This window comes from Dendropsophus ebraccatus, chromosome 5 (assembly GCF_027789765.1).
Source record: "Dendropsophus ebraccatus isolate aDenEbr1 chromosome 5, aDenEbr1.pat, whole genome shotgun sequence".
Lineage (NCBI taxonomy): Eukaryota > Metazoa > Chordata > Amphibia > Anura > Hylidae > Dendropsophus > Dendropsophus ebraccatus.
In genome coordinates, this window is record NC_091458.1 from 8710245 (window position 1) to 8817200 (window position 106956).

General features: G+C 47.0%; 1 protein-coding gene across 1 annotated transcript; it reads left to right on the plus strand.

The window, feature by feature from the left end:
- The first annotated feature begins 666 nt into the window (after nucleotides 1-666).
- Nucleotides 667-90982, plus strand: LOC138793990 (NACHT, LRR and PYD domains-containing protein 3-like). The gene is made up of 13 exons (XM_069972755.1): nucleotides 667-873; nucleotides 1020-1074; nucleotides 4626-4679; nucleotides 16135-16298; nucleotides 24089-24263; nucleotides 24809-24871; nucleotides 40246-41938; nucleotides 49597-49767; nucleotides 64857-65027; nucleotides 67860-68030; nucleotides 74953-75123; nucleotides 81106-81276; nucleotides 90766-90982. The coding sequence occupies exons 1-13, from the start codon at nucleotides 667-669 to the stop codon at nucleotides 90851-90853; spliced, it is 3354 nt and encodes a 1117-aa protein (XP_069828856.1). The 3' UTR covers nucleotides 90854-90982.
- Nucleotides 90983-106956: the final 15974 nt, after the last annotated feature.

The window sequence follows — 106956 nt, forward strand, 5'->3', positions numbered from 1 at the left end:
TCAAAACTATTTCACCCCTTATAACTGGTTCTTCGAGCTGCTCAGGCGCTCCCATAGACTTCAAGGGGGCGTCCATGCTGGGTTTCCAGACGAAAATAGGAAAGGGTCTAAAAAATACTGACCTATTTTCCGTAACGGACACCCTTCAGGAAAAATCCTGAAGGGTGTCTGTGACTAATATATTCCTATGGGTCCGGAAATCCATCGGGTTTTTCTGGACGTGTGAAGGGGGCCTAAGTGAATGTATTTGCAAAAAATATTTCACTTCACGAGTCCTACAAGTGAGGCCCCATTCACACGTCCGGGTCAGTTTTTACTGCCAGGAAATCCTGATCAGGAGGCCTCAAATGGCATCAGGAAAGCATCAGGATTTCCTGACAGTAATCTGTTTTTACCTTCAGTAAACCATCAGGAGATGCCTTCAGGATTTCCTGATCAGAAAAAAAAAAATAGTTTTTTCAATATGGTCCAGTATGCCAACATACATCACAGGTACCCACATCACCCCTTATGTACTGTGCCACCGTCTTCAACATAGTAGTTCTGCAACATGGATGGCCGCAGGTGGCAAACTCCAACTCCCACCATTAACTGTCAGCAGGGTATGATAGGAGTAGTAGTTCTGCAACCTGGATGGCCGCAGTTGGCAGAACTACAACTCCGACCATGGACTGTCACTTGATGCTCTCCCAGGCCATCCGGAGGTCCGAACAGTTTCCTGATGTGCATCAGAAAAGCGCCCGGAGTTCTGGCGCTCCCATAGACTTCTATGGGGGCATCTGTGTTGCGTGTCCGGACGAAAATAAGACAGGCTCTAAAAAATCCCGACCTATTTTCCGTAACGGACACCCTTCAGGAAAAATCCTGAAGGGTGTTTGTCACTAAGGCACCTCTATGGGTCCGGAAATCCTGATAACAAATCCGGGTGGATTTTTCGGACGTGTGAAGGGGCCTTACTCGTGTCCTCTTGAGATAGGAGTAACCCTTTATTCCCGCCCCTCTTTACCCTTCACCTATAGTCTGTCCCACAGAGCCTGTATTTCTACATTCTTCTACATTCTGAAGACCTGAGAGGTAAGAAAACTCTCTCTTATATGCTTTATCTATATATGCAGGTATATATGTATACAGGGAGTCATAAACCTAAACCATATACTGTGCACACAAGTATTTATCAGGTGCTATAACTTATCTGAGTGATTCCATTTTTTGCAGCACCTTGTACTTTGTCGGTGATAAATTTTGGTCGATGTCATTTTTATTTGTGATAAACTCCACATAACCTCACAGACTTCCATAGCCTGCCGGAGATCATAACACGGAGAGGAGGAGATCAGTATAATCTATGAGATATATATATACAGGAATAATGTGATATCCCAGGACGTTATAGGAAATAGAAAATAAATGTAGGTGAACGTCCGCTACACGGCTAAATATGGGAATAACCCAAGATGTAATAAGCCACACGACGTATCTCAGTATATAGATAGGTAAATTACCCGGCTCTTTGTATTCCCCCCCCCCCCCCCCCCTCCTATAGCAAAAATAATAGCAGAGATGGACAGATCTCCCTTCTCCTTATCTGATCTAAATGATCGGCTTTACTAGACTTCTCTACCCGCTCCGGATGATATCACTTCTTATACAGCACCAAGATGTCCAGATGCTGAATTCTGCACTCAGTAGGTTTGTCTGGAACAGAAAGAGACCTAGGATATCATTACAGGAATAACCTTGTCCCGGTGTGATGGAGGAGTAAACTTTCCGAATGTTAGAGGATACAATCTCACATGCTTGTTCTGACCACACTGTCCACACGACGTTTTTGCAATCCGTTTTTCCATTGACTTTCATTTAAAAAAAAATAATAATCAAAATGCATCCTTTTTTTAACGGACACCAAAACGTATTCAACCTTATTTTAGTGTCTGTTAAAAAAAATGGAGGAAAATCCTTACCGACTCCAATGGCAATGAGAATAATCCCTGGACCAACGTATCACCGGAAATCTAATGCCCATAACTTGTAATATTATATTGTTCAAAAAAAAGCATCCAGGCCGCCCTTGAACTTATTTAATGAATCGGCCATGACAACCTCATGTGGCAGAGAGTTCCACAGTCTTACCGCTCGTACAGTAAAGAACCTGCGTTGATGCTGATGATGAAATCTTCTTTCTAGACGTAGAGGATGCCCCCTTGTCATTGTTACAGACCTAGGAGTAAGGAGACCACTACAAAGATCTCTGTACTGTCCATTCATATATTTGTACATTGTGATCAGATCGCCCCTAAGACGTCTTTTTCCTAGTGTAAATAACCCCAAGCGTGATAACCTGTCCTGGTCCTGTAACCCACCCATTCCCTTAATGACCTTTGTCACCCTCCTCTGCACCTGCTCCAGTTCAGCTGTGTCCTTCTTATATACCGGTGCCCCATGCTGTATACAGTATATACCATATGTGGTCTGACCAGTGATTTATAAAGAGGCAAAACTATGTTCTCATCTTTAGCATCTCGGCCTCTTTTGATGCCTCCCATGATGTTATTAGCCTTGGCAGCTGCTGCCTGGCACTGATCACTAAAGTTGAGTTTACTGTCTATCAATACCCCCAGGTCCTTTTCAGATGCAGTGTTACCCAGTGTTTTATTATTTAGCACAGTGCTTCCCAACCCTTTTCATTTCTTGTCACACCTGAAATTTGCCTGGGCCGCCCCGACACACACCTGCACTTAAAGGGGTAGTGCACCAAAAAAAAAATTCTTTCAAATCAACTGCTGCCATGAAGTGCCAGAGATTTTTAATTTACTTCTATTAAAAAAATCTCAAGCCTTCCAGTACTTATCAGCTGCTGTGTGTCCAGCAGGAAGTGGTGTTTTCTTTCCTGTCTGACACACTGCTCTCTGTTGCCTCCTCTGTCCATGTCAGGAACTGTCCAGAGAAGGAGCAAATCCCCATAGAAAACCTCTCCTGCTCTCCAGACTGGAAATAATATTACTTCCTGCTGGGCATACAGCAGCTGATAAGTACTGGAAGGCTTGAGAATTTTTAATAGAAGTAAATTACAAATCTCTGGCACTTCATGGCAGCAGTTGATTTGAAAGAAAATTTTTTTTGGTGCACTACCCCTTTAACCCCATCCGCCCCCACACACCGCTTAAACCCATCCGCCCCCACACACACCTGCGCTTAACCCCATCCTCCCCCACACACACCCACTCCCCTCCACCTGCAATAACCCCCTCTGTCCCCCCACCCCCCAGCTGCCAAGTCCAACTCACTGTACAATTCTTCAGCAGGTTACTCACCAGCTCCTACCGGGCGGGAAGCATCTGCAGACATAGGAAAGTCTGACACATGACACCATCAGCCTATCAGATGGCAAGTGGTCTGACAGCTACCGGCTTGCGGGACCCCTGGATGTCATGCGCGGGACCCCGGTTGGGAAACACTGATTTAGCACATAACTGTACTTATTATTTCTACGGCCCAAATGCATAACCTTACATTCATCCACATTAAACTTCATTTGCCATTTCACCGCCCAAGCCTCCAGCTTCTCCAAATCCCTCTGTAATATGTTATTATCCTACTCTGTGCTGATTACTTTACCCAGTTTAGTATCATCTGCAAAAATGGAGATTCTACTCTGTAGCCCCTCTACAAGATCATTAATAAAAATATTAAAAAGAAGTGGACCCAACACTGACCCCTGTGGTACCCCACTAGTAACTAAAACCTAATCTGAATATGTTCCATCAATGACCACCCTCTGTTTTCTATCACACAACCAGTTACTTACCCATTTGCATACGTTTTCCCCAAGTCCCAGCATCCTCATTTTATACACCAACCTTTCATGCGGCACAGTATCAAATGCCTTTGAAAAGTCCAGATACACAACATCCACAGCCTCCCCAGGTCCAGTCTATAACTCACCTCTTCATAGAAGCCGATCAGATAAGTCTGACAGGATTGATCCCTCATAAATCCATGCTGGTGCTGTGTCATAAGATTATCTTCAGTAAGATTCTCCAGTATAGCATCTCTTATATATTATACTCCAGTATAACATCTCTTATATAATATCTCTTACAAACCCCTCAAATACGTTACCCACTATAGATGTTAGACTTACGGGCCTATAGTTTCCAGGATCACTCTTTGATCCCTCCTTGAATATTGGTACCACATTAGCTATGCGCCAGTCCTGTGGAACAATCCCTGTCATTATAGAAACTTTGGCTGCAAGAAGATACGCATGAGTTGGTCAAAACTGTTTCACCCCTTATATTTGGTTCTTCTAGCTGCCAAAAGACTCCCACTCAGTGCTTGGCAAAAGGCAAAAATACCTAAAATTCCAGAAATGTGCAATGTTTTATGTTAAAAAATGTTTTTTTTTTAAAAAAATCAAACGAAAAAAAATAAAGAGGATTTCTTTTGCATTTCCCCACTTTCCCCCAAACTTTTTAATATTATTATAACAATATAATAAATATCCCAAAATGGCGGCTAAAACTACTGTAAAAAAGAATGTCAGTATGTAGGGAAGAGGGTTTTTTTTTAATTGAATATTTATTAATTTTTCTTCTAAATATGATACAATTTTTTTTATATCACAGGAGATTTTCCCATCTTCCCCAGATCAGAAATGAGTTCTACAACCTCCAGCGATGGTAAGGACCGCTCCTCCTCCTCCTCCCCCTCCTCCTCCTCCTCTTATAACAATCTTATTTCTGTATTGGGTGAATGATCCAACAACATCTGTACAATTCACACATTTATCCTCATAAGAAATAGACTAATTATACACCTACCAATCCCCCATGTTCCTGCTTTGTTTGCCTTGTTGTCCTCGGTTACAACCATCTTATGGCGTCCACTGAGATGGTGGGACATGTAATCTCCTGGTCTGTCCAGGAAGTATTGGCAGTCAGACTCCATTGTGTAAGTAAGGGGGATTGTGGGAAAGTGTGTGCACTGCTGCATGGTAACCGCATGGCCACAATCCATGGAGGAAACCAGGAAGTGATCAGATCCATGGGAGAGAAGAACAGTACAGTGATGGAGGTCATGTTACCTATAAACCAGCACATTTGTTCTCTGCTGTTGGCTGCGCAGCTCCTTGTGTTATGGGATATGTGTGACTGATTGAAGCAAAGGGCCCCATGAACAATCTACCAATCTTTGCTAGGGCTTCCAAGCACCCCCCCCCCCCTCACACACACACACACACACACAAACATACACACCTGTATTTCTGCTCAGATTTACATATACTGCTTGTAGCCTTCCTACATACCATGGGTCTCAAACTCGCGTCCCGCGGGCCAATTGCGGCCCTCGGGACACTAGTTTGCGGCCCCCACTTCAATGGTAAGTTTACTGTAAGTGCGGCCCGGGGGCACTCCGGCAGAGAGCTGCACTGCACATGTAACTACAAATAGAAGATAAATGTGCCGTGTTTCTGCGGCCTGGGTAAAGTCATGCCCCCCCCCCGGCCCTCAGGTAAGAGTACTCTCGGCGGGGGGTGATAGTGGTGTGTGGGGGAGGGCTGGGGTGATAGTGGTGTGTGGGGGAGGGCTGGGGTGATAGTGGTGTGTGGGGGAGGGCTGGGGGTGATAGTGGTGTGGGGGGAGGGCTGGGTATCATAGTTCTGTGTGGAGGAGGGCTGGGAGTGATAGTTGTGTGTGTGGAGGAGGGCTGGGAGTGATAGTTCTGTGTGGGGGGAGGGCTGGGAGTGATAGTTCTGTGTGGGTGGGGGCTGGGAGTGATAGCTCTGTGTGTGAAGGAGGGCTGGGAGTGATAGTTCTGTGGGGGGGGGGGGTGGGAGGGCTGGGAGTGATAGTTCTGTGTGGAGGAGGGCTGGGAGTGATAGTTCTGTGTGTGAAGGAGGGCTGGGAGTGATAGTTGAGTGTGTGGAGGAGGGCTGGGAGTGATAGTTCTGGGGGGGGAGGGCTGGGAGTGATAGTTGAGTGTGTGGAGGAGGGCTGGGAGTGATAGGTCTGTGGGGAGGAGGGCTGGGAGTGATAGGTCTGGGGGGGGAGGGCTGGGAGTGATAGTTCTGTGTGGGGGGAGGGCTGGGAGTGATAGTTCTGTGTGGGGGGAGGGCTGGGAGTGATAGTTCTGTGTGGGGGGGGGCTGGGAGTGATAGGTCTGGGGTGGGGGGCTGGGAGTGATAGGTCTGGGGGGAAGGAGGGCTGGGAGTGATAGTTCTGTGTGGGGGGAGGGCTGGGAGTGATAGTTCTGTGTGGGGGGAGGGCTGGGAGTGATAGTTCTGTGTGTGGAGGAGGGCTGGGAGTGATAGTTCTGTGTGTAGGGGAGGGCTGGGAGTGATAGTTCTGTGTGTGGGGGGAGGGCTGGGAGTGATAGTTCTGTGTGTGGAGGAGGGCTGGGAGTGATAGTTCTGTGTGTAGGGGAGGGCTGGGAGTGATAGTTCTGTGTGGAGGAGGGCTTGGAGTGATAGTTCTGTGTGTGTGGGGGGGCTGGGAGTGATAGCTCTGTGTGTAGAGGAGGGCTGGGAGTGATAGTTCTGTGGGGGGGGGGCTGGGAGTGATAGGTCTGTGGGGGGGGGGGCTGGGAGTGATAGTTCTGTGTGGGGGGGGAGGGCTGGGAGTGATAGTTCTGTGGGGGGGGGAGGGCTGGGAGTGATAGTTCTGTGTGGGGGGAGGGCTGGGAGTGATAGGTCTGTCTGGGGGGGGGAGGGCTGGGAGTGATAGTTCTGTGTGTGTGGGAGGGCTGGGAGTGATAGTTCTGTGGGGGGGAGGGCTGGGAGTGATAGTTCTGTGTGGGGGGAGGGCTTGGAGTGATAGGTCTGTGTGGGGGGGAGGGCTGGGAGTGATAGGTCTGTGTGTGGAGGAGGGCTGGGAGTGACAGTTCTGTGGGGGGGGTGGCTGGGAGTGATAGTTCTGTGGGGGGGGGGCTGGGAGTGATAGTTCTGTGTGGGGGAGGGCTGGGAGTGATAGTTCTGTGTGTGGGGGAGGGCTGGGAGTGATAGTTCTGTGGGGGGGGGGGCTGGGAGTGATAGTTCTGTGTGGGGGGGGGGCTGGGAGTGATAGTTCTGTGTGGGGGAGGGCTATGGGTTTTAACAGATGAAATAATAAAAACATTTGATGACATTGGAATGTCATCTTGTGGAAAACCTGATGCGGCCCAGCCTCACCCAGACTCTACCTCCAGTGGCCCCCGGGTAAATTGAGTTTGAGACCCCTGCTATATACTGTTTGGGGGGGGGGGCAATACAATACTTTAATAAAAAAAAATTCCCCGGACTTCTTCTTTAAGAGACAAGTGATAACAGGTAAGAATCAAACCCGCCACTGTGTGTACTTTATAAGAACCCTGTGATATGAAAGCCCGGAGTAACTTATTGTTACTGTAACTTACAGATTTTTATGGAATGTTGTATAAAACGTCTTTGTAGAGATACAGTATATCTTTTAACAAGTTGTAAGCAAATTGTCTTTTTTACTGTGTTATAAGTGTGCATCCCAACATATCAGAAAATCCAAAGCAAAAAGAAAGTGTTCCTCTGATAAACTTTCATATATACACGGTCTGCGCAGAGGATCACTTGTTCTTTTTGCTCTGGATTTTCTGATGTTCATCCGCACTTGTGGGTGTTACAGAGGTCGACCTCCAGCTGTGACCATTCCGTGTGATATATTCTATCAGTAACTTTATCCACTGCTGAAAAAAAATCAGGGAATCGTTCCAGTAACACCTCCTTGATCTGAATGAAATCTTCTCATTGAATTCTTTGTTCTGTACAAAGCTGAATGTGCTGACAACAAAATCCCACAAACATCATCAATGGAAATCACATGTATCACCCAATGGCGGGATGGATTTGGCGTCACACACAAAATTACAGTGGAAAAACACACCACAGACTGATCCAACTTTGCTGTCTGTGGTGCAACGTGAATGTTGGTGGATGGAGCAAGACATGATGTCCTAGATGTGCACAATCGGATTCAAGTCTGGGGAACGGGCGGCCAGTCCATAGCGTCACAGCCTCCATCTTGCATGAACTGCTTACACACTCCAGCCACATGAGGTCTAGCATTGTCCTGCATTAGGAGGAACCCCAACCGCACCAGCATATGGTCTCAAAAGGGCTCTAAGGGTCTCATCTCGGTACCTAATGGCAGTCAGACTACTCCTGGCGAGCACATGTAGGGCTGTGCGGCCCTCCAAAGAAATGCCACCCCCACACCATTACTGACCCACTGGCAAACTGCTCATGCTGAAGAATGTTGCAGGCAGCAGATCGCTCTCCACGGCGTCTCCAGACTCAATGTGAACCTGCTCTCATCTGTGAAGAGCACAGTGGCGCCAGTGGTCAATTTGCCAATCCTGGTGTTTTCTGGCAAATACCAAACGCCCTGCATGGTGTTGGGCTGTGAGCACAAACGCCATCTGTGGACGTTGGGCCTTCGTACCATCCTCATGGAGTCGACTTCTAACCGTTTGTGCACACACATGCACAATTGTGGCCTGCTGGAGGACATTGTGCAGGGCTCTGGCAGTGCTCCTCCTGTTCCTCCAAAGGCGGAGCTAGTGGTCCTGCTGCTGGGTTGTTGCCCTCCTACAACCTCCTCCACGTCTCCTGGTGTATTGGCCTGTTTCCTGGTAGCGCCTCCAGCGTCTGGACACTAAGGGCCCTATTCCACCGGATGATTATCGTTCAGATTATCGTTAAATCGTTCGAATCTAAACAATAATCGTTCGGTTGAAATGCAGTTAACGATTAAAGACCGAACGAGAAATCGTTGATCGCTGACCTATTTTTATCGTTGCTCGCTCGCAAAACGTTCGCACATCGTTCGCATTGAATAAGACATCGTTCGGTCGTTCACAATAGATACGAACGCAATAGCGAATAAATAGCGAAGAAAAAACTATCGCAATTATGATCATAAGTAACGATTATCGTTCCATGGAAATGAGTGAACGTTTTCAGGTCTTTCGCAATAGCGGTCGTTTGAGATCGTTAATCGTTAATGATTATGCAAATGATAATCGTCCGGTGGAATAGAGCCCTAAGCTGACAGACTCAGCAAACCTTCTTGCCACAGCTCGCATTGATGTGTTTTGTGTGTGTCTCCACATCCAGGCCTCCATTGGGTAATAAATGTAATTACCATTGAAGATTATACGTAGTGACTCCTTGAAAAAGCCTGAGTCATCTCTGTATTCGGCTATAGGATCCATGTAAGATTGCCCAACTGACCGCTCATTTGCCTAATGGCAGGATGATATCCCTTCTCTTGGGGATCACCAGCACCAGTATTAGCAAGTCAATGGAAAAAGTCAGTAATCTTTGCTAGGGGACAACTAATTCAAGTTAAATGGATCCCCAGGGTTCAGATGGGCAAGCTTTCTTCGAGTGATTGTACTAGATGGGGAGGAGGAAGGGTGTATGGATGTATATGATTTGGGTGTGCCTGGTTATACAACACTTCTGGTATAGGGTACACCATACAATCGTCAGTCTCAGAGCATTTAACACATACTGAACCGACCTAACCTTGCACTGGGATGTTGCACTATTATTTGGCTTGAAGTCATCTAGATTTGTCAGCTAGATTAAGCGGGTTAATTTTTGGTGCAACATAGACCATGTCCCTTTTTTTTGCATAGACCATAGATGTAGAGCTCCCCTGCACCACATCTCCAGTAAGAATTCTGGCGGAGATAAATTATTAACCCCTTAACAACCAAGGGCGTAAATGTATGCCTTGGCATCGCTAGGGGCATTCGCATGCCGACCCCACTCTGAACCGTCATAATCCCGGGTGCTATCTGCTACCCGGGACCGCAGCAATTTTGACAGCTGCATGTAAATGCCTAATTAGCGGGAACGGCGATCGGACTGTACCTGCTAATCAGGCATTTAGATGCAGCTGTCAAAGTTGACAGCTGCATTTAAATTCCTGTTTTCCCCATACCTGGTGGTCGCGGAGGAGCGATCCCTCCATCTGAGCTGGCTGGGGGTCTGCGCCATAATAGTGATGATCCTGGCTCGGCAATCTATTGTTCTTGGCCGAGAGCAATAGAAAACACAGATCTCTTTGATTTATGCAGTATATCTATACTGCATATATCCCAATAAGAGATCAATGTAGTAATACTAGAGGTCCCCCAGGGGGCATAACCCTAACCCCAGGGGGACTTCTAGTAAGTGTGTAAAAAAACATATTTGGTATCACCGCGTGTGTATTCGCCCGATCTACTAAACTATCACATTCCTGATCTTGCACAGTAAACACCATCAGCGCAAAAAAATCCCATAATGCAAAATAGCGCATTTTTGGTCACATCAAATCCAGAAAAATTGTAATTAAAAAAGTGATCAAAAAGTCGTATATACGCAAACAAGGTAAGGAAAGTACAGATCATGGCGCAAAAAGCCCCATAGACCAAAAAATAAAAGCGTTCTAAGCATGGTCATAGAGCAATATTGAAGGGAAATCACCTGGACTCAGCGATGCGGTGCTCAGAATACTTGCTTTTTTTTAGTGATCCATAAGAACAACGGAGACATTGAGAACAGCTCAATCAGACCCATGCCAACGCATTTCCGATATGTCGCATGCCCTTAATCATGGCTGGCAGTTAGCCATGCAGGTGTGTATAAATAGGTGGCCCAACTCCTCCGAGAGGCGTGGTGGCGTCGGGTCTTGACAAATACAAACACCTTTTAATAGCAACAACATAGCTAAAACCAAATCATGTGTAACTAACGCTAAGTGTGAATATCGGCGCTGAAACTCCTAATTAGAACAATAAAATATACAAAAAGAACACAAAAGCAACAAGGTGTATTAGACAAAAAAATCAAAAATATAGTAGAAGCTCCCTATGAAGATTTAAGCACCTCGGGACAATCGTGTTAAAATGAAGGATCCAATAAGCTTCTTTTTTGCATAGGAAGCGTCTCATGTCGCCCCCTCTGGATTGTAAATACACGATCAATAGCAAAAAACTTAAACAAATTTAGGTTACCATTATGTATGTTCACAAAGTGGCGCGAGGCAGATACATTGCGATTGGTTTGATGTCCAATATCATACAGTATGCTCTAAAATAGGAGTTTTAAATTTAGGTGTAGTGCAACCTACATACATGAGGTGCACAAAATGACAGATACTACATTAGTGCTGTTGCAATTCAAAAAGCAATTGATCCAGAACTCTCTGCCCGAGTTGCTCACAAATTCTTTGCCTGGTGAAGCTACAGTATAAGGGTGGCACGGATGTTGCCCGCACTTGTAAAAACCTTTACAGCTCAGCCATGTAGAAGGACGCTTCTGTCTGCCAGCCGAGGGGGACAGAACATCACCCAAAGTGGTGCTTTTAATAAATTCAATTAGTTCCTGACTATATCCACTGTAATTTTCCAAGTGGAATTAGAGAGCACGCATGGCAATCAGGTGGGGAATACTAGTGTATAAAGACGTAACATCTAGCCCCAACCAACAATACTCCGGTAGCCATGTGAGCTCCGCCAAACCAGACAAAACCGCACCAGTGTCCTTGGTGTAGCCAGGGACTCTATGCACGAGAGGCTGTAGGAGGCAATGAAGACTGTCACACAGGAAGCCCCTGCCAGACTCAATGGGACGCATAGGGGGAGGAATGATACCCTTGTGAGTTTTCGGAAGCCCGTACATAATGGGCACAATGGGATGTATAGGACACAAGTACTCAGCTTCTCTATCACTGATAACTCAAAGTGTTACACCCTCACGGAGAAGCTCCTGTAAATCACGTGTGAAAACATGAATGGCATCCCTAGGTAGTATGTGGTATGTGGCAGTGTCTGAAAGGTGTTCTAACATCTGCTGGTCATACACTCATGTATCCATAACTACTACTAGGCCACCTTTGTCTGAATTTTTTATTGTGATGCCAAGGAGAGCCTTTATATCATCCAGTGCCTGTTTTTGGACATAATTCAGATTTGAACGGGCTATATGAGGGAGAGTTAGAAAGATCCTTTAAATCTCTCAGGATGGAGTCCTGGAAAAGATCCATCTGGCTCACCCTGGCATTTACAGGATAAAAGTCAGGATTACGAATGCGAAAAGCAGTATTTTTCTATAAATTCACATTGTCTTCAGTAGTAACATCATCACCAAGCTCAACTAGGCATTTATAAGCTACCTGTTCACAAAAGGAAAGGTTAGTAAATTTATTATGGTAACTATGTGACATATTGTTAAACACATCTCCTTCCTGACTAAAAAAAATGCCTTCTGATAGTTAAAGGGGTTATCCAGCGCTACAAAAACATGGCCACTTTTCCCCCTACTGTTGTCTCCAGTTCAGGTGCAGTTTGCAATTAAGCTCCATTTACTTTAATGGAACCGAGTTTGAAAACCCCATCCAAACTGGAGACAACAGTAGGGGGAAAGTGGCCATGTTTTTATAGCGCTGGATAACCCCTTTAAGTCCCATACAAATTTGTTAATGTCCAGAATAGTAGAAAAGACATCAAAATCTCTTACCGGAGCAAAGTTCGGTCCCAAGGAAAGAACTTCAATCTGTGCTTGGGTGAGTGAATGTGAAGAGAGGTTCAGAACACTTTGTCCTATGTGTTGGGTCGGCTCCTGGTGTTCATGGACTGGAACTGAGGTGGAATGTTGGTGTTTTCGTCCTCCTCTGCGTTTGCTCTTGCGTTTTTTGCTTTAGACGCAGCCTTCTTAGGTTTTGTTTTTTTGAAATATGAAGGCTGCGCTGCTGAACAACTCGGACTCTGATCGCCATCTGTAAGCTCGTCATTTAATTCCATTTCAGTGGAGGAAAAGCTGACATGCCCCTTATCCGGTTTGTTTGATCTCTATCTACCACGTTTGTGTTTACGCAGGATAGGTTTGGGAATGGAAGTGTCTATCTCCCATCTTCCCCACTCATATACTTGGTCTTTGCGGTAGTCAAACAAGTCTCTGCCGATATGGAGGTGTCCAATCACCGTGGCAAGGTGAGAGAAGGAGGTTTGTCCCCTCTTGGCGCTGTCCGGCAGTGAAATTAAAAGCGGATACTTGTACTTTAACTAAAGTACATTTAATGTCTCAAATCAAACAAAGCGTTTCAGGGTGCAGGGAACCCTTTGTCAAGTTAAAAGAGACGTGTCTTGATAAAGGGGTCCCAGCACCCTGAAATGCGTTGTTTGATTTGAGACATTAAATGTACTTTAGTTAAAGTACAAGTATCCGCTTTTAATTTCACTGCCGGACAGCGCCAAGAGGGGACAAACCTCTTTCTCTCATCCTTGTCACGGTTATTGGACACCTCCATATCGATTTCCCTGTTGGAACCCAGTGGCTCTGGATCCCTCCAACAACATCTGCCCCCGGCAGCTCCGGCTCTTCATTCTTCACTGATAGCGCATATAGATGTTGTGCTCTTAGTACAACATCCCAAGGTGAGCGTATATAGTTTACCACCATTACACCTCTGTCTCCCAGGTTTCACAGTATGGCACCTTTTTTTTTTTCTAGGGACGCTTTCATATTTTGTGTTTCCTGTTGCATAGTTTCATATTTGTTTATTTCATATTGGATGATCAGTCTCATCAGGTCAAATGAACGGGTCAATGTGTTATTCCATTCTTGGACACACAGGTAAAAAAAAAACAGTAGTCGATACCTTTTTCAAGCGAAGATCTCTGGGGATTATCTCCTTTTTGACATAAGTCTCTATAGTAGTATAATCCCACCATACACAGGTTTCGCTGACAACGTGTTTCTCCAATAGTCTTAGATCCGCCTTAAAGTCCAAGTTTTGCAAATCAATAGTAACATCTGAAGCAAATGCTTCTGCTGCTTTGTCCTGTCTCGTTTTAGAGCATTGAGACATATCGCCAAAGTTCACAGAGCAGTAGTACACACAATGAATAGGGCACAGTAGATGGCTGTTGAGTCAATCCGTCATGAGAACACCAAACAATGGTGTGGATCAGTAAGCAGGTGTCCTGGCTCGGCAATTGGAAACAACACAAGACTGCAAGGGTGAAGCCAGCTCAGCGCCAAAAGTTCACTGCTCCACACGAGTCCCCACTCCAACAGCGTGCAGGTATAAATGAAGGAAATCACCCGGGCTCAGCGATGCGGTGCTCAGAATACTTGCTTTATTTCAGTGATCCATAAGAATGACGGAGACATTCAGAACAGCTCAATCAGACCCACTCCAACGTGTTTCCGGTACGTTGCATACCCTTAATTATGGCTGGCAGTTAGCCATGCAGGTGTGTATAAATAGGTGGCCCAACTCCTTCCAGAGGCGTGGTGGCGTTGGGTCTTGACAAATACAAACACCTTTTAATAGCAACAACATAGCTAAAACCAAATAATGCGTAACTAACGCTAAGTGTGAATATCGGTGCTTAAACTCCTAATTAGAACAATAGAATATACAAAAAGAACACAAAAGCAACAAGGTGTATTAGACACAAAATCAATAATATAGTAGAGCAATATTAAACGACAACTCCGACCAAAAGTATTTTTTAATATGTTATTACTTATGAAAAGTTAGGCAAATTCCTAATGTACATTAAACATGGGAAATGCACATATACTGCTATTTTCCTTAATTTAGTAGATCATGGAATCTTTATATTCTCTCAAAAACCGTGACGTCACGAATCAGTTGTAATTCTTATGGAGTGTCCAGCAGGGGGCGCACTATATGCGTACCATTGACTTCTATATATAGTGCGCCCCCTGCTGGACACTCTATGGATTCAATGGATGTCTATGTAACACATGTCTATGTATGCACACATATACACTCTACTACTCCTCCCATCATCTACTCATAGTATGAGCAGATGATGGGTGAGTAGTGCCAGGGCCATCCCAATCACGAAAGCCCCTGCCGCCACATATATACTGTACTACTCCTCCCATCATCTGCTAATAGTATGAGCAGATGATGGGAGTAGTACAGTGTATATGTGTGCATACATAGACGTGTTACATAGACATCCATTGAATCCATAGAGTGTCCACTCCATAGGAATTACAACTGGTTTTTGAGAGAATTTAAAGATTCCATGATTTACTAAATTAAGGGAAATTAAGCAGTATATGTGCATTTCCAATAATTAATGTACATTAGGAATTTGTCTAACTTTCCATAAGTAATAACATATTAAAAAATACTTTTGGCCGAAATTCTCCTTTAAAGGGGTAGTGCGGCGCTAAAAAATTATTCACAGAATAACACACATTATAAAGTTATACAACTTTGTAATGTATGTTATGTCTGTGAATCACCCCCTTCCCCGTGTCCCACCACCCCTGCCCGTGTACCCGGAAGTGTGTGGTGCATTATACATTACCTGATCGCGGCTGAGCACAGTTGTGACGCGGCGGAGGGGGGACACGGATCAGGTAATGTATAATGCACCACACACTTCCGGGTACACGTGCGGGGGTGGTGGGACACGGGAAAGGGGGTGATTCACAGACATAACATACTTTACAAAGTTGTATAACTTTATAATGTGTGTTATTCTGTGAATAATTTTTTAGCGCCGCACTACCCCTTTAAGGAACATTCATTTTTAAAAAGGTTTTAATTTTTTAAAAGCCATCAAATAAAATAAAAGTTACACAAGTTACATATTGTTGTAATCACAATCATGTAATCGTGAGGAACAAGTATAACAAGTCAATTTCACCATAGGGCGAACGACGTATTCCCCCCAATTAAAAAAATGTGTTTTATTTTCAATTTCACGACATATAATTTTTTTCTGGTTTCGCAGCATACTTTAATAAATAAAATCATGCCTATCATTGCAAAGTACGATTAGTGGTGCAAAAACTAAGGGCTCATGTGGGTCTCTAGGTGAAAAAATGTAAATGCTTTGGTCTTTTAAGCACAAGGAGGAAAAAAAACAAAAGTGCAAAAATTGGCCCAGTCCTTAAGGGGTTAAATTTGGGACTTTGTCTCCTGTAAATTAATGGTCATTGTGCTGGTCAGTGAGTGGGGGCTGTGAATGTCTGATCAGTGGAACCTTCTAGAATGATCCAGAGCAGGAAAACTATATATAAGATGCTGTCCGTGTTCTGCAGGTTCTAGAAGACGTCATTCTTGTGTCTCCTTCATTTCCTAGATGACGACACCCGGGAGTTTTATGAAAAGCTTTGTCAGTATGAAGATGACGACCTGAGGATGATTTATGAATATTTCCAGGATGATCTGCAGCTCATTGTGGAGAACCTGAGCCCTCACCCACTTCTCACAGAGCTCCATGCCCGAAATATTCCTGATATAGAGGTGAGAGGCCATGACCTGCCGGTGTTATATACAGGAGCCCACCATGTTATCATGTGTTATATACAGGATCCCCCTGTGTTATCATGTGTTATATACAGGAGCCCCCCGTGTTATCATGTGTTATATACAGGAGCCCCCCCCCCCCGTGTTATCATGTGTTATATACAGGAGCCCACCATGTTATCATGTGTTATATACAGGAGCCCCCCGTGTTATCATGTGTTATATACAGGAGCCCCCCGTGTTATCATGTGTTATATACAGGAGCCCCCCGTGTTATCAGGTGTTATATACAGGAGCCCCCCCCCCCCGTGTTATCTTGTGTTATATACAGGAGCCCCCCCCCCCTGTGTTATCATGTGTTATATACAGGAGCCCACCATGTTATCATGTGTTATATACAGGAGCCCCCCGTGTTATCATGTGTTATATACAGGAGCCCCCCCCCTGTGTTATCATGTGTTATATACAGGAGCCCCCCCCCCCCCCCCCCCCCCTGTGTTATCATGTGTTATATACAGGAGCCCCCCCCCCCCGTGTTATCATGTGTTATATACAGGAGCCCCCCTGTGTTATCATGTGTTATATACAGGAGCCCCCCCCATGTTATCATGGGTTATATACAGGCCCCCCCCCTGTGTTATATACAGGAGCCCCCCCGTGTTATCATGGGTTATATACAGGAGCCCCCCGTGTTATCATGTATTATATACAGGAGCCCCCTGTGTTATCATGTGTTATATACAGGAGCCCCCCGTGTTATCATGGGTTATATACAGGAGCCCCCCCGTGTTATCATGTGTTATATACAGGAGCCCCCCGTGTTATCATGTGTTATATACAGGAGCCCCCCCCCCCCCCGTGTTATCATGGGTTATATACAGGACCCCCCCCCCCCCCGTGTTATATACAGGAGCCCCCCGTGTTATCATGGGTTATATACAGGAGCTACATGTGGAGCGTGGGCACAGCAACACAAGGGGGCAGATGTAGAAGCACCACAAGGCACTTGTCACAGTCGCCAGGAGTGGTATAAGCAGTTGTATACACTGACTCGCCACTTGCAGATACTAGGAGCTGTAGTAGAGAGAAGTTGTGAGCTGTACGTTATAGAAGACAGACTCTAGACTCTTAGGGGGAGATTTATCAAAGGGTGTAAAATTTAGACTGGTGCAAACTGCCCACAGCAACCAATCACAGCTCCTCTTTTCTTTCACCAGGGCTGGAAGTTGAGCTGTGATTGGTTGCTGTGGGCAGTTTGCACCAGTCTAAATTTTACATCCTTTGATAAATCTCCCCCTTAAACAGTTAAAGTCTTTACTGAAGAACTCATACTACAGAACAAATCTTTCATGGTTTAGAAATCTCAAGAATACTCTACACAGCTTAGACGCTGGGAATACACAGTGGGAAGGTTGACAAAGTCTATGAAGTCAATAAAGTTTTGAGATGGAGAACCTTGAGGTGTGAAGCTGGAGTGACTTAGGGATCTGTGGGCATGAATGTGGGATCCTAACCAGACAATAGGAATAAGCATCTACCTAAGCTACCATGTGGGCACTAAGTGACACATGATGAGAGATTACAGGCCCACCTAGTGGGAGAGCAGGCCGGTGGGGATACCACGTAGGACCTAGTGTGTTGCTGTAGAGCCTCTACGTTTGCACTTTGCTAATCTACTGGCTTGTACAGTACCTCAGTTAATCTTGTGTTGCATTCAGAGAAAGAGAAGAAAATGAAAACCCAGCATGGATGGAATTTTAGTCCCGGTGTTCCACAGCCCCTTACTTGTGGTGTTCTAGATGGACATGGCTAAGGTATCAGGAGATAGAAATATACTCAGGTCCAACCCTACTACGTGTAAACTAAGACTTCAGGAGGGAATCTTGGTCAAGAGACATTATAACCCTGTGTGATAGGGCAGTAGCCCCTGAGGTAGCTGGCTCAGGGATTGGTCAAGGTATAGTGCAGAGAACAGTTGCAAGACTCATATGATCAATAAGGAAATCAGTTAACCCCTTAAACAGTTTTGTCATTCAGCCGTGCAAATACTACACTGATATCTGGTGTTGGTGGCAGAGTTCTACAGGATTCAGTCCCAGAGCCTATAAAACACAGTACTAACCTAGACATGATGGTACAACAGCAGTGGAAACCTGCTCTGGGACACTGCAGACCCCCCCACTGAGAAAAAGCCGCCTCTGGCATACTTATAGGGAGGTATCTGTAAACATACTTAGGCACAGCATGGGTGAGTGGTAGACAGAGAACACTACAAAAGCCACTGAAATAGAAAACAGTGTATTAGACTATAAAGGCACAAGTTAGTAATAATATAAAAGTATAAAACTTGCAATGCAGTAGTCAATAAGTGCAAATCTTCCATAATGCATGTCTAACATAAGAACAATCAGGATGCATCAGTCTGTGCACTGATAAGTTTAACTTTTGTTTTGTCTGACTTTATGAAGTCAGACTTTCCTTAGGATAGGATGGTTCCTAATGAGTTAGCAGCTGCAGTTCTGCTCACAACTTAAAATCACAGACACAGACAGCTGATGTACGTATCAGTAACATAAGTTGGGGAAGCGCCCCCTTTATTGTTTTGTATTATCTTTTATAGACATGATAAGGGGAGGTATTACTCATGCGCAGTGTATTCAAGTATTGCAAACGTAACATAGAGTTCCTGGAAAATATCATTGTGAGCAAGAGTTCACATTCCTTTCTTTCTTCCAGACCATCTTTCTGTCACGCTCTGATCATCTTCTAATTCAGAGGCCTGTATATATAGGTGTAGTGCCACAGTTACGGTGTAAGGGTATGTGCACATTGAGTAAATAGGACGGAAAGTCCGTCACGTAATCTGATGCTCGCACCCGCTCGTGGACAGCAGCGTGCGTCTCTACCCGTGCCACAGACTCCATTCTATCCAGGGGCGGATTCCTTCCTCCACCCAAAGAATGAACTTGATCATTCTTTGGGCGGAGGAAGGAATCCGCCCGTGCGTAGAATGGAGTCTATGACAGGGGGAGAGGTGCGCGCGCCTGCTGCACTCCGCGAGCGGGCGTGAGCTGAGGATTACGCGACGGAGGTTCAGTCAGTAATCCTCAGTGTGCACATACCCTAAGCAGGTAACATTACATCACCTAGCCTTATCAGCACCTGAAGTGCTATGATGCGTCAGTCTTTGCATAATAAAGGTCACCTAAGTGCAGGTTTCTTCAAAGTAGAACAAAGGGGAAGGATGAACTGGGGATGTAGAAGTCAACATGACCAAGTCTCTTTGCAGAGGTGCTTAACACCTGTATCAGGAAGTTGGCATAGCAGTAATGTGAGTGTCGCCACATAGCATGGCCTCCACCATATCTGGATACAGTTGGTGGCGACCCTTTAGAAATCTTCCATGTAGTCATCATGGAGGTAGATGCTGAAGCTGATGTAGTTAAACGCGGAGTAGGCACAGCAACAAGTTTTCCCACGTTGTAAGTCACCGGAGGCTGAGCTTGAGTGACTGGTCCTGCATGATGAGCAGTAGTAGTTGTGACAGGTGAAGTTTCTCTTGAAGTATCAGCAGTGGCTGCAGCTGCAGAAAGCCGGGGGCTGGAGGCTTTGGAAGCTGAAGCTGCTGTGTCATCCCAGTCAGCTGAAAGCGACTCTGTACCCACAATCTGACCCCCCCAAACCGCTTGTACCTTCAGATAGCTGCTTTTAATCCAAAATCTGTAATGGGGTCCGTTTGGCAGGTGATACGGTTATTGTCCTAAAAAACAACTTTTAAACTTGCAGCTACTTTCCCAGCGGGCGTGGCCTAGATTGTGTATGCATTAGGCTGGCACAACCTCTCTGTCCCTCCTCCTCCTCATGATTAGGAATGCTCCAGGCAGATTGCCTACTATTCCTCAGCTGTGTCAGCCCGGCACATGGGCTGGATCGTTAAGACACCTGTGCATTGTTCAGACAGGAGTACATGTTCCAGTGGCATTCCTAATGATGAAGAGGATGGGGAGGAGGGATGGAGGGGTGGTGCAAAGTTACGGCACAGATACTCCCGTGGGGCACGGGGCTGCAAGTTTAAAAGTTGTTTTTAGGACAATAACTGCATCACCTGCCAAACGGGAGGACAGATCTTGGATTAAAAGCAGCTATCCGAAGGTACAAGTGGTTTGGGGGAGGGGGGGCAGATTGTGGGTACAGAGTCGCTTGAAGGGTTCTTGCATAGGGAACAGTACTGGTGTCTCTGCAGCTCTCCATTTCTTGGTTCCACAATGGAAAGAGGTATATTCCCTGATCTCTCTGGCTGGAGGTTGTGTTTCTGTATAGGCAGATAGTCTGTTTGATCTATAGGATTATCCCGGGCCATCACTAGGCACATGTATGATGGTTTGTGCTTTTAATATCTATTGCAGTGGAAGATCTGGAGTTTTTTGAATGTGTATATTTTAGATACTAGGTTTTGTATGTGTGTTTCTATGTACATTTTATGAATTTATATTTTATTGTTTATTTATATGTGAGGTGTCAATTCAAGGGTTCTATGAAGGATGTATATGGATAGACATGTCAGTGATGGTGGCATGTCAATATGTTTGTTGTGTTATTATAGCGCCGACCCCGCTGTGACCTGGAAGCAGTATAATGAACTGTCATGGGGCCGGCACTTTAAAATAGGACTCTGGATTTGAAGTTGTTGTAAGCTTGAAAAAGGCTCCAGTAGATGTAAGAGCTGAAACGCGTCACTTTTTGTACAGTAAGAGATTTCCTGTTGGAATTTGCCACTGTTGGAGAGTTCCTTACCAGCACTGACGCCATTACCCCAGGGTTCCTGCTCTCCAAATCACCTGCGCAACCAATTTGAAGGGAGTTTTGTGCTATTTGGCATGATCCAGGCCAGTGTTCCTTTGTCCATATTGTCATTTAGTCGCTGATCCTTCTTGATATACAAGCTCATCATAGTGTTGTGTAGTGTTTGCACAAGGTGAGCGTTAGGAACCGGACAGCAGGACAAGACAAACCGTGAGCCCTAAGCTCAGCCCCGCCCACTGTCCTCTACCTATTTGCCACAATCCGCCCTAAAATGGCGGCGAGCAACTGGGCGGCAGTCCCTGCGCTGGCTAGGTGGGACACAAGGACAAGACAGACAGACAAAACACAATAACGAATGGTCAACAGTCCGGGTCACAACAAACGGGCAGCAAAAGTACAAAATCACAATCCGAAGGCAAGGTCAATATACAGGCAGTATGGTCAGGGGCAGGCAGCAAACAAGAATGGTCAGAAAGGCAAAGCAGGGTCAGAATCAACAGTGCAAGAATAGAAACACAGAACCAGGCAGAGACAAGCTCAATATCCGGCAAAGATATCCCAGACTGAGGTAGTTATATAGGAGGCCAGGGTTCTGATCCAGAACATAATTGGACCATCCCCCTGAACTCCAAGCACAGACAGCTGAGAACAAAACAGATCCACTGGCAGGAAGACCTGTCAGTCACAGCAGAACCAGAACACAGATTAACCCTGACATGGCCAGACAAAACTCAGCAGGTAAAGTCGGGTGTGTCTCCCAAAGAGAGCAAATAAACCAGTGTTCAGACACAGCAAAACAAAACACAGAACAGAATAAGAGAATATCAGCGCCTTCTCGGCCGTACAGCACGAGCAGAGGGGCGCATAATGCTCCGCAAAGATACAGTCCTGACAGTACCCCCCCTTTTATGAGGGGCCTCAGGACCCTCACAGGACTCAACCTCACTTAGAAGATTGCCATCTGACTCCCATTCATCAGAAGACGAGTCCATGGCATGGAGAACAGGCTTACTGACAGGACGAGCAGAACAACATGTTAAATTCACATCAGATACAGGCAAATCAGGTACAACAGAACTAGAAATATTAATTTCGCCGGAGGGTACCTGTGCGCCCAAGTGACCTTCCTGGGAGTCACCTGGACGCCGATGATCTGGGTGCAGGTTTTCTTGCCGCTTGGGCCGCTTGTGGCAGAAACTGATGAAATGGCCACTGTCACCACAGTAATAACACAGACCGTTGTGTCTCCGGTGTTCTCGCCTGGTCCTGGCATCCAATAGTCCCAGCTGCATGGGCTCGTCCTCAGGAATAGTAGGGGTAACAAGAGGGGTTTTGACAGAATAGGAGACAGATTGTTTAGAAGAGTCAGAGTCTACTTTCTCCCTATGTCTGTCACGGAGCCTGCGGTCTATACGAATAGCCAAATTCATGGCCTGCTTAAGGGTGGAAGGATCTGGGTGTCCTGTCCAGGCATCCTTAATGCCATCAGACAACCCCTGCTTAAACTTGCATCTAAGTGCAGGATCATTCCATCCGGATGGAACGCACCACTGGCGGAACTCAGCACAATACTCCTCCACCGGTCGCTTGCCCTGTCTCAAAGTAGTCAACTGCCTCTCAGCTGCTGCTGCCCTGTCAGGGTCATCATAGAGTAACTCCAATGCAGAGAAAAACTGATCCACAGAAGATAACTCAGTGGCATCTGGAGGCAAAGAAAAGGCCCACTCCTGCGGAGGTCCTTGTAAGAGTGACATAATAATGCCTACTCTCTGGCTCTCATCCCCAGAGGACCGGGGACAAAGTCTGAAAAACAACTTACATCCCTCTCTAAAGATTCGAAAGGCCTTTCTTTCGCCTTTGAACCTATCAGGAAGCTGCACTGGAGGTTCTGGGGGAGCAGCAGCAGATAGCATGGCATTTTGGCCCAGGAAAGACTCTACCTGCTGCACCCATTGCGTAAGGTCCAGAACAAGCTGGTTGAGACTTTGCATTTGCTCAACCAGAGCTTTCATGGGGTCCATAGCAAGGTGGAGAGAGAGAAAAAAAAAGTAGGGCCGGATATTCTGTTAGGAACCGGACAGCAGGACAAGACAAACCGTGAGCCCTAAGCTCAGCCCCGCCCACTGTCCTCTACCTATTTGCCACAATCCGCCCTAAAATGGCGGCGAGCAACTGGGCGGCAGTCCCTGCGCTGGCTAGGTGGGACACAAGGACAAGACAGACAGACAAAACACAATAACGAATGGTCAACAGTCCGGGTCACAACAAACGGGCAGCAAAAGTACAAAATCACAATCCGAAGGCAAGGTCAATATACAGGCAGTATGGTCAGGGGCAGGCAGCAAACAAGAATGGTCAGAAAGGCAAAGCAGGGTCAGAATCAACAGTGCAAGAATAGAAACACAGAACCAGGCAGAGACAAGCTCAATATCCGGCAAAGATATCCCAGACTGAGGTAGTTATATAGGAGGCCAGGGTTCTGATCCAGAACATAATTGGACCATCCCCCTGAACTCCAAGCACAGACAGCTGAGAACAAAACAGATCCACTGGCAGGAAGACCTGTCAGTCACAGCAGAACCAGAACACAGATTAACCCTGACATGGCCAGACAAAACTCAGCAGGTAAAGTCGGGTGTGTCTCCCAAAGAGAGCAAATAAACCAGTGTTCAGACACAGCAAAACAAAACACAGAACAGAATAAGAGAATATCAGCGCCTTCTCGGCCGTACAGCACGAGCAGAGGGGCGCATAATGCTCCGCAAAGATACAGTCCTGACAGTGAGTGTGCAGTTACTAGTACACCTGTCTGCCCTGTGTCCGTGAGTTGTCACATCCTGCACCAAATCGCACCCCCCACCCCCACCCTTTCTTTTCCCTGCACATTATAGGGGGGGTGACAGGAGGTAACTGGGGGTGATAACCCTTTGCTGTGATTTATCTTTGTATAATGTTCCTTATGTCAGATCTTTCTTGTGTTCTAGAAATACCAGAGTCTAGAAAATGATAGAAAAACATTGGCCCGGACGTTACTACAGGATATTCTCCTTGGAGGAAGAGAAGCTATGATAGCATTGTGGGACAGTCTTTCTGCCTTACAGAAGAATCATGACTCCCCTGACCTGCACGCTGTACTGGAGGAACTCTACCGAGATACAGGTAAGATTGTAGATGAGAATAGGGAATAGGGGTTTTCATTACTTACATAGAACACAATAATAAGATCTGCTTTTTACACTCTGCACCCTCAGTATTAGTATCAGCGTCTTAGGCTAAGATAAATGCAGCATTGGATAACCTAGAAAACCCACATACCTACATATTTATTATACAGTATATAGTATGACAAGTATGAGATTGCGCAGGACGGGGGAGTCCGACCTCTGAACATCCCTGGGATCTCTGTATCGTCGCACCAACTCATTTGTCTTGAACAGAGATGTGGGTCTGCACATGACCTGCGGCTCTATTTGTTCTCTATGAAGCGGCTGGAAAGAGACAAGTGCTGTACTCTGCTCTCTCCAGCGGTAAGGCCAGGTGTCAGTATGCTCTTGTGGAGCAAATAAAATTTTTTTTTGCCTAAATACCGGCCCCAGGAGACAGGCACACCCGGGAACGGACATGTTTTCATGAAGAAGACAGAACAGTACCAGCGGTTTGGCGTCTGATGACGTCCTTTATTCACATCTCTCATTTCTTATTAGGTTCTCTGGTGGAACAAATCATACTGGATAAAGATGGCCAACAACTTCCCCCGGAGCTGATAGGTAAGTGCACATTATATAACATTATTATCATCACAGTGTAATGCCCCAATGTGTGTGGACCCGCTGTGTTTCCTTAGCCAAACTATGTATATATGTGACTGCTCAAGGTGGCCGAGCGCTGTATGCCGCTATTTGTGCTATCACTGCAGCTGCCTGTGTGTAAGTGCAATGGCTGCAGCAGGTTGTGTGTGTTAGTGAGAAAGAGGCTGAAATTAAAGGGGTATGGGCAACAGTGAAAATTCCAGGAGGAATAGTGTGTGTGTGTGAGCTATGGCTGCAGCAGGGTGTGTGTGTGTGTGTGTGCTATGGCTGCAACAGGCTGTGTGTGCGTGCTATGGCTGCAGCAGACTGTATGTGTGTGTGCTATGTCTGCAGCAGGGTGTGTGTGTGCCCTATGGCTGCAGCAGACTCTGTGTGTATGTGCGCTATGGCTGTAGCAGGCTGTGTGTGTGAGTGCTATGGCTGCAGCAGGCTGTGTGTGTATGTGTGCCCTATGGCTGCAGCAGACTCTGTGTGTATGTGTGCTATGGCTGTAGCAGGCTGTGTGTGTGAGTGCTATGGCTGCAGCAGGCTGTGTGTGTATGTGTGCGCTATGGCTGCAGCAGACTCTGTGTGTGTATGCATGCTATGGCTGCGTTCACACTACGTATATTTCAATCAGTATATTTCAGTCAGTATTGCAACCAAAACCAGGAGTGGATTAAAAACACAGAAAGGCTCTGTTCACACAATGTTGAAATTGAGTGGATGGCCGCCATTTAATGGCAAATATTTGCTGTTATTTTAAAACAACGGCTGTTGTGTTGAAATAATGGCAGTTATTTACTGTTATATGGCAGCCATCCACTCAATTTCAACATTGTGTGAACAGATCCTTTTTGAGTTTTTATTCCACTCCGGGTTTTGGTTGCAATACTGACTGAAATATACGTAGTGTGAACGCAGCCTATGGCTGTAGCAGGCTGTGTGTGTGTGCAATGGCTGCAGCACACTGTAGATGTGTGTGCTATGGCTGCAGCAGGCTGTGTGTGTATGCGCTATTTCTGCAGCAGGGTGTGTGTGTGCGCCATGGCTGCAGCCAGGGCTGTATTAACAGCTGCTGCTACCCTAGGCACTAAACCTGAAGACGCCCCATCTTGGGGAGTGTGAAGGAGAGAGGTTTCGGTCACATGCAATATCTCTACATGTAGAAACATTGTCTGAAACACGTTTTTCCTGGTTTTTAACTGCTTAAAACATAAATTGAATCAATGATTTGTCATGGCCGCGGCGGCTTCCCGCGTTTCGGGTCGCCGCCGCGACCGCCTCCTGTCCCATGCAGCCGCCGGGGTCCTTGTGTAGGGACCCGGCGCTGCTGCTAGTTCGGCCCCTGGGGCGCCTCACCTCTCCTCCGTTCCTGTCTCTGTCTGTGCCGGCCGGCGCGCGCGTCCCCGCCTCCTAGGGCGCGCGCGCGCCGGCTGTCTCAGATTTAAAGGGGCAGTGCGCTCCTAATTGGTCATGCACACTATCACTCCCTATAAATTCCAGCCCTGCCCCACTACAGGTGTTGGAGCCTCTACATGCTTCCTATAGCATTTGGCCCAGCTCCCTGTTGTTCCTGATTCCTGTCCGCTACCTGGTCCCTAGTCCTTGTTCCTGATTCCTATCCGCTACCTGGTCCCTACTCCTTGTTCCTGCTTCCCCATTATACTTTAGTTCCTGTGTTCAGCCTGTCACCTGCGGTCTCGCCTACAGACCACTGCCAGTACCATCTCCTGCCTACTGCTCCTGCCACGCCTCGCCTGCCGTCACCAGCAACCAAGCCAGGGGTAGCGACCTGGGGGTCGCCTGCCGCAGCAAGTCCATCCCGCCTTGCGTCGGGCTCTGGTGAAAACCAGCGGCCCCTTAGACTCCGCTCCCTGGTGAGGTTAGTGCCATCGCTGGTGACGGTCCAGTGGATCCACTACTCCAGGCGTTACAGTAGGCTCCAACCATGGATCCCGGCGAGGTGCCTGATCTCCGTGACGTCGCAAGAGTGGTCGCTCAACAGGCTCAACAAATCCAGCAATTGACTGCCGCCCTACAGCAGCATACTACAGCCCAGCGCCTACCACCACCTGCAGCTACCTCGAGACTTCTACTGGCTCTCCCAAGCAAATACTCTGGTGACTTTGTGCAGAGGATTCCTGACCCAATGCACTATGTATATCGAACTTCTAAGCATATTCAACAGACATGCAGACACTATATAAGGGTCTCTGCTAACCACCAGATGGGGCTGCCCTATAGTCACTAGAAGAATTGAAAATCTTAATAGGAATGGTTGACTAAATGAGGCTTAAAACATAACCTTTAATAGCTCGCTAAAATCTTAACACTACTTATATCAATAAATAGAAAATCAGAAAATATGTGACAAAACACTGTGATAACTAACTCCCACGTCCAAACAGAGTATAGTAGATATAAATGGACCTAAAAGCAAGATGGTAACAACAAGTGTGGGTGGGGGTAGTGCACTCTGTACTACAGAGAGATGATCTAGCCCTGCCTTTTGGGGTGGTCACCTCCTTAGCAGGGTGGCCCCAACCACGATGGCGGTCCCTACTCTCAAATAAGTGCGCGGGAGAAAAAAATAAACACCATGTGTCCCTACAAAAATATATACCCAAAAACTAATAGAAGGAAAAAAAAAAAAAAACGTGTACACTCCATAAATTATGTACAATAATGATCAACAGATATAATTATATATAAATATTCCTACGCGTTTCCCCCGTCTGTTTGCTACGGGTTCATCAGGGAATCAACAAGCAATGATCATTTAATATTTAAAAAAGATAAACAGCAATCTGCACCACTATAAGATAAGAACACACAATGGCTACTGCTATATAGCAACTTATAGTATGGTTATCTCTCCCATGTGGTTAAGGTGTTAGAAACATACCTATAATGCCAGAATCATATATGGAGAAACCACAGCAGTATATTATTCAACTAGTAAAATGTAACCCACAAATGTTTCGCAAATAGAAAACACTGCAGTATGAAGTTAGATCTAGACAACAATGCATCCTAGACCAGATATGGATATAAAGGAGCAATATACTCATCTAGAAAAAGATGGCCAGAAAACGGGTCCACGGATACATATGCCCCGCGTGCATAAAGCGATGTATGGCCACGGTCGGGTGAAAGATAGACACCCCTAACCAGCGTTCCCGATGTGGGGTGTACTAAGAGGCTGCTGCGTTTAGCTAGTAGTCCTACCTTAAGTAGCTGGTAAATGCCCGTCCATGCTGGGATCCGCCGCCGGTGTGCAAACACCTGCTTCCGCCTTGTGGAACGCAGGCGTGCGTTCCACCCTGTCCCTTCCTTACCGGATATGATGTCACATAGTGATACCCTTCCGTCTGCTGGAACGCAGATAGAATAGCTCAATGAACTGTTGCCCAGGTATGGAACGCAAGCTCTACATAATGTAGTTACGCCCTCCGGTGTGGAATCAATCGTCACATGACCGTAACATACCCGTAAAATAGATCAGTGAGCTGTTACTGTGAGCTCAAGGCACACTTAATGTGTGAGTTAGGCCCAGCCCCACTTAATGTGTGACTCAAAACCATCATCGCGAGAACGTCACTTAGTATAGTGGATTATGATAGTTACGGTCCTTGGCTACACACAGCTGGTTGCACAATTTATGATGACCAGCGCGGATAGTATTTACCTATGAATCTATGCAGTTACATAGAGACAAATCAATAATAAGCCTCATTTAGTCAACCATTCCTATTAAGATTTTCGAACTTCTAAGCAGTCAGTTTCCCACTGAGCGCTCTAAAGTGGCTTTCATCATCAGCCTATTAGAGGGTAGAGCTCTGGCCTGGGCCACGCCGCTGTGGGACCGAGATGACCCTGCTGCTGCCAATCTCCGAACCTTCTTATTCGAGTTTCGCTCTGCTTTGAGGAACCTGCCCGTGCTACTTCAGCTGAAACTGCTCTCCTCAACCTCTCTCAAGGGAGCTCCTCTGTTGGCGATTACGCCATCCAGTTCCATACCCTGGCGGCTGAATTGGACTGGAATGAAGCCGCTCTAATAGCCACCTTCAAGAAGGGCCTGTCTAGTCGGGTGAGAGACGTGCTTTCCGCCCGAGACCTACCCACCTCCCTGAACGAACTCATCCTACTGGCCACCAGAGTTGATACTCGTTTTTCGGAGAGGGAGAAGGAGGTTCGGCATGAACATCTACTAGGCTTGTCCCGTCGCCATCACCAGCTGGCGCCGGTTTTCCAGAATCCTGACTTTCCGGTGTCCCAGCCCTCTCCTGAGATTCCTATGCAGGTGGAACGGGCTCACCTGACGCCTGATGAAAGAATTCGTCGTCTGGAGCTGAATCTCTGCCTCTACTGCGGTGGTTCGGATCACTTTCGGCTGAGATGTCCCCAACGTCCTCAAACGTCCGGGAAATGCTCGCACCTAGGTCCGGTGGGACAGGTGTCCCTAGGTGTGAATGCCACCTCTCCAAGTTTGTCTATGCCGGTTTCCATCCAGACACCCTCAGGACAAAATCACCAGACTACTGCCTTTCTCGATTCTGGGTCAGCAGGCAGTTTTATTGCGGCAACATTGGTCCAAAGATGGCGGCTACCCGTGACCCAACTAGCCAGGCCCCTGACTATCTCCTCGGTCACGGGCGAGATTCTTACCGACCAGGTATATTACCAGACCGCACCTCTAGTCCTCCAGGTGGGTCCTTTACATCAGGAAAAGATATCCTTCTACGTCCTGCCCCATTCTTCCCCCCGCCATCCTCCTGGGACTCCCTTGGCTGCAATTACATGCTCCTAAGCTGGACTGGAGAACCGGGGAGATTATCAGTTGGGGTCAGGACTGTTCCAACCAGTGTCTCAAGTCACCTCAGACCAAGTACTCTATGTCGTCACCTGACCCCGCCAAGCCTCTATCTGGCCTACCGGCAGAAGACCAAGACTTGGCGGATGTCTTCTCTGCCGAGGAGGACTCTCTATCGTCTCACCAGGCGTATGATTTTCCCACAGACCTCCTTCCTGGTACTCCTTCTCCTCGAGGTCGAGTGTACCCTCTCTCCGTACCCGAGACTGAGGTCATGTCCTCTTACAACCGGGAGAACTTACAGAAGGATCTCATCCACAAACCCACATCCCCTCGCCACATTATACCTCCTGATCGCCTAGTACCAGTCGTCACCTCTACTCTTCAGAGAATACCCCCCGGAAAGACCCATGTTCACCCTGCGCTTCGAAGAGGGATTTTGAAGTGGGGACATTCCTCTTTGGAGGCCGGGCACCCTGGAGTCCGAAAGACCGGGCAACGGATCTCCCGCCACTACTGGTGGCCCAGTTTGTTCCAAGATGTCAAAGACTTTGTGGCTTCCTGTGCCATTTGCAGGCAAGAAAGAGGGGGAGGCCAAAGGGGGGGGGGGGTACTGTCACGGCCGCGGCGGCTTCCCGCGTTCCGGGTCGCCGCCGCAACCGCCTCCTGTCCCATGCAGCCGCCGGGGTCCTTGTGTAGGGACCCGGCGCTGCTGCTAGTTCGGCCCCTGGGGCGCCTCACCTCTCCTCCGTTCCTGTCTCCGTCTGTGCCGGCCGGCGCGCGCGTCCCCGCCTCCTCGGGCGCGCGCGCGCCGGCTGTCTCAGATTTAAAGGGGCAGTGCGCTCCTAATTGGTCATGCACACTATCACTCCCTATAAATTCCAGCCCTGCCCCACTACAGGTGTTGGAGCCTCTACATGCTTCCCATAGCGTTTGGCCCAGCTCCCTGTTGTTCCTGATTCCTGTCCGCTACCTGGTCCCTAGTCCTTGTTCCTGATTCCTGTCCGCTACCTGGTCCCTACTCCTTGTTCCTGGTTCCTGCTTTCCCGTTATACTTTAGTTCCTGTGTTCAGCCTGTCACCTGCGGTCTCGCCTACAGACCACTGCCAGTACCATCTCCTGCCTACTGCTCCTGCCACGCCTCGCCTGCCGTCACCAGCAACCAAGCCAGGGGTGGCGACCTGGGGGTCGCCTGCCGCAGCAAGTCCATCCCGCCTTGCGGCGGGCTCTGGTGAAAACCAGCGGCCCCTTAGACTCCGCTCCCTGGTGAGGTTAGTGCCATCGCTGGTGACGGTCCAGTGGATCCACTACTCCAGGCGTTACATGATTAGAGCAGTCTGCATATTGTGTGAAGGAATTCTCACCACAGGATTGGTAGATAATAGCTCCAGACCTGAACAATTCCATCATACCTCCCCCCCTCCCCCCACAAAAAGACAACACATTTAATGGCAGTGTGGGAGTGGGAGGTGGGAGATAAAAACAAAAAAAAAAGTTCTATACTAGCAATAGTATTGCAGATACAGCGCTTAATTTTTTGGCTAAATGTAGCTCCCTGCTAGTGGATACAATCTGGAGATGGACCCGTTCCCTCCAAGCAGTAAAGGTTGTAGGGTACAAACCCACTTGACGTATTTGCTGCGTGAATCAGTCTTAAAAATAAGCAGGCAAAACGCAGGTTGGCTTTATACAATTGTTCTGCGTTAAAATACGCAATTGCGTATTTTTGAAGCGTGAAGCTACATGCGTTTTTCACACAGGTTGTTAACAACTGATGCTTTGCTAACAACAAGCTTCACGCTTCAAAAATACGCAATTGTGTATTTTAACGCAGAACAATTGTATAAAGCCAACATGCGTTTTGCCTGCTTATTTTTAAGACTGATTCACGCAGCAAATACGTCAAGTGGGTTTGTACCCGTAAACAATATATATGTATGTATCCAGCGCCACTACTCTAACTCTGGTGATCACGTATCAATAAAATAAGTGAAACTTACTCAGTCTGGATGCTGTTGTTGATGCGATGTCCTCTGTATAGTTTTCCTTGGTTCTATTGTCTTAGTAGCGGTCGCAATGGGTGAATGCAACGAATCAGTCTGTAGATTATTATGCTGGGAGCGCGCTCCAGCCGGTAGCGCGATCTCAACAGGCTACAGCGTTCTGTGTGTGTGAAGTGTGACGTCACAGTAACTCACTACGGAGTCTCAAAGGGACCATCCAACGTTTTAGTGTGACTTACGCCTTCATCAGGGATAGCGGCCCCCCTTTGCTCTCTCCTTTTATAGATGTCAACGGAACGCTTCCAATCAGGCAGGTAATCCGTTGTTCACATTCATGCTGCCCTAAGCACCGGACCACGGGTGCCTAGTGGTAAATACGACCCTGGCTGCAGCAGACTCTGTGTGTAAGTGCTATGGCTGCAGCAGGCTGTGTGTGTATGTGTGCGCTATGGCTGTAGCAGGCTGTGTGTGTGTGCTATCACTGCAGCAGGCTGTGTGTGCGCTAGTGATGTCACGATACCAGAATGTTGACTTCAATACTGATACTAGATTTTTTATTTCAATACTCGATACCAATTCGATACTTAATAAAGTATGAGAAAAAGCTACAATAGAAATATAATGCCCCCTAGACAGCAAATATAATAACCCACCAACTGTTTTGAAGGTGTTAAGGTCTTCAGGTCTGCACTATTACAGTGATACCCGTTTATGGACTTTTTATTTCATTATACTACTTTAGGAATAAAGTGTAACATTTTGTAAATAAAGGTGCTTAAAATTGCCCTACTCTGACTCCTGTAGACTCCTGTTCAACTTTTGCCCTGTAGGGCGGTGGTATGCGGGATTATTTTTTGCACTGTGATCTGTAGTTTTATTTGGTATCACATTTGTATATATGTTTTTTTATTCATTCATTTTATGAATCTTTTGGGGGGATGTGATTTAACCAAAATTCAGCAAATTTGTACTTGGCTTTTTAGCGCTTACATTGTTTAGTGTGCAAGATCTGGAATGTGATCATTTTATAGTTTGGGCAATGACACTTCAGCTTTCAGGCTATGCTGGGGGTTGTAGTCCTGTAATATTTCAGCAATCAGGGTATGCTGGGGGTTGTAGTCTTGTAATAGTTCAGCTATCAGGCTATGCTGGGGTTGTAGTTGTATAATATGTCAGCTATCAGGCTATGCTGGGGGTTGTAGTCTTGTAATAGTTCAGCTATTAGGCTATGCTGGGGGTTGTAGTTGTGTAATATGGACAATGTGTCAATGTACCCAGCAGTAAACAGAAGGCTACAGAAAGCTACCAGGTCTGGACAGACAGGGAAGGGTTAATGTGCCGGGCAGGTCAGTTCCTCTAGCCTCAGCTTCTCACACTGGCTGCATTCAAGGAAGGACAAGAGGCTGAGGTGTGACGGGCTGCAGTCATTAGCAGCAGGGGTCTGCTTCACATTGTAGCCGACCCCCACTGCTTCTGGAATGGCTCAGGAGGGGTCATATGTCGCGACACTTACACAGTTAAAAAGCAGACACAAGCCATCGCTCTGTGTTGGCTATTAGAATTTATCACTGCAGTGAGTGGAGGGTGGGGCGGATGAAGGTGGTGACACTAGGGGGCAGGGGGCAGCAGTGAGAGAACATGGCTGGTGCTCTGCTAGCCGCCAGCCTTGTTCTCTGCACTCAGGGACGGATTAACTTTACCATAGGCCCCGGGCTGTTCACCAAGCCTGGGCCCCCCCCACCCCACTGTAACTATGGCAGCACTAGCCTGGCGTTCATAGTACAGGACAGATAATGTCATAATGTCCTGATTTGTGCAAAATTGCCATAAAAAACTGTGATTTTTTGCAAAGCATGGCAAAAGTGTAGCCAGGAGACAGTACACCACTGAAAGTATAAGTCTTTCTGGCTGGTCATGGGCCCCCCAGGAGCTCAGGGCCCCGGGCTGCCGCCCAAAACGCCCCTATTATAATCCACTACTGTCTGCACCATACCATATGTTAAGCTGTGTTATTAGGCGGCTTAACATAAAGTATCGATACCAGGAAATCCTGGTAATGAACCTTTTTTTTTTGCCCGAAATATCTATGATATTATCGATATTTCAGTGCATCGTGCATCCCTAGTGTGCTGCAGCAGGCTGTGTTTAAGTTCTATGGCTTCAGCAGGCTATGTGTAAGTGTTATGGCTGAGGAAGGCTGTGTGTGTTAGTGAGAGAGAGGCTGAAATTATAGGGGTATTCCGGGCAACAGTGAAAATTACAGGAGGAACAGGGTTTGTGTGTGTGTATGCTATGGCTGCAGCAGGCTGTGTTATGGCTAAAGCAGGCTGTGTGTGTGTGTGTGGTCTGTGTGTGCGTGCTATGGCTGCAGTAGGCTGTGTGTGTGTACGCTATGGCTGCAGCAAGCTGGATGTGTATGCTATGGCTGCAGCAGGCTGTGTGTGTGTGCGCGCGCCTTATGGCTGCAGCAAGCTGTGTGTGTCTGTGTGCGCTAAGGCTGCAGCAGGCTGTGTGTGTGTGTCTGCTATGGCTGCAGCAGGGTGTGTGTGCTATCACTGCAGCAGGTTGTGTGTGCGTTATGGCTGCAGCAGGCTGTGTGTAAGTGCTATGGCTGCAGCAGGCTGTGTGTTTGTGTTAGTGAGAGAGAGGCAAAAATTAAAGAGTTATTCTGGGCAAGAGTGAAAATTCCAGGAGGAACAGGGTGTGCATGTGCTACGACTGCAGCAGAGTGTGTGTGTGCAATGGCTGTAGCAGGTTGTGTGTGTGCGTGCTATGGCTGCAGCAGGCTGTATGTGTGTGTGTGTGTGTGTGCTACGGCTGCAGCAGGCTGTGTGTGCTCTATGGCTGGAGAAGGCTGTGTGTGTGGGTGCTATGCCTGCAGCAGGGTGTGTGTTCTATGGCTGCAGCAGGCTGTGTGTTCTATGGCTGCAGCAGGCTGTGTGTGTGTGTTATGACTGCAGCAGACTGTGTGTGCTATGGCTGCAGCAGGCTGTGTGTGTGTGTGTGTGCACTATGGCTGCAGTGGGCTGTATGTGTGCACTATGGCTGCAGCAAGCTGTGTGTGCTATGGCTGCAGCAAGCTGTGTGTGTGTGTGTGTGTGTGTGTGAGAAAGAGAGAGAGGTGGAAATTAAAAGGGGTTTTCAGGGAAACAGTGAAAATTCCAGGAATAACAGGGAGAGACTAACAGAGTGATATAGGGACAGAGAGGATAGGAGGGCTGATTGTGGGAGATTTTTTGTTGGAGCTGTCAACCAAGTGTCCAGTTTACCAAGTAAGTGAGTGCCTATAGGAATTCACTGGGACCAGTGAAGACACAGTCCATATTATTTACTCACTGGACACTGTAAACTCATATTTAGTTATACCAATTTACTACAAAATGAGTGTGCGCCTTACATAACTATTGGTCGCACTCTACTCCTACTGTGTTCTAAAAAATTTTTTCATTAGTGAACTGAGCATGCGCCTTACATAGTTAGTGGTCGCATTTCACTACTACTGTGTTCTAAAAATGTCTTCATTAGTGAAATGAGCATGCGCCTTACATAAATAGTGGTCGCACACCACTCCTACTGTGTTCTACAAGTTTGTTTTTATTAGTTAACTGAGCGTGCGCCTTACATAATCAATGATTGCACTCAACTCCTAGTGTGTTAAACAAATTAGTTTTCAAATTTATTTTTTAAATCAAATTACAAGCAATATGTCCAAGCTCATAAAGAAATCATGCTCTTCCCAGGGTCTAGGCAGTTTAAGCAACCAAGGTGGGACACAGGGTGGTGCTGGTGGAAGATAGAGTTTTGGGACTGTTGTTCCATACCAAAGTGGAGGAAGGTTTCAGCTAGCTGTTACACCAGTGGGCAAGTGAACACCAGCCAGGCTGGATCCTTCAAAGTTCAAGCTCAGCGGCAGGCAGTAGCCAATCACAGAGACAGCAGTCAACTGAAGGGCCGTCTCAGAGAAGTGCCACCACCATTCCGTGGCCAAGTTAGGGAAGTTTCTTCTGCCCCCCTCTATTGATGTTGAATGCACAATTCCGCTTGCCACAGTCATCAAATAGAGACTCCCCCCAGAGTCTCAGCCCCTGGCACTCCCCCCAGAGTCTCAGAATGTCCAGAGAGACAGGAATTGAAAGCCAATGTTGAGACTGCAGGAGTACAGCCAGGGAGGGGAACCTTGTAGGCAAAGTGCAGTCTTGTACTGCTTGCCTATGGAGGGTGACAGCTCGGGAGAGGAGACCTTTGTCTTGGAACTAGAAGATTATGTGGCAGACCCCACATGGAACATCCCTCCACATATGTCATCCTCGGGGTCATCTTCAGGGGATTTATCTGTGTTTCTCCCACCCACACAGCGTCAGATCCCATCTATGGCTCATGGAGACAGAAAGAGAGAGGGCGGGGGCGCCTCCTGGTGTAATAAAATTTAAAATGAGGAACCAATAGGTGGAGGAATAGGATTGCACTCACCTAGTGGAGTTGTGCAAAATTAGGCACAACTCTAAGCAGCAGGTAGCACAAGGGGAACACCGCAGCTCCTGCCGGGGTACATCAGAGAGGACATACGGGAAGCAATCTTGTATCGTGGTTCGTTTAGGTAGTGGGAATTTTATTAATAAATGAAGCTCATCTGTGTGTTGTGAGGTAGAAACAGTGACAGAGAAAGCCAGATACAGTATATGTGAAAACAGCTGCCAGAGATCACAGTACAGGAGCTAGATTTGTCACCAGAAGAGATAATATAGATACTAGAGATGAGCAAGTAGTGAAATATTCGACTTTCGAGAATTCGAATCGAATAGGCACAGAGATTCGACTAATAACGAATAAATATTCAATCCCATTATAGTCTATAGGAAAAACTCGGTACTTGGAAATCCAAATTTGACCAATTGGAGGTCACCAAGTCCCCCATGAAACCTCCCTAGACGATACAAACACCTCAGGAATGACACTGGGACATTAGGGGGAGCATGCCTGGGTGCACCCAACACCCCAAAATTGCAGAATAATGCCACTCTCCGCAGTTGTGAAGGAAAAATGTTTGCGAACTCTTTACGAACGTTTATGGCAACGTTCACACATTTCGTTTGTATTTCTTGCGCAGCGTTACATACATGATTCCAATGTGCGTCCGTAGAGTGTCATGTTATTCGCGCGTATCACGCATCATGCTTTACAAACGTTACTGGAACAGTATGTATGACGTGCCTTTTTCTGGGCTACTGGAACAAAATGTATCATGTGCCTTTTACTGGGCTACTGGAACAGTATGTATAACTTGCCCTTAGTGGGCTACTGGAACAGTATGTATAACTTGCCCTTAGTGGGCTACTGGAACAGTATGTATAACTTGCCCTTAGTGGGCTAAACCAGGGACACTGTAAGTCAGGGTACTGGAATGAATACAGCTGCTGATGCTGTTATATCATCTATTTCTTAGCACTGAGAAGGGCTTTGGATTAAGAGATGACTTAAAAGATGACTGAAAAGGACTTTTGGGTTTTGTAGTAAACCTGTCTAACCAAAACGCTACTAAAACCTTTCTCTCCCTGCTCCAAGATCTTTCCCTGGCTAGGTTAAAAACGCATCTGTGGTCGAGAGGCGGGAGCCAAGTATTTAAAATTCAAGGTCATGTGGTTCAGCCATCCAATAAGGGTAGACGCCGTTTTCGTGCTGTGTGCGTACTCCCAGGGTCCCTCACGGCCTCCCTGCATGGAGATTCTATTAAAAAAGCGCCAAGTGCGATGGGAGGGCTTTCGAATGTTTCCCACGTATTCGTCACACTACTCGATTGAATTCGAATCTTTCGAATACCACAATATTCGATCGCATACCATCCTCGATCGAATCGTTTTCGCTCATCTCTAGTAGATACTTGCCAGTTGGCTCAGAGGTGCAATGCATGCTGGGAAATGTTGTTTCCCGGCTTGCTCCATCTTGGATATAGACCAGCTTTTAGAAAAACTTGTAGCTCTGGAATGGTGGGACAAGTTAGGTTTGGGAGCATTTTATTTTTTAGCTTTTTATTCCAATACCCCTTTAAGGACATTCCCCAAGAACAGGATTATGCAGACACACATTCCCACAACTGTGTTTCACAAAGAGGTAATTTACCTTCTTGTTAAACATAGCCGTGGAATGTTATATATACTGTGCATATAAATATGTATAATTTGTTTTCAGTAATTGAATTAAGAAAGTGAAACCCCTATATTATATAAATTCATTACAAACAGAGGGAACTTTTTCTAGTGTTTATTTCTGTTAATGTTGGTGATTATGGTTACAGCCAAGGAAAAGCCCAAAATTAGTCAAAGAAGCTGGCTGTTCTCAGAGTGCTGTGTCAAAAATATGAATGGAAAGGTGATTGGAAGGAAAAAGTGTGGTAGAAAAAGGTGCACAAGCAACCGGAGTAACCGCAGCCTTGATAGGATTGTTAAGAAAGGGCCATTCAAAAATTTGGGGAAAATTGACAAGGAGTGGATGGCTGCTGGAGTCAGTGCTTCAAGAGCCACCACAGACAGACATATCCAGGACATGGGCTACAAATGTTGCATCCCATCTCATGACCAATAGACAATGCCAGAAACATCTTACCTGGGCCAAGAAGAAAAAGAACTGGACTGTTGCTCAGTGGTCATAGGTGTTGTCTTCAGATGAAAGTCAATTTTGCATTTAAATTGGAAATCAAGGTTCCAGAGTCTTGAGGAAGAGTGGAGAGGAACAATCCAAGCTGCCTGAGGTCTGGTGTGAAGTTTCCACAATCAGTGATGGTTTGGGGAGGCATGCCATTATTACCAAACTCAGCGCAGCCATCTATCAGGAAATATTAGAATTTTCATTTTCCAGCAGGACTTGGCACCTGTGCACACTGCTAAAAGTACCAATACCTGGTTTACTAACCATAGTATCACTGGGCTTGGTTAGCCAAGAAACTCGCCTGACGATAACTCCAAAGAGAATCTATAGAGGAAGATGAGAGACTCCAGACCCAACAATGTAGACAAGCTGAAGGCTTCTATCAAAGTAAACTGGGTGTTAGGATAGGGACAGGGAGACACAAGGACAGGTGAGCCCTGAAACTGGCACCTGCCCCGCTGTCCCTACCTGCTTGCCTCAGATGCCCTAGGTGGCAAACGGGCAACTGGACGGCAATCCCTAACCTACTGAGTGCAACACTGAACGAAACAAGACAGAGAAAACACAATGAGAGCAAGGTCAGGAATCCGAGTCAGTAACAGTCGAGCAGTGCAGTACAAAAACGTGTCCAAAGGGTAGTCGATTAGTCAGAAGCCAGAGGTCATGATACCAGAAATACAAAGCAGGGAAAAACACTTGATCCAGATACACTGGCGAACTAGGCACTTTCACAGGCAAGGGGTGGAAGACAGAGGAGGATACTTATGCAGCCTGTAGTCCCAGCCACAGGTGTGATAGGGGCTGGGACTACAGGTCCAGCCCAGGTACTGACAGCTGACTGGTGTGTTAGCTGTCAATCAACAATTAGTAAAACCTACTACAGCTTATGCTGACCAGCCAGGGGAGAGCACCCTGGCCACTGCTACAACAGAGTAGCAGAGCAGAGTTAGTGAAAAACATGAAAAGCAGTCCGGCTGCTATGGACGCCATCGTCGCGCCCCCAGCAATCGGCCTGAGCGGTTGTTATGTATTCTTTGACCACACACATCGGCACCGCTAGGAGCCGAACGCACAATCCTAGTCCTAACACTGGGCAGTCATTCATGCAAAAGGAGCTGACCAAGTATTGAGAGCATTTACTGTATATACTTTTCACTCTGCCATAATTTGTGTAATTTATTTTTTTTTACAGTTGCTCTTATGTAATATTGTAATTTTCTGAGATAAAGAATTTTGGGTTTTCCTTGGCTGTAACCATAACCATCAACATTAACAGAAAGAAACACTAGAAAAAGTTTCCCCTGTCTGTTTTGACTCTATATAATATAGAGGTTTCACTTTTTTAATTGAATTGAATCTTGTCATTAACAAAGAAGTCGTGGACACAGATCAATCTAAGATAAAACCGAGGAATTATGTCTCATCTGACTAGTGCTTCACTGGTGGCCCCCAGGATCAGTTCCACTGATAGCCGCAGGTACCCCAGTGCCACACTACATCCCAGATTACTCAACCCCAGAGAAATAAATCTAAAGTCATTAGAAAATATAGATCAAAAGAATAAAGAAATAAACTTTAAGAAAATGTATATGTGTGTGTGAGCGCTAAAGATACTGATGAAAAATAAGAAAACTTTGAAATCTGATTCCGATTGGTGAATGTCAGTGAGATGCTTTATAATATGGATGAGATGATTGCGTCCTGTTCTTATCTACTAGAAGAAACCCGTCTCCTCAGAATTGTTCCATATCTGCTGTCGTATATCATTGTAGAAATTTACTGAGCATAATGGAGCAGATTCCATCTGTGTTTCCAGGAATAAAGTGCAGGACAACATATTCTGTAATGTTTCACCTTCTTATATTTGACCTTAATCTTTCTATCCTCTACAGATGTCCAGAACCGTCACAAGGAACATTTGTATGAAAAGACTGAGAAACTTATAGAGAACAAACCTCCAAGATGTAACCAGGAAGAGGAAAGCTTCCCATTGTGTACACATTATGTGAACCTCGCCATTGTCTCCACTGATCAGTTTGAGGAACGCTCTGAGAATGAGATCATAGAGACCGGGGTAAAACATGAAGAATATTTAAAGAAAATCCTAAATTTACAGCACATTTCCCCCAACAAGATGTTCCGCTGGTGTTACCAATCCGGGCTTGTGCCAAATATAGTAATGGTGATTGGAGTGCCGGGGGTAGGGAAGACCACACTGATGCAGAAGTTTGTCTATGACTGGGTGAGGGGCGATCTCTACCAAAGATTCTCTTTTGTCTTCTTCTTCAAATTTCGGGAGCTGAACAGACTGGATGAGGTTAGTCTGGAGACCATGATCCTCCAACAATACCCGTATCTGGAGCCCCAGATTGAGAACATCTTACAAGATCCAGAGAAACTTCTCTTCATATTTGATGGATTAGATGAAAGCAATCATACAATGGATTTCACATCCGGTCACTTGTTCTCTAATCCTAGAGAGCGCGGACATTGGGGTCAGATTGTGGATAGTTTGGTGAGAAAGTCTCTTCTTAGTGGTTGTTCTGTTCTAATGACCAGTCGTCCCACCAGAATGGCATCAATTGATTGTGATGTTTTCCAGCGAATAGTAGAGATCATTGGGTTTTTTCCAGAAGATCGACAGACGTACTTTGAGAATTTCTTCTCTGACCCTGAACTGGCAGAAAAGGCTTTTACTTATGTGAAGCAGAATGACGCATTGTACACGTTCTGTTACCTCCCGTCCTACTGCTGGATCATCTGTACAGTGTTATCCAGGAGCTTCCAGACAACATGTAGTGATCAGCCGCCGTCATTGTTACCCAAAACAGTCACCCAGCTCTTTGCCATATTTGTCGCCAACATCCTGACCAATCACAGCCTGGAGAAAAGTGACGCTCAGAAGGTCCTGCAGTCCATTGGATGGATGGCAGAACATGGAGTCATGAATCACAGGATTATTTTTGATGATCGAGATCTGGGTTCTTTCCATGTGGACAATAAGTCAAAACTCTTATCAAGTTTTCTGAAGGAATCGGAGGAACCTGTGACCTATTCCTTCTTACATCTCACTGTTCAGGAATTCTTCTCTGCCTTGGTGCATTATGCTGATTATTCTCCTGAGAAGTTACAGGAATCACTAAATAGAGCCCAATCCTATCCTGATGGACGTGGTGAGATGTTCCTCCGTTTCCTGTGTGGTCTATCAGACGCCTCCACCAGGTCAATGCTAACTGGATACCTGGAAACACAAGCAGCTGAGGCCTCCAGAGATGTCATCACTTGGCTGAAGAACTTCTTTCTAGAAGAACAGCGTCCATGGATAGGTGTACATGATAAGCAAAATCTCAGGACATTCTACTATCTGTATGAATCCCAGAATAAACCTCTAGTGCAGGAATCATTACAATCATGCAGAGCATTAGATTTTTCTGGCGTTCACCTGACGGCTCAAGACTGCACAGTGTTATCATTCATCATGGAAACCTGCACAAATATAGAAGAACTCTGTCTATGTTATTGTCCATTAGACCCTGAAGGATTAGAGAGACTTGCACCAGCTTTACATAACCTGCAGGATCTGAGGTAAATGACTAATTCTATGTTAGATTTCTGTGATATTAATGTTCTGACAAATATCTGATACATTTATTGTCCTTATACTCCATGCCTGTTAGTATGGCTCCTATAATGGAGTAGATAGGGTCAGATTCCTCTGGTAATGTTAGTGAGGATCCTGTGTGTATGTGTGTGTGTATATACACTCACCGGCCACTTTATTAGGTACACCATGCTAGTAACGGGTTGGACCCCCTTTTGCCTTCAGAACTGCCTCAATTCTTCGTGGCATAGATTCAACAAGGTGCCGGAAGCTTCCTCAGAGATTTTGGTCCATATTGACATGATGGCATCACACAGTTGCCGCAGATTTGTCGGCTGCACATCCATGATGCCAATCTCCACCACATCCCAAAGATGCTCTATTGGATTGAGATCTGGTGACTGTGGAGGCCGTTTGAGTACAGTGAACTCATTGTCATGTTCAAGAAACCAGTCTGAGATGATTCTAGCTTTATGACATGGCGCATTATCCTGCTGAAAGTAGCCATCAGATGTTGGGTACATTGTGGTCATAAAGGGATGGACATGGTCAGCAACAACACTCAGGTAGGCTGTGGCGTTGCAACGATGCTCAATTGGTACCAAGGGGCCCAAAGAGTGCCAAGAAAATATTCCCCACACCATGACACCACCACCACCAGCCTGAACCGTTGATACAAGGCAGGATGGATCCATGCTTTCATGTTGTTGACGCCAAATTCTGACCCTACCATCCGAATGTCGCAGCAGAAATCGAGACTCATCAGACCAGGCAACGTTTTTCCAATCTTCTACTGTCCAATTTCGATGAGCTTGTGCAAATTGTAGCCTCAGTTTCCTGTTCTTAGCTGAAAGGAGTGGCACCCGGTGTGGTCTTCTGCTGCTGTAGCCCATACTGTGTACTGTGCGTTCAGAGATGCTCTTCTGCCTACCTTGGTTGTAACGGTTGGCTATTTGAGTCACTGTTGCCTTTCTATCAGCTCGAACCAGTCTGCCCATTCTCCTCTGACCTCTGGCATCAACAAGGCATTTCCGCCCACAGAACTGCCGCTCACTGGATGTTTTCTCTTTTTCGGACCATTCTCTGTAAACCCTAGAGATTGGTTGTGCGTGAAAATCCCAGTAGATCAGCAGTTTCTGAAATTCTCAGACCAGCCCTTCTGGCACCAACAACCATACCACATTCAATGGCACTCAAATCACCTTTCTTCCCCATACTGATGCTCGGTTTGAACTTCAGGAGATTGTCTTGACCATGTCTACATGCCTAAATGCACTGAGTTGTCGCCATGTGATTGGCTGATTAGAAATTAAGCGGTAACGTGCAGTTGTACAGGTGTACCTAATAAAGTGGCCGGTGAGTGTATATATATATATATATATATATATATATATAGTGGCATGGTGGGGCTTTAAGAAGCAATACTGGGCCTCTGGAGTGGGAATAGGGGTTCAGGTTGAGCTCCTGTCCAGATACTCCACTCCAGCCTAAGAGCTAATGGGGCTCTGAAACCCACCTGGTGGATCTATTAGAGACTTCAGAGCTTCCCAGGTGATGGCTCCCAGTGTGGGAGAACACAGGCAGCGCTAGGCTTGTAGGAGCTGCAGCCAAGGAGTCTTGGTGAGACCAGTGGAGCTGGTAGTGTTGAGTAGTAGGCTCAGAAGTGACAGCTAGAGAAGCTGTATTGTACAGTCAGTGGCTAGACGGCCTGGGTTTTATTTTATTTGCAAAGTGTTGCCTATGTCTTATGTTTTAACTTGAACGGACAAATAAAGCTGGTTGTGGTCAGTATTAAGCATACAGCACAGACTGGACTTAAATTTGTGATGTGCCAACCGTCTCAGACCCAGGAGATGGCGATCCCAGCGAGTGAGTAACCCCCAGATTGTCACTATATATATAATATATATATGTAGATAGATAGATAGATAAGAATCCATGAGTTATCATATGTAATGCTGCTTGATAAACCTTGTATTTAACCCTATAATGTGTGATACTGTCTGCTGATACATATATCTAATCCTATCATGTGTGATAATGTCTACTGAGCCTTGTATCTTTTTATTTTATAAATTCTTTATTTAAACAATTTCCACTAGACAGCGCGGACACAACTCCAACGCTTCAATGACATTGGTGTAAAACAGACAAGAAATAGTAATCACAATAATATACAGGTACAGAGTCATCCCACTATCAACCTCCAGACCATCTTTTCAAGTACAAACCACCGACAGAGCGATGGTGGCGGACACTCACTAGCAGAAATAGCATGAACAGAGAAAGACTGTAAGAATGGTCTAACAGATACAGCAACAAAATGAGGGGAAGAGGGAGAAACCAGATATCAGGGTGGTTTGGTGATCTCCCCACTGGGAGGCACCCCTTGGCAACGGGCTTCCTCCACAGGTGGAATATCTGGCTATTCCCACGTTTTGAGACCCATAACTGAGGCTCCTTGGATTCCTTTTTTGTATATTCAGATTTTTTAGGGGACAAAGTATCAATGGAGGCTCTTGTATGAGTACTCCATTGGAATTTTATGCTGATCTCCCTGAACTCAATGATTGTTGTAATTTATTGTCCCTGGTAGCCTGAAACCTGCTCCACACTGACGAGGTGCAACACCTCCGAAATAGCTGTCTGTGGATGGATGCCTGGCTTTGGTATTTCCCTTTTTATGTGGCAATACTCACAACTACATTAGATTTTTACGTAAAAAGGGTATTTCCCTATTTGTGACCCAATACTCGCAACCGAGTGGGACTTAAGGGGCTCCAAGGAATCCTTTTTTGCATATTCAGAAGAAGAGAAGAGTGGTTAAGGAAGAGAAAAAAAAGGGGGGGAGGCGTGTAATAGTGGAGGGAGGGGAAGGGAGGAGCAATGGTTGGTGGGAAGAGCACATGCATTGGATTTAAAGGGGTAGTTCAGAAAAGAAATATATTTTAAATTGACTGGTGCTAGAAAATGCCAGGGATTTGTAAATTACTTCTATCAAAAAATTCCAGAAAGTGGTATCCTTTCCAGTCTGGGGATCTCCTACAAATCTGAACAGTTCCTGACATGGACAGGGGTGGCAGCAGAGAGCACCGTGTCAGATTGGAAAGAATAGACCACTTCCTGCAGGACAATACAGCAGCTGATAAGTACTGAAAAACTTGAAAAAATTTTCTATAGACGTAGTTTACAAGTCTTTGGCACCAGTTGAAAAAAATTTGGGGGTGCACAAACCCTCTAAACTAGGAGTTGGGTTGCCAAACTAAGAGTCTGGCACAGACCCCAGTAAAGGCGTGTAATTGGCGGTCTCTCAGAATTGCGACCAGGCCAGCCAGGTGCAGGTGAAGCGGTAGTTGGAGTCATGGAGGGAGAAGGTTAGGTCCTCCATCCTTCATCCTTGCTAATCCACAGGGAGACAGGAGAAGGTTCTGTCTGCTTCCAGGAGAGTGGGATATAGGCTCTTGCTGCCATGACAGGAAAACCTAACAACAACCATCTGTATTTCCTAATGGAAATCTCGCTGTGATTGAGGAGGAACAGAGACGAAGTTAGAGGTAGTCCTGTGACTACTGTGAGTCCTGTGATCTTACAGGTCACATTTTGTACTACTTCCCAAAAGGAAGCCTCAGGCCAAATTGCGTGTAGTTTGACCAGAACCTGGTACAAGAGAGACAAAATCTTATATCTGGCCCCTTGGAAACAAGAACTCATAGATCTTTAGTGGGCAAGTGCCATAATACTGGTCTGCTGATTCGGGGTCAAGGCCTAGCTTAAGTCTTCCTCCCTCTAGCATGATAGAGTGGTGTTGTTGGTCCTTCCCAGCACAAAGACTCTCATAGTAAGTTTTTTAGGATAGGAATTGGGTTGGAATTGGAAGCGATTGAAGAAAGTGGTTCAACTGAATTACTCTTCATGCACCCAAATGGACAGGATGTACCATGGACTCCAATTTGAAAACAGGCTTCCAAGTTGAGGTGCCAGTGAAGTGCGAGGCCCGAAATTTCCCAGCCTTCAACCAGGTTCGAAAATCTGTGGTATACAGTCTGCTGAACTCAGTTTGTAATTCTCTCATGTGTGATACTGTCTGTTGAGCCATGTATCTAATCCTATTGAAGTGTTCCAGTACGGGTGTGCACAAGTCTGGTTAACCCTAAGAGGACTGGGCCACTTTCAATTTTTGCAATTAAGTTTTTTCCTCCTTGTGCTTAAAAGGCCATAGCACTTGCATTTTTCACCTAGAAACCCACATGACCCCTTATTTTTTGCGCCACTAATTGTACTTTGCAATGACGGGCTGAATTTTTTTATACACTGCAAACAGCAGAAAAAAATTAAATGTGTAGTGAAATTGAAAATTGTTATATATGTTCCTCAAGTCGTTACGATTAAAACGATATGTAACATGTATAACTTTTATTTTATCTGATGGCTTTTGAAAAATTCAAACCATTGTTAACAAATATATGTTCCTTTAAATTGCTCTATTCCAAGGCTTATAGCGCCTTTATCCTTTGGTCTATGGGTCCGTGTGAGGTGTCATTTTTTTGTGCCATGAAGTGTACTTTCTATCGGTACCTTGATTGCGCATATGCAACTTTTTGATTGTTTTTTATTACAACTTTTCTGGATTTGATGCAACCAAAAATACGCAAATTTGCACTTTGGAATTGTTTTGCGCTTACACCGTTTACCGTGCAAGATCAGGAATTAAATAAAGTAATAGTTTGAGCGATTACGCACGCGGCGATATAAAAAATTTTTTTATTTATTTTTATTTATAACATGGGAAAAGGGGGGTGATTCAAACTTTTATTAGGGGAGGGTTTTTTTTTTTTTTTTACATTTATACTAGAAGTCCCCCTGGGGTTAGGGTTATTCCCCCTGGGGTTAGGGTTATTGTCCTTGGGGGACTTCTAGTATAAGTACACTGATCTCTCATTGAGATCTATGCAGTATAGTTATACTTCATAGATCAATGAGATAGGCATTCTATTGCTTTCGGCTGCTGCAGCCGAAAGCAATAGAGGGCCGAGCCGGGATCAGCGGCATTACGGCGCAGACCCCGGCCCAGGTCAGAAGCGGGGATCGCCCCTCCGCCATCCCGCCCCTCCATAGGACACATGGCGTAAAAACGAAGCCCCCCCCCCAAGAAAAAGATTTTTTTTTTTTTCAATTTCACTGCGCATATAATTTTTTCTGGTTTCGCAGCATATTTTATGCAAAAATTCAGCCAGTCATTGCAAAGTACAATTAGTAACGCAAAAAATAAGGGCTCATGTGTGTAAAAATGCAAATGCTATGGCCTTATTTACACAAGGAGGAAAAAACGAAAACGCAAAAATGAAAATTAGCCCGGTCCTTAAGGGGTTAAGCATCCATACAGCAGACCTTGCTATGACCCATACAGTATAAGGGTGCCTCTGTGTCCCCATATAGTATGCATCCCCCCTGTAAGTAGTCCCCCTGGTAAGTATTCCCCACCCTCAGTAAATTGGTATACTCCATGTAGGCAGTCCCTCCCCTTCTAACGGTGTGCCCCCTTGTCTCACAGGCTGTAAGACCCATCCCCTGTAGTATTCCACTGCTAGCCCCATGGATATTGCCCCTCATGTAGGTATCGCTGCCCCCTGGAGGTATCCCCCATTTGTAATATAAAAAAGGCTCGCCAGGTTCTGCAATTACCGGAACTAGAAAACTGTAAGAGGGGATCCATCCTGATGGGAAAAGAAGTTATGGCCCTGGGCCCTTCAAGAACTGGGAGACCAGTGACACCCGGCAAGCCTTACCACCTACCCCTTTAAAAGCCAGACACAACCTACAGGGAAAAACCTCTTCTCATAGGCAAAAGATGGCACGCAAAAAGTGGCACGAGCAAGTGATGACAGTCGGGATGTACCGGAAGCAACCAGAAGGCAGATTCTACGTCGGACTTTAACGCACCTCTACCCACTTTACGTACCAGCAGCACTGCCCTGTTGAAAGAAACTGGATACAGAGGAATCCTCTGCAGAAATGCTGTAATTTACCATCGAACAGGTGGTGTTAGCAATGTCTGTGCAGCCCTTGCCCAAGCAGTAAATACTTCACCTGTCCACGCTCCTGGTCTTCTCCTGCGCTCTGTATGTGTCCGGTCACCGCGCGTTGTGGCTTCAGAGCGTCCCGTCTGAGCTGAGAGGCCACTCAGCCAATCACTGGTCGCAGCGGTCCCTATTACAGGTAGCAATGGGTGGTCGGCAGCCAATGATTTTTGGTCTGGGCTAAAGAAACGATCAGCAGATGTTTCATCGGCTGATCGTTGTCTCTTTTATACAGAGCGATTCGGGCCCTATGCTTCACCCAGTTATTCAGTCTTGGGACTTGTACAACCAAACCTGGAAGTTGTTGAGCTGGTTTGGCAAAAGGCGGTCTTCTCGCTTTCAACCGTGAGTACAAAGATTCTCTGGCCTGTATTCTGGCCTGGATGGGTAGTTTGGCCAAGGCTATTTTACACCCCAGGGTATAATTTGGCCTAAGCTATTTTACACCCCGTATTATAATTTGGCCTAGGCTATTTTATACCCTGGGGGTATAGTTTGGCCTAGGCTATTTTACACTTTGGGGGTATAATTTGGCTTAGGCTATTTTGCACCCCAAAGTCAAGTTAGAAGTGGACACAACCCCTTTAATGCCCATTTTCACTGGCCCATTGATATGCTAATCTCTAAGAAACCATAATAATTATTGACCAGTTAAATTAAAGGGGTTTTATGGTCTTAAAAAAATACATGGGGCAGGGGTTGGGAGGAAGAATTAAACATAATGTAACTCATGGTTATGGTCACTCCTGAGCTGCGGCACTGCTGAGTGATTGGCTGCAGGGGTCCCATGAATGTCATCACTAAGGGACTTCTGCCAAGGACTCTGGAACAGCAGCAGAGGCTCTCTAGCAGAGGCTCTCTGTATAAGTCTCTTGTCCCGGACAAGGGTCCTGGCATAAGCCAGGCCCTGGCTTGGCTACAGCAAGTACCTTCTGTTTGTGCGTTTGCTCTATACAGAAAACTAGAAAAGACTGAGCTTCCACTTCCTCCCACCAGGATGAAACTCATCCTACAGGGATTAAGTGTACCTCCCTGGGATCATTGGAGAGGTGTGTGTGTAAAGAGGGAAAGAAAGGGATAGACAGAAAGAAAGGACACTGATCACCTTAACCCATAACAAGCTACACCTTTGCAATACACAGTGAAACACAACCGTGACATCTAGTGGTGAAACTTGAAACTACAGCCTTCATCACCACCCTAGCTTTTGAAGGACTTTTTTGACAGGTGTGAGAGACACACAAAAGAGACACACCACAGTGGTGGGACACCACACTATCAATTGTGATACTGTCTGCTAAACCATGTATTTAATTCTGCCATGTGTCATAATGTCTGTTGAGCTATGTATCTAATCTGTTCTGCTAAGCACTGTATCTAATCCAATAATGTGTGATACTGTCTGTTGAGCTATGTCTATCATATCTGATACTGTCTGTAAAGCAATGTACCTAATCCTAACATGTGTGATAGTCTTCTTGGCAGTGTACTTAATCCTGTCATGTGTGATAGATACTAAGGCTATGTGGACGTGTCACCCACATCTCATCTTTTTATTATTACAGATTGGATGATAATCATTTACCAGACACTTCCTGCCCCCAGTTGGCCTCTGTAATAAGGAATAACCCCTCCCTGAAGATACTTCACCTGTCTAATAACCGCCTGTCCGGACCTCACTTCAGTGACTTGGCGGAAGCTCTGTCCAGTCCAGAAGGCAGGATAGAGGAACTAGGGTGAGTATAAGAGCTGTGTACACCACTGAGCCATGTACAGTCATAGCTGAAAGTTTTGGCATCCCTGAATTTTTCCCAGAAAATTAAGCATTCCTCCCAGAAAATTATAGCAATTACACGTTATGTTATACACAAGTTTATTTCCTTTGTGTGTACTGGAACAACCCAAAAAACAGGTAAAAAAAAGGTCAAAAAAAAGGAAAAAAGGCAAATATGGCATAATTTCACACAAAACTCCAAAAATGGGCTGGACAAAATTATTGGCACCTTTGGCAAAATTAAGGATAAATGACTTTGTTTCAAGCATGTGATAAGTAACAGGTGTGGGCAATTTAAAAATCACACCTGAAACCAGATAAAAAGGAGAGAAGTTGACTCTTTGCATTGTGTGTCTATGTGTGCTACAATAAGTATGGAGAACAGAAAGAGGAGAAGACAACTGTCTGAGGACTTGAGAACCAAAATTGTGGAAAAACATCAACAATCTCAAGGATACAAGTCCATCTCTAGTGATCTTATTGTTCCTTTGTCCACGGTGCACAACATAATCAAGAAGTTTACAGCCCATGGCACTGTAGCGAATCTCCCTGGACGTGAACGAAGGAGAAAAATTAATAAAAAGTTGCAGCGCAGGATAGTCCGGATGATGGATCAGCAGCCCCAATCAAGTTCCAAAGAAATTCAAGCTGTCCTGCAGGTGCAGGATGCATCAGTGTTAGCTCCAACTATTTGTTGACATTTGAATGAAATGAAAAGCTATTGCAGGAGATCCAGGAGGACCCCACTGCTGACACAAAAACATAAAGCTAGACTGCAGCTTGCCAAAATGTATGTAAGTAAGCCAAAATCCTTCTGGGAAAACATCTTGTTGACAGATGAGACCAAGATAGAGCCTTTTGGTAAAGAACATCATTCTACTGTTTACCGAAAACAGAATGAGGCCTACAAAGAAAAGAACCCAGCACCTACAGTCACATATGGTGGGGGGAATGAGGCCTACAAAGAAAAGAACCCAGCACCTACAGTCACATATGGAGGAGGGAATGAGGCCTACAAAGGAAAGAACCCAGCACCTACAGTCACATATGGTGGAGGGAATGAGGCCTACAAAGGAAAGAACCCAGCACCTACAGTCACATATGGAGGAGGGAATGAGGCCTACAAAGAAAAGAACACAGGACCTACAGTCACATATGGAGGAGGGAATGAGGCCTACAAAGAAAAGAACACAGGACCTACAGTCACATATGGTGGAGGGAATGAGGCCTACAAAGGAAAGAACCCAGCACCTACAGTCACATATGGTGGGGGGAATGAGGCCTACAAAGGAAAGAACCCAGCACCTACAGTCACATATGGAGGAGGGAATGAGGCCTACAAAGGAAAGAACCCAGCACCTACAGTCACATATGGAGGAGGGAATGAGGCCTACAAAGGAAAGAACCCAGCACCTACAGTCACATATGGTGGGGGAATGAGACCTACAAAGAAAAGAACACAGTACCTACAGTCACATATGGAGGAGGGAATGAGGCCTACAAAGAAAAGAACACAGGACCTACAGTCACATATGAAGGAGGGAATGAGACCTACAAAGAAAAAAACACAGTACCTACAGTCACATATGGAGGAGGGAAAGAGGCCTACGAAGAAAAGAACACAGGACCTACAGTCACATATGGAGGAGGGAATGAGGCCTACAAAGAAAAGAACACAGGACCTACAGTCATATATGGTGGAGGGAATGAGGCCTACAAAGAAAAGAACACAGGACCTACAGTCATATATGGTGGAGGGAATGAGGCCTACAAAGGAAAGAACCCAGCACCTACAGTCACATATGGTGGGGGGAATGAGGCCTACAAAGAAAAGAACACAGGACCTACAGTCATATATGGTGGAGGTTCAAAGATGTTTTGGAGTTGTTTTGCTGCCTCTGGAACTGGGTGTCTTGACTATGTGCAAGGCATCATGAAATCTGAAGATTACCAAAGGATTTTGGGTTGCAATGTAAGGCCCAGTGTCAGAAAGCTGGGTTTGTGTCCTAGGTCATGGGTCTTCCAGCAGGACAATGACCCAAAACACCCTTCAAAAAGCAGAAAGGGATGGAAACAAAGCGCTGGAGAGTTCTAAAGTGGCCAGCAATGAGTCCGGATCTAAATCCCATTGAACACCTGTGGAGAGATCTTAAAACTGCTGTCGGGAGACTTGGAGCAGTTTGAAAAAGAAGAGTGGTCCAAAGCAATTGATTTCCGTTATTTTTTCCAAAGGGTGTTCAACCAAATATTAAGTTGAGGGTGCCAATAATTTGGTCCGGCCCATTTTTGGAGTTTTGCGTGAAATTATGTCAAATTTGCCGTTTTTCCCTCCTGTTTTTGTGTTGTTCCAATACACACAAAAGAAATATAAACATGTTTATAACAAAACATGTGTAATTGTAATAATTTTCTAGGAGGAATACTTCATTTTCTGGAACATATTCAAGGGATAGAGCCTCAGCGGGCCCCATATCCTTTTTTTTTAAATTCTCCATTTTATTCTTTTTCCAATTTATATAACAAAAAAATATACAGCAACGTGTTGCACTCACAGGTGCACTGACACATAATCATATCAACAGGATATAGCCATGAGTACAGCAGTAGTCAGAAATAAAACTCAAACTAAGCAAACACCAAGGCGATCCGCAGCTCCCGGTGGGTGGGTGGGCATAACATAAGCCAATTAGGGAGTGAGCTAACGCTCAAACAGCAATCGAAGAAGAAATAAAAAAAAAAAAAAAAATGAAAAAGGGGAGGGAGGGGGGGAGTGCAGAGAAGAGGGGACCGAGAAGTTAAGAGGAGGAGGGATAGGGAAAACACGAGGAAGAGGGGGGAGTGGAGGGGACCATTTCTCACTGACTCAAGAGGGACCGAAATTCAGCTGATTCGGCAAATTGTTCCCAGTGGAACCACGTCCGGAAAAAGCGAGAATTGCATCCCTGTAATTGCGCAGTGAGGTCCTCCATGCGTTTGACCTCTTCTACTTTACGGAGCCACATGGAGATACTCGGGGGTTCGAGTTGACGCCACAGCAGCGGGATACAGGCACGGGCAGCGTTGACCAGGTGACGGAGGACAGAGCGGCGGTAAGACTTCAGAGGGATCTCCGACAGATGCAGGAGGAAAAGTGATGGGGAGAAAGGAAGCTGATAGTCAGTGAAAGTAGAGGAGATGCGCCATACTTCCCTCCAAAAAGGTACCAGCTTAGGACAGCTCCAAAAGGTATGGAGAAGGGACCCTTCCCCACCGCAGTTCCTCCAGCAGAGTGGGGAGACCTCTGGAAAAATCCGATGGAGTCGGGTAGGTACACGATACCAACGGGAAAGCAGTTTGTATCCGGCCTCTTGAAGGCGAGATGCAATGGAAGTAGAGTGTGTGCACGTGAAGATGCGTTCCACCTGCGCTGCAGAGAGCGTAATGTTGAGATCCTCTTCCCAATTGCTGAGAAAGGGCGGTGGGGGCTGTTCTGGAGGCGAACCCAACATGGCATATAGAAGGGAGAGAGTGTGGCGAAGAGGGCCAGAGTCCAGACAGAGAGATTCAAACTGAGTAGGCGACCGCGCGAAGCAAGAGGGGTTAGGAAGGGAATGAAGGAAGTGGTGTAGTTGAAGCGCCCGCCAGAACCCCAATGGTGTAGGGTCCACAAGACCGTTAAGCGAGGACAGGGACAGCCAATTCGAGCCTGAGAGGAAGAGAGAAGCCCGGAAGTTGCCCGCACGGGACCATGTGCGAAACACCGGATCTTCCATACCGGGCGGGAAGGAGGGATTGCCCAGGACCGGCAATAGAGGGGAGGGGTGTGGAGCTAAGAAACCAGAGGAGAGGTGTTTTTGACATATCTTTAGCGTCGGAGCAATAGTGGGGTGTTGGGCAAGTCTACGACTAGCGTCTGGTAGCCACGGGGCCGCCAGTAAAGAAAGGGGGGACAACGCCATTTCAAGGCCTACCCAGAGTTTCGTCTGGATGTGACGATGCCAATCCACCACTCGCGAGAGGTGGGCAGCGACGTAGTAGTGGTAAAGGTTAGGAAGCCCCAAACCTCCTCTCGATTTAGGGCGATACAGGACCTCCTTTGCCAATCGGGGTTGCTTATGCGCCCAGATAAACCTAGTGAGGATCATGGAGAGTTGCCTGAAGTAAGACAGGGGCACTGCCACCGGGAGGGCCTGGAAGAGGTACAGCAAGCGAGGCAAGATGTTCATTTTAAAGATAGAGCAGCGCCCAAACCAGGAGAAAGTGCCCTTGTGCCACCGCAGCAAGTCTAATTCAATGCGTTTCAGCATGGGAAGGAAGTTCGTTTTAAAGATATCGGAGGCGGAAGGCGTCAGTTGGACCCCTAGGTATGTTAGGGAAGAGCGCGACCACCGGAAAGGGAAGGCGTCCTCCAGGGCAGCCACTGTGGAGGAAGGGAGGGAGAGATTGAGCGCCTCGGATTTTTGCAGGTTGATCTTGTAGTTGGAGAGAGATTGGTACCGCGAGAGTTCCGAGAGAAGGTTAGGGAGGGACACAGAGGGACAGGATAGAAAGAAAAGGAGATCATCTGCATACGCCGCTACCTTATGTTCCACTCGTCCCACACTCACCCCAGAGATATTGACATTGTTCCTGACATGTCTAAGGAAGGGTTCCAGAGTCAAGATGAAGATGAGGGGGGACAGGGGGCAGCCCTGCCGTGTGCCGTTAGAGATAGAGAACGTGGCAGAGAGAAGGCCGTTGACCGAGACCTGGGCTGAGGGATGGGAGTATAACGAGCTTATCCACGCCAACATATGGGGACCGAGACCGATATGCTGGAGAGTGGCAAATAAGAAGGGCCAACTGACTCGGTCAAAGGCCTTCTCCGCGTCCGTAGATAAGAGCATGGACGGCAGGTCGGAGGATCGGGCATGGTGAATGAGATTTAGGGCTCGAGTAGTGTTATCCCGTGCTTCCCTCATAGGCATGAAGCCTACCTGATCCGGGTGTATAACGGGTTGAAGAAGTGGTGTCAGGCGGGCTGCCAAGATTTTAGAGAAAAACTTTAGATCTAAATTTAGGAGGGAGATGGGACGGTAGTTTTGGCAGTGGGAGGGGTCCTTCCCCTCTTTGGGGATCACCGAGATATGAGCTCGTAGGGAGTCTGGAGGGAGTGAGGAACCAGTGGAGACGGCATTGTATGCAGAAAGGAAATGTTCCTTCAGAAGGGGGCCAAAGACTTTGTAGTAGGGCAGGGTAAACCCGTCAGGGCCAGGGGCTTTACCCGAAGGAGTGGATTTGATCGCCCATTCCCATTCCGTGGCAGTGATGGGGGACTCAATAGAGGAGACGCTCTCTTCTGGCAGGGGAGGAAGGCCCGAGTCGCGAAGATATGCGGAAATGGAGGAGGGGAGTGAACCAGAGCCAGGTGGGTTGCTAACCGAAGTTAGGCCATATAAAGTCACGTAATAAGAGCGAAAGGCGTCGGCTATTTGAGAGGTTAGTGATAGTTTAGAGCCGGATGCTGAAGAGACATGAGGGATAAAGGATCGTGTTCTTTGCGACCGTAAGGCCCGGGCTAAGGTCTTGCCTGGTTTGTTGCCGAATTCAAAGTAGTGACGGCGACAGCGAGCTAGAGCGGCCTTGGCATTTGAGAAGGTAAGATCCCGCAGTGAGCCCGGAAGGGCTGCCAATTCCGCCCCCGTGGCTACCGCAAGCGTCCTTTTGTGCTGTTTGTCCAGAATCGCAATTTTAGAGATCAGAGCGAGGATCTTGGCAGACCGTTCCTTCTTGAGACGCGAGGCCAATTTAATGAATGTTCCGCGAATAAAGCATTTATGGGCTTCCCAGACAATCAGGGGAGAGGCATCCGTGGTGACATTGGTGGCAAAGTAGTTGGTCAGGTCCGATCGTATTTCGGCAAGGACCCCCGGGTCCCTAAGCAGGGTGTCGTTGAGGCGCCAGCGCCACGTCCGTGGTTGAGGAGAGGTAAACGAGAGAGAGAGGGAGATCAGCGCATGGTCAGAGAAGGAGATGGGGTCGATAGAGGCGGCAGTGACAAGGTCAAGGTGGGTGTGTGAAAGAAAAAAGTAGTCGAGACGTGAGTAAAGATTATGCGGGTTAGAGAAAAAGGTGTAGTCTCTGTCATGTGGGTGGAGGAGCCTCCACACATCCATCAGTTGGTGTGAGTGAAGGGTTTGCTTGGTGCGCCGAAGAGAAGAGAAGGAGAGGGAGGAACGTCCCGAGGAAGAATCCAGAAGGGGATCAAGGGCCATGTTGAAATCGCCCCCGAGGATAACCACCCCCTCTAGGAAATCGTCAACTTCTGCAAAGCATCGCTCCAGAAAGTCCACTTGTCCCGAATTAGGGAGGTAAACCGTGCCAAAGGTGCACAGGGTGCCAGCCATCCTGCCTTTCACAAAGAGGAACCGACCCTCCGAGTCCGACACCTGGCCAACTAGTTCCCACGGGGCCGAGCGGGCAATCAAGATAGATACCCCTTTTGTTTTAGAATTCGGGGAGCAACTATGAAAGGCGTCCGAGAAGTTACGATCCGACAGGGTCTGAATTTGACCTTGTTGGAAATGAGTCTCCTGTATAAATGCCACTGAGGCACGTTTGGCCCATAGGAGGCGCAGTAAGGAGGAACGCTTCTCCGGTATGTTCAGGCCCTGCGCGTTAAGAGATACACATAAAATTGAGGACATGGTCAGTGAGGAACGGCCCGTAAGAGAAGAGGAAAGGGAGGGACGAGAAAGGTGAACAGGGGGAGGGAAGCAAAAGGTGGGGAACTACAGAAGAAGGGGAGGAGAGAGGGCAATGGAGAGAGAATAAGAGAAGGCAAAGATGGGTATCAAAGACCCAAACACTAGGCGTGGCAGGGGCTCTACGGCCACCAGCCAGGGACCTGTGTAAAAACCAAGCGGGGTAGCGCGGAAGAACAGACCAGAGGGAGCAGCTCGGGCAGGGAGCTCCAGGTAACAAACAGAAGAGTACAGTGAGGACTTTGAGGAGAGAGAGAGAATGTGGAAGGGAAGTGGAAAGCACGAATGAGGGGAGGGGAAGGGAGTGCGTCAGGGCGACAAAGCCAGGAGAGTAGAGAAAGAGAGACAGAACCCAGAGAGCGCCGGTAGCACTGAAGCCAGCTGCAGCTCGGGTATGCACCTGCGGAGGTGCCAGTCCAATCACCAGGGCTGGGGAGTGCCATCACAATAAAGGGGGGACCCTTATCAGGGTCAGCAGATAATAGGTGTAAAAGTGGCAAGTGTGAGGTATTATGGGGGGGAGGGGTTAAAGGGAGGGGGGCATTGGGAGCTAACGGGGTGGGGTAAAAGGGTGGAGCACGGAGGAGGCAGACAGAGTGGGGGGATAGAAAGGGAGGGGCCAGGGGAGGTTCAACAGGGGGGGGGGCGGGGGAAAGGAGGAGTGGAAGGGCCACGTTAGTATCTAGCATAGCATGTGCATGGGGAGGGAGAATGGTATGCACACTCTCACCACAGTCTGAGGGGCGCAGAGAGAGGGGGGACAATAAGAGAGGGCATTCGCACCTCCACAACACAGTGCGGGACCTAAGCAAATATGCAGGTCGGTAACTGGGCAGGTCTAGGTCAGAGAACAGGGTGACTGAGCAGCCGCAGTAAGCGAGGATCTGAGGAAGTGGTGGCACAACTGCCGTCCTCCGCAATAGTAACTGCCCAGTCACGATGGACAAACCCAGTGACCCTGTGAAGGCATGGTAGCAGCATCTCCCGAGGAGAGCTCCAATAAGGCATCTGCAGTGCCTGATCCTCTGAGAGGAAGGCTACATAACTTTAAAACCTAAACCATAGGAATCCGGATCATAGAGTAACAACAAAAACCCCCTCCCTCCCCCTTCCCCAGAAAACATGAACGAACACCCCACCAACCCCCCCCCCCCCCCCCAAAAACAGTAATACGAACAGTTCCAGTAGCTACCAATCAGGAGGTAGTCTGGTGCCTCCTGTCACGTCCAGATCCCGAAAGGGGCAGGTACGAAGTGGGGGGGGAGGAATGGGGAGGGAGGGGGAGAGGGAAAGGAGGGGAGGGAGGGGGGAAGGGGAAAGGGGGGGGAGGGGGAGGGAGGGGGAGGAGGAGGGGGGGGGAGGGGGAGGGAGGGGGAGGAGGAGGGGGGGGGGAGGAGGAAGAGGAGAGGGAGGGGGAGGAGCAGGGATGAGGGGAAGGCGGGGATAGGGGAGTCCAGTTGAGGGCTAGGGAAAAGGGCTAGGAACTGCCCAGGTGGCACGGCAGTCATGAAGGTAGGCACATTGCGGCATCTTCGCCCTGGCGTCAGAGCAGGGTAGTGTGTGTAGCCGGAGGTGCAGGGGTGTCTCGCTTAGCCTCTCAGCAAGGTCCTCAGGTGGAGCAGGAGCGTTTAGGTGGAGGGGTTCTCACGTGTTTGATCCCTGCGAGTTGCCGCCGGCTGACGAACCGGAGAATGGAGGTCCCTCGGGCGAGGGGAGCGGGAACTTCGTCGGCGCGGAGATCGAGATCTCCGTGTCTCTGAGCGAGGTGAGCGGCCTCCCTGTTGCAGCCCCGAGGCGGGAGGTGGGAGAGTCGGCAAGGTCCAGTCAGGCAGTCTCAGGTCACCGTGATCTAGCAGCTGTAGCGCGCCGGGTAAATCTGCAGGCGTGCGCAGGATGTAGGTAGTTGTTCCAGATTTTATGATGAGATGGAACGGGTAGCCCCATCTGTAGGAGGCTCCCGATTCCCGGATAATGTCCAGAAGAGGCTTCAGTAGCCGGCGCATGGCCAGAGTGCGTCTGGAGAGATCAGGCAGGAGGGTGACTTCAGCCCCTTCAAAGGTCAGGGGGGCCAGTTCCCAGGCACGTTGGAGCAGTGCCTCCTTCTGTTGGAAGTAATGCACGCGGCAGAGGACGTCCCTGGGACGATTCCTGTCTTGTGAACGTGGGCCCGCCACTCTGTGCGTGCGATCAAGTTCTATGTAAGTGTCCTCAGGGTCCCCCAGGTACTTGTTGAATATATACCTCACCGCCCCAACCAGACGATCCTGGCCAATCTCCTCCGAGAGGCCCCTTATCTTCACATTGTTGCGGCGCCCCCGATTTTCCAGATCATCCACGTGTAAAGTCAGGTCTCGCAGAGCAGCTTCCTGTGCGTCCACGCGGGGGGTCAGCTCATGTACCGCCTGGTCCAGAGCGGTGTGACGGGTCTCCAGCCCCGTTACAGCGGCAGCGACCACTGTCATGGTGGATTTGAGGTCCGCCATATCCTCCCCATGCCTCTCCTCTATACGGGCCAGTTGCATCGTGAGGTCATTGCGGGTCGGGAGGGCCTGCAGGAGGGACCGGACTTCAGTCAGGAGTTGCGCTGGGATTAACGAGGGGCATGAGTCCCCGGTAGAAAGACCCATGGAGGTCAGATCCGACTCACCGGGGGTCCGCAGTATCTCCGGCAGTGTCTGGCTTAGCTCAGGAAAAGCAGGGGCCGTCTTCAGTGTCGTGCTTCTGGTCACAGGTGCAGCGGCCATCTTGCTGCGCTGCCGGACCGCAGACTGAGTAAGCCTCTCCGAGCGGGCAAAGCGGGCCAGGAACTCCTGGGGTGACGCCACGGGTGTCGAGGGGGTCTTCCGAGAGCCGGTGGGCATAACGGGGTAAAGTTAGATAGAGGTAAAGTCCTGGTAATGAGGAGCTGTGCCCGGAGCTAAGAGCTAGCACGTCCTCACACAGCCATGCTCAAGCCACGTCTACCTTGAGGTTTTTATATCGTATTTGTTATATGCTTAACAGCTGTCTGAAGCAGGAATGCTGTATGTTATTCAGGGATGCAATATATGATACGTCCACTAGGTGGTGTAGTTGCACTGTGAAAGAATATGCAGGGTGAACGTAATATGCTTGCAGAAGCACAATATGGAGGATTTTACTCGTGCTTTATATAGTATGATTGCAGTTTAGCTGTTCCTTTACTGTATGTTTTACTTAGGTTTCAGCTGCTGCTAGACAGAACCGTTGTTCAGTATAGGGGAACTCTCTTCACATCAGGGTTAATGTCTTATGGAGCAGTCCTCCTATTTTTGGCAGAAGTGTGAGCCCCTGCTTTCACACAGCAGCAGCCCACCTTCACTGATTATGCTGGCTGGAGAGGGATATTACAGGGTTTTCCCCTTATATCTGGCTTCTATGCCGGCACCACACTTCCCCCATGCTCCCCGTCCATGGCCGCCGGACCGGAAGTGCGCAGCTGTTATTACTGCCTGACCAGTAATGCCGTCAGCAAAGGCTCACTGGTCCCCTGGAGTACCTGGTGGTCCGTGCGGGCGCTTGTGCGGTCCAGGTGGCAGTTTGCTGCTGCTTGGGAAGGTCTGTGTCCTCAGGTGCTGTGGTTGCTCTTCCGTCCGCGGCCGCCGAACCGGAAGTGCTCGTTCCCGGCTTCCGGCTGCTACTCGAGGCCGGGGATGCGGCAGTGCTTGTAGGCCCGGACTGAAAAAATGCTCCAAAATCTTCAGGAGCGGCTCATAATGTGCCCTGGGGGCCGCTTATGCCGTGGAGAGGTTCACAGGCTGTAAAAATATCTTTTTTGCTGTCCCACGTCGCTGTTATGCCGCTTTGTCCCTGGAGCTGGATTAACCTGCAGCCATCGGTCTCGGTAGCCAAGCCACGCCCCTCAGGCTCAAGATTTTTAATTAAAAGTAATTTACAAATATATATAAATTTCTGACACCAGTTGATTTAACCCTTAGGGGAAACAGCCAGTTTTCCTTTTTGCACTTTCGTTTTTTCCTCCTTGTGTATATAGCGGCGGGCCCCATATCCATCCATCCATCCAATATTTACAATCACTTGAGACACCACTAGCATACACAAACACACACTTACTGACACAGACACTACTGGGTGACATACACATTACTGACTAACACACACACAGTACTAAATGAATGACACACATTACTAACACACACACACACACATATTACTAAATGACACACATTACTGACTAAGGCTAGGTTCACACTATGTAACTGTGCGGCTGTATTTTTTATGCGGCTGTAAATGTGCGGATGAAACTACGGCCGTGGGAAAAAATAGACATGCGGCTCAAAACATACGGTCATTTACTTGGAAATCTGGTTAAACTAAAAAGAACAAATAAAATCTTAAGAAAGTGATGCAAACACCTCTGGATGCATCTGGGAAAGCAGGGAACACAGTTTACATGAATTGCTATTACCGGGGTTTGCGATCCTCTGCACTATAGCCGATGTCTCTAATAGTTAATATATTAAAATAATAAAACACATTTTCGTTGTAATAAAGTCCCTTTCGTTGTTCAATAATTAAATTTAAACGATTCCATCATTTTGCAATTAAATATACTGTTAAAATAAATATATATATAAATAAATGTATATTTATATATATATTTATTTTTTGACAGTATATTTAATTGCACAATGATGGATTCGTTAGAATTAAATTATTGAACAACGAAACTGAATTTATTTCATGGAAAATGTGTTTTATTAATTAAATATTAATTAGTACAGGAAGCTCCATAAGCCGTTAATTCATATTGCAGGCAATAGAGCATTCTGTACTAATCATCACTTTACTTTAATTAAAACATCAAATGTTTCTTCTAATTATGTTGTGACAATAGCATTATTAGAAGAAACATTTAGAATTATATGTGCGCTCAGCTGATTGGCTGATCGGCTGAGCGCACATATAATTAGCAGGTCCGCAGTACAGTGACTTCATTGTGCTGCGGACCAGCGAAGAGGACACATCGGGGTGAGTATAGAGCTCTCCCCACCCCCTCCCCAGCAAGGGGGGGTCAGTTAACCCCTTCCTTGCTGGGATGGGTGCAGTCTGACATCAGTCTGGCCCCCAAGGGGTTAAGGGGGATGCAATACATACTCCCTTAACCCCTTGGGGGCCAGACTGTAAGCAGCGATCTGTAAAGATGCTGCATACTGTAAGGTGCACAACACCGCTCACAATGATGGGTGTTGTGCTCCTGTTTGTGTGATTCTCCCTTTTTGTTTTTCAGATATCGGTATCCTGGGGATTACGTCGGATTCCGTGGACTACGTCGATGACCAGCGTTTTTTTTTTTTTTTTTTAATAAAATGGTCAATGAGGGGTGTGGGGGTGTTTTTATTTGAATAAAATTTTTTTTTAACTTGTGTCTTGTCTTTATTTCTTTACTTTATAGACTTAGTAGTGGAAGCCGTCTAATAGACAGAATCCATTACTAAGTTGGGGCCTAGTGTTAGCCGGTATAAAATGGCTAACACTAACCCCCCATTATTACCCCAGTACCCAATGCCACCAGGGGTACTGGGAAGAGCCGGGTGCCAGTGGTCCCGGAGCGTCAAAATTGGCGCTCCTGGACCGGGCGGCAGCAGGCTGGTAAGATTTAGGCTGGGGAGGGCCTAAACCAATGGCTCTTCCCACCCTGGTGTTACCAGGCTGCTGTCGTTTGGTTTTTAACCCGGCTGGTTATAAAAATAGGGGGGACCCTATGCGTTTTTTTTTAAAAAAAATAAATAATTAATTAAAAAAAAACGCATAGGGTCCCCCCTATTTTTATAACCAGCCGGGTTAAAAACCAAACGACAGCAGCCTGGTAACACCAGGGTGGGAAGAGCCATTGGTTTAGGCCCTCCCCAGCCTAAATCTTACCAGCCTGCTGCCGCCCGGTCCAGGAGCGCCAATTTTGACGCTCCGGGACCACTGGCACCCGGCTCTTCCCAGTACCCCTGGTGGCATTGGGTACTGGGGTAATAATGGGGGGTTAGTGTTAGCCATTTTATACCGGCTAACACTAGGCCCCAACTTAGTAATGGATTCCGTCTATTAGACGGCTTCCACTACTAAGTCTATAAAGTAAAGAAATAAAGACAAGACACAAGTTAAAAAAATTTTTTATTCAAATAAAAACACCCCCACACCCCTCATTGACCATTTTATTAAAAAAATAAATAAAAAAACACTGGTCATTGACGTAGTCCACGGAATCCGACGTAATCCCCAGGATACCGATATCTGAAAAACAAAAAGGGAGAAACACACAAAAAACACACAAACAGGAGCACAACACCCATCATTGTGAGCGGTGTTGTGCACCTTACAGTATGCAGCATCTTTACAGATCGCTGCTTACAGTCTGGCCCCCAAGGGGTTAAGGGAGTATGTATTGCATCCCCCTTAACCCCTTGGGGGCCAGACTGATGTCAGACTGCACCCATCCCAGCAAGGAAGGGGTTAACTGACCCCCCCTTCCTTGCTGGGAGGGGTGCAGTGCTGGGGAGGGGGTGGGGAGAGCTCTATACTCACCCCGATGTTGTCTCTTCGCTGGTCCACAGCACAATGAAGTCACTGTACTGCGGACCGGCTCATTATATGTGCGCTCAGCCGAACAGCCAATCAGCTGAGCGCACATATAATTCTAAATGTTTCTTCTAATAATGCTATTGTGATAACATAATTAGAAGAAACATTTGATGTTTTCATTAAAGTAAAGTGATGATTAGTACAGAAAGCTCTATTGCCGGGAATATGAATTAACGGCTTATGGAGCTTCCTGTAATAATTAATATTTAATTAATAAAACACATTTTCGATTAAATAAATTCTGTTTCGTTGTTCAATAATTTAATTCTAACGAATCCATCATTGTGCAATTAAATATACTGTCAAAAAATAAATATATATATATATAAATATACATTTATTTATATATATATTTATTTTAACAGTATATTTAATTGCAAAATGATGGATTCGTTAGAATTAAATTATTGACCAACGAAAGTGTCTTTATTACAAAGAAAATGTGTTTTATTAATTTAATATATTAACTATTAGAGGCATCGGCATTCGGCATCATTGCCGGCTATTTTTGAAGTACTCCATACGGACCGCCTGTGAATCCACGGCCGCGTTTCCAGCCGCAAACAATGGTCTTGTTCATTTTTTACGGGTCCGTTTACGATCGGGCCGTAGGCTCATACATAGTGTGCACTGTGCAGCTGTATATCCTATACTTTCCAGCGTACGCATGAACCACCAAAAATACCGCCGCACAATTACAGCCGCAAATACAGCCGCACAATTACATAGTCTGAACCTGGCCTAAAGGTGCGTTTACACGTAACGATTATCGTGCGAATTTGCGCGATAACGATCTAATTCGAACGATAATCGTACGTGTAAACGCAGCAAACGATCGAACGACGCACTATAAATCGTACATTTTGATCTTTCAACAGGTTATCAAATCGTTGTTCGTCGTACGCAAAAAATTCGCAAATCGTTCCGTGTGAACAGTCGTTCGCCGATTTAACACACACATTACTGACTGACACACACTGACTGATTCACACACCAATTTCTGACTGACACACAGACATTACTGACTGACATACCCACACACCACTTACAGCCCAGTCTTCTCCCTCTTTCTCTCTGCCCCACTGATCTCCACACTATAATTAGGTTGAGGACCTTCTGGTCATGTGATCAGGTCCTTCATCCCTCTCTCTCTCTCTCTGGCAGCTCCTGCTCTTTCTCTGTCTTCTGATGTTCAGGCCCCTTACCCTGCACTACAGTGAGCGGACTGAATATCAGAACACCGGGCCCCTCTGCCTCTCTGGGCCCTCAGCACTTGCCCGGGTAAGCCCTGTGCTGATGCTGGCCCTGGATACAGTTTGCTAAATTATGTATCTAATCTTACCATGTGTGATACTGTCTGCTGAGTAGTGTATCTAATTCCATCATGTGTCAAACTGCCCTCTGAGCTGTCTATCTAATCCTATCATTTGTGATACCGTCTGCTGAGCTATGTATCTAATCCTGTCATGTGTGATACTGTCTGCAGAGCCATGTATCTAGTCTGTTCTTCTAAGCAGTGTATCTAATTCATTAGTGTGTGATACAGTCTACTGAGCTATGTATCTAATCCTATCATATGTCATACTGTCTGCTGAGCTATATATCTAATCTTAATGTGTGATACTGTCTTCTTGGCAGTGTATCTAATCCCGCCATGTGTGATACTGATGCTGTGTGGAAGCGTCACCCACATCTCATCTTCTTATTATTACAGATTGGGTAATAATGATCTACCAGACACTTCCTGCCCCCAGTTGGCCTCTGTAATAAGGAATAACCCCTCCCTGAAGAAACTTGTCCTGTCTCAAAACAATCTGTCTGGTCCTCACTTCAGTGACTTGGCGGAAGCTCTGTCCAGTCCAGCCTGCAGGATAGAGGAATTAGAGTGAGTATAAGAGATACAGTGTACGGGACTGAGCCATGTATCTAATCCTGTCATGTGTGATACTGTCTGCTGAGCCCTGTATATAATCCCATCATATGATACTGTCTACTAAGCCATGTATCTAATCCTATCATCTGTGATACTCAGTGGCGGATTAAATGTTCCCTGGGCCCCGGGCTGTCCACCTAACCTGCCCCCCTCCGGCCACCGCGGCAGGCTGTGTGTGTGTGTGTGTGTGTGTGCGTGCGCTATGGCTGCAACAGGCTTTGTGTATGAGTGCTATGGCTGCAGCAGGCTGTGTGTGTGTGTTTGTGTGTATGCGTGTGCTATGGCTGCAGCAGGCTGTGTGTGTGTGTGTGCTGCAGCTGGTTGTGTGTATGTGTGCTATGGCTACAGCAGGCTGTGTGTGTGTGCTATGGCTGCAGCAGGCTGTGTGTGTGTGTTTATGTGTGTGCTGCAGCAGACTGTGTGTATGTGTGCTATGGCTACAGCAGGCTGTGTGTGTGCTATGGCTGCAGCAGGCTGTGTGTGTGCTATGGCTGCAGCAGGCTGTGTGTGTGTGTGTGTGTGTGTATGCTATGGCTGCAGCAGGCTTGTGTGTGTGTGTGTGCTATGGCATGTCCCCACTGTGACCTCTCTATATCACTATGTGTGACCCCCTCTCTCTATCACTATGGCTGACCTCTATATTACAGGGATCTGGCATTGTCAGTAGTGTTTCTTTGTGTATGGTGAATAGTTAGAAACATAGAAGATTGTCAGCAGGAAAAGACCACCTGCTCCAGTTCTGAGTAGTTCAGGACATGGAGGCTGGAGACTGGCTGCATCCACTGCACACACAGGAGAAGCTGCTGTATATACAGTATTCCTTTATTCCCTCAGAAGTTGCCCCAGGATCATGTAGGACATTAGGGAGAAGCTGCTGAGCCAGTGTGATAAATAACTCCCCTGGTATCTGACTGGCAGGAGTCAGAGTCGAGAGTCAGTCCTGTAAAAAATTCAAGAGTCGGAGTCGTAGTTGGAGTCGGAGCTGCGGCTTACTGACTCCACAGCCCTGATTATTAGGCTGAGGGCTAATAACCCAACTACAACTGCAGGCACTACAATTCCCAGCATATCCCGAGGGCTGCAGACTGTCAGTAAATGCTGGGAATTGTGGTGCCTGCAGCTGATGTAGTTGGGTCCTATACACTAGATGCTTTGTGGCATATAAGAATACATAGATCTGTGGGGGCTCAGTGTAGGGAAGTGACCGCAGAACATCACTAATAGGGGTCACTTTCCTGCACTGAGCCCCCACAGATCTATGTATTGTGATCTCCCACAAAGCATCCAGTGTATAATGCACCTAGGACGCAACTACAACAGCTGCAGGCACTACAACTCCCATCATTTACTGACAGTTTGCAGCCCTCAGGATATGCTGGGAGTTGTAGTGCCTGCAGTTGTAGTTGGGTTCTAGTTTAAAAGTTTGCAGTAGTGTACTGTAGTGACCGCGGGGCTGTGCCAGTACACTACCGCAAAGAATACACTGACCCATTTAGACCCCAATGGTACGAAGGCTCTGCACACTATAGAAGTGATTACAGTGCAGTTACTAATGACTCACAGGTGACATCTTCTCCAATTGCCGTCGCTCACTTCCTGCTTTCTTCTCTATCTGGCGCAGCATCATGAAGACTTCTCCGACCAAAAATCGTCTGCAGGCGGGGAGCTGGGGGTGACTGGGGAAGGGAGACAGCTGGGGGTGACAGGGGGAGCAGCTGGGGTGACAGGGGGAGAAGCTGGGGTGACAGGGGAAGCAGGAAAAGCTGGGGGGCAGGGGGAGCAGCTGGGGTGACAGGGGGAGAAGCTGGGGTGACAGGGGAAGCAGGAAAAGCTGGGGGGCAGGGGGAGCAGCTGGGGTGACAGGGGCCAGGGGGGGACGATGGGGGTGGCAGCAGGGGGAGAAGATGGGGGTGGCAGCAGGGGGAGACAATGGGGGTGGCAGCAGGGAGAGACGATGGGGGTGGCAGCAGGGGGAGAAGATGGGGGTGGCAGCAGGGGGTGAAGATGGGGGTGGCAGCCGGGCGGCAGGTGGAACAAGGGGTACAGCCGGACGGCAGATGGAACAAGGGAAACAGCCGGGCGGCAGGTGGAACAAGGGGTACAGCCGGGCGGCAGGTGGAACAAGGGGTACAGCCGGGCGGCAGGGGGAACAGGGGGTACAGCCGGGCGGCAGGGGAAACAGGGGGTACAGCGGGGCAGCAGGGGGTAGTCGGGCGGCAGGGAGCCAGGGTGAGCTTCCGGCACAGCCTGTCACGCAGGCCGGAAGCTCACAGTGCAGTCCCGCGGTGCCCAAACTTCTCTGCTTGGCGGCGCACATGATGTGACGTCATCACGCCACCAGGAGAGAAGTATGGGCACCGCAAAGCTGAACGCAGAGGTCAGGGAGCAAAGGAAGGAGGGGGAGCTCACGCAGGCACCAGGCAGGGAATCAGAAAGAGTGGGCGGCGCTGGAGCGGACTCCAGTGACAGCGTGCCACAGCAGAACATCACTCGGAGGCCCACTGGCTCCCAAAAGTGATGTGCTGCTGGCGCTGCTATGTAACATCTTAATGTGGGCGGCGCGGCATGGGCCCCGGGCAGCTGCCCACATTATAATCCGCCTCTCGTCATACTGTCTACTAAGCCATGTGTCTAATCCTATCATGTGTGATACTCTCTGCTGAGCCATGTATCTAATCCTAACATGTGAGGTACTGTCTTCTTGGCAGTGTATCTAATCCTGTCATGTGTGATACTAACCCTCTGTGGACGCGTCACCCACATCTCATCTTCTTATTATTACAGGTTGCATAGTAATAACCTACCAGACACTTCCTGCCCCCATTTGGCCTCTGTAATAAGGAATAACCCCTCCCTGAAGAGACTTGACCTGCATGATAACGATCTGTCCGGTCCGCACTTCAGTGACTTGGCGGAAGCTCTGTCCAGTCCAGACTGCAGGATAGAGGAATTAGAGTGAGTATAAGAGATGTATACAGGACTGAGCCATGTATCTTATCCTATCATGTGTGATACACCCTGCTGAGCCATGTATCTAATCCTGTCATATATGATGTCATGTGAGCTGTGTATCTAATCCTATCATGTGTGATAGGATAGGAGGCAGATGTTAGGAGGTAGCACCACTTGTAGTGTGAATAGTACAGTAGATAGGTGACTTGTTATCCAAGATCCTTTTTGTACGCAGTGAATCTGTAGTAAACTTGAATAGGTTTTTTAAAGTAGGTAGCAGCTAGGTGCTGCTACGTGTGTGTGTGTGTGTGTGTATATATTTATATAAAATCTCTACACAGTGGTACCTTGGTTTAGGAGTAACTTGGATTGAGAGCTCACAGTTTTTCAAAATTGGGACTTGGTTTAAGAGCAATGCTTTGGTGTAAGAGCTCCCTGTACTGGGTGGAAGGGGGAGTGGGGGAGGGGCATGGTCTGCATAGCGGGGTCTACAGCACTGTACTCTGACCCAGGAAGCCTTCCCCATCTTCCAAATCATAGCAGATCCCCTTCAGGCTGGGGCTTACATCAGGGGACAGGACTGTGGGGGTAATCTCTCCATAGCTGTAACCCCTCTCTCCCTGGACAGAGAGTGCTGCTATACTGTGCCCACATCTGCCCTGCTCATTCCTTTATGCTCCCTTCAGTCACTGTCAGTCCTCATTGGTCCATGCTGAACACCCCTCCCCCTTCCCCTTTGCTGTCATGTGACCATAGAGACCTCTGACAGCAGCCCTGATTCTCTATTCTAGCCTGTTGTACTACGCTACTGCATTACAGGGATCTGCAGCTCCATCCTGTATCTACAAACTGCTGCTGTGTTATCAGGGTTATACAGTGACTATACATTATACTCCACATGCTGCTATACTGTACAGTAACTTATATATCACATATCCAGCTGCTGTGTTATCAGGGTTATACAGTTACTATACATTATATACCACATGCTGCTATACTGTACAGTAACGTATATATCACATATCCAGCTGCAGTGTTATCAGGGTTATACAGTTACTATACATTATATACCACATGCTGCTATACTGTACAGTAACTTATATATCACATATCCAGCTGCAGTGTTATCAGGGTTATACAGTTACTATACATTATATACCACATGCTGCTATACTGTACAGTAACTTATATATCACATATCTAGCTGCTGTGTTATCAGGGTTATACAGTTACTATACATTATATACAACATGCTGCTATACTGTACAGTAACTTATATATCACATATCCAGCTGCTGTGTTATCAGGGTTATACAGTTACTATACATTATATACCACATGCTGATTGCTATACTGTACAGTAACTTATATATCACATATCCAGCTGCAGTGTTATCAGGGTTATACAGTTACTATACATTATATACCACATGCTGCTATTCTGTACAGTAACTTATATATCACATATCCAGCTGCTGTGTTATCAGGGTTATACAGTTACTATACATTATATACCACATGCTGATTGCTATACTGTACAGTAACTTATATATCACATATCCAGCTGCAGTTTTATCAGGGTTATACAGTTACTATACATTATATACCACATGCTGCTCTACTGTACAGTAACTTATATATCACACATCCAGCTGCTGCTGTGTTATCAGGGTTATACAGTTTCTATACATTATACACCACATGCTGATTGCTATACTGTACAGTAACTTATATATCACATATCCAGCTGCTGCCGTGTTATCAGGGTTATACAGTTACTATACATTATATACCACATGCTGATTGCTATACTGTACAGTAACTTATATATCACATATCCAGCTGCTGCCGTGTTATCAGGGTTATACAGTTACTATACATTATATACCACATGCTGCTCTACTGTACAGTAACTTATATATCACATATCCAGCTGCAGTGTTATCAGGGTTATACAGTTACTATACATTATATACCACATGCTGCTATACTGTACAGTAACTTATATATCACATATCCAGCTGCTGTGTTATCAGGGTTATACAGTTACTATACATTATATACCACATGCTGATTGCTATACTGTACAGTAACTTATATATCACATATCCAGCTGCAGTTTTATCAGGGTTATACAGTTACTATACATTATATACCACATGCTGCTCTACTGTACAGTAACTTATATATCACATATCCAGCTGCTGCTGTGTTATCATGGTGATACAGTTACTATACATTATACACCACATGCTGCTATACTGTACAGTAACTTATATATCACATATCCAGCTGCTGTGTTATCAGGGTTATACAGTTACTATACACTATACACCACATGCTGATTGCTATACTGTACAGTAACTTATATATCACATATCCAGCTGCTGCTGTGTTATCAGGGTTATACAGTTACTATACATTATATACCACATGCTGCTATACTGTACAGCAACTTATATATCACATATCCAGCTGCTGCTGTGTTATCAGGGTTATACAGTTTCTATACATTATACACCACATGCTGATTGCTATACTGTACAGTAACTTATATATCACATTTCCAGCTGCTGCTGTGTTATCAGGGTTAAACAGTTACTATACATTATACACCACATGCTGCTATACTGTACAGTAACTTATATATCACATATCCAGCTGCTGTGTTATCAGGGTTATACAGTTACTATACATTATATACCACATGCTGCTATAGTGTACAGTAACTTATATATCACATATCCAGCTGCTGCTGTGTTATCAGGGTTATACAGTTACTATACATTATATACCACATGCTGCTATACTGCACAGTAACTTATATATCACATATCCAGCTGCTGCTGTGTTATCAGGGTTATGCAGTTACTATACATTATATACCACATGCTGATTGCTATACTGTACAGTAACTTATATATCACATATCCAGCTGCTGCAGTGTTATCAGGGTTATACAGTTACTATACATTATACACCACATGCTGCTATACTGTACAGTAACTTATATATCACATATCCAGCTGCTGCCGTGTTATCAGGGTTATACAGTTACTATACATTATATACCACATGCTGCTATACTGTACAGTAACTTATATATCACATATCCAGCTGCTGCTGTGTTATCAGGGTTATACAGTTTCTATACATTATACACCACATGCTGATTGCTATACTGTACAGTAACTTATATATCACATTTCCAGCTGCTGCTGTGTTATCAGGGTTATACAGTTACTATACATTATACACCACATGCTGCTATACTGTACAGAAACGTATATATTACATATCCAGCTGCTGTGTTATCAGGGTTATACAGTTACTATACATTATACACCACATGCTGCTATACTGTACAGTAACTTATATATCACATATCCAGCTGCTGTGTTATCAGGGTTATACAGTTACTATACACTATACACCACATGCTGATTGCTATACTGTACAGTAACTTATATATCACATATCCAGCTGCTGCTGTGTTATCAGGGTTATACAGTTACTATACATTATATACCACATGCTGCTATACTGTACAGCAACTTATATATCACATATCCAGCTGCAGTGTTATCAGGGTTATACAGTTACTATACATTATATACCACATGCTGCTATACTGTACAGTAACTTATATATCACATATCCAGCTGCTGCTGTGTTATCAGGGTTATACAGTTTCTATACATTATACACCACATGCTGCCATACTGCACAGTAACTTATATATCATATATCCAGCTGCTGTGTTATCAGGGTTATACAGTTACTATACATTATATACCACATGCTGTTATACTGTACAGTAACTAATAAGTCACATATCCAGCTGCTGTGTTATCAGGGTTATACAGTTACTATACATTATATACCACATGCTGCTATACTGTACAGTAACTTATATATCACATATCCAGCTGCTGTGTTATCAGGGTTATACAGTTACTATACATTATACACCACATGCTGCTATACTGTACAGTAACTTATATATCACATATCCAGCTGCTGTGTTATCAGGGTTATACAGTTACTATACATTATACACCACATGCTGCTATACTGTACAGTAACTTATATATTACATATCCAGCTGCTGTGTTATCAGGGTTATACAGTTACTATACATTATACGCCACATGCTGATTGTTATACTGTACAGTAACTTATATATCACATATCCAGCTGCAGTGTTATCAGGGTTATACAGTTACTATACATTATACACCACATGCTGCTATACTGTACAGTAACTTATATATCACATATCCAGCTGCTGTGTTATCAGGTTATATATTTACTATACATTATACACCACATGCTGATTGCTATGCTGTACAGTAACTTTGTTTGTTTCATTAGTTTTACATGTTATTCAAAATATATAATTATTATTTTTGGGATGTGGAACCAATTTTCTGTATTTCAATGATTTCTTATGGGAAAATTTGCTTTGGTGTAAGAGTAGATTTGGATTACAAGCACAGTCCCGGAACGAATTATGCTCGTAATCCAAGGCAACACTGTATGTATGTATATGCTGTGTATCTAATCCTATCATGTGTGATAACGTTTACTGAACTCAGTTTCTGAAGTTATCATGTGTCATACTGTTTATTGAGCATTGTATCTTACCCTATCATGTGTGATACTGTCTGATAAACTGTGTAGCTAACCCTGTCATGTGTGATACTGACTGCTGAACTGTGTATCTAATCCTGTCATGTGTTATACTGTCTTCTTGACAGTGTATGTAATCCTGTCATGTGTGATACTGTTTGCTGAGCCATGTATCTAATCTTGTCTGCTGAGTAGTATTTCTGTTGCAGTGAAATTATAGAATTCAGGGATTTGATCAAATCCCAGGAAATGATGAAATAGCCAAGCCCTTGGCTGAAAGGGAAATGGAATGAATGAGTCAGGAGTCGCCCGGCTCTATATTTATTAAGTAACACGACAATAGTAATTGAAACAAAGGCGGACAGGGGAGCAGAGCAGGGAGCAGGAGGCATCATCACACAGCACATGGGACTGGAGGAAGACAGGGGAGCAGAGCAGGGAGCAGGAGGCAGCATCACACAGCACATGGGACTGGAGGAGGACAGGGGAGCAGAGCCGGGAGCAGGAGGCATCATCACACAGCACATGGGACTGGAGGAGGACAGGGGAGCAGAGCCGGGAGCAGGAGGCATCATCACACAGCACATGGGACTGGAGGAGGACAGAGGAGATGAGCCGGGAGCAGGAGGCATCATCACACAGCACATGGGACTGGAGGAGGACAGGGGAGCAGAGCCGAGAGCAGGAGGCATCATCACACAGCACATGGGACTGGAGGAGGACAGGGGAGCAGAGCCGAGAGCAGGAGGCAGCATCACACAGCACATGGGACTGGAGGAGGACAGGGGAGCAGAGCCGGGAGCAGGAGGCATCATCACACAGCACATGGGACTGGAGGAGGTCAGAGGAGATGAGCCGGGAGCAGGAGGCATCATCACACAGCACATGGGACTGGAGAAGGACAGGGGAGCAGAGCCGAGAGCAGGAGGCATCATCACACAGCACATGGGACTGGAGGAGGACAGGGGAGCAGAGCCGGGAGCCGGAGGCATCATCACACAGCGGACAGGGGAGCAGAGCTGGGAGCAGGAGGCATCATCACACAGCGGACAGGGGAGCAGAGCTGGGAGCAGGAGGCATCATCACACAGCACATGGGACTGGAGGAGGACAGAGGAGATGAGCCGGCAGCAGGAGGCATCATCACACAGCGGACAGGGGAGCAGAGCTGGGAGCAGGAGGCATCATCACACAGCACACGGGACTGGAGGAGGACAGGGGAGCAGAGCTGGGAGCAGGAGGCATCATCACACAGCACACGGGACTGGAGGAGGACAGGGGAGCAGAGGCGGGAGCCGGAGGCATCATCACACAGCGGACAGGGGAGCAAAGCTGGGAGCAGGAGGCATCATCACACAGCGGACAGGGGAGCAGAGCTGGGAGCAGGAGGCATCATCACACAGCACACGGGACTGGAGGAGGACAGGGGAGCAGAGCCGGGAGCCGGAGGCATCATCACACAGCGGACAGGGGAGCAGAGCTGGGAGCAGGAGGCATCATCACACAGCGGACAGGGGAGCAGAGCTGGGAGCAGGAGGCATCATCACACAGCGGACAGGGGAGCAGAGCTGGGAGCAGGAGGCATCATCACACAGCACACGGGACTAGAGGCGGACAGGGGAGCAGAGTCGGGAGCTGGAGGCAGCATCACGCAGTAAGCGGGGAGAAGGAGGTATGTTGCTGGGGGAATGATAGAATTTCATTCCATCATTTCCCTGAAAGGGGTAAGGGATTTGATCAAATCACTGACTTTCTTCAGGGAAATGATGGAAGGCTTGGCCATCTCATCATTTCCCGGGATTTGATCAAATCCCTGATTTTATCATTTCACTGCAACATATCTAATCCCATCATGTGTGATATTGTTTGCTGAGCAGTGTTTTGGATTATGTCATGTGTGATACTGTCTGCTGAGCAGTGTATCTAATCCCATCATGTGTCAAACTGTCTTCTGAGCTGTGTATCTAATCCTATCATGTGTGATACTGTCTTCTGAGCTGTGTATCTAATCTTATCATTTGTAATACTATCTACCGAGCCATGTATCTAATCCTGTCATGTGATAGTGTCTGCAGAGCCAGGTAACTTATCTGTTAAGCAGTGTATCTAATCCAACTATATGTGATACAGTCTGCTGAACTCAGTTTGTAATCCTCGTGTGATATTGTCTGTTGAGCTATGTATCTAAACCTAACGTGTGATACTGTCTTCTTGGCAGTGTATCTAATCCTGCCATGTGTGATACTAATGCTCTGTGGAGGCATCACCCACATCTCATCTTATTATTATTACAGCTTGCGTAGTAATAATCTACCAGACACTTCCTGCCCCCAGTTGGCGTCTGTAATAAGGAATAACCCCTCCCTGAAGACACTTTACCTGTCTGAGAACTGCCTTTCCGGTCCGCACTTCAGTGACTTGGTGGAAGCTCTGTCCAATCCAGCCTGCAGGATAGAGATACTAGGGTGAGTATAAGAGATGTGTACAGGACTGAGCCATGTATCTAATCTTATCATGTGTGATACTGTCTGCTGAGTCATGTATCTAATCCTATCATGTGTGATATTGTCTGTTGAGTGATGTATCTAATCCTATCATATTTGATACTGTCAACTGAGCCATGCGCCGTGGCCCGGGTTGCTGGTACTGATGTTGGGCCTGATGGTGGGTTTGGTGTTTTGGGGGCTGCTTGGTCTTTGCACCACCTAATGCCCTCCAGTGTTGGGCGACCTGTCCTTGAGGGTGACACAAGCCCCAGACCCTGTTTCCTGGGATGAGCGGTATGCTGAGTGTTGCTTGAGGGAAAACTGTGTCTAGGTCTCGCTTATACATGTGCTCTGCTCAACTTCTAGACCACAACTAACTGGACACTTCCTCTACCCATGCAACTTCCTTCCTACAGTACATATTAGGTGTGCTGTGAGTGGGTGAGGAGGGTGTGCGAAAGTGTAAAGAGAAAGATGATAGGTTAGGAAGAGAAAGAACTCTCATTGGTGTATAGATCCATGTGGTGCATAAGAAAAACAATAACCCTTTAGCTTCTACAGCTGTGCAATATCTGGATACAGTTAAACATAACAACGACACCTAGTGGTAAAACTCTGGTACTACTACATTACCACTTACACATACAAGTACAGACTTTTGTGAAGGGTGTAACCAATAGCAACACCCGTGGTGGGACACCACACAGTAACACCCAGAGATGACAGAGTGCCAGAGATGACAGTGCCTCTTAAAACTTGTAAACTTTACTTGAAAAAGCTATCTTACTGTAAACAGTCACAAACAGTGCTCAGGTGCAAAAATAATAACAATAGTCCAACAGGTAGGTAGATGAGTTGATAGCAGAAACGACAACATGAGATAGGGACCAGATAGAAGGGCCCTTACCTAATGTACTAAGTTCTCTGCCGGAAGGTAGTGAAGAGTTTGAAGAAATCCTCGTTCTCACATATGGATGAGTCTAGTTATCTCACTTAACCGCCTTCTGCCCCACAGTGTCAGGTGATCCATCCTACTGGGGTAGAACGAGTCCCAGGTCCGTGCTCTGGGTGGAGCTGGCTGATGGTGTCCTTCCTACAAAGGCTGAGCACTTGTCACTATAGAGCGGCTGAACTTGCACTGTGATCTACTCCAGGTCCAGTCTTGAGTTTGTCTGTCACTTTTCTAATGTGGTCGACTGTCCTCTCCGGTTTCCGTAGGGGTCTGGTCTAGCACCCCATGAAGGTTAGGAAGATAGTGGCAGGAACAACTAAATACACATTCAGCCTGCCCTGTAGCCAGGCACTAACTTCTCTACTACTAAAGGGAAGTAGTCACAATAAAGAAGTGTGTGTGTAGCTAGACCTAGTGTTATCTGCAGCTGTGCTGTGTGAGTGTGACATCTAGTGGTTGGAGTAACCTGTGACACTAGAGGGATAGAGTTTTAACAAGGTGTAATGGTGCATTTATACAGACAGATTTATCTGACAGGTATTTGAAGTCAAAGTCAGATCAGAGCCGTATCTGCCATGAGGCGAAGTGAAGACTTCGCCTCAGGCGGCAGATCACACAGCCCTTGAGGGGGCGGCATAAGCCTCCCCTGCACTCACCATGTCGGGACTGGCTGTGCCTGATGACAGCCCGACCTCATTACACTGCTCCAGAGGAAGGAGGAGATCTGCTGCACAAGGCACAGTATACAGGGGGTTACAGGACAGTCCCATCCCCCTGCAGGAGGAAGCTCCACACACACACACAGCCCAGCAACATACAGGAGAGGAGAGGACTATATAAGTACCTCACTGTATTACAGCATGTGTTTGTGTATATATGTGCCTGAGTGTGTGTATATGTGACTGTATGGGGAACATTTATTAAGTCCGTCGTTTTTTATGCCGGACTTATAAATGTCCCCGCATCTCCGGCGCTACAGGGATTTATGTACCAGACTTTGTGTATATGTGACTGTGTGTATATATGTACCAGACTATGTGTATATGTGACTGTATGTGTATATATGTACCAGACTGTGTGGATATGTGACTGTATGTGTATATATGTACCAGACTGTGTGGATATGTGACTGTATGTGTATATATGTACCTGACTGTGTATATAATTACCAGACTGTGTGTATATGTGACTGTATGTGTTTATGTGACTATATGTGCATATATGTGGCTGGCTGTGTATCTATATGTATACTGGATTTGGCCAGTAAGTATGGTGGCAATCTGTATGGTTGTATTTTTTGTATACTATATGGACCATACACTTTGCCAAGTATTTGACCATACGCATTTAAAATGCGTTTGTTTTGGCACAGAAACAGTCCCCATTGTCTGCAGAGGATCCAGTCCACTTACAGTACTTATGATCTAGTGCCAACAAATTCCACAGACTGAGATTTCTCCTCTTTCCAATCCATTCCTGGCTTTGGCTTCAACAATCAGTCAAATTAATTTGTCTGTGTAAACACACCATAAGAAGAGAAAAGAAAACACGCAGTGGGACACTACACATGTATCTAATATAGTGATGAGCGAGTAGTGAAATATTCGAAATCTCAAAAATTCTATTTGAACAGACCACGATTCAACGATTCGATTCAACTAATCGAACCCATTTAAAGTCTATGGGAGAAAAATGCTTGTTTCTTGGTAACCTCAAAAAGGTCGAATTTAGGTTTCCAAGTTCCCAATGACACCTCAGAAATTGATGCCAACACCTCTGGATGGAACTGGGACAGCAGGGGAAGCATGCCGGGGGGCATCTAATATGCCCAAGTCTCAGCATAACGTTATTATAACAGCCTGTCTACAACACACTCCAAGCACAATATTACCTCTAGGAAAATTGGAAAAAACGCCAGGAAACCTTCTTTCCTCTACATTATTATGGACAGAAAGACAAATTGTAGGCAAAAGAAACATTTTCCTGCACCCCTTTAATTCATGCTGCCATGAAAACCACAGATGGCAGTCTGGGGTACCACCTGGGGCCCAGGGATATTGCCTACATTATAACCCCGCCTGTCCGGCTGCATAACAGCGGCATGGTCACCCGCCGCTGGGCTGTGCTCTGGTCCTATTAACTGTGAGTGTTCCCAATGAACGCTCACAGTGAAACGATGCGGCCACGGCGCCTTGGCTGGCAGAGAGAAGAGCTATTGGCCCTTCACTCTGCCAGACACTCTTGTGGCCGGAAACAGCATTATATCGCCGGTCACAAAATAGATATAGGACACATGATAGATAAATTTATAGAGAGGTTTTGATATCAATAATCCACTGTTGAGAACAGTGCGCTGCCATTTTTCCTTAGTTTGGGCATGGCTAGTGGGGTGGAGGCGGGGCTAAGTAACGCTGTTACAGCAAAGGTCCACTTGACCACCAACACGTGGACAAGCGCTTGTGGCTAGAGACGCTACATCTACCTGACGGCACACTGGGTAAACATTCTGGAGACGGGAACTAGGTTTCATCCAGGGATGGGCTATCTTCTACCCCTACCCTAAGTTTGCTGGACTTGTTTCTATGACAGGTTACGCTACCCTCTTTGACAGCTCAGAGAACCCCTCCATCTCGATTTTTGTTTAATATGTCCACCACTCAGTCATGCAGACAGTCTAGTCTTGTCAATAGCCAAGAGTTTGGACCGCAGGAGCGTCACTATAACCCTTCTTTCTCCCCCCTGCTCAATGTTACCAACTGAGTGATCCCACACTTGCCCACTCTCAGGAACTCTTCTCTGGTCCCTTTCCTAAGTTTAAATCCTTGCAAATTCAGTAGCGGGGAAGTGGAGGCATGTGTAGCAGCGCAAAAGGCAGGAAGAGGCAGTGGGTTGGGCAGAAGCAGAGGACAGTCCATACGGAGAAGGCAAGCTAAGGGCAGCAGGGCCACAGCTCTTCCCCGTAGAAGGCCCCAGCGCAAAGCTCCCCATCGAGGGCTCATTCTTCCTTGTTGTGGAGATATTTTAACGTTCCGCAACCCTTTTAAACAGTTTGGAGAACCCTTCCTCCTCCTGAACCACTGGCTTAATGGGCAATTAAAAAAAAATTTTTAGGCGGCACAACAAGACTGAACCCAGGGTGTCGGAATTTCAACTTTTGGAGAGTTCACCTAAAGAGACTGAAATTCAATTTTTCGAAGGATTGACCCAGGGGTTTAAATTACATTTTTTGGCGAATTCACCTAAAGGGACTCATATTCAATTTTTTAAATGTTCAACCAAGTTTGACATAATGCACCAGCAGATACGTAGCATTGTTGTTTATTTTTTTTTTACTGTGTGCAGAGCGCAATATAGCGTACCGCGACAACTTTTAGCTAACAGTAGCTCAGCAAACACTGGCTTATACAGTATAGTTGTGAAACTTGACCTATGGCACCAGCAGATACGTAGGTACGTTTAGCTAGCAGTAGCAGAGTAAACAGTGGCTTATATAGTATATTCATCAAACTTGACGTATGGCGTTATTTTTTCTTTAATGTGCGCAGAGCCCAATAAATTGCACTGCGACGAATTTTAGCTAATATTAGCTAAGCTAACACTGGCGTATACGGTATAGTTATCAAACTTGATGTATGGTGGCAGCTAGGGATGGTCCGAACCTGGTTCGGGTCGGGTTCATATGAACCCGAACTCTCCGTAATGATTCCCGCTGCCTGGCGGCTCCGTGCAGCAGGCGGATCCAGCGAGAGGACCGCCTGGAAAACTGGGATACAGCCTATGGAGCGGGCAGACAGTGGGAATCTGATGCCGAGCGTTCGGGTTCATACGAACCCGAACCTCAGAGGTTTCGGACCATCCCTAGTGGCAGCATATACGTAACAGAGTCCTTTTTTTTTAAAATGTTAGCAAGGTGCAATAAAGTGTTCAGTGAAACTTTGGATGTTTCACGAAAACATCACTTTTGGGGTCTTATCTGCCTAAAATCAGCTAAATATTCCAATATCTATCCCTGAATTGTACAGCAACAATTGTAATGTAGGAGCAAATGGATCCAGTGAAGCCTTTTCAGAATACACACCAGCTGCCTGTCTGTCAGAATACAGCTGCTGTACAGGTAGCCGGCCGATTACCTCTATATCCAGACGGAATATACTGTGCTGTGTCTTGTAGTAGCTCTAATAAGGGCTTTTGGGGTCTATCTTGCCTACAATCAGCTAAATCCTTCCTTTCCCTGCTGGATCCTCTCTTCCTGAATAGCTTCAACATGGCTTCTGAGGACGAGCAGGAAGTGCCTAATTCTTCAACCCTGGAGGTCACATGAGTAAGCCAGCGCCAATGAATGTAGACGCTGTTCTCGCCAGCGTGCTCCTAGGGCCTCTAACACCCCCCCCCCCCCCTGCATAGTTATTGGTCCAAAAAAGGCGCCAGGGAAGATGGGAGGGGAAACAAACTTTTATTGTGTTTTCGGTCTGATAACGAATAGTGTAGTATTCCATCCAATACCTACTTGATCGAGCACTACTCGCTCATCTCTGATCCTATCATGTGTGATACTGTCTACTGAGCCATGTATCTAATTCTATCATATGTGATACAGTCTGCTGAACCACGTATCTAATCCTGTCCAGTGTGATATACTGTCTTGGCAGTGTATACTGTCTGCTGAGCCATGTATCTAATCCTTTCTGCTGAATAGTGTATCTAATTCCATCATATGTGATACTGTTTAATGAGCAGTGTATTGGATTATTTCATGTGTGATACTGTCTGCTGAGCAGTGTATCTAATCCCATCAAGTGTAAAACCATCTTCTGAGCTGTATATCTTATCCTATAATTTGTGATAATGTCCGCTGAGCCATGTATCTAACCCTGTTATGTGTCATACTGTCTACTGGGCTCTATGATACATGTGTGATACTGTCTTCTTGGCAGTGTATCTAATCCTGTCAGTGTTATACTTACACTCTGTGGACGCGTCACCCACATCTCATCTTCTTATTATTACAGATTGGGTGATAATAATCTACCAGAAACTTCCTGCTCCCAGTTGGCCTCTGTAATAAGGAATAACCCCTCCCTGAAGAGTCTTCAGCTGTATAATAACCCTCTGTCCGGTCCTCACTTCAGGGACTTGGTGGAAGCTCTGTCCAGTCCAGCCTGCAGGATAGAGGAACTAGTGTGAGTATAAGAGATGTGTACAGGACTGAGCCATGTATCTAATCCTATCATGTGCATAATTGCTAACATTTGACATTTTTTTCCAGAGACACTTTTTAGCGTTGATAAAAGGGGTGTGGCTTATTGTGGGTGTGGTTTACGAGGTGTGGTTTGTCACCAGTGTTTTGGGTTGTTTTTCCCCCCCCCCATAACTTTCCAGTTAGAACTTTACAGTAAGAACAACACAAAAGGATGAGGGGTGTAGTAGCAGTACAGGAATAGATGAGGGGTACAGTAGTAGTACAGAACAGATGAGGGGTACAGTAGTAGTACAGGAACAGATGAGGGGCAGGGGTGTAACTAGGAATCATGTGGCCCCATAGCAAACAACTGCATGGGGCCCCACAAAACCTTGGTAGCTGGAGGTGACTGGGGCAGATTGGGGTAGCTGGGGCAGACTGGGGGGTGACTGGAGCAGACTGGGAAGTGACTGGAGCAGACTGGAAAGTGACCGGAGCAGACTGGAAAGTGACCGGAGCAGACTGGAAAGTGACTGGAGCAGACTGGAAAGTGACTGGAGCAGACTGGAAAGTGACCGGAGCAGACTGGAAAGTGACTGGGGAAGGCTGAGGTTGACTGGGGGTAGCTGAAGGGAGACTGGAGCAGACTGGGGGTGACTAGAGCAGACTGGGGGTATCTGGAGCAGACTTGGAAGTGACTGGGGCAGTCTGAGGGTAGATGGGGCAGGCTGGGGGTGACTGGAGCAGACTGGGGTAGCTGGGGCAGACTAGGGGTGACTGGAGCAGACTGGGGGTAGCTGGAGCAGACTGGAAAGTGGCTGCGGCAGACTAGGGGTGACTGGAGAAGGCTGGGGGTGACTGGGGCAGACTAGGGGTGACTGGAGAAGGCTGGGGGTGACTGGGGCAGACTAGGGGTGACTGGAGAAGGCTGGGGGTGACTGGGGCAGACTGGAGCTTTATCTCCTTCAGCATCATCCCCCTCATGTGGCCCCTCAGTATACACCAGTATAATACAGTGTGCTGTGAGACTGCTGGGAGTGCTGTGATACTGAGGAGCCCACATGAGGGGATGATGGTGAAGGAGATAAAGCTATATACATTGGTATGAGAGACTGGTAATCAGAGCTGTGTATACAGTATATACCAGTCACAGCTCTGATTACTATTCTCCTCTCACACCAATGTATATGGCTTTTCCTTCATCATAATCCCCCTCATGGAGGCTCCTCATTATTACCTGGCTCCATGCAGCACACGGCCATCTTCATTTCCTTAAGGGTCTTCTAACCCAGAGGCCAGAGTGGTGCCCCTGCCAGGACCTGTAGCTGGAAGGAGAGAGCGGCATCTAGTGGCTGGAGGCAGAATATACAGCCTCCAGCTAATAGTGCCAGCTTTACTTTACTTCGGCTTATAGTTAGCATTGGGGGCCGTTACGGGGGCGAGGCGTGACGTCACAGGGTGACATTAATTTGCCAGGAATGCCCTGTCAAATCCGGTACAGTCCTGGCAAAACCGGGACTGTTGGCTACTATGCATGTATACTGTCTACCGAGTCATGTATCTAATCCTCTCATGTGTGATACTGTCCGCTGTACCATGTATCTTATCCTCTCATGTGTGATACACCCTGCTGAGCCCTGTATCTATCCCCTATAGAGTGTAAGCTCCTATGGGCAGGATCCTCCCTCATGTATCTAGTAACCTCTGCCCCCTGTCTGTACCTCGCTGTCCTCTGTTACAATGTGTTACCCCAGTATTCTGCCATGTAAATCACTGCAGGAGATGAGGGATAAAGATTCTTATTAACAGGGTTCTGGAGTCGGTAAGCCGCAGCTCTGACTCCAACTCTGACTCGTGAATTCTGTCAGGAACGACTCCGACTCCCGACTCATAAATGGCCGGTCATATACCAGGGGAGTTATTATCACACTGGCTCAGCAGCTTCTCCCTAATATCCTACATGATCCTGGGGTGACTTCTTAAGGAATGAGGAAAGATATAAACCAGCTTCTCCTGTGTGTGCAGTGGATGCAGCCAGTCTCCAGCCTCCATGTCCTGAACTACTCACAACTAGACTAGATGGAGCAGGTGGTCTTTTCCTGCTGACATCTTCTATGTTTGTAACTAAATATTCACCAGACACACAGACACACTGCTAACACTGCCAGATCCCTGTAATATAAAGGTCACACATAGTGATATAGAGAGGTCACACATAGTGATATAGAGGGGTCACACATAGTGATATAGAGAGGTCACACATAGTGATATAGAGGGGTCACACATAGTGATATAGAGGTCACACAGTGATATAGAGGTCGCACATAGTGATATAGAGGGGGTCACACATAGTGATATAGAGAGGGGTCACACATAGTGATATAGAGGGGGGTCACACATAGTGATATAGAGAGGTCACACATAGTGATATAGAGAGGGGTCACACATAGTGATATAGAGGGGGGTCACACATAGTGATATAGAGAGGTCACACATAGTGATATAGAGAGGGGTCACACATAGTGATATAGAGAGAGGGGTCACACATAGTGATATAGAGAGGGGTCACACATAGTGATATAGAGAGGGGTCGCACATAGTGATATAGAGAGGGGTCACACATAGTGATATAGAGAGGGGTCACACATAGTGATATAGAGAGGGGTCACACATAGTGATATAGAGGGGTAACACATAGTGATATAGAGGGGGGTCACACATAGTGATATAGAGAGGGGTCACACATAGTGATATAGAGAGGTCGCACATAGTGATATAGAGAGGGGTCACACATAGTTATATAGAGGGGGGTCACACATAGTGATATAGAGAGGTCGCACATAGTGATATAGAGAGGGGTCACACATAGTTATATAGAGGGGTTACTGTGGGTGTGGGGGCAGTAACATATATAAAGGTTTCCATCATGTCCTCCCTTTCCCTTCTTCCTCCTGTAACATATATAAAAGTTTCCATCATGTCCTCCTTTCCCTTCTTCCTCCTGTAACATATATAAAGGTTTCCATCATGTCCCTCCTTTCCCTTCTTCCTCCTGTAACATATATAACGGTTTCCATCATGTCCTCCTTTCCCTTCTTCCTCCTGTAACATATATAAAGGTTTCCATCATGTCCCCTTTCCCTTCTTCCTCCTGTAACATATATGAAAGTTTCCGTTATGTCCTTCCTTTCACTTCTTCCTCCTGTAACATATATAACGGTTTCCATCATGTACTCCCTTTCCCTTCTTCCTTCCTGTAACATATATAAAGGTTTCCATCATGTACTCCCTTTCCCTTCTTCCTCCTGTAACATATATAAAAGTTTCCATCATGTCACTCCTTTCCCTTCTTCCCTCTGTAACATATATAAAGGTTTCCATCATGTTCTCCTTTCCCTTCTTCCTCCTGTAACATATATAAAGGTTTCCATCATGTCCTCCTTTCCCTTCTTCCTTCCTGAAACATATATAAAGGTTTCCATCATATTCTTCTTTCCTTCTTCCTCCTGTAACATATATAACGGTTTCCATCATGTACTCCCTTTCCCTTCTTCCTTCCTGTAACATATATAAAGGTTTCCATCATGTCCTCCCTTTCCCTTCTTCCTCCTGTAACATATATAAAAGTTTCCATCATGTCACTCCTTTCCCTTCTTCCCTCTGTAACATATATAAAGGTTTCCATCATGTCCTCCCTTTCCCTTCTTCCTCCTGTAACATATATAAAAGTTTCCATCATGTCACTCCTTTCCCTTCTTCCCTCTGTAACATATATAAAGGTTTCCATCATGTTCCCTCCTTTCCCTTCTTCCTCCTGTAACATATATAAAGTTTTCCATCATGTCCCCTTTCCCTTCTTCCTCCTGTAACATATATAAAGGTTTCCATCATGTCCCTCCTTTCCCTTCTTCCTTCCTGTAAAATATATAAAGGTTTCCATCATATTCATCTTTCCCTTCTTCCTCCTGTAACATATATACATGTTTCCATCATGTTCCCTCCTTTCCCTTCTTCCTCCTGTAACATATATAAAGGTTTCCATCATGTCCTCCTTTCCCTTCTTCCTCCTGTAACATATATAACGGTTTCCATCATGTACTCCCTTTCCCTTCTTCCTTCCTGTAACATATATAAAGGTTTCCATCATGTCCTCCCTTTCCCTTCTTCCTCCTGTAACATATATAAAAGCTTCCATCATGTCACTCCTTTCCCTTCTTCCCCCTGTAACATATATAAAGGTTTCCATCATGTCCTCCCTTTCCCTTCTTCCTCCTGTAACATATATAAAGGTTTCCATCATGTCCCCCCTTTCCCTTCTTCCTCCTGTAACATATATAAAGGTTTCCATCATGTCCTCCCTTTCCCTTCTTCCTCCTGTAACATATATAAAGGTTTCCATCATCTCCTCCCTTTCCCTTCTTCCTCCTGTAACATATATAAAGGTTTCCATCATGTCCTCCCTTTCCCTTCTTCCTCCTGTAACATATATAAAGGTTTCCATCATGTCCCTCCTTTCCCTTCTTCCTCCTGTAACATATATAAAGTTTGCCATCATGTCCCTCATTTCCCTTCTTCCTCCTGTAATATATATATAGGTTTCCATCATGTCCCTCCTTTCCCTTCTTCCTCCTGTAACATATATAAAGGTTTCCATCATGTCCCCCCTTTCCCTTCTTTCCTCCAGACTATACAGATTCAGATCCTTAAGTCTTTCCTGATTTGGTTTATACCTCACACCCTCCACCATTTTTGTAGCCGTATTTTGTAGAGTATAGGGAGGTACAGTACAGGCTCCATCACAGCTACAGCTTAGAGCTCTGTGTTCCGAGGAGCCTAATAGGTGATGGAGACACCAGGTGGAGTACCGAGAAGTACAATACAGGCTCCTGCTTCTGAGGTGCTGACATTGTGAGGAAGGTGTGTGTGAGTGTGTGTGATACCTTTATTTTTCCGGTAGTTGCTGTACTTTTCCCACAATCTGATCCGTTACTTGCGGCACAAGTGCCAAAGAGGAGTCATGGTGCCGCACTTTGTCCCGCCTTCCAACTACTTCCTCCTCCCAGCTTAACCTGAATATTCATTGCAGGCAGGCTCCGGCCTTCATGGCGACATCATCTGTTGCTGCGCATGCTCCATTGACGGCAAAGGCCCCTCTTGACAAACAATTCGCGCATGCCCCGTAGGGCGTCAGAGCGGCGCAGGTGCACTGTGCGCATCAACTGAGGGCATAGACTCTGGCCGGAATTGTTCATCGGGAGCGCATGCGCCGCACAGAGCCAAGGCGCGCGGGGCCTTTGCCGTCAACGGAGCATGCGCAGCGACAGATGATGTGGCCAGGAAGGCCGGAGCCAGCGATGAATATTCAGATGAAGCTGGGAGGAGGAAGTAGTTGGAAGGCGGGAAAAAGCGCGGCACCATGACTCCTCTTTGGTACTTTTGCCGCAAGTTACGGATCAGATTGTGGAAAAAGTACAGCAGCTACCGGAAAAATAAAGGTAACACACACACTAACACACACACACCTTCCTCACAATGTCAGCACCTCAGAAGCAGAAAAGGTTATGACAGATTCCCTTTAAGTCATCCTCTCAAAAGAAAAATAGCATATGCACAAAAAATGGTAGCACATCACGAAAATCTTTATTATAAACAAAAAACAAAAATGGAGGACAAGGCACTACTATATCTGTAAAGTGGGGTGCTCAACCCAATATGACATGAGAAAATCATATGAGACAACAAACAAGGAAAAAGCCATGTCACACATACAAGGGTGGCACATCCCCAGAAAAAATGATCGAATAGACTGTATGTGAAAGTGAAGAGTAATACAAATTTTATTAATACACAAAAACTACAAAGTGCAAGACATACATAATAAAATCAAGTAGTTTTTGTGTATTAATAAAATTTGTATTACTCTTCACTTTCACATACAGTCTATTCGATCATTTTTTCTGGGGATGTGCCACCCTTGTATGTGTGACATGGCTTTTTCCTTGTTTGTTGTCTCATATGAAAATCTTTATTATAACACTGACATAGATACAAAATACCACATAAATATATGAATGTACAGGAGTAGTAAAATGAGGGAAACAACACCCCAAATACTGCTCTACATTAAAAACACTAAAATGTCACCATAAGTCCTGCTGGTGTACCAGCCAGGACTAATCTACCACTCTGACTCTGGACTGTATGTACAATAACAAAAATCCAACATCTCTACCTAGACAGAGACCCGTTAAAACAAAATATAACCACAAAAAATGGAGAATAGGAAAAAAATTGGAAAAGATCACCATATGCAGTCCAACAGAATGAGAGTCAGATGGGATAAGAAATCACCCCACGAGTTCCACCATCTAGCGGCTTCCTCAGGGATGTGCTCTGCTGGAACTTGAAGAAATACTTGAAAGAAGAAGTACACTTGTGCCCGTCGACCTTTGTCGCTAGAACCACCTTCTTCCCTGCAGTGTCGGGGTACCTGTCCTACATGGGTGACACAAGCCCCAGTCCTGGTTACCTGAGTTGAGCAGATTGTCTGAGTGTGTCCCGATGTCACCTGCGCTGCGAGATAGAGTACCTCGGCCTTCACTATAGCTGCTAGTCTCTATCCAGATCAGTTCCTCAATCTAGGATACTGCACTGTGTAGAAATGTTCACGGCGTGGGTTGTCCTTCCTTTAGTGTTTAGCACTGCATCTTGACTATAAGTGTAGCTTAAATAGGATGTCTCTGCGTTCTCCATACGTGTGTCCACTACGACAGCTGGTCTTTCCCGGAGAGGGAACCTGGCAGAGCCAGGCTACTGGCCAAGTTCAGCAGGGATGCCTGATCTGTGTCTTGCTCCACTGAGAATCCGAAAAGAACTGACTATAAAGGACCTACACTTCATCTCCCCATGTGACTACTTCCTACAGGGTATGTGTAACAGCTCCTCTGAGTGGTGGAGAAGAGAGTGCATATAAGAGAAGAGAGTAGAGATAGATAGGAGAGGAGCATCTCTCATTGGTGCACAGAATCACAAGATATAACAAAAACCCTTGACTTACTACAGCTGTGAAACATACATATATATATACAGTGACATCTTGTGGTAAAACCTGAGAATGCACCTTCATTAACACTTTACTCCAGGGGTCCTCAACTGGCGGACCGCGGTCCGAACCCGGACCGCGGAGGCCAGCTGTCCAGACCCCTGGTGAGACCTCCTAACCGCCCCGGATCCGGTCCGTCCCGGAGCGGTTAGGAGGTCCCGCTCCCCACCGCAATGCCTCCCACCCTATAGGCATACTGTCCTTAGATTTCAGTAAGCCTGTGGGGCTGGGGGCAGTGTCGGTCCGGCCCCCGCCTGATACGCCCTCTCTGGGGATGTCCCGGGGATTCCCCAGCAGAGTGCGCACCAGTGACCTCAGTGTACGCCACCGTCCTGAACTTCCGGTAGAGCAGGCCGGCGACAGACGCTGAGGTCACTGGTGCGCGCTCTGCTGGGGAATCCCCGGGACGTCCGCAGAAAGCGCGTATCAGCAGGGGGCCGGGCCGACAGGAGAAGAGAAGAAGACAGCTGCAGCGGGGAACGAGGTGCTAGGTGAGTTGTGTTTTTGTTTTTTGTCTGGGGACCATCTATAAGGGGAGAGCGCACAGGGGGCTATATACTACAGGGGGGACCTCACAGGGGGCTATATACTACAGGGGCAGAGCACAGGGGGGCTATATACTACTGGGGGGACCTCACAGGGGGCTATATACTACAGGGGGAGAGCACGGGGGGCTATATTCTACTGGGGAAGTTCACAGGGGGCTATATACTACAGGGGGAGAGTGCACGGGAGCTATATACTACTGGGGGGATCTCACAGGGGGGCTATATACTACTGGGGGGAGCTCACAGGGGGGCTATATACTACTAGGGGAGAGCACAGGGGGGCTATATACTACTGGGGGGAGCTCACAGAGGGGCTATATACTACTGGGGGGAGCTCACAGGGGGCTATATACTACAGGGGGAGAGCACAGGGGGGCTATATACTACTGGCAAGAGCTCACAGGGGGGCTATAAACTACTGGGGGGAGCTCACAGGGGGCTATATACACTACAAGGGGAGAGCACAGGGGGGCTATATACTACTGGGGGGAGCTCACAGGGAGCTATATACTACAGGGGGAGAGCGCACAGGGGGGGCTATATACTACAGGGGGAGAGCACAGGGGGGCTATATACTACTGGGGGGAGCATACAGGGGGGCTATTTACTACTGGGGGAGAGCACACAGGGGGGCTATTTACTACTGGGGGGAGCTCACAGGGGGCTATATAATACTAGGGGACAGTGTACAGGGGGCTATATACTACAGGAGGAGAGCGCACAGGGGAGCTATATACTACTGGGGGAGCAACAGGGGGCTATATACTACTGGGGGAGAGCGCACAGGCGGGCTATACACTACTGGGGGAGCAACAGGGGGCTATATACTACTGGGGCAGTCACCCCCTTTGTACCTAATATCAAAGGCCTGGTGAGAGAGAAAAAATGCCAGTTTTCCCGCTAATAAGCAGCAATTCTGTATGTAAATAGTTGAACGTTTGTGAAAAGTAACAAAACACGTTTCCTACTGATGTTCAGCTCGGACCTTCACCTGACAATAGACGCCGGTAAGTGGACCTTCACTAAAAGTTGTTGAGTACCGCTGCTTTACTCTATGGAGCAGAATTTACTACAGGTGCCCAAACTAAAAAAAAAAACAAGGTGAGACACCACCTTCCCCTTTTAGGAGATATGCCCCCATGCAGTCCTCTATAGTAAATAAGCCCCCATGCAGTCCCTTATAGTAGATAGGCCCCCCTATGCAGTCGCCTATAGTAGATACACCCCTATGCAGTCACTTATAGTAGACAAGAACCCCATGCAGTCCTATTATAGTATATAATCACCCTTTTATAATGCCCTATAGTAGATCCCCCAGAACCCCTATCTTCTTTGCACCCTTGCAGTCCCCTATTAGAGGGCTGCCTGTGCAGGACGTCAAGGCCACCTGCACCCATCAATTCTGTGTGTGTCCTAAAGGCGCATGCACAATTGAATGGGGACTGGGGCCCGGGACTCCCAGGAAGGTCCTGAAGCGCTGCAAAATCTGACCCTGACCCTCTGTGGGCCGGTCCTATCCTCCTCCCGGCCCAGCGACTCTTTCTCCCTACAGCAGGAGGCCAGTCTGATGCTAGATAACTAGTGTAACTAGATATAGTGTAACCTCTTCCCACTCCCAGATACCCCCCCCCCCCAAGTTCACAGTATAGTGTAACCTCTGCCTGTGCATATTATAGAAGGATCATGTGACCTCCAGGCCATTGTTTTAATAAATCCCCAATGTCACCAGATCTGGAGATGGTTCATCCTAGGGACCATCCATTCACTGTATGATCTAAGGTAAATGCACAATCGTTACAATACAAAGGCACTAAAACTGCCGCTTCTGTTTCTGTTCTAGGATGGGGGACAATGGATTATCTGAGGAGGAAGAGGAAGAAATAAGAAAGATAGAAGAACACAAACCAGATCTGCGCATAATTTTCTGAGCAAGAACAAGAAGCTGGATGTGATGAGCAGATGATAGGGCTATTGATGGTCAATACTTCTTTAGAGCTCATGTATTAGGAGGGTATCTTGGTGCATTATGGGTAATATCACTGATGAGGAAATGTATTATAATAAAGGTAATTCCTGGGTCATACAGGAATGCTCTATCCCGGCCAATGATATGTCCAGTAACTAAAACCTGTCCTATCCCCAGGACTATGGGGTGTAGCAGTGATCTCCGGAGCAGAGGGTCCTGTATAATGCTCCTATCCCCTGGACTATAGGGTGTAGCAGTGATCTCCGGAGCAGAGGGTCCTGTATAATGCTCCTATCCCCAGGACTATGAGGTGTAGCAGTGATCTCCGGAGCAGAGGGTCCTGTATAATGCTCCTATCCCCAGGACTATGGGGTGTAGCAGTGATCTCCGGAGCAGAGGGTCATGTATAATGCTCCTATCCCCAGGACTATGAGGTGTAGCAGTGATCTCCGGAGCAGAGGACCCTGTATAATGTTCCTATCCCCAGGACTATGGGGTGTAGCAGTGATCTCCGGAGCAGAAGGTCCTGTATAATGCTCCTATCCACAGGACAATGGGGTGTAGCAGTGATCTCCGGAGCAGAGGGTCCTGTATAATGCTCCTATCCCCAGGACTATGGGCTGTAGCTGTGATCTCCGGAGCAGAGGGTCCTGTATAATGCTCCTATTCCCAGGACTATGGGCTGTAGCAGTGATCTCCGGAGCAGAGGGTCCTGTATAATGCTCCTATCCCCAGGACTATAAGGTGTAGCAGTGATCTCCGGAGCAGAGGGTCCTGTATAATGCTCCTATCCCCAGGACTATGGGATGTAGCAGTCATCTCCGGAGCAGAGGGTCCTGTATAATGCTCCTATCCCCAGGACTATGGGCTGTAGTAGTGATCTCCGGAGCAGAGGGTCCTGTATATCCCTCCTATCCCCAGGACTATGAGGTGTAGCAGTGATCTCTGAAGCAGAGGGTCCTGTATAATGCTCCTATCCCCAGGACTATAAGGTGCAGCAGTGATCTCCGGAGCAGAGGGTCCTGTATAATGCTCCTATCCCCAGGACTATGGGGGGTAGCAGTGATCTCCGGAGCAGAGGGTCCTGTATAATGCTTCTATCCCCTGGACTATGGAGTGTAGCAGTGATCTCCGGAGCAGAGGGTCCTGTATAATGCTCCTATCCCCAGGACTATGGGGTGTAGCAGGGATCTCCGGAGCAAAGGACCTGTATAATGCTCCTATCCCCAGGACTATGGGGTGTAGCAGTGATCTCCGGAGCAGAGGGTCCTGTATAATGCTCCTATCCCCTGGACTATGGGGTGTAGCAGTGATCTCCGGAGCAGAGGGTCCTGTATAATGCTCCTATCCCCAGGACTATGGGGTGTAGCAGTGATCTCCGGAGCAGAGGGTCCTGTATAATGCTCCTATCCCCAGGACTATGGGGTATAGCAGTGATCTCCGGAGCAGAGGGTCCTGTATAATGCTCCTATCCCCAGGACTATGGGGTGTAGCAGTGATCTCCGGAGCAGAGGGCCCTGTATAATGCTCCTATCCCCTGGACTATGGAGTGTAGCAGTGATCTCCGGAGCAGAGGGTCCTGTATAATGGTCCTATCCCCAGGACTATGAGGTGTAGCAGTGATCTCCGGAGCAGAGGGTCCTGTATAATGCTCCTATCCCCAGGACTATGGGGTGTAGCGGTGATCTCCGGAGCAGCGGGTCCTGTATAATGCTCCTATCCCCAGGACTATGGGGTGTAGCAGTGATCTCCGGAGCAGAGGGTCCTGTATAATGCTCCTATCCCCAGGACTATGGGGTGTAGCAGTGATCTCCGGAGCAGAGGGTCCTGTATAATGCTCCTATCCCCAGGACTATGGGGTGTAGCAGTGATCTCCGGAGCAGAGGGTCCTGTATAATGCTCCTATTACCAGGACAATGGGGTGTAGCAGTGATCTCCGGAGCAAAGGGTCCTGTATAATGCTCCTATCCCCAGGACTATGGGCAGTAGCAGTGATCTCGGGGGCAGAGGGTCCTGTATAATGCTCCTATCCCCAGGACTATGGGCAGTAGCAGTGATCTCCGGAGCAGAGGTTCCTGTATAATGCTCCTATCCCCAGGACTATAGGGTGTAGCAGTGATCTCCGGAGCAGAGGGTCCTGTATAATGCTCCTATCCCCAGGACTATAGGGTGTAGCAGTGATCTCCAGAGCAGAGGGTCCTGTATAATACTCCTATCCCCAGGACTATAGGGTGTAGCAGTGATCTCCGGAGCAGAGGGTCCTGTATAATGCCCCTATCCCCAGGACTATGGGGGGTAGCAGTGATCTCCGGAGCAGAGGGTCCTGTATAATGCTCCTATCCCCAGCACTATGGGGTGTAGCAGTGATCTCCGGAGCAGAGGGTCCTGTATAATGCTCCTATCCCCAGGACTATGGGGTGTAGCAGTGATCTCCAGAGCAGAGGGTCCTGTATAATGCTCCTATCCCCAGGACTATGGAGTGTAGCAGTGATCTCCGGAGCAGAGGGTTCTGTATAATGGTCCTATCCCCAGGATTAACCATTACTTAACATGACACATAACCTGTCACCAGGGACGCCGTCAGCACCTGGCTTACATGGGCAAGTGCTGGGGCCCACAGCACCTCTGGGGGCCCAGTTTCCCAGTTGCTTACTCGGCAACTGTGGGCCCTGCCGGGTGTGCCACCATCCAGGGTCATCTCGGGGATCCGGGACACAGTTGTCCCGAATTCCTGGGTGAGCTAACCAGTCAATTACGTGCACGCCTTTAAGACGCACACGCAACTGACTGAGCGCAGCCAGCCAGGATTTCCGGCATAGGCAGCATCCTTAGCACACACTGCTGGTGCCAGAGAAGAGAGAAGACCACCTGCGGGGAGATCTACAGCAGCGGGGGAGCGAGTTGTTTTTGGGTGAGTGTTTTTTTGTGTTTTTTTTTATTCTGGATTGCACATAAGGGGGACAATGCTGAGGGGGGCATCTATAAGAGTGACAATGCTGAAGGGGCAATCTATGAGGGGGACAATGCTAAAGGAGCCATCTATAAGAGGGACAATGCTGAAGGGGCCATCTATTAGAGCAGGGGTGGGGAACCTTTTCCATGTCGAGGGCCGGTCGAGCATTAATAAAATCATTCGAGGGCCGCATACCGTGTGAGGCAGTTAGTAGCGGGGGTTTGCAGCACCCGGGGCAAGGCAAAGTATTGTTCCCCTAGTGACCCTGCTATTGTAGTTAACCCCCAGTGATGCCCTGCTATTGTAGTTAACCCCCCCAGTGATGCCCCTTGTAGTCTAGTTAACCCCCAAGTCATGTCCCTGGTAGCCTAGTTAACCCCCCCAGTGATGCCTCTGGTAGGCCTAGTTAACCCCCATCAGTCATGTCCCTGGTAGCCTAGTTAACCCCCATCAGGCATGTCCCTGGTGGCCTAGTTAACCCCCATCAGACATGTCCCTGGTGGTTTAGTTAACCCCCATCAGGCATGTCCCTGGTGGCCTAGTTAACCCCCATCAGGCATGTCCCTGGTGGCCTAGTTAACCCCCATCAGGCATGTCCCTGGTGGCCTAGTTAACCCCCAAATAAAAAAAATAAACATCCCACTCACCTTACCTCCGCTCCCACGCTGCCCATGTCCTCTTCTGTCCTAGGTCCTCTGTGCCGGTCTTCTCCTGCAGGCGGCGCGCGATGAAATGATGTCATCGCGCGCGGCCCGCAGGAGACTGAAGACACGCGCCGCTCTGCTGGGGAAGAAGCCGGCACAGACAGCATCCTCCTGTGTCCGGCAGCTGTCACAGACACCGGAGGATGCTGTGTATGCCGGCCCCTTCCTCCTCCAGAGCGGCGCACATCACAGGGGAGCTGCGGGCCGCATCGGGAGGTCTCAGGGGCCGGATGCGGCACGCGGGCCGGAGGTTCCCCACCCCTGTATTAGAGGGACAATGCTGAAGGGGCCATCTATGAGGACAATGCTGAGGGGGCAATCTATGAGGGGAATAATGCCGAAGGGGCCATCTATAAAGGGGGCAATGCTGAGGGTGCCCTCTATAATAGGGACAATGCTGAGGGGGCCATCTATTAGAGGGACAATGCTTACGGGGCCATCTATAAGGGGGACAATGCTTACGGGGCTATCTATGAGGGAGACAATGCTGAAGGGGCCATCTATAAGGGGGCAATTCTGAAGGGGCCATCTATAAGGGGGGCAATGCTGAAGGGGCCATCTATGAGGGGGACAATGCTGAAGGGGCCGTCTATAAGGGGGCAATTTTGAAGGGGCCATCTCTAAGGGGGGCAATACTGAAAGGGCCATCTATGAGGGGGCATTTCTGAAGGGGCCATCTATAAGGGGGATAATGCTTACAGGGCTATCTATGAGGGGGGAAACACAGAGGGGGGCATCTATAACAGGGAATATACGGGGGGGCATCTTTAAGGGAGACTACACAGAGGTGTATACATGTGTGATGTATCCTGTATTACCATATACTGCTTATCATGTGCATATACTGACATGCACAGCTGTGCAATGATTACTATTATTTGTGCTGAACCCTCTGGTGATAAAGTTTATAAGAAGCAGGTCACATGTTCAACATCCCACACAGGTTGCTAAAAGCCTCTAGAAAGTTCTGTGGCAGGGTGGGACAGGGGTGCTTAGGGTCACCCGTCGAATTGATTCCAATTGAGTAACTGAGAGTCCAGCCAGTCAATCTCACTGTGGGGATATGCAGGGGTCATTGTGAAAGAGCGGGGGAGCAGGACAGCATCATCAGTGTCAGACACATCTATATGACACGGGCAACATAACGCATATTTACAGATAATACAAAAAGAGACAACAAAGCTACCATGATATTGTATGTGCGTATTACTATTTATATGTGCAGGCGGATTTATTAGTTGTTCTGAGAATCTGAGGTGTCAGTTTTTCCTTAAAAAGGACCTGATCCACATAACAACCTGTAACACTGGATTTATGGGGATTTTTACTATATCTGCAGCATATACAGTACATTTGATCATTTCCACAAGGCTGCTGGTCACTGTTAGTTGGGGAGGCCGGGCCTGGGGAGGAAAGGAGCCCCAGCGTTGTGCTGTACAGAAGTTGGAATGCAGGTGGTAACATAACATCTTCCTACTTGCAGAGCAGGAGCTGGTCAGCTACAGAGACACCGTGCTGGAAAGTCACTCACTTTGTCTGTTAAAACTTCAGGGAACCTGCGGGTGGAGTGTGTGGGAAGGGGGTCACTTATTGCAGTGACGTGCAGAAGAGGGCCCACAATAGCTCAGGGGCTCACTGGGAGAATCCGATCCTGGTGACAGAAGTCCCCTAGTCCAAGACTCCCTAGAGGGCAGAAACTAGAGGTAGTGAGTCTCTGGCCAACTTAGGGCCGTATTACATGGCCCGACACTGCACTGTATGCGAGCTGCAATCTGCTACATCTGTGCTTACCTATCAAGCCTATATATGGCTCGATAATTGTGTGGAAGGCTGTTGTATATATATCATTAGAGATGTCCGCGCAGCCCTTGCTTTGGTGTAAGATGTACTTGTCCAGGTTCCTTGTTGTCCTCCTACCTAGTTCCTGTGTTCCCTGCTCACTGTAGTCGCCTCGGGGACTACAGGCTGATGCTAGGGTAAAGGGGAAAAAAAAAGATTATACTTACCTGTCCAGGCTACCCTGTGTCATGCTGCCTTGTTGTTCCTGTGTTCCCTGCTCACCGCAACCACCTCCGGCACTTCTGATCCCACCTCTGAAATGACAGGCTGCTTGGCCAATCACTGACCAATACAGGACAATGGCGTTGCCAGTGATTGGCTGAGCAGCCTGTCACTTCAGAGAGTTCAAGTACAGGAGGCGGCTGAGGTGAGCGAAAAACACAGGAACAAGGCAGCAGGACACCGGGCAACCTGGACAGGTAAGTATAGTCTTTTTTTTCTTTCTTTTTACTCTCATCAGCTGTGCATCACTATACACAAAGTGATATCTGCCCGTATGGACCTGATTCAGCACATAATCTCTTTTTGTAAAAGGGCACTTAGGATAGAGCTGGTGTTAAGTTCTCCCTTTGTTCCTATTGTGCATTTGCTCATCTCTAGGGATGGATTTGGAAGAAAGCAACTATGTATTTTTTAATCCTTTAACCCCTTAAGGTCCCATGGCATCATGAAATCCTGTCACTTAAGGACCCATGACATACCTATACGCCAGTGGGTCCGGCGGCGCCATGAAGTGAGCTCAGGAATTGACGGGCCGCCGCTATCATGCAGCCGCACGCCATTAACCCCTGCAGTGCGGCGATCACACTTAACACAGTAACAGGAGCTGTAGCTCCTGTCACTGTCCGAAGCAAGGGTCCTGATCTTGTAATTGACTGCCGGAGGTCTCTTACCTCTTCCCCGGCAGTCAGATTGGCGATCATTGTATAGAGTCTGCCACAGGCTATGGCATAGCAGTTTTCAGTGTTATAAATCCAATGTAAAAATGTTTAAAGTAAATACTTTAAAAAAGTTTTTAAAAACACATCATAGCCTATCCCCCAATAAGAAATTAAATACTCCCCCTTTTCCATTTTATAAAGAAAATACATAAAAATAAATAAACAAACATATAACCCCTTCCCGCATGAGGGTGTAACTGTACGTTCTTATGCAGGTGGGGGAGTTCAGCGGGGTGCCGTGCGGCGACCCCGCTCTGAACCGCTGCGATCCCGGGTGCCGCTTGTAGCCCGGAACCGCGGCAATTAGCGGGCATGGTCCGATCGCCGTGCCCGCTAATTAGCCTTTTAAATGCAGCTCTAAAAGCTGACAGCTGCATTTAAAATGCTGCTCTGGCACTTCCCTGGTGTCTTGAGGGGGGACGACATGGTTGCGGAGGGGCGATCCCCGCATCTGGTCCCGGCCAGGGTCTGCATCTTTTGAGCTGACCATAAAATTATCGCTAATTGTTTGCTAACCCTCTGATGTATGTAGACATAATTTGCTGGGATCAGTGGGAGTATACAGTATAATCATTGTTAACGACTATTGTTCCATGTATTATGGTAAACAACTTCGTTTGTGAGCAATAAAGTAACAATTTGGCCAACACGGCCATTTATATACACTGAATCAATTCCCTCCTATCTTCCCAAGAAACCTAAAAGCAACCACAGGGATTGTAACCTCTTCTCATACACTTAAGCTAAAGTGTGTCAATTTGTCATTGAAGGGTTCTCCGGAGGGCAGAAAGCTTCTACCTGCTCTCCTCTCCAACGCTTCACTTCTTCCCTCTGGCCTGCTGGTGGGCAGAATGCATACTGGGAGTAACGTTCAATAATTTCTCAATATTACCAATGTCACAGAGACACCGAGACGCTACTGGGCAATGAGTGGAAGCATCATTTCCCTACACACAATACTCACAACATGCTCCTGTCGCTCTCTCATCTCAGAAGTATTTTCCAAGACAAAAAGGAAGGAGGTTGAGCATCGGGAGGTAAAAAGAAGGTAGGGCCCGTACTGCTCCCCGGATCATCCCTTTCACAAGCTGTATCCAGTGCTGGCATATACAGAAGAATTTCCTTAACACCTGTGTTGTGTCCAACTTATTTGCAATTAACATTAAAGCGTAACTGTCATGTTTTTTTTTTATTGCAGAAATCAGTAGTATAAGCGATTTTAAGAAACTCTGTAATAGGTTTTATCAGACAAAAAAGCCTCCTTCTGTACTCAAGAAGCAATCTCCCAGCCTCCCCCCCTGACTTCTTATCTGGGCATTATCAGGCAAACACGTCTTCATTAGAGAGAAGCCAGTGAAGACGGGCTCTGCTCTCTCCATTGTAAGCCTATGGAGGGGGGAGGGGCTGAGGGAGATGAGGGAGCAGGAAGAGGTGACATGAAGGTCAGCTGTTTGTAGACTCTCTGGGCACCTAAAACGCAGGATTCAGGTGTCAGAAAGGTCAGTGCTTATCTATGAACTTACTGAGAGAAGATTGCAGGGTGTTGTGCTGTGCAGGACTGCTCCGTGCTCACTCACTCCTAACAGCCCCTCCCCTCTCCATAGCTACATAATGGACACAGAAATCCTGCTTCTTCTGAAGTGACAGGGGGGCTAGGAAAACTGCTTTTTCAGTACAGAAGGAAACTCTTTTAGTACATAAAACCTATTACAGAGTTTCTTAAAATAGCTTGTACTGTTGATATTTAAGGTTTTCAGACAAATGACCCTGAAATGACAGTTACGCTTTAAGGGCACAATCTACTGCAGAGCGATAAGGGTAGGGACTACCCTTATACATTCCCTCCCCACTGACAAAAATTGCTGAGGCCTCCAGGGACGTGCTGAATGTCCGGCTTCAGTACTATATATACTATACCATATGCTATGGGCTGCCCGGACGATCTAGCGATCACCCAGGCAGCCCCTCCCCACAGCTCCCAGCGGCCCATCTCGGGCTCACCAGCTCGCTGCTGCCGCCATTGCACGCCTGTACCGGCCGTTCTATCCCTGTGTCAGGTTAAAGAGGATGTACCTGGTGGTACATCCTCTTTAACTTCAAGTGTCAAAACAAAAAGAGTAAACTCTAAGGCTATGTTCACACAACGTGAGAGACCGGCCGTTCCGTGACCCCGGCCGGGTCACGGAACGGCTGGTCTCTGCACGGATAATCCCGGATGATCTTTTGCCCGCAGGGTTCTGATGCGGGCGCAACAGCGTGCGCCCGCATCAGAAACTCCCATAGCACACAGTGAAGCGAGCGGCCGGAGCTGCTCGCTTCACTGTGTGAACTGACAGGGTTTCCTACGGCCACAATTCACTGAATTGCAGCCGCAGAAAACTGACATTTCAGTTCTTTGTGGCCCCACACGGGATCCCGGCCGGAGCGTGTACGATGTGTATACGCTCCGGCCGGGATCCCATTGAAAATAAGGCATTGTTCCACCCCGCAAAAAGTAAGGCACTTTTACGTAGTGTGAACATAGCCTAAAACCTAAAACTGGATCTGCCTTACAGTTTGTGCCCCCGTATACAGTGATCAGCGTAATATCTTACAATATAAAACACATGATAGATCGATAAATCGATAGATAGATCGATCGATAGATAGGAGATAGTTACATAGGAGATAGATAGGAGGTAGATAGATAGATATTTCTGGCATAGAATAGTGATAAGTGTCCTACCTTGCAGGTCTTCAAAATGTGGAAACACAGGATCTGTAGAGAAGAGAAAAGGTAACATATAAAGCAGAGGAGGGCGTAATATAGATTATATAATTATAGATTGAGGAAGATCAGTTAAATCATTTGGAACACTGAGTTAAATGTCTCATCATAATCACGTTAAAGGGGTTATCCAGTGCTACAAAAACATGGCCACTTTCTTCCAGAGACAGCCCCATTCTTGTCCCCCATTCAGGGTGCAGGATTTGTAACTCAGTTTCATTGAAGTGAATGGAGCTTAATTGCAACCCCCCCCCCTCCGACCTGTAGACAATAGTAATGGTGTCTCTGGGAGAAAGTGGCCGTGGTTCTGTAGCGCAGGATGACCCCTTTACCACAGGTTACATCTGTATGTGTATATATTCAGATCAGGTGATCGGCTATTCTGGACAATTATTCTCTTTCTCTTTTCTGAAACAATGTGAGAGTTTCCTCGTGTTTGGGGTTTCCTCATTGTCTGGCTGTAATGGCCGCCCACAGGGGGGGGGGGGGGGTTTGCAGGAACAAAATAAACAATGAATACTTACCCATTCCTGTGCCCTTGCAGCCACTCCTTCCTAATTTCAGACAGCTGCACCTGCTGCACCAGCATCACATGCCCGGATGATTGATAGCCTGCTCAGCCAATCTGGGGCAGGAGACCGCTGCAGTCACTGACTGGCTGAGCAGGCAATAGCTCAGCCGTTCCATGATGTTGCAGCAGAAGGAGCTGAAGCTGCGGTGCACACCGAACCCACCCAAAAATGACTTGTGGCTGCACAGAAGAGGTGAGAGAGGTGCTCTGAGGGATGGGTAAGTATAAATTGCCTATTATGTCCCCCCCTGAATTCCTGTATTGTGATATGCCTCGGTGATATGGTGGGTTCATACTGAGGAATTCTCGCGGATAATGTCCGCGGAATTCCGCAGTATGTCCGCGCGCCTTTCCGCCGGCTCCATAGACACCATTCTATGGTGTCTCTTTAACTTCAAGTGTCAAAACAAAAAGAGTAAACTCTAAGGCTATGTCACTTCTTTCGGCGGATAGCGGAATACGCCGGCCCATAGAATGGTGTCTATGGAGCCGGCGGAAAGACGCGTGGACATACTGCGGAATTCCGCTGACATTATCTGCGAGAATTCCTCAGTGCAAATAAGGTATCACGCAGGTGTTTTGTCATCTTTTAGTGAGGAAAAATAAATAAATCAGCCATTGTTTTCTGTGTTACTTTTCCTGTGTTCAACATTTGATATAAGGAACATTTCAGGTTTATTATGAATGTAATACTAATAACCTCATGTCTGTTCTTTATACATTTCTATTACAGTATTGGAGTAAGATTTGGGGATTTGGTTACACATGTGGCCTGAATATTGTTACCTCAACCCATTCACTTTAGTGGAGCTGAGCTGCATTAACAGACACAACCCATGGACACAGGGCACAGTTGATGTATGAAAGCAACCTAGTATTTTTTTATTTTCCTTTCCTTGTATAATCCCTATAAATCCTAAATGACAGCAGAAGTCAGTGAGTTACAATAGGTATAAATCAGGCTTCTTTATTCACTATAACACCACAATACAGCCTCACCTCACTCACTATAACACCACAATACAGCGTCACCTCACTCACTATAACACCACAATACAGCGTCACCTCACTCACTATAACACCACAATACAGCGTCACCTCACTCACTATAACACCACAATACAGTCACCTCACTCACTATAACACCACAATACAGCGTCACCTCACTCACTATAACACCACAATACAGCGTCACCTCACTCACTATAACCCCACAATACAGCGTCATCTCACTCACTATACCACAATACAGCGTCACCTCACTCACTATAACACCACAATACAGCGTCACCTCACTCACTATAACACCACAATACAGCGTCACCTCACTCACTATAACACAATACAGCGTCACCTCACTCACTATAACCCCACAATACAGCGTCACCTCACTCAGTATAACATCACAATACAGTCACCTCACTCACTATAACACCACAATACAGCGTCACCTCACTCACTATAACACCACAATACAGCGTCACCTCACTCACTATAACCCCACAATACAGCGTCACCTCACTCACTATAACACCACAATACAGCGTCACCTCACTCACTATAACACCACAATACAGCGTCACCTCACTCACTATAACACCACAATACAGCGTCACCTCACTCACTATAACACCACAATACAGCCTCACCTCACTCACTATAACACCACAATACAGCGTCACCTCACTCACTATAACACCACAATACAGTCACCTCACTCACTATAACACCACAATACAGCGTCACCTCACTCACTATAACACCACAATACAGCGTCACCTCACTCACTATAACCCCACAATACAGCGTCATCTCACTCACTATACCACAATACAGCGTCACCTCACTCACTATAACACCACAATACAGCGTCACCTCACTCACTATAACACAATACAGCGTCACCTCACTCACTATAACACCACAATACGGCGTCACCTCACTCACTATAACACCACAATACAGCGTCACCTCACTCACTATAACACCACAATACAGCGTCACCTCACCCACTATACCACCACAATACGGCGTCACCTCACTCACTATAACACAATACAGTCACCTCACTCACTATAACACAATACAGCGTCACCTCACTCACTATAACCCCACAATACAGCGTCACCTCACTCACTATAACACCACAATACAGCGTCACCTCACTCACTATAACACCACAATACAGCGTCACCTCACTCACTATAACACCACAATACAGCGTCACCTCACTCACTATAACACCACAATACAGCGTCACCTCACTCACTATAACACCACAATACAGCGTCACCTCACTCACTATAACACCACAATACAGCGTCACCTCACTCACTATAACACAATACAGCGTCACCTCACTCACTATAACACCACAATACAGCGTCACCTCACTCACTATAACACCACAATACAGCGTCACCTCACTCACTATAACATCACAATACAGTCACCTCACTCACTATAACACCACAATACAGCGTCACCTCACTCACTATAACACCACAATACAGCGTCACCTCACCCACTATACCACCACAATACGGCGTCACCTCACTCACTATAACACAATACAGTCACCTCACTCACTATAACACAATACAGCGTCACCTCACTCACTATAACCCCACAATACAGCGTCACCTCACTCACTATAACACCACAATACAGCGTCACCTCACTCACTATAACACCACAATACAGCGTCACCTCACTCACTATAACACCACAATACAGCGTCACCTCACTCACTATAACACCACAATACAGCGTCACCTCGCTCACTATAACACAATACAGCGTCACCTCACTCACTATAACCCCACAATACAGCGTCACCTCACTCACTATAACACCACAATACAGCGTCACCTCACTCACTATAACACCACAATACAGCGTCACCTCACTCACTATAACACCACAATACAGCGTCACCTCACTCACTATAACACCACAATACAGCGTCACCTCACTCACTATAACACCACAATACAGCGTCACCTCACTCACTATAACACCACAATACAGCGTCACCTCACTCACTATAACACAATACAGCGTCACCTCACTCACTATAACACCACAATACAGCGTCACCTCACTCACTATAACACCACAATACAGCGTCACCTCACTCACTATAACACCACAATACAGCGTCACCTCACTCACTATAATCCCACAATACAGCGTCACCTCACTCACTATAACACCACAATACAGCGTCACCTCACTCACTATAACACCACAATACAGCGTCACCTCACTGACTATAACACAATACAGCGTCACCTCACTCACTATAATCCCACAATACAGCGTCACCTCACTCACTATAACACAATACAGCGTCACCTCACTCACTATACCACCACAATACAGCGTCACCTCACTCACTATACCACCACAATACAGCGTCACCTCACTCACTATAACACCACAATACAGCGTCACCTCACTCACTATACCACCACAATACAGCGTCACCTCACTCACTATAACACCACAATACAGTCACCTCACTCACTATAACACCACAATACAGCGTCACCTCACTCACTATAACACTACAATACAGCGTCACCTCACTCACTATAACACAATACAGCGTCACCTCACTCACTATACCACCACAATACAGCGTCACCTCACTCACTATAACACCACAATACAGCGTCACCTCACTCACTATACCACCACAATACAGCGTCACCTCACCCACTATACCACAATACAGTCACCTCACTCACTATAACACCACAATACAGCGTCACCTCACTCACTATAACACTACAATACAGCGTCACCTCACTCAGTATAACACCACAATACAGCGTCACCTCACTCACTATACCACAATACAGCGTCACCTCACTCACTATAACATCACAATACAGCGTCACCTCACTCACTATAACACCACAATACAGCGTCACCTCACTCACTATAACACAATACAGCGTCACCTCACTCACTATAACACAATACAGCGTCACCTCACTCACTATAACACCACAATACAGCGTCACCTCACTCACTATAACACCACAATACAGCGTCACCTCACTCACTATAACACCACAATACAGCGTCACCTCACTCACTATAACACCACAATACAGCGTCACCTCACTCACTATAATCCCACAATACAGCGTCACCTCACTCACTATAACACCACAATACAGCGTCACCTCACTCACTATAACACCACAATACAGCGTCACCTCACTGACTATAACACAATACAGCGTCACCTCACTCACTATAATCCCACAATACAGCGTCACCTCACTCACTATAACACAATACAGCGTCACCTCACTCACTATACCACCACAATACAGCGTCACCTCACTCACTATACCACCACAATACAGCGTCACCTCACTCACTATAACACCACAATACAGTGTCACCTCACTCACTATAACACAATACAGCGTCACCTCACTCACTATAACACCACAATACAGCGTCACCTCACTCACTATAACACCACAATACAGCGTCACCTCACTCACTATAACACCACAATACAGCGTCACCTCACTCACTATAATCCCACAATACAGCGTCACCTCACTCACTATAACACCACAATACAGCGTCACCTCACTCACTATAACACCACAATACAGCGTCACCTCACTGACTATAACACAATACAGCGTCACCTCACTCACTATAATCCCACAATACAGCGTCACCTCACTCACTATAACACCACAATACAGCGTCACCTCACTCACTATACCACCACAATACAGCGTCACCTCACTCACTATAACACCACAATACAGCGTCACCTCACTCACTATAACACTACAATACAGCGTCACCTCACTCAGTATAACACCACAATACAGTGTCACCTCACTCACTATAACACCACAATACAGCGTCACCTCACTCACTATAACACCACAATACAGTGTCACCTCACTCACTATAACACCACAATACAGTCACCTCACTCACTATAACACAATACAGTCACCTCACTCACTATAACACTACAATACAGTGTCACCTCACTCACTATAACACCACAATACAGCGTCACCTCACTCACTATAACACTACAATACAGCGTCACCTCACTCACTATAACACCACAATACAGCGTCACCTCACTCACTATAACACTACAATAGTTACCTCACTCACTATCGTTCACCCATCCATCACCTACAGCTCTTCTCTCTCCCCAGTAGTGACAGTACACTCCCCTCATCCATCACCTGCAGACTCTCTCCCCAGTAGTGACAGTACACTCCCCTCATCCATCACCTGCAGACTCTCTCTTCCCAGTAGTGACAGTACACTCCCCTCATCCATTACCTGCAGACTCTCTCTGCCCAGTAGTGACAGTACACTCCCCTCATCCATTACCTGCCGACTCTCTCCCCAGTAGTGACAGTACACTCCCCTCATCCATCACCTTGAGACTCTCTCTCCCCAGTAGTGACAGTACACTCCCCTCATCCATTACCTGCAGACTCTTCTTCCTTACATGACATCATTAGACATCCCGCTCCCATTTCCCGCTCTCAGGTGTCCATAGTAACACGGGGGGGCTGTGCCGTGGGGGCGGCCACAAAGTTCCTAGGAGCCGCGTCACACACAGGGCCATGTATCCGCCTCACACCCCTTAACTGAAGGTCCCGGATGATTCTAGAGTGAGCGGCCGCCTCAGCGGGGACTCCGAGGTCTGACAGGAATCCCTGCTCCCGCCCGGCTGCTCCTAAAGCCAGTAATACTGAGGCCTCTACTGCAGCAAGTATCAGGGCGCCGCATTCCCGCCTCATAGCTGGGGGTGGAGCTCCCGCACGGTACCCGGGGCCCCTGCTGTGCTGTGTATGAGGCAGGAGGGTGCTGGCAGCCATCACATCACATAGGGGCTGCTGTGCTGTGTATGAGGCAGGAGGGTGCTGGCAGCCATCACATAGGGGCTGCTGTGCTGTGTATGAGGCAGGAGGGTGCTGGCAGCCATCACATAGGGGCTGCTGTGCTGTGTATGGGGCAGGAGGGTGCTGGCAGCCATCACATAGGGGCTGCTGTGCTGTGTATGGGGCAGGAGGGTGCTGGCAGCCATCACATAGGGGCTGCTGTGCTGTGTATGAGGCAGGAGGCTGCTGGCAGCCATCACATCACATAGGGGCTGCTGGGCTGTGTATGAGGCAGGAGGGTGCTGGCAGCCATCACATAGGGGCTGCTGTGCTGTGTATGAGGCAGGAGGCTGCTGGCAGCCATCACATCACATAGGGGCTGCTGGGCTGTGTATG

Coding starts and splice junctions, on each gene's coding strand:
- LOC138793990 (XM_069972755.1), top strand. CDS start 667: ATGGACTGTCACTTGATGCTCTCCCAGGCCATCCGGAGGTCCGAACAG. Junction 874..1,019: donor CAGGAAAAATCCTGAAGGGT/GTTTGTCACTAA, acceptor CTTCACCTATAG/TCTGTCCCACAGAGCCTGTA. Junction 68,031..74,952: donor TGCAGGATAGAGGAATTAGA/GTGAGTATAAGA, acceptor TTATTATTACAG/CTTGCGTAGTAATAATCTAC.